Consider the following 144,179-nt stretch of genomic DNA (forward strand, 5'->3'; position numbering starts at 1 on the left):
TTCCTTTCCATCTCTAGCATGAACTCTGTCAACGAAGGCTGATCGGGAGGATCCTCATCCCTACCATCTCCGTGGTTCTGGCTACGAGCAATGGAACTTCGCTTAGCTGATGACATCCTGAGAAACGAATCAAGGACGGAATCAGCAACAACTAAGGACTGTAGAATGTAGGACAAGGAATTAGTATCACTCGAACTCCTAGGGAAAATCCGGCAGCATAACGGCAGTAAAATGCTCAGAATGAGACATCCTACTAAACATGGGGTGGTAACATACTCATCATCACCACTCAAGGTTTTGGGATAGTACCAAACAGACTACACCGGAAGTACTCGAAAACTGGGGTATGACTCTAATCAACCAGTCTTATGGAACTATGGAGTAGTAACACGTGATCCTGATAGACGGAGGAGAAGCCTAGTTCCTTAACCCCGTCGGAAAGATAGGATGACTCAGATCAGAAGGCCATGAGGTAAAGGAGTAAAAAGAGCCTTACGTTCCATCCCACAATCAATTCCCTTATATAACTAAAGAATTTCTAGACTCAACTTCGACCAGTATGGCTTGGTAATCCTACAGGCAGTCAGGCTCTGATACCAAAGCTGTCAGGACCCCGACTCGATGCCACATCGATCTAGCATGTAACACCTCATATCGCTTTGCGGCCTCACGCATGGTATCCCCACGGGTGTCGCCTTACCTTTGCCCGGGACCGTTTGCGCATTTTGGGCACACGTATATGATGGTGTCGCTAGCATCCATATGATAAAGAGCCCGGGCTGACATGGCTAGTCGTAAACCCAAAGTAGCACTAACTTACAGGGACAGGCATCCATGACCTAGCATCGAACGTGTCGGTCATCAGCGAGTGAATCCGGGCTGTAGCACTGGGCTAACAGGACTCCGGTGAACCGGGCTGTAGCGGGCTAGCAGGACTCCGGTATTCATCGCGTGACATTTCCCCGAAGGGACAGACACAGGATCGAAGAAGGACACATCCGGCCTGCCTAAGTGTTCTGGAGCAGTAGCAAGCTACCAGGGCTCAGTGGAAGCACTAGGAGACATTTCCCGGTAAGGGAGGCTACTAAGAATAAACAACTAGATAGTCAGATCCCACACATAGCAATACACATTACACGTACGCATAACATGCAAGTATGTGCTGTACAACATGGCATCACAGCATAACTCAACAACTCATATAGATAAAGGCTCAGAAGAGCCGTCATAGCATATATTGCAAACAGGGGTCACAAGACCCATCATACAGAGCATACAAGCAACAAGCGGAAGCATTACATGTCTGGGTACAGACATCTACAAAAGAAAAAGGCTGAAGAGCCTGACTATCTACAACATCCGATCAAGATCGTAGCTGAGGTACTAGCTACTAGTCGAAGTCCAAGAGAACCCTAGTAAGACCGAAGTCTCAGCTGCAAAAACATAAATAAAGCAACATGAGTACAAAGGTACTCAGCAAGACTTACATCAGATCCTATCGTACATGCATTTGTATCAAGAGGGTAATGTGGGGTTTAGTTGCAGCAAGCCAGCTTTGACTCTGTGGCTATCCTATTCTACGACTACCAGAAACTCTTGAGGTGAAACAACGTACACGAGTCCACTAATCACCACACAAAACACCACTATGGATTCATTCCCGTCTCCCTACGAGAAGGCCATCCATAGCACTCACACTTGTCTTGAGCATTTTAGGGTATCCACTTCAAGTTGTCTATGTACCATGTAAGCATCCAAGAAGTCCATAACCGCGGACCCGGCTATTCGAATAGATCATGTTAACCCTGCAGGGGTGTACTTCTTCACACACGCTCTCGCCACTTACCGCCATGTACACGTCATGTATCTCGGCAACCTTCAAGCGGAAGCCTGGCGAGGGTGTCGGCCACGACCTGACTAACCCCACAAGACTCTAGTCCAGGTTTATCGCCTATTCGGGTTCTATCCGCAAGGAGATCCGGCCGGGGTGTCGCTTACGGCCCCAAACGATGTGTACAGGGTTCCCGAGCCCACCATCCGGGTGCCACTCGGTACACCGGGCCACGTGTGCCTAGTCTGTCCCAAGCCCACCCTGCCGGGTGCCACTTGGTAGAAAAATAGCACTACCTACAAACACCAGAAACTAGTTGCGACTCCTGGACAGAGACCAAGTTGGCTAATAAGTCGAGAGGGGTCGAGTTACCGGAACCCAATGTGTGGTAGTATCGAGTCATTGGACAACATACACAGAACTCAGGGCTTAAGGACGGTTCCAGTGAGACAACCCACCATGTACTCCTACATGGCCTCTCACCGCTACCTTTACCAAATCGTGTTCACACACTTCACTCTCAGCATCAGAACATATCGTAACACTCCAATTCATTCCCAATGAATCAGACCTGACACAACTCTAAGCAATAGCAGGCATAGCATGGTAGGAACACAACAATGGCTTCAATCAACTCCTACACATGCTAGTGGGTTTCAACTATTTACTGTGGCAATGACAGGTCATGCAGAGGAATGGGTTCAACTACCGCAGCACAAAGTAGCATATGAATCGCTGTTGTCCTAATGCAATAACTGAGAGCAGGAGCGAGAGAGTAGGGTTTTATCGAAATGAACAAGGGGGTTTGCTTGCCTGGTAAAACAACAAGGAAGGCACTGCTTCACGGACAGGTACTCTGGAACGTCTCCGGAGCAGGACCTATCGAGAAGGAACGGTGCCGGCAATCAATACACAATCATATGCAACAATATGATGCATGAACATGGCATGTAGATGTGATGCTGTTGAGCTAATGCAACTAGTGTTCAATTGGTTTGAAGTCCATTTGAACCAAAGGTTCAAATGCATTTCTAAATTAGGTCTCTTATATATGCCATAATGTGTTTTCCCATATTCAGCATGTATAGGTTGGTTTTTCATGCATGAAACTAGTACAGATGGAAAGGTTGCATTTTTCTGATAATTTTTCATATATAATTTATTTCAATCTGAGCTACGGTTGAATTTCTATGAATTTTTGAAGTTTAAATCATTTTCTGGATTTTCTGAATTATTTTAATTCCAGAAAATATATAATTGCGTCAGCATGACGTCAGCACGACGTCAGCGGTCAACTGGGCTGGTCCGGGTCAAACCTGACGTGTGGGACCCACACGTCAGTGACAGGGGGGTTAACAGGGGTTAATTTAATTTAATTAAAAGGTTAGGGGGGTCGGGCCCACTGGTCAGTGTCAGGATTAATTAACAGAGTTAATTAAATTTAAACTAATCCTAAACTAGAATTAGTCAGGGCCGGGCCCACATGTCATTGACCCAGGGGAGGTCAAACCCCCTGGTCAACCGGGGCTAAAGCGCCGGCGTTTAGCCGCCGGCGACAGCAAACGCGGCGGAGGGGCTCGGGATCGCCGTTCCGGCGATCATTCGGGCGGCGGAGACCACCCACGCGAAGCCCGCGCTCACGCGCATCCAGTGGAGCACGCGGAAGGCTGCGGGGGCGGCGGAGCTCGCCGGAGCAGAGCTCACGGCGGCGGCCGGAGTTCGGCTGTGTTCGGGGGCGCGGCTGCAGCGTGCAAACGCGCGAACCAAAGCGCTAGCGGGGCACTACGAGGTGCGGCGAGAGTGCTAGGTGCACTGGCGTGGCCGACAGGTCACCGGAGCAACGCCGGCGACAAGCTCGAGCGGAGGCGAGCTTCGGCCATGGCGGAGCTAAGGCCTAGACGGCGCAAACGGACACGGGGAGGAGGGGGTTCGGTGCGGGGGCTCACCGCGGATCCAGCGAGCGCGAGGGCGAGGTCGGGGATGCCCGGAAGCTCCCGAATCGACGGCGAGTACCCACGGCGGCCGGAGGCGAGGATGGCGACGGTGATGGCTCCACGGGATGCTCCGTCTTGCTTGGCTCGATGAGGAGGTAGAGGGGGTCGCGGCGGAGCTCGGGGGCTCTACGGAGGGGCGAGGGGACGGCGGGGAGCGCGTCGGTGGCGAGCTGCGGCGGCGGCAGTGCTTCGGGTGAGAGGGAGAGAGAGCAGGGGGAGAAGAGGAGGGCGAGGGAGAGTGAGAGCGGTGCGGGGCAGCTGCGTGGCTTCGTCCGGGGCATCGAGGGCGAGAGAAGGAAGCAGGAGGTGGCCAGCAGGGGGGGAGGTGGCGCACGCGCGTGCCGGCGAGCGTCGGGCACACGCCCTCGTCCTTCTGTCCGAGGAGGGGGACGACAGAAGGCAGCGGGGGTGGGCTGGGCCGCCAGCTGGAGATGGGCCAGGTGAGTGGCCCAGGTAAGTCTCTCTCCCCTTTTCTGTTTTCTTTTCTAATTTTCTGACATTTGTTTGATTTAATAACTATATCAAATCATTTAATTTTATTATGCCAATTTTTGTAGGGGCTAATGGTATTATTCCAGAGCTCTTGTATAATTGGCATAATTTTTGGACCATATTTCATATATATAGAAATATATTTCCAATGCAAATATTTATCGAATTAACCCAAATGGCCAAAATAAATATCCATGAGCTCCTAAAAATATTGTTTTGATTTTTATCTCTGTCCAATATTTTTAGAGGGCATCATGAGCATTTTCTTGGACCCTTTTGGAGAAATTTTTATTTGGGTCATTTTCAAAAATGATTCTGAGGGTTTCCACCAATCCTCATTTCAAATTAAATGAAATTTAAATATGATGCACAAATAGCTAGCTAGTCTAAGTCATACCAGACTAGGGATGTGACACGCCGCCACCTTCACGGCCTCCCAAGACAACACTTCAGTGTTATCCTGGCCAATGGGTGGAGAGATCTGCGGAGGCGACTCGCTCTCCATCGCATTCATCCCTACTGAGTTCCCAGATGATGATGATTGTTTGGGGAGATCGCAGGACGGGCTATAAATGCACACTTCAGTATGGTAAAAATAATAAGGTATGAAATCGGATATGAATATGGTGTCTTCGGATACTTACGATTCAGCCGAGGGTTTCGACCTGGAGCGCCGCTTTGGGGTGTCATCGGGGTTTGCTTCAGAATTGTCCGAAAATGAGGGTTTTCCCTTCTTGGCCGCCTCCGCCTCCAAATCTGCGGGAGCCCCCCTTTTTTGTTCCCCCCTTGGGGGGAGAGTTACTCTCTTCCTCCTCTACATCTTCGTCATGGGAGGAGGAGGCTTCGGAGTCTTCGGCCATAGCATCCGAAGTACCCTTACGACGGAGACCACCTCTTGTCTCCTTGCCCTTCTTCTCCGCCGCGTGATACGGCACCAGAACCAGCATCTTGGCCGGCAAGGGAGTGCCATGGTCCTCGGGCCAGTGGAGCCGGACATTTGATCTGCTCCACCTTCTTCGTCCAGCCCTGTGGGAACCAGAAAGGTTCAGTATACCCCTTGCATTTGCAAATGAAAGTTATCATAAAAACTTATGGGAGTGGCCGGACGTGCGTTGTCATAACCGCGGTCTTCGGTTATCTTTGGCCACGACTTTTGGGTCTTGAATAGCAGTTTCCATATGTCTTCGTGCGTCGTGCCGAAGAACTGCTATAGGGTCCGGGGACCGGCCGGGTTAAACTCCCACATGTATTGAGTCCAGCGCTGACAAGGAAGAATCCGGCGAAAAAGCATCACCTGGATCACGCTGGGGAGGCTGGTTTTCTTGTTTATCACGCCCTTGATGCGGCTCTCCAGTGCCGTCACCTCGCCAGGCGATTCCCAATCTAGGCCCTTATTAAGCCAGGATGTAAGCCGCATCGGAGGCCTAGATTTGAACTTAGGTGCGGCGGCCCATGTGGCGTCGCGGGGTTCTGTGATATAGAACCACCCTTGCTGCCATCCTTTGACGCTCTCCACAAATGTTCCCTTTGGCTAGGCGACGTTAGGGAGTTTGCTTACCATGGCGCCACTGCACTCCGCGTGTTGGCCCTCGACCACCTTTGGCTTCACATTGAAGAGCTTGAGCCATAGGTCAAAGTGGGGAGGGATGCGGAGGAATGCCTTGCACATGATGATAAACACAGAGAGGTTGAGGAAAGAATTTGGGGCTAAATCATGAAAATCTAGCCCATAGTAGAACATGAGCCCGTGAACAAAAGGATGAAGAGGAAACCCTAGTCCACGAAGGAAATGGGGGATGAACACTACCCTTTCGTTAGGCTCCGGAGTGGGGATGATCTGCTTTTTGGCAGGAAGCCGATGGACTATGTCCGTGGCTAGGTACCCAGCTTCTCGGAGCTCTGTGATGTTCTCCTCTGTAATAGAAGAGGCCATCCACTTGCCCTATGCTCCAAATCTGGACATGGCTAAGAGTGCTTGGTGGTGAGGGAAAGGATCGAGACTTGGGCGCTGGAGCTCGAATGGCAGAAAAACAAAGGAGGAAGAAGGCGTGGGGTAAAAAGATGAACCCTTATCTTCTTATAAAGGCAGTGGATGTCAAGCACCCCCCTCACAAGCCTTAAATCTCACCTATTCCCAAGGGGACGTGTGAACGTCACAGTTTGATAACTCAAACCCTCATCATGAAAATCCCATGATAAGGGAACACGATCTCTGCTTTGACAAGACGTGTCAAGGGCCGTGCCTCGAAATATGAAATGAGGTTATGAAACGGTTCATAATTCTAACCCGGCCAGGACATAACACCTCGCCGGAAAAATTGCCTGTGGACGTGGCTTATTTCATTTCAAATATTTTTTGCCCTTATAGGTTAAAGCTGTAATTGTTTGATAAAGCAGGATACAGTTGTTCTGCATGGAGGACTACATTGAAGTATTCGGAGAAGGAACCTGCCTTGCAATGCCGAAGACAACCTACGTGCCAAACACATCGTCAATAAAGACTGGTTCAGGGGCTACTGAGGGAGTCCTGGACTAAGGGGTCCTTGGATGTCCTGGCTATGTGATGTGGGCCGGACTAATGGGCCATGAAGATACCAGATAGAAGAACCTTCCCTGTGTCCGGATGGGACTCTCCTTTGCGTCGATGGCAAGCTTGGCATTCAGATAATGTATTTTCCTTCTTTTGTAACTGACTCTTTGCAACCCTAGATCCCTCTGGTGTCTCTATAAACCGGAGGATTTAGTCCGTAGGAAGGACACACAATCATACAGGCTAGACATCTAGGGTTTAGCCATTACAATCTCGGGGTAGATCAACTCTTGTAACCCCCATATTCATCATAGTCAATCAAGTAGGAAGTAGGGTATTACCTCCATTAAGAGGGCCCGAACCTGGGTAAACATCGTGTCCCCTGCCTCCTTGTTACCATCGATCCTTAGATGCATAGTTCGGGACCCCTTACCCAAGATCTGCCGGTTTTGACACCGACACCCACTTTAATTGAAGTCCCAATACGCAAGATCGGCATCAGATGGATCATCGCTTGCCAGAATTGGGACCCTCCAGAACGAGAGGTGAATGCCAACGGTTGCCCGCGAAGGTACTTCGCTTGAATAATCTCCAACCAGAGGCCTCCCTCACAGGTCTGAATACGCTAGAGCCATTTGGAGAGGAGAGCAATATTCATCGGCTTGGATGAGATGACCCCAAGGCTCCCTTGGTCCTTGGGCTTACAAATCTCAGACCACTTCACCATGTGGTACTTCTGTTTATTATTCTCTCCAGCCCAGAAGAATCAGGAGAGAAGCTTGGTGACCTCATGATGAAGGGATTCATGCAGACTATAGAATCCCATGAGGTACATCAAGAGGCTAATAAGGGAGGAGTTCATTAGAATCACTCGAGCGGCCTTGGACAACCATATCCCCTGCCAAGGTCAATCCTAGGTTGGAGCTTGGCGATTATTGGATGGAAGTCTTTCTCCAGAAGGCCCGTGTCACTAATTGGCATGCCTAGGTAAGTGGTCAGGAAGGATTCCAATCGACAATTCAAGTGATTGGCGATTCTCTGGGCTTCTGCCTGGGAGTATCCAAGGACCATCACCTCACTCTTGGCGAAGTTAATCGTAAGGCCCGATATCTCCTGAAAGTAGAGGAGGAGTAATTTGAGGTTCTGAATATCTTTTTCTGACCCTTCCACCATCATAATGGTGTCATCGGCATACTGGAGGTGTGTCAGACCTCCGTTGGCCACAAGATGAGGGCAAATCCCCCTAATGTGACCGGCCTGTTTGGCCAAATCTAGGATCAAAGTTAGCGCATCAACCACAAGGTTGAAAAGAAATGGGGAGATTGGATCACCTTGCCGAACTCCCTGTCCAGTCAAGAAGTAAGGCCCAATATCCCCATTAACATTCATATACGTGGGACCACTCGTCACTAACTGCATCACCCGGGCTACCCAGTGGGAGTCGAACCCACACTTGAGCAATACTTCCTGAAGGAAGGACCAGTGGACTGTGTCATATGCTTTATGAAAGTCAATCTTGAAGAACACCGCAGGGCTTGCTCTTGACCTCATGGATGACCTCGTGGAGAATGAGGATCCATCTAGAATATACCTGCCTTTCCTGAAGGCCGACTAGTTTGGGTGGTGAATCCGGGGAGCAATCAGGGCCGCCCTAGTGGCGTACCCCTTGGCCAGAATCCAAAAGATAACATTAAGAACTGTGATAGGGTGGAACTGCTTGATATCAGCGGCTCCCGACACTTTGGGGATCAGGGAGATGATCCCGTAGTTAAGCCGGACACGTCTAATGTTCCCCTAGATAACTCACAGAACAGGTCAAGGATAATCTCCTTGACCATCGGCCAAAAAGCCTAAAAAAACGAACCAGAAGGCCATCAGGGCCCGACGCCAAGGCCGGATTCATGGTTTTGACAAAGGCCTCCACCTCCAAGGCACCAAAAGGGGCGAGAAGGGCTGCATTCTCCTCAGGGGAGATGCGCTGGTCGACCGGCCAGATGTGGTCAGCAAGGGCTATCCCACCCCTAAGTCGCCCTGCAAATAACGATTTATAGAAGTCGTCCACGAGCGAGCGAATAGCCCGAGGGTCCTGAAAGAGCTGACCTCCCTCCCATAGGAGGGGAATGGAGCAGCGTCTCCGACGGCCATTAGCGATGGCCTGAAAGTAGGCCGTGTTAGCATCACCAAATAGCACCCAATTGAAAGACCCCCGCTGGCGCCAGAACTCCTCCTCCTTGGAATAGACCTCCATGAGGGAGTCTTCTAGATTATACCTATGAGCCCACTCTTCAGCAGAGATCCTAGAAATATCTGCGAAGGTCAAGGGCTCGGATTTCCTCGAGGAGGGAGGCCTTTTGGACCCAAAGGTCCCTCCCATTGTTAGCACCCCATCCTTTCATGAACTGTCTAGATCGCTTGGACAGATGATGCCATTCATCTAGGATCGACATCTGTCTATGGGGCTCGGCTAACGCCGAGGCCCAATGAGCCTGGACGGCAGCCATAAAGCCCAATTGCCGAAGCCAGAATGATTCAAAACGAAACTGAGGGGGGGGGGTCGGGTCTCTCATCCCTAGATGACAACAGAAGAGGGACATGGTCTAATCCAATGCGAGTGATAGCCTGAAGGGATGCCAAAGGGAACCGAAGTTCCCAGTCGGGGGAAACAAACACCCGATCAGGCACACTAAAAGTCGGGGACACCTGTCTATTGGTCCAGGTAAATCGCGACCCCACCTTGTCCAACTCCAAAAGACCTAAGTCCTCAACCCAGTCGTTGAATCGACGAAACTTTGCAAGATCGAACCGCGCGTTGCTATTTTCCACGGCAGAATGGAGGAGATTGACGTCTCCCCCAACCACAACAGGGAGGGTCACGGAGGCAATCTTGGTGTGGAGCTCGGCGAAGAAAGCAGTCGAGCGGCTATGGTCGGCCGGGCCATACACCACGATGATCTCCCACTTGAAGTTCATATCACGCTCCCATACCTCCATGCTGACGAAGTGGGATCCACAATCCATGGATCCCACCTCAAAGGTGGCATCCTTCACACCTAAAAGGATGCCACCGGAGTGACCCGTCACTCCACTAGATGGCAACCAATGCCATGCGAACAAATGTCTGCCAAGATGCTCAAGTTCTACGAGGGAGAACTCAGTACACATCATTTCTTGGATCGCAACTACATTGATGGACTCATCGCGCATGTACTCAATGAGCTGCCTACGGCGGCCATTGAGGGAGTCCTTGATAAGGGGGTATCCGGACAGCCGGACTATATACTTTGGTCGGACTGTTGGACTATGAAGATACAAGACAGAAGACTTCGTCCCGTGTCCGGATGGGACTCTCCTTGGCATCGAAGGCAAGGCGATTCGGATGTAGATGTCCTCCTCTGTAAACCGACTCTATGTAACCCTAGCCCCCTCCGGTGTCTATATAAACCGGAGGGTTTAGTCCATAGACAACAACAATCATACCATAGGCTAGCTTCTAGGGTTTAGCCTCTCTGATCTCGTGGTAGATCAACTCTTGTAATACTCATATCATCAAGATCAATCAAGCAGGAAGTAGGGTATTGCCTCCATCGAGAGGGCCCGAACCTGGGTAAACATCGTGTTCCCAACCTCCTGTTACCATTAGTCTTAGACGCACAGTTCGGGACCCCCTACCCGAGATCCGCCAGTTTTGACACCGACATTGGTGCTTTCATTGAGAGTTCCATTGTGCCGTTGCGATAAGGCCTGATGGCTCGTCTCGATGTCAAAGACAACATCACCTCCGGGTAGCCCTGGCTTTAGGCCAAACTCTCCGGCTAGGCGGCTTCGATTATGACCGCTCGATCGGCTGTTGCGCCAACAATGACTTCTCAGGTCATTAAAAATAGCCTCCACATTGATTTGGAATTTGCTGAACAGATGGACCCAATGGAGCTCTTCTCCCTCAATGAGATCTTGGGTCGCATCGCCGCCCTGGGCGTCGCTACGGACTATGACCAGATCGGGCTTCAACCTGATCAAAGGGAGATTCACTCTCCGCCAGTCACCCACAAGATAGCGGTAGTGGAAGAGCATCATCCTAATTCTCTCTCCACTTTGAGGACGAACTATGTCCGGATTTCCAAGCTCTCCGAGCTGGACACCCGCTCGCGGGAGGACATGGTCCCGGTCCCGGACTCAGGATCGGGGGGCGGGCCGAAGAAATTGGGCAATTCCCCAGAACCCGATCCGTTAAGATCGGAAGCTCCTTTGCCCCTGGGTCCCAGATCAGGTCAGGATTCGGATTCAAATCCGCCCACCCACCCAGATTTATCCAATCTTTCCCATATCAGACAAGAGCCCTAAGAAACAGTACATCATTATTGGGCCAGATTCCTCCTTGTGATAAACAGGGTCAAGGACTGTCGCGAGGCAGACACAATCTCCCTCTTTTGCAAAAATTGCACGGACAAAGGGATTCTCAACGCTATAAGTCACCGTGAAATAGTACACTTCGCTGACTTAGCGGCCATAGTGCAAAAATACTGCGCGATGGAAAGCGCCTGGAAAACCCAAACAAGTTTTTGGGACAATCCGGCTCTAGCCAAATCCTTTGTCCGAACTAAAAGGGTAAACTCTCGTAAGTCACCCGATTCAAGTACCAAAAAAATAAAGCCCGCCGCAAGGCGCGGAAGCGTATCGGAAGAATGGCTAAGCGGGCCATGCAAGATTCACAGCACACCGGATACTATGCCAACGCATAGCCTTAGAGCATGTTGGATACTCTGATAGGTAGCAAAGAGCAACGAGGATCTCCTCATAAAACATTCAGCAAAGCAACATCCCGCCGGAGACAACAATACAATATTTACAGTCTTCGAGACTTTCGCCTCAAATAATAGGCGCAAGTGAGCTCAGTGCAGCCTCGCAGAAGTTTGCCACGTGGCAACAATGAACCCATGGAACGACACGGCTATAACCTATAATGCCAGTGACGAACCTCAATTCCGAACAGTCCGAGCACCAGCCGCTTTGGTCCTTAGCCCAATCGTGGACGGCTTCAGGCTCACTAAAGTGCTCATGGACGGCGGTAGCGGACTAAACCTCATCTATGAGGAAACGCTTAACAAGATGGAAATTGACAAGAGCCGCATTGAATGGAGCAGCACGACCTTCAGGGGAATCATCCCTAGTCGGGAGGCACAATGCACGAAAAAAATCATACTGGATGTGGTATTTGGCACGCCGGAGAATTACAGGTCCGAAGAAATTACATTCCAAGTGGCCCCGTTCAGCAGCGGATACCACGCCCTCTTGGGGCGGGATGCATTCACGAGCTTTCAAGCTATACCCCATTATGGGTACATGAAACTCAAAATGCCCGGGCCCAATGGAATCGTCACTCTAGCTAGCGATCCGGACATCGCACTCCGTGCCGAAATTAAAACCGCCGCCCTCGCCCTGGAGGCATTGTCAGAAGCCCTTGCGGCCGAAGAACTGACAACACTGCGAGCAACAGTAGACAGAGACAACGTGATACTCGACAAGTGACCTAAATCCACCTCCTTCAAACCAGCAGACGAGATAGTCAAATTCCAGGTCCACCCAATGGACCCTTCGAAGACAGCTTCCATCGGGACACAGCTGAACCCCACAATAGACGTCGCACTGCGAGACTTCCTGCATGAAAATTGGGACATTTTCGCCTGGCAGACATGTCGGGCATCCCACGCAGGCTGGCCGAACACAACCTCAACATACTAAAAGGATACAAGCCAGTCAAGCAGACTCTTAGACGCTTCTCAGAGCCTAAGCGGCAAGCCATGGGGGAAGAGCTAGCCAAGCTACTCGAGGCCGGATTCATCAGAGACATCAAACATCTGGATTGGCCAGCAAACTTGGTAATGGTACCAAAAAAGGACAAATCCTGGCGCTTGTGTGTCGATTTCAAAGACCTCAATAAAGCTTGCCCTAAGGATCCCTTCCCCCTCCCCAGCATTGATCAAATAATCTATGCCACCACAGGACATGACTCATTGTGTTTCCTCGACGCATACTCCGGATACCATCAAATAAAGAAGGCGGAGTCCGACTAGGCTGCAACAGCCTTCATCACTCCGTACGACCCCTTCTGTTTCAACACTATGCCCTTCGGGCTCAAAAACACCGGCGCAACCTATCAACGCATGATTCAGACATGCCTGGAAAAACAAATCGGCAAGACAGTAGAGGCCTACGTAGACGATGTGGTCGTCAAAACAAGACACGTCAAAACCTTAATAGACGACTTGAGGCTTACGTTCGATAATCTCCGAACATACGACATCAAGATCAACCCGGAGAAGTGTGTCTTCGGAGTACCCTCCAGAAAATTGCTTGGCTTCGTCATTTCCAATAGAGGAATTGAAGCCAATCCAGCAAAAATCCGAGCTCGGTCACAGTTGGCTATTCCAACAGACCTCAAGCAGATCCAGAAACTAACTGGATGTGTGGCTGCCTTAAGCTACTTTATCTCCCGCTTAGGAGAAAAGGCACTACCCCTGTATCGCCTTCTTAGACGCACCGAACACTTCGAGTGGACGGATGCGGCCACAACCGGACTGGAAGAAATAAAGGCACTCTTGGCCACCAACCCAATCCTGACCGCTCCAAACATGGGCGAACCCATGCTATTATACATAGCCGCAACAAACCAAGTTGTGAGCGCAGTGCTCATCGTCGAATGAGAGGCGGACGAACACAAGTTCCCGCTCCAAAAGCCAGTATATTACGTGTCCACGGTCCTCACTCCATGTAAATCTCGGTATCCGCACTATCAAAAGATAGCGTATGTGGTCTTCATGGCATCTCGGAAACTACAACACTACTTTCAAGAGTGTTCGATCACGGTGGCCTCCGAAGTACCACTCAATGACATAATAAATAACCGCGACGCAACAGGCCAAATTGCTAAATGGGCTATTGATCTCCTTCCGTTCGACATAACATACAAGCCACGACGGGCCATTAAGTCGCAAGTATTGGCTGACTTCGTCGCCGAATGGATAGAGGCCGAACTCCCTAAAGAGTACGACGCGTACTCAAATTAGATCATGCATTTCGACGGATCCAAAATGCTGGCCGGATTGGGAGCAGGTGTCGTCCTGACCTCCCCCACTGGGGATACGATGCAGTACGTCCTCCAAATATTATACACAGACTCCAACAATGCAGCCGAATATGAGGCTCTATTGCATGGTCTTCAGATGGCGGTCTCCATGGGCATTCAACGCCTCGAAGTGCGTGGGGACTCGAACCTCGCAATATCTCAGGTAAATGGAGACTTTGATGCCAAGGACCCGAAAATGGCGGCTTATTGCAATGCCGTCCTCAAAATGTCAGCTCGGTTCGAGGGGCTCGAATTCTACCATGTGGTCAGAGAAAATAACCAAGCGACCGATATCCTCGCCCGCATCTGCGCTAGACGCGACCCCGTCCCACCTAATATCTTCTTAGAAAGGTTGTTCAAGCCGTCCGTGGCATGGGAAGGGGAGTCCGACACTATTAGTCCGGCTCCAAACACAACCCCAGATTCTGAACCTTTAGACGTAATCAGAGGCTCTGCGACCGAAATAACATCTTTGGCCCACGAAATAATGGCTGTCATCGCGGCGGCAGCTCTTAGCCGAAATCCATTCGGGACTAGGCTGGCACCACACGGCAGCCCGAGCTCTCGTGAGCAAGGCCTTTCGGACAGGATTTTACTGGCCGACAGCCCGGGCGGACGCACAGGACCTTGTCCAACATTGCGTTGGTTGTCAACTATTTGCCAATCAGAGCCATATGCCCCCTACCGCTCTCCAAACGATCCCCATAACTTGGCCCTTCGCGGTCTGGGGGATGGATATGGTGGGACCCCTTAAGGGGGGAAGCCATAAGAAAAAATACTTATTGGTCATGGTGGACAAGTTCACCAAATGGATAGAAGCCAAACCAGTTAAAACGGCCAAATCCGGACCAGTGATAGACTTCATATCGGAGGTTGTACACCGCTACGGTGTCCCCCACAGTATCATCACTGACAATGGCTCCAATTTTACAGCCGAAGAGGTAAAAGCCTGGCGTGGCAAAATGGGCATTAAGCTGGACTACGCCTCTGTCTATCACCCCCAAACAAACGGTCAAGTTGAACATGCAAATGGTCTTATCATGAGCGGCATAAAACCTAGACTAGTGCGATCCTTGAAGGAATCAGACACGCATTGGGTCGAGGAACTCGACTCCATATGCTGGGGGCTGCGGACCACGCCGAATTACACCACCGGATACACACCATTTTTTATGGTGTACGGCGCAGAAGTAGTGCTGCCCTGCGACATAATTCATGACTCACCTCGCATGCGCATGTATGAAGAGAAGGAAGCCGAGTTAGACCGGCAGGACAACTTAGATGCTTTGGAGGAGAAGCGTGATGTCGCTAAAGCCCGTTCCGCATTCTACCAGCAACAGGCTCGAAGGTATCAAAGCAGAGAAGTACGGGCCAAAACTTACAACATTGGCGAACTCGTTCTACGCCTACCTGAGAAGAAGAAGGACAAACTCAAACCCAAGTGGGAGGGTCCCTTCATCATTGATAAAGTTCTCACCGGAAGAGCGTACCATCTGCGCAACGCATCAGATAACAGACTCGAGCCGAACCCATGGAACGCGGCCAGACTCCGGAGATTCTACGCCTAGCGCCGAACCCAGTGTTCGTCTCCTTCACTCCGCTTCTTCAATTATGTTCCCTTTCCTCCTTTCTCTCCCCATTTTTTTTCTTTCTTTTCCTTTTTTACAGCCTTAAAACTGTACGGATGCCCTGAGCATTCCGGCCGCACTATGCGTGCACACTATACCTGGGGGCTTCCTATTCGGAAGCTAAATATAACCACTTTTAATGGCTTCTTGCCAGCCACATATGCATTTTTCTTTCCATATGTGCCTTTTCTTCACCATTATATGCATCGATATGACTTAAGTTTTGGCCATGCTAGGTTGCCTGGCTCTTGTATTTATGCCCTACGTTCTCGTTAATTCGGCTAGTGCATAAGGGGAGCACCTCTGCGATTGTTACTGCCGGTTGAGCCAGATGTGTACCTCAGACTGGGTGAAGCCTAAAGCTAGTGTTCTTAAGGGAATATTCGGTCGGTGAATAAAAGATGTCCTCGTTCATAACAACGAAAAAACCCAGATGTTTTATTTCCTGCGCTTCTGTTGGCAGATCGGACATGCACATCGATGCATGCATACCTAGAGAAAGGAACCCCTAACGGAACTATTCTCTCTGGAAGATGTTTCTTACTATCCATGTAATATAACATAACTAGTTGGGTACTTGTCTGTTCAAGCACTTATGACCCCTACGCCTGGTTTCCACGCATTCCCCGGTTTTTCATAACTGTGCGGGTATTCGGACACACCCTGGACTGTCGGATCCGGGGGCTGAAGCAAAAAGGACCGCCATGTCAAATGATTTTCAATCCGGCTAGGGAGTACATGAGCCCGTTCAAATTACATAATCATATCGACTGGCCGTACTCTTCCTCTATACCATCCAACAGACTGTCTAACTTACAATCTTGCTGGGAATACTTTGTAGCTAACGCTACTTGATCATACACCAAACTAACGGGTATCTGTTGCCCATCTGGCCCAGCCGGTCCAACTTCGGCCATATGGTTAGGGTCAGCTTTGGCGTATCGCGTCTTCACCATGGCCCAAGCTTCTCTCGCACCTTGCCAGCAAGCTGACACCTTCCATAATCGGAAGTGCCGCCATGCTCCTTTGAGCATCTCTACAAGTTCGCTCATACCTCCTCGCAGTGAAGCGGACGGCCACAAAGCCTGGGCAATACCCTGCATCACCTGCCGAGCTCGCTCGTGCAATTGTGAAAGCTCTTGCAGCATATCCCCCGCGGAACCGGGCATCTCCTCTCTAGGGTGTCCCGTCAACATACCTGCAGACATAACTCTGTCAATACGCCTCCTTGCCGAACTATACCACAATTCGTTCAAGCACTTACTATAAATGTCGCGTCGAAGCCTTCGGTTCTCCTTCAAGGAGTCCGTGAGCTGAGCCCAAACATCTTTCAATTCGATGCTCAACTGGAGATTAGCATCTTACAGCCTATTCCTCTCCTGAATAGACTGCGTCAGCACACGTTCGCCCGCCTTCAGCTGACTTTGCAGATGCAGCTCATCATCCCCCACAGTCTTCGGATTTCCTCCGGGATTGTCTGCCGAACACTTCGTCAGATTTATAAACCATGCCGAACACGCAAACTGGTAGAAGGAAATTATTACCAGAAGAAATCTTTTTGGATCCCTCTTGTTCGGCTGCATTAGCCTTTATCTGGGCCTTACACTCCTCCAGCTCTTGAGACAACTGGGTATTCTTCTCTACAAGAACCTGTGCATTTAATGATCCTTAAATCAGTTGTGCCAACTGTTTCAAGTCTCAGGGGCTACCACTACACATACTTATTAAATTCTCTTACCTGTATATCCTTCACATACTGGTCTGTTGCTCTGGCAAGTCCATTTTGAGCAGCGCGGATATAGGCATGTCCGGAATTGAAGGCATTGAACGCCTCTTCGGAAAAAATACCCCCGCGGAGTACGGCCCGTCGGCGCCAGTGATTCATGGTGCTCTACACTTCTGAATTTGTGGCGGAAAGCATATCCGTATCCTCCGCATGAGGACAGTTTGGCACTGTCCCCATATCAGCCTCCGCCTGTGAATCCGGTCCAGGAATCCGGCTACTGGAGGCGTGGCTGGAAGGGTCCCCGGGCATAGTCCGGCGCTTCCTGACAGGACATAATTAAAGCCATCACGCCTCGACAAATAGACCAAATATACCACGGGGCAAGTTCAATGAATACCTCTGCGCCTGTGTGCCGCTCCTAACCACCTTCCTTTTAAGCCTACCTTGTCTAGGCACCTCTTGCCGAGAGGCCCCCGCGGGTTCCGCACGGCGTCCCGACCGCCGTTTCTATAAAAACACGGCGTGCGATCATAAGGTACAGCAAAGCAAAGGAATCCTTTCGGAAGCTTGACATTACTTACATGCGATACGAGAAACAGTCCAGGATAATCCGCGATGATGGCCACCAAAGAGCCGTCACTGCGCGCCTGATAGAAAGTCCCATCGATGAATTCCACGGATATGTCCGGATCTTCTTCAAATCCGGGGCTGAGAGCCCGTCCGGGATCCTCTGGCTGCGGAGGGGGGCTGTTGAACTCTTTCACGGCCCTCCTTAGTTCCTGTTTTGAAACAGGAAGGTAAATAATTGTGGCAAAGAAGGTAAGAACAGATAGAGTTGAGTAAATGACGACCACTTACCCAGCTTCGGGGGTTGTACATGGAAAATCCATCCTGTGGTTTGATGCGGAGGAACTCCTCTTCTTCTCCCTTGTACAATTCGGATAGTATCCTTGCCAGAGATGTGGCGGAGTCAGAACCTTTGCGACCACAGCGGGAGGCATCGTCTTCTCCATTGAAGTGCCACCTGGGTTTTCCTCTATATTGAAGTGGCTGCACTCCCCTTATTATGCATATTGACATAACTTCGATTATTGTCAATCCTGGTTTGGCCAGGGTTTGTATCCGGCTCATCAAATAGAAGACTTCCCTGTTTTCTTCCTCCTGGGGGCTCTGAGGGCGCCAGCTTTGGCATTTCTTCAGCGAAGTATTGGTAAACTCAGGAAGGCCCGTCCGGACTGGGTCCAGAAGGGGAACGTCATCAATGTAAAACCACTCCGAGGGCCAGTCTTCAGACGCCTTCTTGGGAGTACCGGACAGGTATTCGGTCTGGGCGATGCGCCATATTTCGGCTCCGCCCACTTGATATATAGACCCCCCCTGGTTGATGGGGACGAGGCAAAATAGCCTCTTCCATAGGTCGAAATGAGCTTCGCAGCCCAGGAACAGCTCGCAGAGGGCAACGTAGAACGCAATGTGCAGTATGGAGGCGGGGGTAAGACTATGCAACTGGAGACCGTAGAACTCCATGAGCCCGCGGAGGAATGGGTGGATTGGAAACCCGACACCTCTTAGCAAATACGGGACAAGGCATACCCGCTCCCCTCGAGATGGGTTAGGGAATCTATCCGCTTGCTCCCCGCCATTATAGGTGGCTAGTCCGGATCGGACGGGGACCATGTATGCGGGCGGAAGGAACCCTTTGGTCTACGGCTCTATTAGGCGGCTGTGAGGGATGGAACACTTTTCCCAATCACCTGGTTTCGAGCTGGGGGAGCGGCGAGTAGGGCTGTGGCGACTGGTCATGATGGGATGGCCTCCTTTGGGCGTGCTCTGCGAAATGCTTGCTTGGGGGAAGATGGTGTGATTTGGATCTGAGGATCCCTGTCTCCTCAAATAGACGGCTCACCTACGGGATTAGGGTGGCAAATGCAAAAATGCCCCGGCCCCTCGTCTTCGGTCGACACATGGAGATGGCCATTATTGAAGCACAGAAGCCGAGGAGTACAACCTTACTGGGAGGCCGGACACTATTCGCTACGACGGGTGCACCGAATTTGGAGAAGAACCCGCCTTGCAATGCAGAAGACAATCTGCACACCGGACTCATCGTCATTGAAGCCTGGTTCGGGGGCTCCTGAGGGAGTCCTGGATAAGGGGGTATCCGGACAGCCGGACTATATACTTTGGCCGGACTGTTGGACTATGAAGATACAAGACAAAAGACTTTGTCCCGTGTCTGGATGGGACTCTCCTTGGCGTGGAAGGCAAGCTTGGCGATTCGGATGTAGATGTCCTCCTATGTAAACCGATTATATGTAACCCTAGCCCACTCCGATGTCTATATAAACCGGAGGGTTTAGTCCGTGGACAACAATAATCATACCATAGGCTAGCTTCTAGGGTTTAGCCTCTCTGATCTCGTGGTAGATCAACTCTTGTAATGCTCATATCATCAAGATCAATCAAGCAGGAAGTAGGGTATTACCTCCATCAAGAGGGCCCGAACCTGGGTAAACATCGTGTCCCCAGCCTCCTGTTACCATTAGTCTTAGATGCACAGTTCGGGACCCCCTACCCGAGATCCGCCGGTTTTGACACCGACAGCCATCGTGACCAAAGCCCCACAGGTTCCAAAATAGAGCATGCATGATCACTCGCATATGGGGTCCTCCTTGGACCCAACAATAGAGGTGGCACTAAGGGCCCGACATAACTAGGCAATACGAGAATGCGTCTGACCATGGATCTTGCTCGGGTCGTCCGCAAGAAGGACCCGACCCCTAGACGGAGCGTGGGAGGGGTGGACTCCGCAGCTGCTGCCACCTCAGGAGCCCTAGTGGCCGTGAGATGGCCCTCCAGAATCTCCTTGGCCTGGAGGGACGCAAGCTGCTCTAAGACCAAACCCTTCTTGCCATAGAAAACTATAGCCGAATCGGCTTTGAACTTGGCCAGGTGGCCAAGAGGGACACCAGCAAGAGCAGAGAAAGAATTGATGTAGATATCATCAGAGTCAGGACAAGGGGCCTAGGAGTCGGGCGGACCTGTGTCGAGGTTGCGGATGGCGGCGCGTCGTGATGCCTTCTCCACCGCGGTCGGCGAGGCCCCCGTCAGCAGAGGAACCGCCTTGAGCCGGGCACTCTTCCAGGCCGACAAGACTGGGGTAGAGGCCGGGCAGTGGCGGCCCCGGGACTTGAGAGGCCTAGACGACGTGGGAGGGGAGGCGACTACAGGACCGGACTCCTGGGTAGCCGACGCCACGGGGTCCTCCCGGGCGAGCACCAGAGAAACGAGCCACAGGGAGGATGGGGACGCACCTCCATGCTACCCCGACTGACACCGCTCCCCTCCTCGTCAGATACGGATAGCAGCGCAGGGAGGAAGGGAGGAGGGAGCGTGGCAGCCTCGTCGAGCATGGCTGCAATAGCCTCGATGTCCTCGGACTCCTTCCCGGGGCAGGTGTCAAGAGCGCCGAGCCCCGAGTTGTGAGTAGATGAGGGGTGGGAGGAGCCAGCTGGGGGAGGATCATCCTCAGGATCTGTCGAGTCGTCGCTCGAGGCCTCAGAGCGAGGGGAGCTGCTGCGGGTGAGGGAGTCCTGGATTAGGGGGTCCTCGGACAGCTGGACTATATGCTTATGCCGGACTGTTGGACTATGAAGATACAAGATTGAAAACTTTGTCCCGTGTCCGGGAGGGACTCTCCTTTGCCTGGAAGGCAAGCTTGGCGATTCGGATATGTAGATTCCCTTCTCTGTAACCGACCTAATGTAACCCTAAACCCCTCCGGTGTCTATATAAACCGGAGGGTTTAGTCTGTAGGACAACAACAATCATAATCATATGCTAGCTTCTAGGGTTAGCCTCTATGATCTCGTGGTAGATCTACTCTTGTAATACTCATATCATCAAGATCAATCAAGCAGGAAGTAGGGTATTACCTCCATCGAGAGGGCCCGAACCTGGGTAAACATCGTGTCCCCTGCCTCCTATTACCATTAGCCTTAGACGCACAGTTCAGGACCCCCTACCCGAGATCCGCGGTTTTGACACCGACATTGGTGCTTTCATTGAGAGTTCCACTATGACATCGAAAAAAGGTTTGATGGCTCTCCTTGTTATCAAGGACAACATCACCTCCGGGGAGGCCCTGGCCTCATGCCAAACCCTCCTACTAGGCGGCTTCGTCATGACCGCCCGCTCGGCGCCGTGCTGATGATGACTTCTCGGGTCGTCGAAAACAACCTCCACGTCAACTTGGAACACGCCAAGCAGATGGATCCGATGGAGCTATCGTCCTTGAACGAGCTCCTAGATCGCATCGCTGCTTTGGGAGTCGCTACGGACTATGATCGGATTGGGCTTAAACGCGATCAAAGAGAGATTAACTCTCCACCGATCACCCATCATATAGCGGTGGTGGAGGAGCGATGCAACAACTCTTCCTCTATATTGAGGACGAACCATGTTCGGACTCCCGAGCTCACTGAGCCGGATACTCACTCACGGGAGGACGTGCCCCAAACTCTGAATCTAGAATCATACAGCAGGCCAGGAAAATTGGGCAACATCCCAGAACTCGAACTGCTAAGTTCAGAAGCTCCTTAGCCTCTGAGTCCCGGATCGGGTCAGGGTTCGGATTTAAATCCGCCCACCCACCCAGATACAAGCGATCTTTCCCACATCAGACAACAATCCCAAGAGACAGCACATCACTTTTGGGCCAGGTTCCTCCTTGTAATGAGCAAGGTTAAGGAATGTCGCAAGGAAGACACAATCTCATTCTTTTGCAAAAATTGCACGGACAAGGGAATCCTCAACGCCATAAGTCGCCGTGACATATCACACTTAGCTGACTTGGCGACCATAGTACAGAAGTACTGTGCGATGGAAAGCGCCTGGAAAACCCAAGCAACATTCTGGGATCCTCCGGCTCTCGCTAAACCCCTCGTCCGAAACAAAAGGGTGTACTCTCGAAAGACACCCGATCCAATCACAGAGAAACCAAAGCCCACTGCAGGGCGTGGAACCGTATTGGAGGGATGGCTCAATAGGCCATGCAAAATTCATACCACGCCGGATACCATACCAACACATAGCCTTAGAGCATGTTGGATACTTCGGCGGGTGGCCAAGAGCGGCGAGGATATCCTCATTAACAATACCGCAGAGCATCATCCCGCAGAAAACAACAATACAGTGATGACAGTCTTTGAGACTTTCGCCTTGAACAACAGGCGCAAGAGAGACTCCGCGGCCTTGCCGAAGTCTGCCACGTTGTAGTAATAAATCCCTGGAATGACACGGCTATAACCTTTAATGCCAGTGACAAGCCTCAATTCCGAACAGTCCGAGCACCAGCCGCTCTGGTCCTTAGCCCAATTGTGGACGGCTTCCGGCTTACTAAAGTGCTCATGGACAGCAGCAGCGTATTAAACCTGATCTATGAGGAAACTCTCAACAAAATAGAAATAGACAAGAGCTGCATTGAGCAAAGCAGCATGACCTTCCGAGGGATTATCCCTAGTTGGGAGGCACAATGTGCGGGAAAAATCACCCTTGATGTGATATTCGACACGCCGGAAAATTACAGGTCCGGAGAGATAACATTCCAAGTGGCCCCGTTCAATAGTGGATACCATGCCCTTTTAGGGCGGGATGCATTCGCGAGCTTCCAGGCCATACCCCATTACGGGTACATGAAGCTCAAGATGCCCGGACCCAATGGAATCATCACTCTAGCCAGTGATCCAGATATAGCACTCCGTGCCGAAAATAAAACTGCTGCCCTGGCCCTTGAGGCATTATCCGAAGCCCTCGTGGCCGAAGAATTAACTAGGCTACGCTCCACAGTGGACAGGGACGACGTGATACTCAACAAATGATCCAAATCCACCTCTTTCAAACCAGCGGACGAGATAGTCAAATTCCAAGTCCGCCCAACAGACTCTACAAAAACAGCATCCATTGGGGCAAAGCTGAACCCCACAATTAATGCCGCACTGTGGGTGTTTTTACGCGAGAATTGGGACATCTTTGCCTGGCACCCTTCAGACATGCTGGGGATCCAACGCAGGCTGGCCGAGCATAGTCTCAACATAATAAAAGGATACAAGTCGGTCAAACACACACTACGGCGCTTTTTAGAGCCTAAACAACAAGCTATGGGAGAGGAGCTAGTCAAGCTACTCGAAGCCGGATTCATCAGAGAAATAAAACATCCGGACTGGCTAGCAAACCTGGTGATGGTACCAAAGAAGGACAAATCCTGGCGCCTATGCATCGATTTCAAGGACCTCAATAAGGCTTGCCCCAAGGATCCCTTTCCCCTGCCTCACATTGATCAAATCATCAACGCTACCGCAGGACATGACTCATTGTGCTTCCTCAACGCATACTCCGGATACCATCAAATCAAGATGGCAGAATTTGATCAAGCCGCAACGGCATTCATCACGCCATATGGACCCTTCTGTTTCAACACCATGCCCTTCGGGCTCAAAAACGCCGGTGCTACCTACCAACGCATGATTCAGACATGCTTGGAAAAACAAATCGGTAAAACAGTTGAAGCATACGTGGACGACGTGGTCATCAAGACCAGACACGTCGAATCTTTAATAGACGATTTGAGGCTCATGTTCGACAACCTCCGAACATATGACATCATGCTCACTCTGGAAAAATGTGTTTTTGGCGTTCCCGCCAGAAAGCTCCTGGGCTTCATCGTTTCCAATAGAGGAATTGAAGCAAACCCGGCTAAAATCCGAGCTTTGTCACAGTTGGCTACCCCAACAGACCTCAAGCAAATCCAGAAATTAACTGGATGCGTGGCTGCCTTAAGACGCTTTATCTCCCGATTGGGAGAAAAGGCACTACCTCTCAATCGCCTTCTTCGATGCACCGAACACTTCGAGTGGACAGATGCAGCCACTTCCGGACTGGAAGAAATAAAGTCCCTTTTGGCCAGCAACCCAATCCTGGCCACGCCAAACATTGGCGAACCCATGCTGTTATATATAGCTGCAACACACCAAGTTGTAAGCGTAGTGCTCATCGTCGAACGAGAGGAGGACAGACATAAATTCCCGCTTCAAAAGCCAGTATACTACGTATCCACTGTCCTCACACCATGCAAATCAAGGTACCCACATTATCAAAAATAGCATACGCGGTCTTCATGGCATCCCGGAAACCACGACACTACTTTCAAGAGTGTTCAATCACAGTGGCCTCCGAAGTACCTCAATGACATAATAAATGACCGTGATGCAACGGGCCAGATTGCTAAGTGGGCCATCGAGCTCCCCCCATTCGGAATTACATATAAACCACGGCGGGCCATCAAATCACAAGTATTGGCCGACTTCATCGCCGAATTGACAGAAGCCGAGCTCCCTAAAGAGTACGGCGCATACTCCAACTAGATCATGCACTTCGACGGCTCTAAAATGCTGGCTAGTCTGGGAGCGGGTGTTGTCTTGACATCCCCCACTGGAGATACAATCCAATACATACTCCAAATACTATACACAGACTCCAACAACGCAGCCGAATATGAGGCCCTGTTGCATGGTCTTCGGATGGCGGTCTCCATGGGCATCTAGTGCCTAGAAGTGCGTGGGGATTCAAACCTCGCAATATCTCAAATAAATGGAAATTTCAATGTCAAGGATCCGAAAATGGCGGCTTATCGTAATGACGTCCTCCAAATGTCAGCTCGATTTGAGGGGCTTGAATTTCATCATGTGGTTCGAGAAAACAATCAAGCGGCGGTTATCCTTGCCCGCATCGGTGCTAAGCGCGACCCTGTCCGACCTAACATCTTCCTGGAAAGGCTGTTCAACCATCCGTGGTGTGGCAAGGGGAGACCGACAATAATAGTCCGGATCCGGCAACAACCCCAGATACCGAACACACTGACATAATCGGGGGCTCTGCCACCGAAATAACCCCTTCGGCGCATCTCATCATGGCGGTCATCGCCCCATGGACCAAACCCTTCTTAGCCTACCTAAATAGGCAAGAACTCCCTGAGGATCAAAATGAGGCACGCTGCATTGTGCGGCGCTCTAAAGCCTACAAGGTCCACGAGGGAGAGCTTTATAAGAAAAGCGCTACCGGAGTACTTCAAAGATGTATCTCCGAAGAGGAAGGGCGTTAGCTATTGGCTGAAATTCACGTTGGACTCGGCGGCCTCCACGCTGCAACTCAGGCCCTTGTAAGCAAGGCCTTCCGCACAGGTTTCTACTAGCTGACAGCCCGAGCAGATGCGCAGGACCTCGTCCAACAATGCGTCGGTTGCCAGCTCTTTGCCAACCAAAGCATATGCCTCCCACTGCTCTTCAAACAATCCCCATAACTTGGCCTTTTGCGGTCTGGGGGATTCATATGGTCGGACCCCTTAAAGGAGGAAGCCATAAGAAAAAATACCTGTTGGTCATGGTAGATAAATTCACCAAATGGACAGAGGCCAAATCAGTTAAAATGGCCGAATTCAGACCAGTGATCGACTTCATATCGGGGGTTGTTTACGGTGTCCCCCACAACATCATCACCGATAATGGCTCCAATTTCACAGCCGATGAGGTGAAAACTTGGTGCGGCAACATGGGCATTAAGCTCGATTACGCCTCCGTCTATCACCCTCAAACAAACGGTCAAGTCGAACGAGCAAACGATCTTATTATGAGCGGCATCAAACCCAGACTATTGCGGTCTCTGAAGGAATCAGACACGCACTGGGTAGAGGAGCTCGACTCCGTACTATGGGGGCTGCGGACCATGCCGAATCGCACAACCGGATATACACCCTTTTTCATTGTGTACGGCGTAGAGGCGGTATTGCCTTGCGATATTATTCATGACTCACCTCAAGTGCGCATGTATGAAGAAAGAGAAGCCGAGCTTGATCGGCAGGATAGTTTAGATGCCCTGGAGGAGGAGCGCGACGTTGCAAAAGCTCGTTCCGCATTTTATCAGCAACAGGCTCGCAAGTATCAAAGCAGATAAGTATGGGCCAAAACTTATAACATTGGCGCACTAGTTCTACGCCTACCGGAGAAGAAAAAGGATAATCTCAAGCCCAAGTGGGAGGGTCCCTTCATCATTGATAAAGTTCTCACCGGAGGAGCGTACCGCCTGCGTGATGCATCAAATAACTGACTCGAGCCGAACCCATGGAACGCAGCTAGACTCCAAAGATTCTACTCCTAGCACCAAACTCTTTGTTTGTCTCCTTCCATCCATCTTTTTGTTTTACTTTTTAGTTACATCCTCTTTCTTTCTTGTTACGACTCTAAAGCTTTAGTGTAGCTCGACTACACACTCGCGACGCGCTAATCTTCAAAATATGCGTTCGTTATACCTGGGGGCTTCTGATACAGAAGCTTAATTCAATTACCTTCCAGGCATCACACCCACTGCATATGTGTCCCTTTTCCATATGTACCTTTTCTTCACCATTATATGCATCGATATGACTTAAGTTTTGGCCAAGCTGGGTTGCCCGGCTCCTGTGTTTCTGCCCTACGTTCCCGTTAGTTTGGCTAGGGCATATGGGGAGCACCTCTGCGATTGTTACTGCCGGGTAAGCCAGATGTGTACCTCAGACTGGGTGAAGCCGAAAGCTAGCGTTCTTAAGAGAATATTCGGTCGATGAACTAAAGATGTTTCTTACCCATTACAATACAAACCCCTAGATGTTTACAATACTGCATCTCTATTCGCAGTTCAGACATGCACATTGATGCAGGCGTACCCAGGGAAAGGAACCCTTAATGGAACTATTCTCTCTGGAAGATGTTTCTTACTATCCATGTAATATAACATAGCTAGTTGGGTACTTGTCTGTTCAAGCAATTATGACCCCTACGCCTGGTTTCCACGCGTACCCCGGTTCACATAACTGAGCGGGTATTCGGAAACACTCCAGACTATCGGATTCAGAGGTTGAAGCAAAAAGGTCCGCCATGACAAATGATTTACAATCCGGCTAGGGGCAAATATGTCGATTGAAGTACATAGTCACTTAGACTCACCTACTTCTTCTTCTATGCCATCCAACAGGCTGTCTAGCCTACAATCCTGTTGGGAATACTTTGCGGCTAATTCTACCTGGTCATATACCAGACTAACGAGAATCTCTTTCCCATTTGACCCTACAGATCCAACTAGGGCCATGTGATTCGGGTCGACCTTGGTGTACCATGTTTTTAACATGGCCCAAGCTTCCCTTGCACCTTGTCGGCAGGCTCATATCTTCCACAAATGGAAGCGCCGTTGCACTCCTTTGAGCAGTTGTACAAGCTCCCCCATGCTTCCTGGCAGGGAGGCGGTTGGCCACAAGGCCCTGGCAATACCTTGCATCACTTGCCGAACTTGTTCGTGCAGTTACGGAAGCTCTGGCAGAAGATCGCCTGAAGATCCGAGCATCTCCTCTTCAGGACGACCAGTCAGTATACCTACAGACATAACTCTGATTAGCCTGTTTCTTCGCCGAACTATATACAGATTCATTTGAGCACATACTAAAAATGCCGCATTGAAGCCTCCCGTTCTCCTTCATGGAGTCCGCAAGCTGAGCCCGAATGTCTTTCAGTTCCACGCCCAGTTGGGTATTGGCATCTTGGAGATTGTTTCTCTCTCGCCTGACCTGTGTAAGTACACGCTTGCCAGCTTCTAGTTGTCGTTGAGCTTGTTGTTCATCCTCTTATAGGACCTCCAAATTCACTCCAGGATTGCCTGCGGAATATATTGTTAGATCCGTAAACATGCCGAACACCACCTGGTACACGTACTTACATTTTTTCTTGATAAATAGGAATATTACCAGACGAGGCCTTATTGGATTCCTCTATTTCGGCAGTGGCAGCCCTTAGCTGGGCTTGACACTTTTCCAGCTCTTGAGACAAAATGGTATTCTTTTCTGTAAGGACCTGTTCAAACAATGATCCTTAAATCAGTTGACCCAACTATTTCAAGTCTCAGGGGCTACTGATATACATAACCATCAGATTTTGCTTACCCGTATATCTTTCAAATACTGGTCTGTGTCTCTAGCAAGCCCATCTTGAGCAGCTCGAATGTACGCGTCTCCCAAATTAAAGGCATTGAATGCCTCTTCGGAGAAATTAGGGTCGCGGAGTGCGGCCCGCTGACGTCGATGATTCATAGCACTCTTCACTTCGGAATTTATAGCGGATATTCTATCCGCATCCTCTGTAGGAGGACCATCCGGTATTGTCCTCACATTAGCCTCCGCCCTTGAGGCCAGTTCTGGAGTCTGGCTAGTAGAGGCATGGTGGGAAGGATCTCTGGATACAGTCCAGTGTATACTCTTTCTGCTAGGACACCGTAGACATTGTTATATTTTAAAACATGACAATCATGGAGCATGTTTTAAAACATACCTCTTCGATGGTGGCTCGGTCCTGATCACTTTCCTTTTAAGCCTACCCAGCTTAGGCGCCCCTTGTTGGTGAGTCACCGTGGGTTCGGCATGGCGCGCCGGCGGCTTTCCCTTTATAACATAATATATGTGTGGTGGGTAAGGTGGAAAGGGGAAATCCTTTTCGAAAGGTAAGTCTCTTGTTTACTCACACGTGGCGCCGGGAGGAGGCCGGGGTAACCCGCAACGATGGCCACCAAGTTGCCATCACGGCTCGCCTGGTAAAACACCCTGCTGTCGAACTTCACAAATAGGTCCGGATCTTCTTCAAGTCCAGGGTCGAGGGCCCGGTTGGGGTCCTCTGGCTATGGAGATGGGCTGTGGACCTCCCTCATGGCTTTCCGCAGTTCCTGTTATGGACTAGCAAGGTAAATATTTATGATGAAATACTATGGAATGAATAGAGTTGAGTGGAAGATAGTAACTCAGCCAGCTGGGGGGGGGGGGGTTGTACATGGAAAATCCGTGCCGTGGCTTAATGCGGACGAACTCCTCTTCTTCCTCTTCGTATAGATCAGACATTATTTTCGCCAGAGTAGTGGCGGAGTCCGGGCCTTTCCGCCCACAGCAGGTGGCATCATCTTCTCCATTGAAGTGCCACATGGGACACCCCCGATACTGGAGTGGCTGCACCCCCCGCATTATGCATATATACATAACTTCGGTTATTGTCAATCCGTATTGGGCAAGCATTTTTATCCTGCCCATCAATTGAGGGACCTCTCTGCTATCTTCCTCCTAGGGGCTCCAAGGATGCCAGCTATGGCGTTTCTTCAATGGAGCATTTGTAAACTCCAGAAGGCCCATTCGGATAGGGTCAGGAAGGGAGACGTCATCTATATAAAACCATTCGGAAGGCTAGTCTTCGGATGACTTCTTTGGGGTGTCGGATAGATATCCGGTCCCGGCGATGTGCCATATTTCGGCTCCGCCCACTTGGAATATTGATCCCTCCTGATTGCAGGGGACGAGGCAGAACAACCTCTTCCATAGCTCGAAATGAGCTTCGCAACCCAGAAATAACTCACAAAGGGCGACATAGCCTGCGATGTGCAGGATGGAGGCGGGGGTAAAATTGTGCAGCTAGAGGCCGTAGTACTCCAGGAGCCCACGGAGGAATGGATGGATTGGAAATTCGATGGCCCTCAGCAAGTAAGGGACAAGGCACACTCGCTCCCCCCCGGATTGGTTGGGATAACTCTCCGCTTGCTCCCTGCTGTCATAGGTGGCTAATCCAGCTCGGACGGGGACAAGATATGTAGGTGGAAGAAACCCCTGGGTCTGCAACTCCACCAAACGACCGTGGGGTATGGTACATTTCTTCCAATCGCCTGGTTTGGCACTATGAGGGCAAGAGGAGGAGCTGCGGTGGCCGGCCATGATGGGATGGTTTTTTCGGGCGCGCTCTGATCGATCCTCGCTTGGGGAAAATGGTGTGATTTGGATCTGAGGATCTCCATCTCTTTAATAGATGATTTATTTACATGGTCAGGGTGGCAAGTGTAAAAATGCCCTGGCTTCTCGCATTCGCTCGACACATGGAGACTGACATTGTTAAGGTACAGAAGCCGATGAGTGCAACATTAAATGGGAAGCCGGACACTGCTCGTCGCAACAGGTACTCTGGAGAATTCGGAGAAGGAACCCGCCTTGCAATGCCGAAGCCAATCTGGCGCCGGACTCATTGTCATTGAAGCCTGGTTCGGGGGCTACTGAGGGAGTCTAGATTAGGGGGTCCTCGGACAGCCGGACTATATGCTTATGCCGGACTGTTGGACTATGAAGATACAAGATTGAAAACTTCGTCCCGTGTCTGGGAGGGACTCTCCTTTGCGTGGAAGGCAAGCTTGGTGTTTCGGATATGTAGATTCCCTTCTCTGTAATTGACCTAATGTAATCCTAACCCCCTCCGGTGTCTATATAAACCGGAGGGTTTAGTCCGTAGGACAACAACAATCATAATCATATGCTAGCTTCTAGGGTTAGCCTCTATGATCTCGTGGTAGATCTACTCTTGTAATACTCATATCATCAAGATCAATCAAGCAGGAAGTAGGGTATTACCTCCATCGAGAGGGCCCAAACTTGGGTAAACATCGTGTCCCCTGCCTCCTGTTACCATTAGCCTTAGATGCATAGTTCGGGAACCCCCTACCCGAGATCCGCCGGTTTTGACACCGACAACGGGGATGACAGGGGGAGCCCTGCGGGGCAGCGCCCTCACCGCCAGGGCCCAGCTCGGGGTCGGCACCAGCCCCCTCATCCTGGTTGAGGGGATCACTGGGAGTCCCACCCTCCACGGGGATGCGGAGGTTGTAGCCAGCGTCGTTGAAGAACATCCTGATCGTCTTCTTGAGCTTGGAAGGGTCTGGAGACTTGGTCTGCACCCGAACAGCCGGGCCCATGGAGAAAGAGGCACCATCGACTGCCAAAAACTTGCCCAGCAAGCGGGACAGGCCACGAATGACTCCCTCGACCCTAGCAGCCGGAGGGAGCCCACGGATCTGCACCCACACCATGGACATGGAGGCCACCACAAGTGGGTCCACGGTCGGGACCGAGATGTGGACGGAGAGCTGGTTGAGGGCGAGCGTGAGTCTGGCGCTGTGGGTGCCGTAGCGAAGACTGACTGGGTCGGGGAAGACTGCGGTAAACTCCCGGTCTGAGACTGGGGACACCTCCCAATCCCAGTCCGGGTTAAACAGGTGGCGAAGCTCCTCAGAGATGATGGCCGGAGTAGCCGTCGGGCCATCCAAGATCGAAATGAGGGGCGTCGTGGGCGGGGTTGCCCGGGCCTCGGGGAGGTCCATCTGGAACAAGCCCAAGTCATCGAAGGCGTAACCAAACAACCCAAGAGTCCCATCGGACTGGTGATCCAGACAAAGGGCCGCGGGATGATCCGTCTTCTTGCAGAGAGAGCACGTGGGAGGCATGGTGCAGTCACCCTGACAATGCCCGGCCACCCCACAACTGAAGCAAGTGGGCATGTCCGCGGCCGAAGGGGGCGCCGTAACCACAGGCGGGTTAGTGACTGACGAGGCCGGGCCACCCGGTGGGGGCTGAGCACCCCGCTTCTTCTTCTTCTTCTTCTTACCGAACGCCCCCCGACCGTTGCAGTTTTGTTGTTGTTGGGGCTGGTCGGGGGGAATTGGTCTTGGCGACGGGGAGGGTCGTAGCGCCGTGGGGGGGGGTGGGGAGCTGGCGCATGCTCGAAGTGAGGCGGAGATCGGGAGCGGTGGGGAGGGAAGCGACGGTCCCGATCCTGTCCGTGGCCATGCCACTCCTCGAGAGACTGGTCGCGGCCCCGAGAGGAGCGCTAGTCAGTGTCGTCGTCCGCGGCCAGCCCCTTGCTGTGGAGCAAGCTGTCACGGAGCTCGGCCTCCCGCCGGGAGCCCTCCGGCAAGGTGCAGTGAGACTCCACCGGCAGAGGCGCGTCCCGGCCTCCAGCACGACACTTGGGATGGCGGGCCCATCCCCGGCATCTCGGGTCATGGCAGGAGACAACACAGGGGGAGGGTAGGAGGTGCGAGGAGGAAGGGAGGGCAAGCTCGGGCGGCATAGGGGGGAGTCAGGCGGAAGAACGGAGCGGCAGCCCAGCGACTAACCCAAAAAAGGGCATCGGCCGGTTGCCCAACTGGGCTTGGGCTATGGCCCGACGGGGGATATCCTGGCAGAAGCGGGCCCAGCAGCAAGGAGCACGGACGGCCCAGCAGCCTCCCCCATCCCAGACGGCTCATCAGGCCCAGGACGGCCCAGCTCGTCCGAAGAGGAGGGGAAGGAACGACTTAGGGTTTCCCTGGCATTCACCGCCGCCGCTGCCACCAGGACGCTGATCGGCGCCGCCGCAGAAGGGTGAAAGGCGTGGAATTTAGGCTCCCGGGGAATGACCACGACCCTCGCCATGCTAGTCAACAGCGACAACGCTGAACGGAGGGGTGACTCCGACTATGGACGACACCAAGAGACCGCCATGTGGCTGACGTCCCACCTTCCGGCCACCCCCCAAGCATGGGCTCGGGCCCCTCCGCCGCGTCGGATAGCAGCACGGTGTGCGTCCGGCAATGCAGGGGAAGGTGGTGCACGGTGGGCGCAAGGCTGCACCGGCAGAGGAAGGGGGAGGAGGGGAGGCGGCAGCGTCGCGGCAACCAATCCGAGCACCGATGCGGCGAGCTCTGCCAGCAGGTTGCTATGTCTTGAGCTTGCGTTGGTTTTCCTTGAAGAGGAAAGGGTGATGTAGCAATAGTAGCGTAAGTATTTCCCTCAGTTTTGAGAACCAAGGTATCAATCCAGTAGGAGGCTCCTCAAAAGTCCCACGCACCTACACAAACAAACAAAGAACTCGCAACCAACGCAATAAAGGGGTTGTCAATCCCTTCAGGGCCACCTGCGAAAGTGAGATCTGATAGAGATAGTATGATAAGATAAATATATTTTTGGTATTTTATTATATAGACGCAAAAACTAAAGATGCAAATAAAAGTAGATTGGAAGCAAATATGATAAGAGATAGATCCGGGGGCCATAGGTTTCACTAGAGGCTTCTCTCGAGATAGCATAAGTATTACGGTGGGTGAACAAATTACTGTCGAGCAATTCATAGAAAAGTGAATAATTATGAGATTATCTAGGCATGATCATGTATATAGGCATCACATCCGTGACAAGTAGACCGACTCCTGCCTGCATCTACTACTATTACTCCACACATCGAGCGACTCCTGCCTGCATCTAGAGTATTAAGTTCACAAGAATAGAGTAATGCCTTAAGCAAGATGACATGATGTAGAGGGATAAACTCATGCAATATGATATAAACCCCATCTTTTTATCCTCGATGGCAACAATATAATACGTGCCTTGGAACCCTTTCTGTCACTGGGTAAGGACACCGCAAGATTGAACCCAAAGCTAAGCACTTCTCCCATGGCAAGAAAGATCAATCTAGTAGGCCAAACCAAACTGCTAATTCGAAGAGACTTGCAAAGATAACTCAATCATACATAAAATAATTCAGAGGAGATTCAAATATTTCTCATAGATAAACTTGATCATAAACCCCCAATTCATCAGATCTCGACAAACACACCGCAAAAAGAGATTACATTGAATAGATCTCCACAAGAGAGGGGGAGAACATTGTATTGAGATCCAAAAAGAGAGAAGAAGCCATCTAGCTAATAACTATGGACCCAAAGGTCTGTGGTAAACTACTCACAACTCATCGGAAGGGCTATGGTGTTGATGTAGAAGCCCTCCATGGTGGATTCCCCCTCCGGCAAAATGTCGGCGATGGCTCCAAGATGGGATCTCGCAGATACAGAAGGTTACGGCAGTGGAAATTGTGTTTCGGGTGCTCAAGTCCTCTGGATCACGTTCGTTCCAAAAATCACGCTTCCGAAGGTTTCATTCTGTTTGGACTCCGTTTGATATTCCTTTTCTTCAAAATACTGAAATAGGCAAAAAACAGCAATAGGGGCTGGGCCTCCGGTTAGTAGGTTAATCCCAAAAATGATATAAATGTGTAAAATAAAGCCCATAAACATCCAAAAGGGGTAATATAGTAGCATGGAACAATCAAAAATTATAGATATGTTGAAGACGTATCACAGGTCGCGAAACCGGCGGGGTTGCCAGGACAGACCCGACGCCGACGTAGCGGCCTCGGCCCGGTCCTCCTGGCTGCCCAATCCGCCCAGCAGGGCCGGCAAGGCGAGGCAAGGGCAGGGGCCAAAGAGCCTGCCCGCGGCGACGGGAGGAGGAGGCGGCGTGCAGGGAAGGGAGGGGCGGAGCGGGAGCAGGGAGCCGGCATGGGAGGATGGCGGAGGAGAGTCGGCAGGGAGGGAGCGCCCGGCGACGGGCTCGGGCGACATTGTGGGAGCCAGAGGAATCACCATTGCCTCTCTTGCCCTCCAGCGGACCCTCTCTTCGATGATTGGCCCAACTATGTAGAGATTCTTGTCATGATCTTTCAGGATACTTAAAGTCCCTTTGCAATCAAGCTCGACGGTCAGCTTTGGCTCATTCATCTCCACTGCTAGTTGCACAACATGTCGGCGCGCCAAAATCTCCGTAAGCTCGGGGTTACAAGCAGAGGGGGGAAATGGCATGCACCACCACAAAGCGCTCCATTGCGATCTCATAGAACCACGTCACGACCCCCCTTTCCCCCAGCCTTGGAAGGTGTACCATCGGCATTGGCCTTCATCCACCCCATTCTCTAGTGGGAGCAAACGCTCAATCAGGGTCTGGATGAAAACCTTGACGCGAGACTTTTGGACAGCCTGCCATTCCTCCAGGAAGATGGCGATGGAGTTCACAATAGCACGTGGCTCGGCAATACGCTTCTTGTCCTTCATCTCATTCCTGGCCAGCCACAGACCATAAAGGCCATGTACCATAGTAGCTCTTTCCTCTAGACTTGAGTCGCCCATGCATGTCAGCATCCAGCTTCGCAACACACCCTGAGAGCAAACAAAAGTCAATGGGGTCGCCACTGGAGCTTCCTTTTCCGAGTGCATGATCTTTCAAAAAAATGTTGAATGATGGGCAAGGCCAGAACATGTGCATGATCATTCTTCATGGCCACACGCAACACAATACAATTTTTCGATGGTGCAGCTCGGCATCGACTGCAAGACCATTCCTCATTAGGCTCCATGTATGGATCTTCCATTATTCGGTGCACTCGTATCACGTAATTCAAGTCGTCCCTTGTGCTTCAGAACTATGAAGAGGATTCCGATCGTTTGGTCCTAGCTTGCTTAATAGACATGCGTAAATGGCTTGTTGATCTGATCCCGCTGTAAATTGCCCACTCTTGGTGTTGTCCCAAGCAACATAGTCGTCCGTGTTCCAAGCCACCAATTGAAATGTGTAAGACATGGTGTGCATCATCGGGGAGAACATACGCTGCACTTTTACCCTGTCCCAAGACATCCCATGAATATTTGTTGGGTGGTAGGTGCAACATATGCCAACGGGTGGCTAATCATAGTAGGAGCCAGTAAGACATCGCCGGTGCCTGGAAACGGGATGAGGCGAAGAAATGCACGCCGGCGAATCTTACCTAGGTTTGGGGCTCTCCGAGGATATAACACCCCTAGTCCTGCTCTGCGGGGTCTCCGCGTGATCACTAAATCAATGAGTGGCTACAAGAGGCTCCTTGAGCTATTTTCTAGAGGAAGAAGAAGGGCAAGGCTAGCTCTATCCTTCTCCCTATGTGGTGTGTGTAGTTCTCATGGACCAAACCTTTGCATGAGTGTCCTGGAGGGTTTATATAGGCCTAACCCCAGGGGTACAATGGTAATCCAGCTGGATGTAGGTCCAGACCGTCAGTGTCTATGGTCGTCGGCTTCTTCGCCGGCCGCTGGGGCTCGCCGACTGCCGGCCTCTTGGCCGACAGGCTGGGCCCACCGCTCTGGGGCCTGTTCGGCTGCTGGTTATTATAGCCTCACTCCTGGTGACGATGGCTTTGTCGGGGTAAGCATGGCTACAGTGCCGCCTCCTGACGGGCGCTCACTGTAGCCTTACCCCATCTCATCTGCTTAATGGTGCACAAACATCTAGGGCGTGGGCAGGCCGACCGTTGGAAGCCGGCTCCCTGCCATGTCGACTGGTTAGGGCCGATTGCCTTCTCGTAACTCTCTAGCAGGAGGGGGCCGCTGCCTGCGGGCCGTACTGACAGCTTGACGTGGGTGTCGTCATGGTCAACGTGGCAACAATGCTGCACCGGACGTGGGATTGTTGCCCGATACGGCGCACTGTGGCCACGCTCGCTCTGGGATTCGGGGGTGTCAGGCTTCACTGTAGCCACGCCCCGTCATATCACTGTTATGTGAGTGCAAACTTTGAGGGTGTTGATCAGGCTGCCTGCTAGGAATCGGCAACTCTGGTGGCCGCCTGCTAGGAGTCGGCCTACTTTAGGAGGTCTTGTTGAGCCTGGCCGCCTTCCAGCAGCCGGCCATTGGGCCAGCCGGCTAGGAGAAGGTTGCCCTTCGTCTTGGATGTTTGAGGGCTCAGTCGACCTGATATTTTTGAAGGGCCAGGGGGAGCCACTTAGGCTACCCGTGGTCATTTACTCCGACAGTATTCCCTGAAGCTGGGTGGGCTTCACGGCTGAAGGGGGAGTGAGAAGCCCAAGCAGCTTCCTACTCTGAAGAGCCGACAGCTGGGAGTCGGCCACAACCAAACACGGCGTACGGAAGATTTTGAAGCCCGAAGGTGGGAACCAGATGGCACGCGTGCCGGGCGTCGGGCCGGCCGCTTGCTGCCCGCGTGCCACGCGGCACCCACCGGCTGGACTCGCCGGTCATCCCACGCGCACGACAGGACATTGCCACAGGCTGGGGCCCGCTACTACCACGCCTCGGCCCACGTGCGGATCCTCTGTGGCCAAGGCAGGCGGTTGGCATTCCAATTGCAGTTACTACACGCTGTTAAGGCGCAATAATCACGAGGTCGTGGGGGAGTGGGTGCAGTTAATCCCACAATCCCCACTCCCCGCCCCCTCGGCTTCGTCGCTTCGCGGCTATAAATAGGGGGAGGAGGGGAGAGGTAGATGCACGCACGCTCATCTCCTCCTCTGCCATCCTTTTTCTTCTCCTCCCTCCTGTCGCTGCTGCTGTCCGCTGCCGCACCGCGCCTCCCGCCATCCCGCTGCGCCGTGAATCGCCACCACAGGGTTGCACACACGTCGCCACCGCGCCTTACTCGTCAAGCTTCTCCTCTACATGGCGCGCGTCGGAGCTTGGGACGGCTCCAACGTTCATGAAGACCACATCGACTTCCTCCGCCGGACGTGGCAGCTGCCTGGCGAGGATTATGTGAAGGTTCTCCCCGCGCCGGAGTGGGAGATCTCGCCGGCATCGGAGGAGGGCGAGCGCGTCATCTTCAGGTCGCACTGCCTGCACGTCCTCGGCCTGCCAGCGAGCGTCTTCTTCCGCGCCTTCCTCGACTTCTACAGCCTTCACACTGAACACGGTGGTGCTGCTATCCGTCTTTGTTACTCTTTGCGAGGGCTATCTCGGCGTCCTCCCCACTCTCGAGCTTTGGGGCGAGTTCTTCTACTCGAATCTCGGCACCGTCGTCAAGAGGGTGGCGGCACAATGCGGCGCCTTCGTCGCGGTGCAGAGGCCGACTGCTGAGAATCCATTCCCCCCCATCACACTGATTCAGTCGGCGAAGATGTGGCAGCAGTTGTACTTCTACGTGAAGAGCATCCACCCGGAGGGCGACTGGATCAACCTGCCGACTTATGTAGCCGGCGCACCAACTAGAAAGCGACCCAACTAGTCATTACGGCCAGGTCGCTGTCGACCTCCGGCACCGCGACCGTTGCGCGGCTCAGGGTGATGGTGAGGTCGGAGGGCCTTACCGGGCCCGACTTGCTGACCGCCTTCCTGGCATGCCAGTGCTCCCCCTCCATGGCCGGCCTCACATGATATGCCAGATGAGTGGGCATCGAGACCCAAGCCGGCTGTGCACGAAGGAGATGCCTCACGCGGAGGTAGCTCACTTGGTGAACTACATCTCAAACTGCAAGCTCCCGGAGGAGGAGTGGCGGTTCGGCAAGGAGCCATACTCGCGTGCGAATCCGCCACCAATGGTAAGTCTTCTTTTCTTCTTTTTCTTCAGTTGTCGGGTTCTCCTTGGCCGTCTTGACCAATCGGCTATGAAACAGAGCGCCCTCCTCCAGCCAGCAGCCGACATTGCTGGGCCAGAGTGTCAGTTCCTCCCTGACCAGGAGGAGAGCGATATGGAAAACCCCGACTTGGGGGCGGCTGATACGTCTCCGTCGTATCTATAATTTTTGATTGTTCCATGCCAATATTCTTCAACTTTCATATACTTTTGGCAACTTTTTATATTATTTTTGGGACTAACATATTGATCCAGTGCCCAGTGCCAGTTCCTGTCTGTTGCATGTTTTATGTTTCGCAGAAAACCAATATCAAACGGAATCCAAACGGGATAAAAATGGACAGAGAATTATTTTGGAATATTTCGGATTTTCCGGAGGAAGAATCAACGCGAAACGGTGTCTGGGGTGGCCACGAGACTGGGGGGCGCGCCCTCCCCCTGGGCGCGCCCTGGACTCTCGTGGGCCACCCGTAAGGCGGATGATGCCCTTCTTTTGCCGCAAGAAAGCTAATTTTACAAGAAAAATCTGGGCGAAAGATTCACCCCAATCGGAGTTTCGGATCTCCAGATATAAAGGAAACGGTGAAGAGGCAGAATCAGAGAACGCAGAAATAGAGAGATAGATCCAATCTCGGAGGGGCTCTCGCCCCTCCCAAGCCATGGGAGCCAAGGACTAGAGGGGAAACCCTTCTCCCACTACTAGGAAAAGGCCTACTAATGGCGCACCGGTTTTGCCTACTAATGGCGCACTACCGGTGCGCCATTAGTAGCACGCCATTAGAATTTTTTACTAATGGCGCACCATTAGTATCTGGTATACTAATGGCGCACCTGGCAGTGCGTCATTAGTATGTAACTCCATGCGCCATTAGTATGCCTCCTGGGGGGCCATATGTAACCATGTGCTTTGTCACACTAATGGCACACTCTGCCTTGATGCGCCATTAGTATCATTTGGCATACTAATGGCGCACTCTGCCTTGATGCGCCATTAGTATGAATATTTGGTTTTTTTTTGCTTTTCTGATTTTTGCACAGGTTACAAAATATATTGTTGGACAGAATATAGACAGCAGCACACAGCAACATCAAATTCATCGAATACAATAGAAGATTAGTCTCCGAATACAATTCATCATATTAGTCTCCGAATTCAAAAGACCGAACAAAGATAAAACATTACAAGTCTCAAGACCGCGAGTATCGAGTTTGTCTTCAGATTACAAGTCGATATCGATCATCTAAACTACCATCACATAAAAGAGAGTTGTATTCATCACGATGAGCATCATCACGATCAAACTGGTCCTCATCCGGTTCCTCCAACGCTCCCTCCTCTCTCCCGCTAGATAGCGTATCTAGATTCGACCTCCGCCCTAGTGGTGTACCCTTTGTAACTGTTACCGCTGAAACGGTGGACCTGTCTCCGACACTCCTCCCAGTCGTCGTAGACTCCGGGAACCTTACCCTTGTACTTGAGTGAATTCCTCCTTGACGGTGCGGAGCGCATTCGCACGCCGGTCCTTCCTTTGCTTCTTCGATTGGATGCCATCTGTGTGTGCGCCGCCATCATCAGTGGTGGCATCCTTGGCGGCACCATCAGTGGTGTCATCCCCGACACCACTAGGGGTTGTGTAATCAGGATCGGTGTCTTCCGCGGCGTCCTCATAGCGGTGAGGTTGTTCCTCCATCTCCTGGGACAGCTCCCAGAATTGCTTGCTGCCCGAACCACTGGCCTCATTGTTGTGGGCCATGTTTCGCTCTAAATAGGAAAAAAATTTGATCAAAAAGTTGGTTATTGTCAAGGAACAAGATCATGGTCTCATCATTTAGGGTTTGTCGACACCGAGGCACCCTAAAAGCCTAAGCTTTCATCATTTAGGGTTTGTCGACGCCGAGGCATCCTAAAAGCCTAAGCGTACATCATTTAGATTCTCATCGACACCGAGGCATCCGGGGCAGCCAAGTTAAGTTTTCATCATTTAGGGTTTATCGATGCCGAGGCACCCTAGGTTGGGCCTAATCACTTGGCACTAATCACTTGGCTCTATTGCCACCTATGTTGGGTTTATCATCTAGGGTTTATCGATGCTAAGGAGAATTCTAAGTTGGGCCTAATCACTTGGCTCTATTGCCACCTATGGTTTAATGCAGCAAAAATGGCGGGGCAGTTGATCCTACTTAACTAAGTACTAAGATACCCCGGCCCATGCATTAGTCGCAAGTACCCCATATGTCCTATTTTCAGCAAAGTCATGCTTAAATTCACGGAAAATTTCAGCATGACCTTTGCTGAAAATAGGACATATGGAGTACCCGAATTTGCCGGAACGGAAGTTAATCAACATTCCAACAAACTCAAGGGCCTCTCGGGGTACCTGCAAATTCATCACGACATGAGGGTCGGAGACATGACCTTTGCAAAATGGTCGGAGACACGATGGTCTTTCTCAATGTGATCAATTGATGGACCAACACATAAAACATGTCCAATAAGTATGATTTATAGAGTCAATATCAGTATGAATATATATAAAGTTTTTCTTCATCAGCCAGGCCCATGCAAGTAACTGCATCCAGCAACTATTTCTGCTACTCTGTAACTAACTACACTCTGTATTTATAGATTCATTTCAGATGAGATCAGATTGAGCTCCAACTGTAGCTGCAGCTGAGGGTCCATGAGCCATCATGCCAGCCAGCTAGGAAATAAACTTTACTTTCCAAAGGAAATAAAAATACAATGCATACATACATACTTAAGCAGGTAGATAGATAGATAGATAGATAGATAGATGAGCATGTTCAGTTTACAAGAATGAATATAAACAAGCAAAGAATGCATGCAAGTTTAAAGTAAAACGTTTCAGTTAATGCAAGTACTCCTCTTGCTCTCTACTTTCTCTCTTCTCTTCTTCAGTTAATTAACTGAATTTTACTGATGTTGTTGTTAACTGAATTTTAATCAGCTGCTGAAGAACACCTTCAGTTTCGTCAGATATAGGTGTAGTTTTCAGTCTCTGTCAGTTTCGTCAGATATAGCATGGTTTGATCATTATAATACCACGTCTCCCCTCCTGGACGTTTCAGAAACAGGAGGTCCCACGTCTCCCCTCTAGAGTTTTCGAGGGCCCATGTCTCCCCTCCAAAGGGCAGGACGTTTGAGTTTTCGAGGCAACTCCCCACGTCTCCCCTCCACTGGCAACTCCCCACGACGCAGAGGGGGTTTTCTTCCCACGTCCAGATAAATCCCCTCCTATTCCATTGCCGCTCCATCTTCCTCCCTCTGTCTCCCTCCTCATTCCATTGCCGCTCCATCTTCCTCCCTCTGCCTCCCTCCTCATTCCATTGCCGCTCCATCTTCCTCCCTCTACCTCCCTTTGCCTCCAGCATCAAGCAACTCCCCTCTGCCTCCACCATCGCTGGCCAGGAGGGCAATGGCGGAGGAATCATGGAGCAACTCCCCTCCGTCTGCCAAGAGAATGGCGGAGGCATCGTGAAGCAACTCCCCTCCGTCGGCCAAGCATCACCGTGGTGAGGCGTCTGGCAAGGAGCCACTGGTGGTCCATGATGACATTCCGGTCCCCGGGCAGAAGCGGGACTACACCGTGCCGCTCAAGGTTGATGTCCACCTGAAGGAGCCGTTGGATGTCGTATGCACCAGCAATCCAGACGAAGCCGACAAGATGATCTGCAAGATGAGGAGGAGGCTCGGCGGCATGCTTCCTCGGAATATCGGCGTTGATGTCGAGTATACCAGGGAAGACAAACCTCAGCAAATTGCTGCAGTTCTGTAGTTATGCGTGGAGGATCTCGTCCTGGTATACCACATCACCGCGGCAACCAAATGGTAAAAACATCCAGTTCTGAAGTTTCTGTCTAATTAGTAGTTTCTGAAGTAGATGCAATAGTTATGAAGTTCTGAAGTAGATGCAATACTAGTTCTGAAGTTCTGAAGTTTCGTTTTAATTAGTAGTTTCTGAAGTTTCTGAAGTTTCTAAAGTAGATGCAATAGTTCTGAAGTTCTGAAGTAGATGCAATACTAGTTCTGAAGTTATGAAGTTTCTGTCTAATTAGTAGTTTTTTGGTGATCATACAGAATGTTGTCTAGAAGTTTTTGTGATCATTTAGTAGCTGTTATGAATGTTGTCTTGTAATGCAAAAGATTGCAAAAAAATACATCATTGAGATGTTATGCTTGCTGTTTTGATCATACAGAATGTTGTCTTGTAGTTGTTGTGATCATTTAGTAGTTGTTGTGATCATACTGTTTTAACTGAATTTTGGTCAGAACTGAAGATGCTATTTTAACTGAATTTTGCTTCAACTGAACCCATTTTAATTCTGTAGTTTCTGAAGTTTTTGAAGTAGATGAATTTGATGCACCAGATTAATTTGATGCAAGCCCAAGGAACTCTGCCCGCTCCTGCAGGAGAAGAAGTTGTACACCTTTGTTGGCTTCTCCATTGGAGGCGACAAGGAGAAGCTGATGTTGTCTGGTTTAGAGATCAACCCTGACAAGTACGTCGACTTGCAGAACAAATGGAGAGTTCCAAACAATGGAAAGAAGTGGCAGTCTTTGGATGAGTTTGCAGGCAGCCTCATCCACCCATCCTACAAGGAAATGAAGCAGAAGATCGACAGGAAATCGGACCGCCTACTATGGGGGGACAGCCCACTGCCAAACAAGCTCATCAAGTACGCCGCGAAAGATGCGTACGTCACCTACGAGGCATGGAAGAAAATCGAAATCACCAAAGAAGCTTTGGAGCTCTGGCAAGAGGCGGAGGATCATTGGGATGACCCCTACTACTGGGGATATTGAGTTGTTTGTGGTATTCGGATGACCCCTACTACTATGTCTCAGTTTGTAGTTATGTGGTTGAACAAGTTTGCTTTTGTTATGTTGAACACGTTTGCTTTTGTTATGTTGAACAAGTTTGCTTTTGTAATGATGAACAAGTTTGCTTTGGTTGTCAGTTGACATCACTCATCGCTGAGCATGGTTTAGTTTTACCTTTATCTATTTATTATTTAGCCAGAGCTATTCAGGCATGGAAGATATAATCATCCTTATGGTGAGGATCGCAATGTTTTTAGCTTCCAAGTTTCTAATGGCACATGATCTTTCCAACCACATACCTTAACTGCAAACATTTCCCCTGTAAATTGTAGTTACACATTCCAACCAATACCTGCAGGTTGTAATTTCATACTGAATGACCATCAATGACTAAGTGAAGCAAATAATTGCTATGCATTTCTTGGCACGCAAGAAGGAAGAGGGGAGAGGAGGCAGAGCTCACCGGGGAGGCGCAAGGAGGCCCTGCGATAGCTTAGTAGCAACAGAGGTGGCCGAACTTGAGGAAGACAGCGGCGACCCGAGGAAGAAGAGGTGGAGGGGGGTGGAGGTGTCGAGCGCCGTCGTGCCCTGGTTCCGCAGCTTGCCGGCCCGGTGTTGAAGCAGATTCTGCCCGCCGCCTTGCATGTCGCCTCGCACGGTGGAGCTCGAGGGCTGGGAAGGCGAGGGAGGGGGTGGGTGGGTGCGGTGAAGGCGAGGGAGGGGGTGGATTGGGAGCGGACAGCGATGGGGGCAGGGCAGGGGCTGACTGGCGGCGTGGGTCGGGGCAGCGCGCGGGTGGATCTGGTGGCGAGGGAGAGAGGGTCGAAGGGGATCTGGCGACAGGGAGAGAGGATAGCTAGGGGGAGGGTTCTAATGGCGCACCGACCAGTCGTGCGCCATAAGTATGACTATTCTAATGGCGCACCACCCCTGGGTGCGCCATTAGAATTTTGTTTTAATCTAGCCCACTAACCATATCTACAACCTAACCCTATTTACAACAGAATCCATCGACTAGCCCGACTGGTCAGCAAGCAGCACACACACCAGGAGGTCCTGGGTTTGATTCCCAGGCTCCCCAATATTTTTTTATGCATTTTAAATCCTGTTTTTTATATTTATTTGTGTTTAAATATGTCCAAACTTGTTTTAAATCATAACAGTAATATTTTTTATAAAAACAGTAATAATTTTTTAAAAAATATGTTCAAATTTCTTACTTGAAAATATCATCGGCGGCGGCGGTGGAGCGGGGGAGGGTGCGGGGATCGAGATCGAGATGGAGGGGGAATCGAGATCGAGATGGAGGGGGATCGAGATCAAGTGTCTTCATGAATTCAAAAAGTGCCCATGAAATTTAAAAATATTCATGATATCAAAAAGTGCCCATGAAATACAATCAAGAAATGAAGACTATGATTTAAATACAATCGATCTTAGCTAGCTATCTGTTCACAATCTTCTTGCCCTTCTTTTTCGCAAATGGAGTTCTTCTGTGGAACGGACGTCCTTTAGGTAGGGTGGTCCTGCTTCTTCTTGTGGTGTGTGCTGCTACTTCATCGTCGTCGTCATGTTCGATCTTCGGGTCGCCGTACTTGTCGAAGTCTTGCTCATTGGCTACTCCATCCATTCCGATGATCTTCCTTTTGCCTCTCCTCACGACAACACGACTGGGCTTTGGCGGGTCGGTAATGAAGAAGCATTGGTCCACTTGGGAAGCCAGTACCCATGGCTCATTTTTCGCGGTGACGTTTGCGCCCGTGGTCTTGGATTTGGCTTCGGGTATAAACACGACAGGGCTTTGGCATAGTGCACCATTAGTAGGTTTGCAAAAAACTAAAAAAAATATATATACTAATGGCGCACTGCTTGGTCGTGCGCCATTACTAGTTCTAACTAGTAATGGCGCACTTTGCCATCCCTGCGCCATTAGTTTGTATGGAAACATGGGAAAAAAATCAATAGTAGTGGCGCACCGTGAGCACGGTGCGCCATTAGTGTCTTCCACACTAATGGCGCACGAGCAACCGGTGCGCCATTAGTATATAGTAGTGGCGCACTACTTACCTGGTGCGCCATTAGAATCAGTCCTATCTATAGCCCTTTTCCTAGTAGTGTCCCATCTAGGGAGGAGGTTAAGGAAGAAGAATAAGAAGGGGGGCTCTCTCCCCTTTCTTCCGGTGGCGCCGGAGCGCTGCCGGGGGCCATCATCATCACCGCAATCTTCACCAACACCGCCGTCATCTTCACCAACATCTCCATCACCTTCCCCCATCTATATCCAGTGGTCCACTCTCCCACAACCCGCTGTACACTCTACTTGAACATGGTGCTTTATGCTTCATATTATTATCCAATGATGTGTTGCCATCCTATGATTTCTGAGTAGTTTTCATTGTCCTATCAATGATTGATGAATTGCTATGATTGGTTTGAGTTGCATGTTTTATTATTGGTGCTGTCCTATGGTGCCCTCTATGTCGCGCAAGCGTGAGGGATTCCCGTTGTAGGGTGTTGCAATGCGTTCATGATTCGCTTATAGTGGGTTGTGTGAGTGATTGAAACACAAACCCGAGTAAGTATGTTGTTGCGTATGGGATAAAGAGGACTTGATGCTTTAATGCTATGGTTGGGTTTTACCTTAATGAATCTTTAGTAGTTGCGGATGCTTGCTAGAGTTCCAATCATAAGTGCATATGATCCAAGAAGAGAAAGTATGTTAGCTTATGCCTCTCCCTCAAATAGAATTGCAATAGTGATTACCGGTCTAGTAATGTAGTCAATTGCTTAGGGACAATTCCACAACTCCTACCACCACTTTTCCACACTCGCTATATTTACTTTATTATTTCTTGATCTAAACAGCCCCTACATTTTATTTACGTGTTCTTTATTATCTTGCAAACCTATCCTATCACACCTACAAAGTACTTCTAGTTTCATACTTGTTTTAGGTAAAGCGAACGTCAAGTGTGCGTAGAGTTGTATCAGTGGCAGATAGGACTTGAGAGAATATTTGTTCTACCTTTAGCTCCTCGTTGGGTTTGACACTCTTACTTATTGAAAGAGGCTACAACAATCCCGTATACTTGCGAGTCATCAAGACCTTTTTCTGGCGCCGTTGCCGGGGAGTCATAGCATGGGGTGAATATTCTCGTGTGTGCTTGTTTGCTTTATCACTAAGTAATTTTTATTTGTTGTTCTTAGTTGTTCTCTATCTTTACTTATGGATATGGAATGCAAAATACCAAAACAATTAGATGTACTTGCTACTCAGGTAGATGGGGTAACTCCTAAAACCCCCGATTCTCATTATGTGAAAGATATTATGTACTACTTTGATAATCCTGAGAAAACCCCATTCAACTTTATAATGGCAGACACGGTGGATCAATGTGAATACTTTAGGGATTATCGCTCGACACAAAAGGGAAACTATTATGGGATCAATTTATTATGTTGCGTTGGTATGCTTGGAATCTTTGCTTGTGATATGATATTACTTGTTGCTCTAGGATGAAGGCTCCACACCTTCCCTTTTCATGCAAATTTAGTGATAATGAAACCTTAGCTTCTTATGCTAATGGTATAAATGATTACTATGATGTGGAACAAAAAGAAGAATTTGTTGCTTTTAAGGCTGCTTATGAAATTGAAGCTTTGTTTGAAAAGTATGAAGCTTTTGATGATGATGGTTATAGGCCTGAAAATATTGCTATACTTAGATATTGCTATGAAAATTATGAATACAATTATTATATTAATGCTTTTATGAAGAAAGTCTCTGCTGTCCAAGAAGATATTAATATTTTGCAGGAAGCTATGGAAGAAAGAATTGATGAAACGGTGAGCTCATTGGATGAAAAAGATGACGAGGAGAGCGAAGAATAAAAGGAGGAAGAGCGGATTAGCTACCCGTGCCCACCTTCTAACGAGAGTAACTCTTCAACTCATACATTGTTTAATTCCCCTTCGTGCTTACCGAAGGATGATTGCTATGATGATTGCTATGATCCCTTGAATTTGTTTGAAATATCCCTTTTTGATGATGCTTGCTATGCTTGTGGCCAAGATGCCAATATGAATTATGCTTATGGAGATGAACTTGCTATAGTTCCTTATGTTAAACATGAAATTGTTGCTATTTCACCCACGCATGATAGTCCTATTATCTTTTTGAATTCTCCCTACTACACTTTATCGGAGAAGTTTGTGCTTATTAAGCATTATATTGATGGGTTGCCTTTTACCATTGCACATGATGATTTTGATGAATGTAATATGCATGTGCTTTCTGCTCCTACTCGCAATTATTATGAAAGAGGAAGTACATCTCCGCCTCTTTATGTTTCCAACACGATAAAATTGCAAGAAAATGCTTATACTATGCATTGGCTTTTACTTTGTGTGCATGAATTGTTCTTTTATGACATGCCGATGCATAGGAAGAGAGTTAGACTTCGTTGTTGCATGATATATGTTACTTTGTGCTCACTACTAAATTACAAATTATTGTTAATTCAAATTGGCTTTGATATACCTTGGGATCCGGGTGGATTCGTTACTTGAGCACTAAATGCCTAGCTTAATGGCTTTAAAGAAAGCGCTGCCAAGGAGACAACCCGAATGTTTTAGAGAGTCATTTATTTCTGTTGAGTGCTTTTATATAGTTTAAAAACAAAAAAATTAAGAGGGGAACCTAAAAACTTTTCAAAAAGGAAAGTGAAAGTGAGAAAGACAAGCATTGTTGAAGTGGGAGCTAGCCTTGAACTTTGTTCATGCTCACGGAAACTTTGTGAATCTTGATTACAGAAACTTTTCATCAAAAATAATTATCCCCTTGTACAATTCCATTGTATTATAAAAATAATGTGCTAAGGTTTGCCTTTAGGATGTTTACAATGCTTGTTGGCTTGTACGGTGCAGGACAGAAACTTTGGCTATAGTGCGCGATTTTACATTTTTTTTCTGGAACGTTAAACGGTTCTGATCCCTTTTTCACTGTATTTCTGTATAACTTGTTTATTTTTCCTAATTTTGGTAGAATGTTTGGGGTACCAGAAGTATGGTGGATGTTCAGATTGCTACAAACTGTTCTGTTTTTGACAGATTCTGTTTTTGATGCATAGTTTGCTTGTTTTGATGAATCTATCAATTTATATCAGTGGATTAAGCCATGGAAAAGTTATGTTACTGTAGACACAATGCTAAAACAAAATATGAATTGGTTTGCAACAGTACTTAGAGTGGTGATTTGCTTTATTATACTAACGGATCTTACCGAGTTTTCTGTTGAAGTTTTGTATGGATGTAGTGTCTAATCAAGGATGTCTCGATATGAGGAAAAGGAAGAGAGGCAAGAGCTCAAGCTTGGGGATGCCCGAGGAACCCCAAGTAAATATTCAAGGAGACTCAAGCGTCTAAGCTTGGGGATGCCCCGGAAGGCATCCCCTCTTTCTTCGACAAATATCAGTATGTTTTCGAATTCATTTCGTTCATGCATTATGTGCAAGTCTTGGAGCGTCTTTTGCATTTAGTTTTCACTTTTCTTTTATGCACCATGCTGGTATGAGATAGTCTTTGGTTGATTTATAGAATGCTCATTGCACTTCACTTAAATCTTTTGAGTACGGCTTTATAGAATGCTTCATGTGCTTCACTTATTTCATTTGAAGTTTGGATTGCCTGTTTCTCTTCAGATAGAAAACCGCCTTTTGTAGAATGCTCTTTTGCTTCACTTATATTTGTTAGAGCGTGGGCATATCTTTTGTAGAAAGAATTAAACTCTCTTGCTTCACTTATATCAGTTTAGAGAGATGACAGGAATTGGTCATTCACATGGTTAGTCATAAAATCCTACATAAACTTGTAGATCGCTGAATATGATATGTTTGATTCCTTGCAATAGTTTTGCGATATAAAGATGGTGATATTAGAGTCATGCTAGTGGGTGGTTGTGGATTGAAGAGACACTTGTGTTGAGGTTTCCAAGTCCCGTAGCATGCACGTATGGTAACCGTTGTGTGACAAATTTGAAGCATGGGGTGTTTCTTTGATTATCTTCCTTATGAGTGGCAGTCGGGGACGAGCGATGGTCTTTTCCTACCAATATATCCCCCTAGGGGCATGCGTAGTAGTACTTTGCTTCGAGGGCTAATGAACTTTTGCAATAAGTATATGAGTTCTATATGACTAATGTGAGTCCATGGATTATACACACTTTTACCTTTCCATCATTGCTAGCCTCTTCGGTACCGTGCATTGCCCTTTCTCACCTCGAGAGTTGGTGCAAACTTCGCCGGTGCATCCAAACCCCGTGATATGATATGCTCTATCACACATAAGCCTTATTATATCTTCCTCAAAACAGCCACCATACCTACCTATTATGGCATTTCCATAGCCATTCCGAGATATATTGCCATGCAACTTCCATCATCATCATATACATGACTTGAGCATTTATTGTCATATCTCTTTGCATGATCGTAGGATAGCTAGCATGATGTTTTCATGGCTTGTCCGTTTTTTTGATGTCATTGCTACGCTAGATCATTGCACATCCCGGTACACCGCCGGAAGCATTCATATAGAGTCATATCTTTGTTCCAGTATCGAGTTGTAATATTGAGTTGTAAGTAAATAAAAGTGTGATGATCATCAATATAGAGCATTGCCCCATAAAGAAAGAAAAAAGAAAGAAAAAAAAAGGAAAGGCCAAAGAAGCCTAAATAAAAAAAGGGGGGCCAAAGAAGCCCACCCAAAAAGAAAAAAAAGAAAAAAAGAAAAAAGGGGCAATGTTACTATCCTTTTTCCACACTTGTGCTTCAAAGTAGCACCATGTTCTTCATATAGTGAGTCTCCTATGTTATCACTTTCATATACTAGTGGGAGTTTTCATTATAGAACTTGGCTTGTATATTCCAACGATGAGCTTCCTCAAATGCCCTAGGTCTTCATGAGCAAGCAAGTTGGATGCACACCCACTTAGTTTCTTTTGTTGAGCTTTCATACACTTATAGCTCTAGTGCATCTGTTGCATGGCAATCCCTACTCCTCACATTGACATCAATTGATGGGCATCTCCATGCCCGTTGATTAGCCGCGTCGATGTGAGACTTTCTCCCTTTTTGTCTTCTCCACATAACCCCCATCATTATATTCTATTCCACCTATAGTGCTATATCCATGGCTTGCGCTCATGTATTGCGTGAGGGTTGAAAAAGCTGAAGCGCGTTAAAAATTATGAACCAATTGCTCGGCTCGTCATCGGGGTTGTGCATGATGGGAGCATTTTTGTGTGACGAAGATGAATCATGGCCAAACTGTATGATTTTGTAGGGATAAGCTTGCTTTGGCCTGGTTGTTTTGAAAAGACATGATTGCTTTATTGGTATGCTCGAAGTATTATTGTTTTTATGTCAAATGATAGACTATTGCTTTGAATCACTCGTGTCTTAATATTCATGCCATGATTAGACATATGATCAAGATTATGCTAGGTAGCATTCCACATAAAAAATATCTTTTTTATCATTTACCTACTTGAGGACGAGCAGGAGTTAAGCTTGGGGATGCTGATACGTCTCCGTCGTATATATAATTTTTGATTGTTCCATGCCAATATTCTTAAACTTTCATATACTTTTGGCAACTTTTTATATTATTTTTGGGACTAACATATTGATCTAGTGCCCAGTGCCAGTTCCTGTCTGTTGCATGTTTTATGTTTCGCAGAAAACCAATATCAAACGAAATCCAAACGGGATAAAAACGTACGGAGAATTATTTTGGAATATTTGGGATTTTACGGAGGAAGAATCAACGCGAAACGGTGTCTGGGGTGGCCACGAGATAGGGGGCACGCCCTCCCCCCTGGGCGCGCCCTGGACTCTCATGGGCCACCCGTAAGGCGGTTAGTGCCCTTCTTTTGCCGCAAGAAAGCTAATTTTACTAGAAAAATCTGGGCGAAAGATTCACCCCAATCGGAGTTTCAGATCTCCAGATATAAAGGAAACGGTGAAGGGGCAGAAACAGAGAACGCAGAAACAGAGAGATAGATCCAATCTCGGAGGGGCTCTCGCCACTCCCAAGCCATGGGAGCCAAGGACCAGAGGGGAAACCCTTCTCCCATCTAGGGAGGAGGTCAAGGAAGAAGAAGAAGAAGGGGGCCTCTCTCCCCCTTGCTTCCGGTGGCGCCGGAGCGCTGCCGGGGGCCATCATCATCACCGCGATCTTCACCAACACCGCCGTCATCTTCACCAACATATCCATCACCTTCCCACATCTATATCCACCGTTCCACTCTCCCGCAACCCGCTGTACCCTCTACTTGAACATGGTGCTTTATGCTTCATATTATTATCCAATGATGTGTTGCCTTCCTATGATGTCTGAGTAGATTTTCATTGTCCTATCGGTGATTGATGAATTGCTATGATTGGTTTGAGTTGCATGTTTTATTATTGGTGCTGTCCTATGGTGCCCTCCGTGTCGCGCAAGCGTGAGGGATTCCCGATGTAGGGTGTTGCAATGCATTCATGATTCGCTTATAGTGGTTTGCGTGAGTGACTGAAACACAAACCCGGGTAAGTAGGTTGTTGCGTATGGGATAAAGAGGACTTGATGCTTTAATACTATGGTTGGGTTTTACCTTAATGAATCTTTAGTAGTTGTGGATGCTTGCTAGAGTTCCAATCATAAGTGCATATGATCCAAGAAGATAAAGTATGTTAGCTTATGCCTCTCCTTGAAATAGAATTGCAATAGTGATTACCGGTCTAGTAACGTAGTCAATTGCTTAGGGACAATTCCACAACTCCTACCACCACTTTTCCACACTCGCTATATTTACTTTATTGTTTCTTTATCTAAACAGCCCCTACTTTTTATTTACGTGTTCTTTATTATCTTGCAAACCTATCCTATCACACCTACAAAGTACTTCTAGTTTCATACTTGTTTTAGGTAAAGCGAATGTCAAGCATGCATAGAGTCGTATCAGTGGCAGATAGGACTTGAGAGAATATTTGTTCTACCTTTAGCTCCTCGTTGGGTTCGACACTCTTATACTTATCGAAATAGGCTACAACTATCCCGTATACTTGCGGGTCATCAGCGGCCGCCTTGGACGATGACGCCACGGGAGGAGGCGGTGATGCAGGCGGCCCGGGAGTCGGGGTCGGCCTCGAGGACTGGCCGGACGATGATGAGGAAGAGGTCGCACGTGCCTCCAGCCGGCGTCCGACCAGCAGGGCGCGAGCTCATCTGCCGCGCCGGCTGCCCGAGGCGACACGCAGAAGCGTCGGGCCGCGCTGTCTATGTACGGCAGCCGGCCGAAGAAGTCCAAGAGCTCGGCCGCGGCGACCAAGCGGGAGGAAGCAGCCGCGAAGGCAGCCCGCTTCCGCACGGTGGTGAAGGAGCCACATATGGTTTCTGCGTAAGTGCTGATTCCCACATGCATTCCTTCTTCTTTCTTGCAAGTGTTCTTCTAATTTTTCTTCGTCTTGCTCCAAATAGAGCTCCGCTCTCTCTTCAGCGGTTGGCCGCCGCCTCCGTCGTTGGGACGGTGGCAGGCTCCGCCAGCGCCCGCCGAGTGGATCCTCACGCTAAGCTCCAGGCGGCGACAGAGAGGAACGCGCGGGAGGTGCATGAGGAGCAGGAGGCGGAGCAGCAGAGGGTGGCTACCGCCAAGGCAGCGCAGGAGGCGGCAGACGAGGCCGCGAGGGCGCAGACCGACACTGCGGCCAAGGCCCAGGCGAATGATGCGGCCGCAGCATAGGCGTGGGAGGCTTTGCGCACCCAACCCCCACAACTCATCATTCCCCTCCGCGCCGTGGTGCCTGCACTTGAAGACCTAGCGGCGCCGTCAGAAGGAGCCGGTGATGATCAGCCGGTTATGGAGAGGGAGGGGGGTGACATTGTCGCCCCGGAGATGGAGGTGATTCCGCCAGCGCCGACTGCGGTGGGCCAAGGCGGTCACCCCAGTGCACCATCTGTGCCACCGGCTGGAGGCGAGTCGGCTGTGGGGGCAGACCTTATGGACCGGTCCCCCGCATGCCGGCGCACGGGGAAGGCGGCCTTGGCGCCGTCTCAGTAGGAGGCCAGGGGCTCTGGTTCGTCAACTCAGGAGCTGGAGGCGGCCAGCATTGGCTCGCCGGACTGTGCACCAGGGGCGGGACGAACGTGTTGAACGAGGCGGCGCAGGATGTCCGGACCCGGCTTCAATCTCAAGCCACCGCCTTGAAGAGTTACAATCAGGAGTTCCTGGCAACGCGGACAGCCATCAGAGTAGCTTCTTTGCCTTTTGCTTTTGCCTTTTGTATTCTTGCGTGGGGGCGCGTCAGCGCACCCACTGGGTGTAGTCCCCGAGTTCCGGGTTGGCTACTGAGCAAGTGGCCTGGAACTTCTAAGTATGTTCCGGTGCTGACTTGCTTCTTCTTGTTTGTCTGTCCTTTTGGCAGGACTACCATAACCTCCGTGCGACCGCCTTCAACTCCCAGGTCCGGGAGCTATCTCCATGGACCACCGACTTGTCCGACAACCGGAGTAAGTTCTCCGTCTTCTATATCTCATGGGGGCGCGTCAGCGCACCCACTGGGTGTAGTCCCCGATATTCGGGCCGACTGCTGAGCAGTCGGGCTGGATCTCTTTTGGTGACTTCTTCCTTATTGATTATTCTTTCTTTGTTGTCTTTGCAGAGGCCAATGCTACCCTACAGTAGCAACTAGTTAAGGCCCAGACCGCGCTGCGCGCCAAGGAGGCGGAGTGCAGCAGAGTGGCTCAGGAGCGCAACCGCCTGGCCAAGATGCTGGATGACCAGGAGGAGAGTCACAAGGCGGCTCTCCAGGTGGTGAAAGACAGCGAGGCCGCCCTCCAAGACGAGTATGAGACCCAGGTGGCGAACTGGGCCGAGTCGGAGGAGGCGCTGAGCGACGGCTATGGCCAAATCGAGGACATGATTGATGGTAAGCTGCCTTCCTCCTTTTCTCTTTGTTGGCTGCCTATTGCTTGGTCCGACTTCTGACTTTGTATTTTCTTTTTTCTTCTTTTTGCATAGTACTTCCCCGGCTACTCTGTTGCCACCAGCCAGGTCATCGAGGCCCACCGCAACGCGCGGAGGCAGGCTAGTGCTGAAGTCGCGCCCAATGCTCGCCGGACGCTTGAAGAGCAGCTCTTGGCCATCCAGGGCAGTCTCCAGCCGGCTCACCGGATGCTCCGCTGCCTTCAGTGCGTTGGAGCTCACGTGCTTTCCGCCCTATGGCCTAACACCATGATTCCCCATACTCCAAGTCGGACTGCCGACTAGCTGGAGGTGGCCGTCGGCCACCTTGAGGCGTGGAAGGCCTCCTCGGCCCGGGCAGGCGCCAGGCGGGCGTTGGAGTTTGTCAGGGCGTGGTACCCTGGGCTGGATCTTGCCCAGTTGGCCACGTTCCGGCAGGAAGCCCACGAGGAACTGGTGGCAGTGTGGCTGGCTATCATTCATCATGTTGCAGCGATTGCCGAGTACACCGACACCAGCGTCTTCATCCCCGACGTGAACAACGACGCTGAGTTGTCGGCGTACTGGTTTGGGATGAACCCGACGGACGACAAAGACTCGGCAGAGGAGATCGACTCCAGCGATGAGGGCGAGGAGGAGGAGGACGAGGACGGTGAAGATGTCATGCCAGACAGCGGAGCAGCCGGCCAGCCTCAGACTGACCGTGCCTCCAGCAACGAGGCACGTGCGAACACGCCACCTGCTGCCGGCGATGATCAAGCCGAGACTTGCCACCTGGCCACTCCTCCGGCCAGCGTCGCCATCTCCACTGACCTACCAAACTCGCCAGTTGCTCCCTTGGTCTGAGCGGCCAATTTTATCTTTGTCTTCCTGCTTGTCTGACTTTTGAACAATGTTCGTTAAATTTGCGCAGTTCCACCCACTGGGTTGTATCCAAACTAAGTTGAACTCCGTCCTTTGAAGGCCTTTTGTGTAAATATTATCTTGCATGTGCTATGCTGGTGTCGGCTTCCGACTTTGCTTGCTTTAAATATTTTTACGGTTGTTTCCTTTGCCGCCCTTCCTTGGTTGTTGCCTTCCTAGCCGGACAACTGCTCCACAGTCTGTGGCTAGGAAAGTACTTGGCCGTTTGGGAGGGCAAGTACTTTAGCTTTCTTAGATTGTGGCAAGGTGAGTGGGAAGCTGGCCAGCCGGCTGCTTAGTAGTCGGTTGGCAGGGTGGGGAGCCGGCTTGTGTTATGTAAACCCATTGGTCCTTAGCCATTTTTCGTGTGGGCATCCTTCCCTGCCTTTGACTCTTGCCAGTCGAACAGCCGCTTCTGCGAGCAGCGACTTTTGGCAAGAGAGGACTGAGATGTCGGCACACTACTTGTCTAACTGCAAGTAGTGCTTAGCATAATTCAAGGCGGCAAGTCCCCGGTCGACTGGGCGAACCCGGTGCAGGACGAGAGAATAATGTGATAACACATTCATAGGCATAAAACTTATCATATAGATAAAAGAGGGCAGTCCCCGAGTGCTCCTCGGGGGTCCTGATGTCTTGTACTTAATACAAAAGATAGCATGGTACATACTGCATTAACAATAAAATCTTCAAAGGAGATTGGCATTCCATGGGTGTTCCGACTCCTTGCCGGAATTATCTCTCTTGCATGCCTTGGGCTTGTGTGCATCGATCAGGTAGTAGGAGTCATTGCCCAAGGCTTTGCTGATGACGAAGGGGCCTTCCCAAGGGGCCAAGAGCTTGTGCTGACCGGTTGTTCGCTGGATCAGCTGGAGCACAAGGTCGCCATCCTGGAAGGATCTTGGCTTGACCTTACGACTGTGGTAGCGGCGTAGGCACTGCTGGTAGATGGCGGACTGGCTGAGGGCTAATAGTCGGCCATCTTCCAGCAGATCGACACCGTCTTCTCGTGCTTCCTTCGCCTCCGCTTCCATCTACAAGGTGACTCGAGGTGAGTCGAACTCGATGTCAGTTGGGATGACAGCCTCGGCACCATACACAAGGAAGAAGGGAGTGAAGCCGGTTGACTTGTTCGGAGTGGTACGCAGGCTCCAGAGGATGGCCGGCAGCTCCTCAAGCCAACAGTCGGCCGAACGCTCCAGTGGCTCAACCAGTCGGGGCTCGATGCCGGAGAGGATAAGGCTGTTTGCTCGCTCTACTTGGCCATTTGACTGCGGATGGGCAACGAACGCTAAGTCCAGTCGGATGCCCTGCATCGCGCAGAAATGAGTCAAGGCTCCTTTGGAAAAACTCGTGCCGTTGTTGGTGATGATGCTATGTGGTACGCCGTACCGGGTTGTGATATCTGCGATGAAGGTCACAACAGTCGGCCCATTCAGCTTCTTGATTGGCTTTGCTTCAATCCACTTGGTGAACTTGTCGACGGCGATAAGCAGATGAGTCATGCCGCTGCGTGCTATCTTGAATGGGCCCACCATATCCAGCCCCCAGACGGCAAAGGGACAAGTGAGAGGGATGGTCTTGAGGGCAGAAGCCGGCAGGTGTTTCTTGGAGCTGAAAACTTGGCACCCCTCATAGTGTTTGACCAACTCTTTGGCATCGTCCAAAGCAGTCGGCCAAAAGAAACCATGGCGGAATGCTTTGGGAACAAGTGATCTTGAGGCCGCGTGGTGACAGCACTCGCCTTGGTGGATATCTTTGAGGATTGCAATGCCCTTCTCTGGCTCGATGCATCGCTGGAAGACTCTAGTCACACTGTGCCTGACGAGCTCTCTGTTTACTATTGTGTAGGCTCCGGCTCGGCGCTGAACTTGTCGTGCTGAGATCTCATCAGTCGGCAGCTATCTGTTTACCAGGAAGTTGAGGATGGGCTGAGCCCATGATGGAGCTGCGACTTCTTCTATTGCCAACACAGTTACTGTGACTAGGGCGGTTGGGTTGGGAGGTGGTGGGTTGGAGTCAGCCACCGCCTACTGGGTCGTTGAAGTCCCCAGGCCGACTGCTGCAGTCCCCGGGCCGGGTTCTGAAGTCCCTGGGCTGGGTGTGACCGTAGCAGTCCCCGAGCCACCTGCCGAAGTCCCCGAGCTGCCTGCCGAAGTCCCCGAGCTGCCTGCCGCCATCCCCAAGTCGGAACCGGCTGCATGAAGGTCAGGCGGCACGAAGATGGAATCTGATTCTGGAGACGGCTTGACAGACGGCTTGAGGAGGCACTGAAGGGAAACACCGGTTGGTATAGCTTGCCGGGTGGAGCGGATTCATGCCAGGGCATCTGCTTGCTCGTTGTCGGCCCGTGGCACGTGGAGAAACTCGCACCCTTCAAAGTATCCGCTGAGTTGCTGAACAAGGAAGCGGTAGCTTGCCATGTTTGCGTCCTTAGCGTCCTAATCACCAGACGACTATTGGACCACCAAGTCTGAGTCGCCATAGCATAGGATCCAGCGGATGCCGAGTTCTTTGGCCAGCCGAAGCCCATGTATGAGCGCCTCATACTCGGCTACGTTGTTGGAGGCAGCAAAGTGGATTTGCAATGTGTATCTGAGCTTGTCGCCTTTGGGAGAGGTGAGGACGATGCCGGTTCCCAAACCAGTGCACATCTTGGATCCGTCAATGTGCATCCGCCAATGTGTGGAGGCGGGTGCTGGTGGCAAGTACTGGGTCTTGGCCCAGTCGACGAGGAAGTCGTCCAGTACTTGGGACTTGATGGCGGTGCGAGGCTGATAGAAGATGGTATAAGGAGCCAGTGCAATGGCCCACTTGGCCACCCGGCCACATGCATCCCGGGTGCCCATGATCTCGGCAAGCGGGGCAGTGCAAACAACCGTGATGGGGTGCTCTTGAAAGTAGGGCTTGAGCTTCTTGGCAGCAAAGTACACGCCATAGCACATCTTCTGGTAGTGGGGGTAATTCCGCTTCGAGGTTGATAGTACTTCACTCAGGTAATACACCAGCCTCTGGACTAGCTGAGCTCTGCCATCTTCTGGGCGCTGAACCACGATGACTGTGCTGACCACCCGGCTGGTTGCAGCAATGTAAAGGAGCATAAGCTCTTTCTCAGTCGGAGCCACCAGGACAGGCGGCGTGGTCAACATCTTCTTTAGATTGTGAAAGGCTTCGTCCGCCTGGTCGTTCCACTCGAAGTGAGTGGATTTCCTCATGAGTTGATATAGGGGAAGAGCCTTCTCCCCTAGCCGACTGATGAAGCGGTTAAGGGAGACCAGGCACCCGGTGAACTTTTGGACGTCTCGAAGCCGGGTGTGAATCTCCATCCTCTCTATGGCCTTGATCTTCACCAGGTTGCATTCAATGCCGTGTTCAGAGACCAGGAAGCCGATGAGTTGGCCGGCTGGTACCCCGAACACGCATTTCTCAGGGTTGAGCTTGATCTGAAATCGGCGCAAGTTGTCAAATGTTTCCTTGAGATCCTTCAGCAGGGTGCTGTGCTTCTCTGTCTTCACCATAATATCGTCTACGTAGACATGGGAATTTCTACCGAGTTGTTTGAGGAGGCATTTCTGCATGCAATGCTGAAAAGTGGCACCGACATTTCTCAAGCCGAATGTCATAGTCAGGTAGCAGAAAGCTCCAAATGATGTGATGAAGGCGGTTTTCAGGCTGTCGGCTGGATCCAACTTGATCTGATGGTAACCCGAGTAGGCATCCAAAAACTCAGTAGCTCGCATCCGGCTATGGAGTCTATCACTTGATCAATCCGAGGCAAAGCAAATGGATCTTTGGGGCAAGCTTTGTTGAGGCTGGTATAATCTATACACATGCTCCATTTCTTGTTCTTCTTCAGTACAAGGACCGGGTTGGCGAGCCACTTTGGAAAGAACACCTCCATAGTGAAGCCGGTTGCTAGAAGCCGGGCTATCTCCTCACCAACAATTCTTCTCTTCTCCTCCGATAGTCGGCGGAGGGGCTGTTTGACTGGTTTTGCTTCTGATCGGACATGTAGCTTGTGCTCGGCGAAATCCGTCCGAACACCCGGCATGTCCTTGGGGGACCATGCGAAGATATCCCGATTATCACAGAGGAAATTGACGAGCTCGCTTTCCTATTTGCTGTCCAAGTTCGATCCTACAATAGCGAACCTCTCCGGATGCTCCGGGTCCATAGGTATCTTCTTTGTTTCCTTGGGCGGCTGGAAGGAGCCCTGAGCTTTTGACTCCTTGGGGTCAGGCGACAGGTCCAGCTGCTTGCCGGCCATGGCCACAACCCGGTCAAGGATGTTTCTCTCAGCAGCAATCACGAGGGGCTCGGCTAGCCGACTGCTGGCTGCAGCGTAGGCAGATGATTTCTTGTAGTCTCCGACTATGGTGATGATGCCCTTGGAGGTTGGCATCTTCATCTTGAGGTAGGCATAGTGGGGCACAGCCATGAACTTGGCCAGGGTAGGTCGGCCAAGCAAGGCGTGGTAAGGGCTCTCTAGGTCCACTACCTCAAACCAAACCGCCTCATGATGGAAGTGATCTTTTCCTCTGAAGAGGACGTCTTTCTTGATCTTGCCGATTGGTGAGCATGAAAGGCCGGGTACAATGCCGTGGAAGACAGTCCGACTGGGTAGGAGCTGCTTCGTCTTGATGTTCAGCCTCTCCATGGTGTCACGGTACATGATGTTGATACTACTTCCGCCATCAATTAGAACTCGGGAGAAATGAGCAGCCTGTCTCTCGGTTGCAAAGGTGGCATCCAGCACCAAGGTGTAAGAGCCAGGAGAAGGCATCGCCTCTGGGTGATCAGCTCGGCTCCAGTTGATGGGCTTTTCGGACCAGTGCATGAAATCTGGGTCTTTGGAAGCGACTGTGTTGACTTCTTTGGTGCTGTCGGTGCCGGCTGCGCCTGTCTTCAGCTTGGCTTGTAAAGACGACATAGGTTGCATGCTCATCAGGGAACTCATACTGAATGGCTCCAACTGCTGGGCGGGCGGCCGACTATTAAGGAGCCGGAGGCGGTGGGCCATCAGGCAGAGGAGGTAGGAGTCCTTCGCCCTTGAAGATTCGGGCGAGCCAATGACACTTCTGGGTTGTGTGGTTGGACGGCTTCGCGCCACTGTGGAATTTGCAGGGAGCATCAAGGGTTTGCTCTAGGAGAAAGCAGGCTACCAAGCTAGCCTACTGTCTTTCTGATGTTTGGGTGCGGGCTGCCCTTCCGGCTGCTCATCTTCAACTGTTGCCACCTGCCGACTGGTGGAAGTCAGCATAGGGGCCTTGCGCTTGTTGTCGTTCTGGTGCGGGCGCCGATTGGCGTCGCCAACCGGTGTCTTGGGAGCCGGGGGAGCACCTTTCTAGAGGCATCCACCCGAAGCTCTGACTTCATCGAGGAGTCGGCAGTGGCGTACTTGTCTGCTATGATCAGCAGTTCATCGAGTGTGGCCGGCTTGTCACAGAGAAATCGGTGCTTGAGGAGGGTGCCTTCTCAGCACCCGACGGTGAAGTATTGTATAGCTTGCACCTCATGCACCCTTTCACAGGAGTTGCGGAGCTCGGCCCAGCGCGTCAGGTAGTCGCGGCTGGACTCGGTCGGGCCTTGGACGCACAAGGAAAGTTGGCGAGGCTTGGCGCCCGCTTGTAGGTGCTGGTGAAGTTGCGGTTGAAGACCTCCGTGAAATCCAGCCAGCTATTGATGCTGTAAGGCTTGAGGATGTTCAGCCAGGTGCGTGCCGTGCCTTGAAGCATGAGGGGGACGTACTTCACGGCAACGCGCCTATTGCCGTTCGCGATGCTGACTGCAGTGGAGTAGTCTATCAGCCAGTCTTCCGGCTTCACCAAGCCGTTGTATTTGGGCGTGTCTCTTGGGAGCGAGAACCCTTTGGGAAAGGTCTCGTCGCGAATGCGGGGGCCAAACACAAGGCGGGCCGACATCGTCTTCCTCTTCTAGTGCCAAGGATCGCGCCAGGCGGTCAATCCGGTGGCGGGCATCGTTCTTGCCGACTCCTTCGCGGCGGCCTAGCCGGTCGCTGAGTGTTGGGTGCCCAACAGGCGGCGGAGAAGGATATTGCCGGCTGCGGGGCGGGGGAGGAGGCAGGTTGTCGCCTCGCCGCTCCACAGCTTGGGGGCGGCCATCTTCGTCACGCTCAATGGTTAAGTGCGTCAGACTGCGACTAGCAGGCGGCTCCTTGTTATTTCGCTCACGGGCGCCGCCAACAGTCGGCGTCCGGGAAGTTGTGCCATGCTCTCGGCGGGGGGGGGGGGGATTCTCGGCGTGGGCGCCGGCTTCTTGCCGTTCTGCGGCTGCGTTGATGAGCTGCTGGACGCATCTCGTCATGCAGCATAGCTCGTCACCATCCAAGCCTTCCAGCTCGTCTGCTACCGCCTGAGCGGTGCACAGGTTCTTGAGTGGCGTGGAGTAGACTGGGCGGTCGGCCCCCAGCATGCTGGCGATGGCCGCGCCACGCTTCTTGATAGCGCCAAGCCAACTAGGCCCTACAACAGTCGGTGTGCAAAGGCGGCACGATCAACTTAGTGCTGATAAGCCTCGGTGAGGCGTCTCATGGTAGCTATCTTCTTGCCATTCTCGATGAGGGCGAGGCAGCGAGCCTCTAGTGTCTCGGCGTCAGCATTCGCCGGAATGGGCACGGACAAGTCGTGCAGCGCCGTCTGCAGAGCATCGTGGGAGTTCTCGCCGGAAGTGGCGCCATGGCTGATGAACATTACCTTAGTGACGGTGTTGTTGTCGCTGTCGGCGCGAGGAAGAGGGTCGTTGATCACTACCATGTTGGTGGGGAAGGCGTCGAGCGATACCGTGTCAGAGTCGACAAGCATCGGGTCAGTGGAGCCAATCGACTCCAAGTCATAGGCGAGCTCGTTGGTGATATTGACCTTGCCAAGGAGGTCGACAAGGCAGCTCTCGGAGCAGGTTGCACCCGCGTCTGGTGCGGGCTCTTCGGAGAGGTGGACCTCGCCTAGAAGATAGGCGAGGCAGCTCGCTGCACAGGCGGCATCGACGCCATGCAGCGCGTCAGGGCAAGCGCCCTCGGGCGTGCCAGGCTGGCTACGCGCGCTGGGGAGGAACAGGGTTCCCATCTAGAGTAGGTCTCCGAACGACGGTGCACTTGACCCCATGGTGGGCGCCAAATGTCAGGTGGTAGGTGCAACATATGCCAACGGGTGGCTAATCATAGTGGGAGCCAGTAAGACATCGTCGGTGCCTGGAAACAGGATGAGGCAAAGACATGCACGCCGGTGAATCTTACCCAGGTTTGGGGCTCTCCGGGGTCTCCGCATGATCACTAAATCAGTGAGTGGCTACAAGAGGTTCCTTGAGCTGTTTTCTAGAGGAAGAAGGGCAAGGCTAGCTCTATCCTTCTCCCTATGTGGTGTGTGTAGTTCTCATGGATCAACCCTTTGCATGGGTGTCTGGGGGTTTATATAGGCCTACACCCCAGGGGTACAATGGTAATCCGACTGGATGTGGGTCCAGACCGTCAGTGTCTATGGTCGCCGGCTTCTTCGCTGGCCATTGGGGCCTGCCGACTGGTGGGTCCTGCCGGCTTCCGGCCTCTTGGCCGACAGGCTGGGCCCACCGCTCGGGGGCCTGTTCGGCTGCTGGGTACTGTAGCCTCACTCTTGGTTATGATGGCTTTGTCGGGGTAAGCATGGCTACAGTACCGCCGCCTGGCGGGCGCTCACTGTAGTCTTACCCCATCTTATCTGCTTAATGGTGCACAAACATCTACGGCGTGGGCCGGCCGGCCGTTGGAAGACGGCTCCCTCCCATGTTGACTGGTTAGAGCCAGTTGCCTTCTGGTAACTCTCTGGCAGGAGGGGCCCGCCGCCTGCGGGCTGTACTGACAGCTTGACGTGGGCGTCGTCATGGTCAACGTGGCAATAGTGTTGTACCGGACGAGGGATGGTCGCCCGGTATGGCGCACTGTGGCCACGCTCGCTCCAGGATTCGGGGGTGTCAGGCTTCACTGTAGCCACGCCCCCTCATATCGCCGTTATGTGGGTGCAAACTTTGAGGGTGTTGATTAGGCCGCTTGCTAGGAATCGTCCACTCTGGTGGCCGCCTTCTAGGAGTCGGCCTACTTCAGGAGGTCTTGTTGAGCCTGGCCGCCTTCCAGCAGTCGGCCACTGGGCTAGACGGCTAGGAGAAGGCGGCCCTTCGTCTTGGATGTTTGAGGGCTCAGTCAGCCCGATGTTTTTGAAGTGCCAGGGGGAGCCAGTTAGGCTACCCGTGGTCATTTACTCCGACAATATTCTAGAGGTCACTCACGCAACTAATTCCCGACATGTGGTATTCGCCTAGTGGCTTGAGGATTCCACTGTGTGGTATCGAATTGTCGTGATGGACATTGATGCTATTTCCATGACCAATCCTTCATATTGCACCGTCTCGCAACAAGTCTTGTTTGTGCATGTTGCTTTTGGAAGTAAAGGAGACGCTATTAGGAAATATTGCATTCATTATGTTTCCCTCTCAAAAGTGTCCAACCTTCAGTACATGAGCACATAGAGAGGCTAGAAATTGCAGGATCGTCCATGCTTGCTTTGCCAGAAGGGCTTGGTTGAAAGCCTCAAATTCTCAAAAACCCATCCCACCTTCACACTTCCTATTACACATCTTTTCCAGTTCAATCCAATGCACCTTTTTTTCACCATGCATTGCACCATACCAGAAGTTTGACGAGATCGTATACAGGTTCCGACACGTTTTCTTTAAGAGTTGAAAACATCTCGTGGTGTATGCTGGGGTAGATTGGAGCACAGACTTGAAAATAACTTCTTTGGGAGACTTTGATAACCCTAGTCCATTTCGTCCAACAACTTTGCCGCTTGAACATTCACTCACATTTTTAATGTACCTTCTTTTGATCTACCCACCATAGTTGGCAAGTCAAGTTGACATTGGTTTAGAGCTTCATACACAATTCCAATTCCATTCTCAAGACTCACTTTTTCCTCTTTCATACCATCCTTGTCGAAAAATGGAGGACTTATGGAGATTGACCTTTTGTCTTGAAGCCGCTTCATAATCATTGAGAATATTTTTGATTGCCTCAAAATTACTTTGTGAAGCCTCCAAGAAAATGATATTATCATCTCATTAATGTTATTTGTACATTCGTCACACCTGAGTTTAAACCGGTTTATTTCATAAAAACCCAGATGTCCTTTCTAATATTGCTACTAATGACTAATGAATGCAAATGATTCCAATCCTATCTTTATTGTGTTTCCACATGATATAGGGTAAATATGGACGAAATCAAGCTTATATATAAAGTAGCACTATTCTGATCCTGGAATCAGAATAGTTATTCTGATCACAACCCGCTGTATAGGGAGCGATGAGGTGTTCCTGGATGTCGAAAAGCAGCCCACCCGAACTTCCAAAAGAAAAAAAACGGTGTTCCCCTCTGAGCCCACCTAATCCACTCCCGTTGCTCACCTTCCATCCGCATCCCTGATCCTTCCCAACGAACCTCCTGTCGCTGTCTCCCTGGTTCCGGCGGGCCTCCCGCCGCCGGCCCCTCGGCCCCGGCGTGCTTCTCGCCGCCACCTACCCCGGCCCTGAAGCACCTCCGGCCCCAGCCCCCCCCCCCCCCCCACCCCCACCCCCACCCCCCGCTCCGACGCATCTCCATCCGCCTCCGCCGACCACCGGAAATCTAGGGCGCCACTGGAAACACCAGGCGCATCCACTTCCTATCAGACCCCACCGGCGAAGCTATTCGGCAACCCCCCGTGTTCCTCCTCTCGCCACTTCCCTGGAGAGAACCCTCCCAAGCCTCCGCCATGGTGGAGCTCCCCTACCCCATCGCCTCTGATCCACGCATGCGCTTCTTCCTTGCTGGAGCTGATGCTGGCCGCCGCCTCACACCGTCGGGAACCCCCACCCCCGCCTGTCCTGGCCTGCCACATCGACCTTCACCCAAGGGCCACCTTGACCTTCCCGGAGGAAGGTGCATCCATGGATCAGCTGCTCCAACCCCTCCATCTCCGGCAAGGTGCGCCATCCCCCTTCTGTGTCCCATCCCTCCTTTTGTGCGTTGTGCCCCCTTTTAGTGAAGCTCCATGCCACCACATCATCACGCCACTCCGGCCACCAGCACGCACAGGGTGTTCTTCTCGCGACGGACGACTTGAACTTGCTGAGGTAGTTTCTCCGCATCGGCAGCTCCCCACCGGAGCGACAATGCCGGGGTGATTGAACTTCAGTGCACGAGACAGTAGAGCCGCCAACGAGGCTCGTCAAATCCTCCCCAGCAACCTCTACCCACACCTGCTGTTGCCACCAAATCTGTACCGCGCTGCCACCTGCGTCCGGCCTCCATGTCTCCACCGTCCATCGCATCACTCGAGAAAGGTTGCTCCCGGTCAGCCACAGAGCCGTGCTTGACCTCCAAACCGCCGTGCTAGTGGAACGATACAGACGCCATCGTAGAGCCTCTTGGATGGAGCTTGTGTAGTTCCCCATCCGCCTTCTCCAACTACCGCTTTGACGTCGCTGTGTCCAAGCCAGTCAGCGCTGCCACATTAGGCTGTTCAACTCTGCTGTATGGCTCGCTACTATGAGGCTAACTGGCTTTGTTTTTTATCTGCATTATGGGCACAAATGATGATCGGGCTCCATTAGGTTGAGAGTAGAGCAGTTAGCACTTGGCCAAAAATCGTACATTCTAACTGTATCTTTTGATTTGTTCTGTAGGAGATGCAACAACAACACAGAGGAAGTTCTAGGTTGATTGATTTTGTCATTCTGCAATTTGGAACTCTGCAGCGAAATCCCTATTGGCGGGGATGCTGACTAGGCCGATTCACTGCTGGGACGGAAAAGAACTCGTGATGGTCTTTAGACCTGCACATAGAGTTATAATTTGTTGCGAAAAGTTCACAAAAAGAATCTACTTCCTAGCATGATGTTTCAGTACACATTCTGTAGAGTTTTTCCCCAACTGTATTCTCTTAAACGTTTGTATTGCAAAACTGATGTGCATGTGAACATGAGAAAGAAAATCTGTACAGAGAAGTTCATGTAGTACTTCCAGGAAGCTTTGTCTATTACTAAGTGTGTGCACATATAATTTCTGTCTCCACATATATGTGTATGACAGTACGTCTTTTTGTGTGTGCGTTCTTCCAGATCTACTTTAGCATTGACTGAATGACCAAGGTTTCACTAGCATGGGAAACAACATACGTCCTTCTGCTATCACCCCCCATTATTCAGTTAGTTAAATTGTGTTGTCTTGTTCTAGTTCTACACTGCTTTTCTGAAGTTCAATAGTGTCAGTGTGGGTTAAAAAGTGGGGTTTTCATATGTTGGTTACAATTTCAGAGATGCTTCAGAAAAAATTGCAAAACAAAAAAGAGCACAAGTTGCTGCTACTAGTATTACCAGTGGACTACTTGTACTCACTATCATGGGCTGCTGCTTGTGTGCACTTTAGATTTGGATGCTCTATAGGTGTTCATTGTAATGCCTACGATAACATAACATTTTTCTCTGTTATTTTCCATTGTGAGTTAGAAAAGAGAGTTCAACACATGAAAAATATCAATTGACAAGTGAACCTTGTGAATCCAGGGTTTTACCAAAATGTTCCATTGTCAAACATCATGTAACTAAAGTGAACAGTAAAAAATATGAGAACATGCACAAATTGAACACTTGTTTAAAAAAATAGAAGTTCAAATTGAAATAGCGGAGAAGTTCTTTGTCAATTATAAAACAGGGATTTTCACCTTTAATAAAAATAAACGAAGAAGTTCAAATAAAAAAGCAGATCAGTTAAAAAATATACAAAAAAATAGTATTTTCCCCAATTGAAGAAAACAAACTAGAGGTTCAAATTTAAATAATGGAGAAGTTCAATATTTATTACAATATTAAGAAGGTCAACTTGAAAAAATCGAGAAGTTCAAAAAGTTTATAAAAACAGATTTTGTTTTGTTAAAAATAAGACCTAGAAGTTCAATTTTAAATAATTGAGTAGTTCAATGTTTATTAAATAACTAGGACTTTTCCTCTTACTAATGAATAACACCAATAAGTCCAAAATTTTAAAAAAAGGAAGTTCTTTAATGTTTATAAAAAGTAAGAATTTTCCCAATGCTAAAGATTAAAACCAAGTTCAATTTTGAAAAATGGAGTACTTTAATGTATATAAATAAACTCAGGTTTTCACGTTACTAGACAATAAAACCAAGAAGTTCAATTGGAAAAAGCGGAGCAGTTTGATATTTATTTGAAAAAAATGGATTTTTCTAGTTACTAAAGAATAAAACCAATAAGTTCAATTTCAAATAACAAAGAACCTCGAATTTTCACATTTCAAAAATACACAATGAAGTTCGAATAAAAAAGGTAGAGCGGTCCAATGTCTATAAAAAACTTAGATATTTTCGCGTAACCGACTAATGACTGCCAGAAGTTCATGTACTACATGGTGAGCATTTTGTATGAAAAAAATTGAAAAAGCAAAGGATAAAAAGTTTTTTGCTAGAAGTTCAAGTGCTCGGCCCGAGAAAGTTCAAAAATTCTTGTGAGAGAGGTTGAACAAAAATACGTGACAGAAGTTCAAGGTGAGAACAATGGGAAGTTTAACTACTACACGAAATGCGTTTCGGATAGGAATATAAGAATAGAAAACAAAAGGCTTATAAAGGTTTGCTGCAAGAAGTTCATGTGCTCCTCTCGGTCAAGGTCAAGATCTCTAGTGCGAGACGTCCGACCTACAAATACATGTAAAAAACAGGAGGGGAAACGGCATTGTTTTTTCCATTTTTAAAACTGCTCTCAAACGACAAAAAATTGTAATGTCTATCTACATGAAAAAGGTGCTCCTATTCACAAGCTTTTCGGTGGTATATTATATGCTATATTCCGATGAATGGCTTAAAAGTTTTATGTATATCGTTAAAAACACATTTTTACGCATTAAAAAATATTTTAAATAGTCGCGAGTATGAAAAACTGATCAACACGAAAAAGTTGGATGTTTTCAATAGCTTCCCATCGATATATCATTTGCTCAATTCCGGTAAGTGATTTGGGAATTACGGGCTAAAAACAACACATCAAAAAAAGAGTGAAATTCAAACAGACATGCCTGAGAAGTTCAACTAATTCATGCAGTGCATTTTCATTCGCGATGAATACAGAAATCATGATCTCCTGTTATAAAAATCTAGAAGTTCAAATTAGAATAAAAGTAGCAAGTAAAAAAGTTTTTTAAAATCCCGTTTCTTAAAAAACTAAAAGTTCAAATTTAAATAACGGAGTAGGAAAGTTGCGTGTTTTCAACAGCTTATTCATGTGCAGCAGAAGTTCAAGTCAAACTAATAGGGCGATTCAGCGCTTATTCTTGAAAAAGTGGAGAAAATTATACATGCTCTGCAGGTCAAAAGTTTGGCTTTAATTTATGTTGCGAAGGTCAAAATGTTGTGTTCGAGAAGGTCAAGTGTGTTATCTCAGCAAGTTCAAAATAAATTTAAACATGTAAGGTAAAACATGCAAGAAAACAAAAGGTAGAAGTTCAATTTCTAAAGATGACGCGGTTCAACGTGTAAACCAATGTTGAAAGAAAACAAAAGGAAAATGAGAAGTTCAATTTCTAAAAATGAAGCGGTTCCACATGCAACCCAATGTTGAAAGAAAACAAAAAAAAGGAGAAGTTCAATTTCCAAAGATGACGTGGTTCAACATGCTAAACAATGTTGAAAGAAAATAAAAAGAAAAGGAGAAGTTCAATTTCAAAAGATGACGCGGTTTGATGTGCAAACCAATGCAAAAACACACACAAAATGTTGTTTTGGTGTCTTAAAATATTTTTATTCATAAAAAATGATTAAGAAATAAATCCAAGAAGGCCATATTAAAAAGATGAAGAAATTCGATGATTATAGAAAACTCAGATTTTCATCGTTATTAAAAATATGTCAGAGTGAAAACAGCAAGAAGTTCAACGTGAAAATAGCAGGAAGTTCAATTACTACAGTGAATGAATTTTGGATGAAAAACTTTTAAAACCGTCGCGAGTATGAAAAAATGATCAACACGGGAAAGTTGCGTGTTTACAACAGCTTTCCATCGGTATATCACTTGCTCAATTCCTGTGAGTGGGTGGAGAGCTGTGAGCCAAAAAAACACGTGAAAAACAGAGTGAAGTTCAGGCAGAACTGCCACAGAAGTTCAAGTACTTCATGCAATGCATTTTCGACGAATCTGTTTCGCCATAAAGGCAGAACGAGTGACCTCTTCATTTCTGAAATTACTTGAAAATGGCTGGGATTCAGAGAAAACCATCAACATGAAAAAGTTTCGCATTTTTCGTAGCTTTTAAACAGTATATTATTTGCCCCGTTCCGATGAAGTTTGTAGAAATTATAGTGAAAATATGTTTTTAGCCATTTTCAAAATCAACGTAAAACTGTAATGAATTTGGAGAAACAATATATACCAAAAAGTTTCGCATTTATTCAGGCTTTCCAACGCCATATCATTTGCTATGTTCGGACGTACGATTAAAAAAATATATCGAAAATACAAACTTGATAGAACTTGTATTGTTTTCTAAATTACTCTTAAACCATTCAAAATTAGAAAAAACTTTAAACATGAGAAAAAAGAGCATTTTCATTAGCTTTCCAATGCGATATCATTTGTCTCAATTGGATTAGGCATTTAGAAATGGCAACGAAAATACGAACTTGGTTGTTCGGTTTGTGAAATTTTACGATTTTCCACATTACTCTTTAACCATAGGGAATTAGAAAAAACTTTCAGCATGTGGAAGGAGCAGTTTTACAGCAGCTTTCCAACGCTATATTATTTGCCTCATTCCGATAAACGGTTTAGAAATGCGATCGAAAGTACGATTCACGTTTTTTGTATGAAGAAAAAACGTTTTTCAAAACTGCTCTTAAACCACTTACATTTTGCCAAAATCTAAGTTGGATCATTATACTGGTGTCCATAGCTTTCCAACGGTATATCGCAAGCCCCATTTGGGCAATGTTGACGGAAGTTCAACCTAGCACTAGGGAAAGTTCAGGTCGAACAAATCAGACAGTAAAATTGCAAAAAATGCAATTTCATCATGACCCGAGAGCAAAATCCGCCAGCGAGCGAGATTTCTATTTAAAACCGGTATTTAGTTGGTAAAAAACATTTATAGATTACACTAACATCATATAGAACACTACTAACCAGAATAATCCGCGGAGGAAGCCACGATTGCAAAGATAGCCCGAAGGTCGGATTCGTACAAAGGGAAGTTCAGGCGCGTGTACAAACAAAAATACGTCACAGAAGTTCAACGTGAAAATAATATGAAGTTCAACTACTATGCTGAATGAATTTCATATGAAAAACTTTTAAAATTGTTGCGAGTATGAAAAATGATCAACACGGGAAAGTTGCGTGTTTAGAACAGCTTTCCATCGGTATATCACTTGCTCAATTCCGGTGAGTGGATGTAGAGCTAGAAGTAGTGGATAGAGATATACGAGAAAAAAAAGCACGTGAAAAACAGAGTGAAGTTCAAGGTTTCATACCGAGAAGTTCAGGTACTTCACGCGATGCATTTTTAGCGAATCTGTTTCGTGATAAAGGCAGTACGAATGATCTCGCCGTTTTTGAAATTACTTGAAAACGGCTAGGACTCAGAGCAAACTGTCAACATGAAAAAGTTTTGCATTTTTCGTAGATTTCAGAGGTATATTATTTGCCCAATTCCGATAAAGTTTGTAGAAAATATGGCAAAAATATGTTTTTTGCCATTTTCAAAACTGAATTAAAACGGTAAAGAATTGGGAGAACAATACATACCAAAAAGTTTCGCATTTGTTCAAGCTTTCCAACACCATATCATTTGCTGCATTCAGACGCACGGTTAAAAAATTAGCTCGAAAATACGAACTCGGTAGGACTTGGACCGTTTTCTAAATTACTCTTAAACCATCCAAAATTAGAAAAAAACTTTAAAGATGAAAAAGTAGCGTATTTTCATAAGCTTTCCAATGCCATATCATATGCCTCCATTGGATTAGCCGTTTAGAAATGACATAAAAAAAACGAACTCGGCTGTTCGGTTTGCGAAATTTTACGTTTTTTCAAATTACTCTTTAACCATAGAGAATTAGAGAAAACTTTCAACATGTGGAAGTAGCGGTTTTATAGCAGCTTTCCAACGCCATATTATATGCCTCATTCCGATAAACGGTTTAGAAATGCGATTAAAAATACGATTCACGTTTTTTGTTCAAAGAAAAAACAGTTTTCAAAACTGCTCTTAAACCGCTTATATTTTGCCAAAAATTTAAGTTGGGTCATGATATTGGTGTCCATAGCTTTCCAACGGTATATCGCAAGCCCCATTTGGGCAACGTTGGCGGAAGTTCAACCAAGTTCACAGGGAAGTTCAACGTACTACTAGCAGGGCAGATCAGGTTGTGATCAGAATATTATTCTGATCCCGTGATCAGAATAGTGTTTATATGGAAAGGAGTAAAGAGGAGATAAGGAGAACCAAAGTGGGATGCGCAAGAAGCCAACAGAGCGCAAGACAATGTCTCGTATGAGTTGTCAGTGGTGTCCCCTTGTCCAACCCTACAAATACCATGAAGGGGGCATGCCATAAACAACACAGAACATCGTCGCGACCTCCATCTCGTCATCCACAACAACCCTAGCCGGTGCCATTTTTCATCACCATGTCCATAGCCACCTCCATCATCATCACCGTAGCACTCATCTAAATTAGCCATATCTTGTAATCATGTATCGCATTTGGCAACTATTATAAGACATATTATAAATCAATCAATCTTCTTGATGTGTTATTCAATGGTTTCTTCTTGCGATCTGATCGCCATGTGTGAGTAGTTTGGTAAGGTCATGGGTTGAGGCACAACCCTTCAACCATATGTATTTGTCGGAGGGATCAATGTAAGTATTATGATGTCTTGTATGTGTGAAATAAAATTACTTCGTAGATGTATCTTGTCTCATTTGTGATCTTTGTCCCTATAGGTACCCAAGATCACAGAGACCGAGACACGGAAAGGCTAATGGCAGAGAGACCGTGAAATGCCATTTTGAACACCAATGACATAATGGTTTAGTATGGTGGCATGAATCCAATCTCTGGGGATACAAGAGGTGTAGTCATTAAATGCCCAATACTTTTTCTGATTTTATGTTAATTACCGAGGCAACCCCGTGCGCTGGATAGTGCCTTCAGTTGGACAACCGACTCTTGATGCATGACGCGTGTCGGTCAAGACATATTTTGGACACATCCCCCACTTCAAGACATTGCAAGCACATATTTGTGCTGACTTCTAGAGCACAAACAAGTATCATGGTGATCTCGTTCGCAAATATATGGTTGTAAAAAATAAGACCTCGTACACATGCCTACTTTTATTTACAAGTGTTCAACTGTGCAACTTGATTTGATCCGGTCCAATAACTGGAATTTAATTCCCTTGCAAAGCTGGTTAGGAACTTTTGTCTTAAAGGTGCACTTCCTCTCGTGGGTTCGATAACTCAGGGTCACCCCGGGGAAAAAAGATGAGAATCCTTTTTGATCCTTTACTGGATCACTAAAGGGACTCATCAAACTTTTTTCTAGTGCCATAGCTGGGGAGGAGTTGTGTGCTAAATTTTGTGATAGAGTTTTGTTAGAGTCTTTGTTTCAATTTTTGTTCATATTCTAGTTTAATTTTTTGTTGCAAATTTTGTCAGTAGAAAACCCAGAAAATAGTACGACTCGTAATCTTGGAAGCTTTGCTGCTCCTAGAAATAGTTTTTTTGTGAACCAATTGCACAACCTGATGTTGATACCGCTGAGTATGAGATTAAACCCAACTTAGTCTTTATAGTTCAACAGGACCAATTTGGAGGTTGTGCTTCTGAGGATGCCGACATACATTTGCATTTTTTGAATTGTGTAACACGACACACATAAGGGATCATGACCTTGATGCTTTAAAGTTGCATATATTTCCTTTCTCTCTAAGAGGAGAAGCTAAATAATGACTTCTTGCTTTGCCTAGAGGCACTATAACTTTATGGACTGGGTGTTCCATTAATTTTTTGTCTAAATTTTGCCCACCTGCAAAGATTATGCAATTGCGTTCATAGATAACAAGTTTTAAGCAAGAAGAAGTGAGCCACTAGTGCTTGCATGGGATCGCATGAAGGAGGCTATAAGGAATTGTCCTAGTCATGGAATGGAGGAATGGTTGATTATTCATATGTTTTATAATGCCTTAACTCCCATGTCAAATACTATGCTCGACACTGTTGTAGGAGGAATTATTATGGGAAGACCCCTCACTGAAGCCAAAAAGTTGGTAGAAGATATGTAAGGAAACCATCTTTCTACCTGAATTGTCTACTTTGTGTACGACACATCGAAGAAGACATCGACCACATGATTTTCCACTATACTTTTAGCACAAACCGCTAGGAGAAGATTGGCTTTCAATGGGGAAATAAGAACACGCGATGATTTTGGGTGGAACATGCCAAAACCACTTGGGGGAGACATATGTTAATGGAGAGCTTCTTGCAAGGAGCATGCTGTAGGGAAACGTAGTAGAAAAAAAATCGTCCTACGATCAAACCAGGAACACTATGAAGATGCATTAGAGGTTTAAATCGGATGGTTACCAACTTTGAGTTGCAACGGAAGAAGAGTTGGTGTAGATCTTTGATGAAGTTCCTCGAACCATTCACGAACGATCCCTCAAACCGAAGACCGAAAGCACGACCACTCTACAGATTACAAGTACCGACTTCATGATCCGACAGTGCTTCACCATCCAGAATCATTACCGGAGATTTTAGAGGTGGGAGAAGAGAACCTCACGAGGCTTCTCTATTATGGGGAACTAGATAAACTAGAACTAGACCAAGTATAGTACAAGACTAAAACTAGAGAGGGGGAGAAGGGGTGCTTGAGACAACGGGAGAAACTTGTGTCTCTTGGGGGCACCCATCCCCATGTATATATAGGTGTAGGGGAAGGCAACAAACGAATTGGGGAGGGGTCCTCCCCTTGCTGCGCCCCCAAGGGACTCTCCCAAACCAATTCCCCCCAGAGCTTGTCCAACAAGTTTGGGGGCACCTATCGGTGCTAAAACTGGTGGATCTCGGGTAAGGGGTCTCGAGATGTAGGTCTAGGAACAATGGTAATAGGGGACGAATGGAGACGATGTTTACCCAGGCATGGGCCCTCTCCAAGAGGTAAAACCCTACATCCTGTTTGATTGTATTGATGTGATGGAGCATAGAGTACAAGATGATCTACCTCGAGATCATATGATTGTGTTCTAAACCCTAAGGTTGGTAATCGTCCCCCCTAAAGGCTAAACCCCATGGCTTATATATGCGCCGGGGGTACCTAGCGTACACACATGGTCGGTTGTCAATGCGCCGGCTATAGAGAAATCCTTGAAGTGCACTCTAAGTATTCAGAGGTTTCCATCTTGGTTACACTGGGATTAAAAACTTCGGTAGTCCTTCCTTCTAGTAATCTGCAGGCCATAGGCCGACCCATAGACTGCGGGCCATATATGTAGGATAGTACCCCTTAGTCCAGGACACCGTTAGTGGTCCACGAACTGGTTTTTGAAGTCGAATACTGCAGTGGTACATTGTCGGTGGGAAACAACACCTATGGGATCACTAGAATCCCACTATAGTTGCGGGGCACGGGATCGTGAGAAGAGCGGGACTAGCAGACAACACAAGGGGGATTTACCCAGGTTCGGACCGCAAAGATGCGTAAAACCCTACGATCCTGCTTTGGTGGATGTATTTAGTGTTCTTGAGCTCTTGAACTAGCTTTGGGTGTTGCCAAGTTCCAAAGAGCCGAATCCCTCTCTAGTGCGCCATGGGCCTCCTTTTGTAGGTGTAAGGGGCTGCCACAGTGGCACACAGGAGGTGGAAAGTGCTACAGTGGCGAGAGCTTATCGCTGGTGTTTCAGGACAAAGCGCATTTAATGCGAGGCTTAGGTGTCCCTTCACTTTATCGGGGGTGGGGGCGAGGCCTGTCCCGTCCGTCGCCGCTCCTCCTCGCTTCGACACGCGCCCTGGCCAGCGGTGCATGCGGTGCCATGTAGGTAGGCAAACAGCTGAGGTGGCGCGGTGGTGGAGCCTCCACGAAGGTCTGCATGCCGCCACGTGGGTGCGTGCTGAGTTGGCCTGGAAGCTGCATACTGCCATGTAGGTGCCTGCCCAGCTGTTTGGGCTGGCAGCCGCATGTGAACGGCGGCGGCGCCTGGCAGTGGCCCTACTGTCGCCCGTGGCGAGGGTCTTGCCGGGTGGCCCAGCAAGGGTCTTGCCGGGTGGCTCGGCAAGGGTCCTGCCGTGGCGCGCTGGTGTCCCCGACAAGGGTCTTGCCGGGGGTCTTGTGGATTCCTTCGGTGAGGATGGTTGCCTTCCTATCCTCATTTGATATTGATAATTCTATGTCTTCACAAAGATCTGTATGCCACCATGGAGGTGCCTCCCGGGCCTTGGTCCAACATGGCTGTTGGAGACCGTGGCTCGAGGGTGGCCCGTTCCCCTAGCGTGGGTGAGCTCCCCCGGCAAGGGGCTTGCCAAGGCTGCCCCCGGCAAGGGTCTTGCCGGGGCAACCTGCTTCGCCCGTCAGCGCTTTGTGGCCTTGGTTCTTGATGTTGTCTTGTTCGTCTTGTGTCTTCGGCTTCTCCCTAGCTTCCCTTTCCTGCCCTGTTTATGCGTGGCTGCGGCGGGTGGCTCTGACTGCCTGTGCACAAGTAAAGGGGTCAAAAGCAGAGCCCCTACTTTTGTACACCGACAGGAGCCCCCGGGCCTGGGCCATACATAAGCGCAGCACGTTGTTGGGCCAGGCCCAGAACGGTTCACGGGTAGTCGGCGCGGATTTTTACCGCGGTAACTGCCCCGTCCGCTGCGCTTCCCCACGACCCATGTTGAACGCGCGACGTGGAGGCCGTGCATGCGCGCATGACATGGGTGGCGTGCGTGGGACGGTTCTTGCATGCATGCGTCGTATCGCAGTTAATGGGAAAGGAGGCGGCCCATGCCTTCCCTGTAAAAAGGAATAACCGCGGGCGCACTACTCACTTTACCCCCTCCTCGCGCCTCCTCCAATCTCAGAACCATTGCCCCCTTCCTCCTTTCTTCTCGAGCTCCTCTGCTTTCGTCCACTGCTGTCGTGCTCCCGCCATCCTCTGCTTTTTCGCTCCCCACAACTGCCATGGCACCCAAGTCCACCAAAGGAAAAGGGACAACCAAAGATGCCGGGACGGCGGAGCCGTCGGAGAGCGAGTTGGCGGCACGACAGGCGCAGTTCGCCCTCTTCCCCTCGACGGTCGACGTGCCCATGCTTCGGGAGATGTTCAAGGATCTATGGAGAGTGAAGACGGGGGGAGAGAAGATGGGGCATCCAGCCACGCATGTCGTCCCTGCCAGTGGCGGGGCCTCCCCAAAGCGATACCCCTTCTTCGTCGATTATTTCTCCTGCGGGCTCTATCCCCCCTTTTCTGATTTCTTCAAGGACATCATGCACACCTACGGCTTCCACCTTCTGGATTTCACCCCGAATGTCATGGCGTGCATGGCCCTCTTCGCACATCTCTGCGAGGGGTTCGACGGGGTGCACCTCAGCACGACGCTCTTTCGCCATTACTTCTCTCCTCGGATCCAAATGGGGGGGCGCCATTACCGGCAGCGTCGCTTGGATCCCGAGGGCCAAGGGAGCATACCCGGATGGCACCATGAAGGAGAGGTGGGAAGAGTGGCAGGACCAATGGTGTTGGATCAAAGAGGAGGACCCATCAGCGTTCTGCGAGGTATGTCGTGTGGCGCCGGTCCATGGAAAGGATTGGGGCGACATCGACGCCAATGATGAGAAACTCACAATCGCCACCACCAGCATTCTCCGGCTCACCCAGGCCAGGCTCACCCTCGATATGATCGGGGCGGACTTCATCCGCCGCCGAATTGCCCCTCTGCACGACAAGGGGAGGCCGACCTGGCTCTTTGTGAACGCCGCCGACATCATGAGGCTCCGCCCTGGCCTTGACAACAACCTGACGGTGCTGAGGCATGCCCACCTCTGCCAACAGATCTTCCAGCTTGAGGTTAATGACAAGGGCGAGGTCGAGCGGTCCGGGAAGGTTGCCAGGGCCGCCGCAAAGGCCGACAAGGTCATCAAGGAGCCCGTTTTCAGGCTGCCGGTGAGAGTGGTCCCGCTGAGCAACAACTCTCGCCGGTCCAAGATCATTGCCATGATGCCGCTTTTCAACGCGCATGGCCTTAACCCAAACTGGGTTGAGCCGGACGGGCTCAAGGTGCAAGAGTTCTTCGACACCCTGCATGAGGTGTACGTCACCGCCGAGCCGCGACTTATCTAGGACACCTCTCTGGCGGAGCTGGACTACATCGCCGCCAGGGTGGAGGAGGCGAGGCTTGCCGCGAAGGAGTCAAAGCTCGTCAAGGAGGCTGGCAGCGCCGGCAGCGTGGCTGACAAGGCCGCGGCGGAGGCGGACGAGGGGGATCTCGCCCGGTGGGCAACAGCCATTGGGGAGGCCAGCGGTGCCGGCACCGGGGCTCCCCTCGTTGAAGATGCAACCGACGGGTCATCGGAGGAGGAGGGCGAGGAGGAGGAGACCATGACTGTCGATCCCCTGGTCGCCGGAAAGGGGCGAGTCCCGCGGCATGCCACCTCCGGTGAGCCGGTCCGCCTCAACCGGGCTGCGTAGCTGCGGCAAGCCCAGGAGGCGCCTGTGCGCTAGACGAGGGTGGTGGCGATGAAGAAGACGGCGAAGGACGCGGCATTGAAGAAGAAGGCATCTGCTTCTTCATTGTCCAAGCGCGCCCGGACGCCATCGCCTTCCCCCTCGTCGGCAAGAACCAGCGCGGGGATTGCATTTAATTCGGGCCTCTCAGCCCGGAGAGGAAGAGGAAGACATTAGAGGAGGAGGAGGAGGAGGAAGAGTAAGCTCTGCTTTCTCCCTGCCCTTTTCTTTTCTTTTCCCAATGGTGCCGTCCATTCTGAATTATCCTTATTTTGTAGGGACACGGAGATGCTGGCCCAAAGGGTGAAGAGGGAAAAGATTTTGATGAGCGGCCAGCCCCCGGCAGGCACCTCCAGTACGCCACTGGTGGTGCTGAGCAACCCGGACAGCAGCCCCCAGCCCAGCCCCTAGCGTGAGCCCATCACCCATCCTTCGTGCGTAATGCACGCCGCTTTGGCACTGACCCTGCCGTGGCTGTAGGAGGGGAGCAACACTAAGGGGAGACGCAGAGGGCTTCTCCTATTGTGCCGCCCCCATCGACCATGCCACCCCGAGGGGCATCCCCGGCAAGGGCACCAAGCGTCGAGGCCATGCACACGGAGGAGGAGGAGGAGAACACGGGCGCTGGTGGCTTCACCTCGCCGCCAGATCTTGTTTGAGAAGGAACTTCTGCCTCTTGGCCCATCACGGGTAAGCCACTCACTCCCCACTTCTGCTTAAGTTGTTGTTTTTTCTTACTAGCTTTCGACCTTGGCTCTGCCCTGTCTCCTTCTTGGCATCCAAAACCCTCCTCGGTAGGTTCATAGGACGTCGACACCGTCATCAAGGACGTTGCCGCGGATGCCGCGGCAGAGGCGGAGAAGATCGCTGCCGAGGAGAGCACCCGGGGCGCCGCCGAGGACGCCGCCAAGGGACCCGCCGAAGAGACCGGCAAGGGGCCTGCCGGGAAGCCGGCAGGGCCACTGCCGAGGAGGCGGCGTTTGACGACCTTCCCTCCTCTTCCACTACCTCTAGCTCCGGCAGGTATCTGAGGGTAAGGGACGACCTCTTCGTCCACCTCCTTGGCGCGACGAGCACCAGGGCTCCCTTTGAGGGAGAGGTGTGCCACGAGGAGGTGCTTGCCACCGCCTGGCTCGAGGTCGTCGATGAGCCGGGCGTCGGTGGTGTCGGCTCCCAGGAGGAGCAGCTGCTCCAGGCCATGGGCGCCAGCTTCCGGAAGCTTCAGGCGCTCCAGCGCGCCCGTCTGGACAAGGCCAAGTCCAGGACATCGGTGGTGGAGAAGGCAGAGGCGGACTTTGCAGGGCGCGTCGCCAAGGTGCAAGACTGGTTCCGCAGGCCCAGGACGAGCTGGCGAACTGTGAGGTGGAGCTCACCCTGAAGCTGGCCGACGTCGAAAAGGCCCAGGAGACGGCGAAGAAATTGGCCGACGAAGCCGAAGCCGCCCGGACCCAGCACGAGGCCGCCTTGAAGACCCAGGAAGAGGACCTTGCCGCATGCGAGGAGAAGCTTGCCGCCACGCTCCGCGGCAAGGATGAAGAGGTGGGCAGGCTCGTTGTACAGTGGACCCAAGAGCCGGAGCAGAGGCATCAGGAAGCACTCAACGCCCAGGCTCATGTCTACGCCGGCAGGGTGAAAGAGCTGGAGGAGCATGCCCTGAAGCTGTCCGCGGAGAATGACACGCTCAACGGTGCCCTGACGGAGGCGCATGATGCGGTCGTCAGCAAGGCCGGAGAACTCTCCAAAGCCAACAAATCCATCAGGGACCTCAAACTGAAGCTAGGAGGCCTTGAGAAGATGCTATCAGAAGCCGAGACCCGGGAGGGGATCCTGACCAAGGAGCTGGAGAAAGAGAAGCAGCTATGGATGAATGAGACCGCCAACCTCGAGGACCAAGTGGCAGGCGACATACGTTGGCTCGAACAACTCGCCGCTGTTGTGGAATCGGCCGCCACGCAGCTGGGAAACATGGGGATGCTGAACATGAGGTACGCCCCGGAGACGAGCCTGAGCCCCAATGCCAGCCTGACCCTGTACTTCGAGAAGGTCCTCGGCGCTCTAGAGCGGCTTCACTCCGATTGGACGGCCTCCCTGGCCGAGTAGTCCCGGATACTTTGTCGGGGTGTCATTACCAGGGTGCTTGCCAAGATAGTGTACTGGCATCCTGACCTCGATTTCGAAGCTGTGCTGAAGAGCTTGCCAGAGGTGCTGACACTGCAGCGCTCAATGAGCGCATCAAGCCCATCCTCAAGCGCATTGACAAAATCAAGAGGTTGGATGGCCAGCGCCGAGACTAGGCACCTCGTTCCTTACTGCCGCTGCAAGTTCACGACCAAGACAATTGCTATCTTTAGTTAGAACCGTGACGGCAATTTATGTAATATAACTCTGCAGTACTCTTGACATTATGCATGTTATTTGCATGTTTGATTTTCCTTTGCATGTCCACCCTATGTTACTGGGTAGGTCTGCCGGCGCGTAAACCCAGGGCGGCGTCTTGAGGACGGATCCCCATTTAGCCTACCGGGTGTGCTTGCTGCCGAGCAAACCACCTTGCCGCCCCAAATGCGGCCGCTCGATCTGTCGAGTTTGACTCGAGTCAGGGTCGAGAGCGTTGCCGACGGCAGAAGGCTACCCTGCCGCTCTCGACGTGGCCACTTGGACTGTTGTGCGGACTCAAAACAGACCAAGGGCGTCGCCAATCGCGGGAGGGCCCCTCTACGTACAAGTTTTCCATGCATAGGCAGAATCTCCAAGGATGATAACCTTACATTAAGGGGAAGAGTTTAAGGGTTGGCATGACTTAGCTTTCTCGTCGCCGCCTTGGCGTCCCTTGCGCTTGCAGAAAACACCGCTCTCTTGGCCGCCTTCTCCGCAGGGGCTGTGGCGATGACGAACTGCTGGGCCAACCACTAGGCCAGATTCTCACAATTGCGAGCCCCTACCTGGCGCGCCAAAGATATCGGTGGGAAACAACACCTATGGGATCACTGGAATCCCTACTACGGTTGCGGGCGCGACATCGTGAGAAGAGCAGGACTACCAGACAGCACAAGGGGGATTTACCCAGGTTCGGGCTGCAAAGATGCGTAAAACCCTATAATCCTGCTTTGGTGGATGTATTTAGTGTTCTTGAGCTGTTGAACTAGCTCTGGGTGTTGCCAAGTTCCAAAGAGCCAAATCCCTCTCTAGTGCGCCATGGGCCTCCTTTTATAGGTGTAAGGGGCTGCCACAGTGGCACACAGGAGGTGGAAAGTGCTACAGTGGCGAGAGCTTATCGCTGGTGTTACAGGACAAAGCGCATTTAATGCGAGGCTTAGGTGTCCCTTCACTTTATTGGGGGCAGGGGCGAGGCCCATCCCGTCCGTCGCCGCTCCTCGTCGCTTCGACACGTGCCCTGGCCAGTGGTGCATGCGGTGCCATGTAGGTAGGCAAACAGCTGAGGTGGCGCAGTGGTGGAGCCTCCACGAAGGTCTGCATGCCGCCACGTGGGTGTATGCTGAGTTGGCCTGGAAGCTGCATACTGCCACGCAGGTGCCTACCCAGTTGTTTGGGCTGGCAGCCGCATGTGAACGGCGGCGGGGAGTTGGTTGGTGCAGCCTGGCAGTGGCCCTGCTGTCGCCCGTGGCGAGGGTCTTGCCGGGTGGCCCGACAAGGGTCCCGTCATGGCACGCTGGTATCCCCGGCAAGGGTCTTGCCGGGGGTCTTGTGGATTCCTTCGATGAGGATGGCTGCCTTCCTATCCTCATTTGAGCTTGACTATTCTATGTCTTCACAAAGATCTGCATGCCGCCATGGAGGTGCCTCCCGGGCCTTGGTCCAACATGGATGTTGGAGACCGTGGCTCGAGGGTGGCCCTTTCCCCTGGAGTGGGTGAGCTGCCCCGGCAAGGGGCTTGCCGAGGTTGCCGAGGCAAGGGTCTTGCTGGGGCAACCTGCCCCGTCAGTGCTTTGTGGCCTTGGTTCTTGATGTTGTCTTGTTCATCTTGTGTCTTCGGCTTCACCCTGGCTTACCTTTCCTGCCCTATTTATGCGTGGCCGCGGCGGGTGGCTCTGATTGCCCGTGCACAAGTAAAGGGGTCAAAAGCAGAGCCCCTACTTTTGTACACCGACATACGTCTCCAACGTATCTATAATTTATGAAGTATTCATGTTGTTATTTTATCATTCTTGGGTGTTTTACAATCACTTTATAGCAACTTCATATCATTTTTTGGGACTAACCTATTGAACCAGTGCCCAGTGCCAGTTGCTGTTTTTGGTTGTTTTTTACATCGCAGGAAATCAAGATCAACCGCCTAACTTTTTGGAGATTTTTTATGGACCAGAAGGAACCCAATGGGCCTGAGCTACACCTGGGGGGGTGCCCCGAGGGGGGCACAACCTACCAGCGCGTGCCAGGGTCCCTTGGTGCGCCCAGGTGGGTTGTGCCCACTAATACATCCATTTTGCACCATGCTTTTATATCAATGTTTATTACATTATGGGTTGTTATTACACGTTATGTCACAATACTTATGGCTATTCTCTCTTATTTTACAAGGTTTATCATGAATAGGGAGAATGCCGGCAACTGGGATTCTGGCTGGAAAAGAAGCAAATATTGGAGACCTATTCTACACAGCTCCAAGAGTCCTAAAACTCCACGAAAGTCATTTTTGGAATTAATGATAATTATTGAGAGGAAGAAGTACACACTACAAAAAATACACTTCCATGATGATACGTGTTTGTCACAGTAGGTCGCGTTTTTTGTCATGCATGTACATCCATGATGGTTTTATGACAGAATCAAGATAGTCATACATGTGCTGTCGTAGAAGTGTTCCATGACATTACCAAAATTATCATCACGGAAGTGTCCACTTCCATGATGATAAATCGCGCGTCACAGAAGTGCTTACTTCAAGGGTGACCGACACGTGGCATCCATCGTAACGGAACGCCGTTAAGCTATCGGGTCGGGTTTTGGATCCGATAACCCGTTAACAGCTCCGACCAATGGGGATTTTCCACGTGTAAAATCATCATTGGCTGGAGGAGACACGTGTCAGGTCCGCGTTGGCACAGGTGTCACTCATCCAATGGGCGAGACGCGCCTATGATATGTTAACACGTGGACCGGCCCATCAAGTTTAAATGGGCCAGCCCAACTAAAGGCCCACAAGATTTTGTGGACCATAATGGGCCGACCCAGCTAAAGGCCCACGAGATTTTGTGGACTATAATGGGCTGGCCCAGCTAAAGGCCCACAAGATTTTGCGGGCCATAATGGGCCGGCCTAGGTAAAGGCCCACAAGATTTTTGTGTGCCATAATGGGCCGGCCCAGGTAAAGGCCCACAAGATTCTTGCGGATCATAATGGGATGGACCATCTAAAGGCCCACGAGATTTCGCTGACATTAATGGGCCGGCCTAGCTGTAGGCCCACAAGATTTTGAGGACCCTAGTAGGCCGGCCCATTAACTGGCTGCCATGTTTTGGGCCAAATGCCGGCCCATATTTGATCCGGTCCATTAATGGCCTGCCATGTTCCGGGCCTAATAATGGCCCATATGAGATCCGGCCCATTAAAAGCCTACCACGTTCTGGGCCTAATTACGGCCGAGATCAGGTCCGGCCCTTTAAGAGGCTTCTGGCTCAATTATGGCCCATATCAGATTCGGCCCGTCAACTGGACACTATGCTTTTGGGCCCACTTGCTAAAGGCCCATTTAGTAATTCGCCTTGATATTAGTTTCGGCCTGTTAAGGGCCCGTTTAGCATTTCGGCCCTATATTAATTTCGGCATGTTAAAAGCCCGTCATATAGTTGGGCCTAACTACCGCCCGGTTTGCATCCGGCCTGCCTGCAACTGATATCTGATTGGGCCAAACAAGGACCGAGACAATTTTGGCCTGTTAAAAGCCGGTGATTTGATTCACACAATCATGGGCCAGGGTCCATTTCGGGCTGCTGCCGGCCCGTGAGCTGTTCGGCACGTTTCAGGCCCAACCTACATCGTGATTGCATGATGGCCCGATTATGTACTGTAATTTTACGGTTTGGCCGGTTTACTGCAAAAACAAGATATATATAGAATAAAATAACTGCAGCATCGTGAATAAGAAAAAACCTAGACTATACAATAAATAAATTATGGCATATTACATCCCCTGGGCATCAAAGTTCGCCACTATGATAATAAAGCACAAGCAGACAATAGATTACATACACTGGGCATCAAAGATTGCCACCAATGCAAATAAACACGCCGACAAAATAATATACAAAACCGACAGCACTTCAATAGAGTTCAAGAAAGGCTAGCCCTGCTAGGGAGCTGCAGCGCAAGCAGCTGAGCAAGATGATGCGACCGTGCTTGTTCAACACTTATATGTTCCTCACTCTGAAAGATAAACAAGCAGACATATGACATGTTTTTCACATAAACGTATCAGTGTTGACAATTCATCACATTTCTTACTGGCGAATAAAGTGACACAGTTTAAAATTGCATTAACACAATATGGTATTGTTCAGGTCAAGACATGGCAGGAAATGACATTGTGAAGGAGTTGGCAGCTTCACAACACCACTGGATTACAGATCAAGAACTCATAAGTATCAATGGTTAGTGTGTTGTCAATTTATCCCATTTTAGATTGGCAAATAAAGAGACGGTTTAAATAATAGTAGAATGATATGACATTGTTCATAATTAAGACATTGCAGAATATGACAATGTGCTGTAGTGGTAGGTTCACCACACCACTAGATTGCGGATGAAGAACAGAAGCATACATGCAGTGTAAAAGAAGATCACTTGCTTTGTATAGTTTAATTTACATGGTATGAAGAAGGAACTTGGTTGTACAACTGAAAACTTAAATTGAGAAGGACAAACTATTGTTTATGAACTACATAATAAACTTTAAGCATGCAATTTGATGCAAACACCAAAAATAAACAGCTATTGCAGTCATGCCTAACCAAATATATACAACAAAGTTTGAAGGCTTGAGAAGGACAAACTTACATTATTGGTGAAGACAGGCTCTATAAAGGCCTTGTCCATGCTGATGGGGGGGGGGAATTCAAGAAGTTTACCACAGAATCTTCTTCATAAGCATTGCCTTTATTCTACATTTTGTTAAGAGTAAATATAGATGTGATAATATACGAAAAAACAGAGAATATTTAAGATAAGATGAAGAGTGATGCTGCATAACCAAGTAGCTATAAATGTAAGTGCAGCGATACAAGCAAAAGGTACAGCCAAGAGTAATGCACAACTAAACTTCTTCAGTACCAACCTTATGGTAAGAGTAAATATAGATCTTATGTGTAGAAAATGGAGGGCAAAGGAAAATAAGCTGCAAAGTGATGGTACATGAACAACTACATGTCATTATAAGTACACTGATAAAGGACATCATGTACTTACAAGAACAATGCAGAGCTAAAAAAACATTGGCATTGGATATATTCTACACTAATGTAACCATTCATACATATCAGATAATTTGGAGCGAACAATTGATAAGCAAGCTATCATGCATACTGCTGTCACATAATGAACCAGGTATGTATGCAAGTACAGTGATACAGGACAACAGGTAGTAACAAGAGCAAAGCAGCGGGCAACATATTTGCGATATCCTGTCGTTCTTTTCAAACCGAAATTCTTCTTCGAGCATATTTCCTGCAAAAAAGATCCGTAAGGCACATGCGGAAAAGTAGAAGTTCAAATTGTCATGTGATTTCATATACAGTACCTCGTCCTGGGAACGAGACCAGTGTATAAAAAGGTTTTTCCATTCGATGTCTTCTAAATTTAGCACAGGAGACTTCACCGGAAATTCGTTTATAGACTTGCCATCAAAGTGTGATTTCCTCAGGAAACACCGATACTGCTGCAATGCTTCCTTGAAAAGCACAAGCAAGCTTTTCTCGTGATGACTATCCATATTGACCCTCGCCTAGTTACAACAATGTAATGGAAATCATTGATGTGTTCAATCAGCAGAAAACGGGAAAATAATAACCATGAATAATAGCACTTACACGTAAGTTGGACAGGAAGATGTGAAAATGGTGTTTGTCTTCACTATAATCTTCCCATGATGGGAATATATGCACGTACTCCCCAACAACATTGAAATCATTGTCTTTTAAACTGGAGTAAATGCAATGGGGTTCCAATCTGCAGGAATTGGCCGTCTCTGCAGTTGGGATATGTCTTCGGCTGGTGGACTTGCTGTACTTTTTGCTGGAGTGGGATTTTTCTGTGGTATGACTCGTGCTATGGCAAATGAAATCGGTATACCTTTTCCTAGAGTGCAGGTCAAGTGTCATGGGGCTAGTGGTGTGGCCAGTGAAGTATGGGTACAGTCTGCTGGAGTCGGTCCTACGTTTTGTGTCACTGCTTGTTGTCAGGACCCCGATCCTATGCCACATCGATCTAGCATGTAACACCTCATATCACTTTGCGGCCTCACGCACGGTATTCCCATGGGTGTCGCCTTACCAGGCCCGGGACCGTTTGCGCCTTTTGGCTCACGTATATGATAGTGTTGCTAGCATCCATATGACAAAGAACCCGGGCTGACATGGCTAGTCGTAAACCCAAAGTGGCACTAACTTACAGGGACATGCATACATGACCCAACAATGAACGTGTCGGTCATCAGCGAGTGAATTCGGGCTGTAGCAACTGGGCTAGCAAGGCTCCGGTAAAACGGGCTGTAGCAGGCTAACACACAAGCATGAATTAGTAGGCACAACAGGGCTCAAACAACTCCTACTCATGCTAGTGGGTTTCATCTATTGACTGTGGCAATGACAGGTCATGCAGAGGAAAGGGGTTCAATTACCGCAACAAGTAATAGATGAATCATTGTTGTCCTAATGCAGTAAAAGAGAGCAGGAGCGAGAGAGTGGGATTGTATCGAATGAACAAGGGGGTTTTGCTTGCCTGGCACTTCTGAAGATAGTATAGTCCTTCATCGGTGTCATCGAACTCATCGTCGGAACCACGTCTACTTAGAGGGGACAAGCACCGACAAACAAACAAGAAACACAATCAATGCAATGCACAATATGATGCATGATCATGACATGGCAGAATGAGTGTGTTTAGCTAGTGCAACTACAACCAGATGGGTTTGAGCCACTTTGAACCAAAAGTTCAATCCCAAACTCAACTTATGAATTTAAATAGTGCCTTATCATGTTTTACACTAAACAGCAAGTTTAACTTTCTTTAACATACATGACACTAGTACAGATGGATAGATTGGTTTTTCCTAATAATTTTTCATATATAACTTATTTCATTCCGAGCTACGGTTGATTTTCTATGATTTTTAGAAGTTTAGGACATTTTCTGGAATAAATAAATCATTTCTGATTTATTTAAAACTCCGGAAAACATTTTCTGCGTTAGCATGACGACAGCAAGACGTGAGCAAGTCAACAGCGCCAGCCAGGTCAAACCTGACGGCTAGGACCCACGGGTCAGTGTAACAGAGCTGGTTTGGGTGGATGACAGGTGGGACCAGGTCAATGCTGACTGGGCAGGTCAACCCTGACAGTCGGGGCCCACTTTACTTAATCTAATCCTAAACAGAAATAAATCTTATACTTAATTATTGTGGTGGGGTCCACTGTCAGTGTGTGTGGGTGGTTTAACTAATGGTGATTAGCGCTAAATACGCGGCCACTTGGGCACGCCGGAGTTTGGCCGACGGCGACCTCAAGCCGCGACGGAGGCGCACTGGAGTGGCTCGGGTTTTTCCCACGGTCGACTAAATCGACCATGGTTTGGTCCTATGCGTAGCTGGGTCTCGCGCGCATCTAGCAGGGCAAGCGGGAAGAGCTGGGGTGGCCAGAGGCGACGACAACCACGATGACGACGGCAGCCGGAGTTCGGGCGTCGAGCGTTTCGACGTTGCAGTGCACTAGGGGAGGCGCTGGTGTGTTCGGCGTGCTCCTGGTGAGGTGTGGAGCACGGTGCCATGCTCGAAAGGGAGCTGCGGTCGACCTGGCATCGTCCGCGTCATCACCGGCGGCGAGGAGCTCACGCCCCCCGGTGAAAAGGGCGGCTAGAGTGCGGAACGAGCGCGGGGAGGAGAGGGGAATGGTGGCGGAGCTCACAGCGATCTCAATGGAGGACTCAGCAGGCTCGGGGAGGGGTCGGAGCAAGCGGGGCCGCGAGGGGGATCTCCGGCGACCGACGGCATGGATGAGGTTGATGGCGTCGCTTCGGGCATCCCGCGAGCATGTGCTTCGTCTTGGGGCTCCGTGGCATCAAGGCGGAGCCTCTGGACAGCACGAAGAGGTGAGGGAGAGGCAATGGCCGCGGTGGTGTTCCTCGGCGGCGGTGGCAGCGCTCGGTGGTTGCGTGCGAGAGAGCCAGAGGAGGAGAGTAGCTCGGGGAGAGAGTGAGAGGGCATGGTGGGTGCGTGGCCGTCTCCATGGCGCTGGAAGGGCCTCGAGGGCGTGAGGCAGGAAGGGAGGAGGCCACAGCGTCACCAACGCTCGCCACCGAGCTGCTTCGGGGCGAGGGGAGGAAGACGATAGGAGGAGGTGGGCCGGGCCAGGTGGCTGGGCTGGCCGACTGGGCCGGCCATGTTGGCTGCTGTAAGTCAGGTGAGCTTTTCTTTCTCTCTCTTTCTTTTTTTTGTTTCAGTTTTCTATTTTGTTCTGTTTTGTTTTGATTTAGTAAAAATATTAAACCATTTGATAAAATGCTGAAATTAATTATGTGGCTAGAACTAAAATATACCAAACCACATAAAATGTTCCAGAAATATTGGACATATATTAATTATATAAGAAATATATATCCAATGCAAATAGTTATTGAATTAATTCAAAGGCCCAAAATAATGTTTCTGAGATACCAAAAATATTGGTTTGACTTTTACCTCTTGCCAATATTTTCAGAGACTATGGGGAACATTTTCTTGGACTTCTTTGAAGATATTTTAATGTTGATTATTTCTGAAATGATTTATGAGGGTTTCAACTAACCTCAATTCAAATTTCATAAACATAACTATGATGATGACATGATGAGATGCAAAGACAAACAAGGCCAATCTAGGGCTGTGACAACTCACCCCCACTAAACAAGAATCTCGTCCCGAGATTCAAGCGTAGGGTAAGATTAAAGGGGGACGCAAACTAAAACAATCTTCACGATCCAGGTTGCACTTTATAAGAACGTTGACTCGATCATCATCTTTGTCTCGACGTCTTGCTCGGAGAACTCCATTCAACATGACAACGAGAGGAAAATGAAAGTCTAGAAGGATCGATCTTCTCGAAGATCGAACAACTCAGGATCAACTCACGGAGTGAGACACTGAAACAACTCTCGAGCTGAGACACGAAGCATACGTCCAGAGGGATGGAGTGAAGCACATGATAAAGGTTCACTAGGTAGACAACAATTCCACATTTAAGAAGGTGGTGATCGGTTGTCAATGTAGCAAGGATTTGAGTTGCCATGATACAAAAACGAGACACCTTAGGGATGGTGACTCGTAGATATATCCCCGTTAAGTGGCAAAAAGAGTTACTTTGATTCAAAGAGCATTGAAACCCTCTATATCAGTCTAAGGCAAATCACAACAATCGTTTGGCGGAGTTCGAAGGAATGGCATACTCGGAGTAGTATGGATGATGTGGATTACCTTGTTGAAGACAACACAAGGGGTGATTTGCTTATCACCAGAAATGGATGGAACCCATGGTAGAATGGCACATTGGCAGTGCAAGCTGGGAACGAATGCAAATGCTGGGAATGATTCTGGTAACTGGGGAGAAACTCAACAGTAGAGACTGAGTCCACTGTTGAAAAGTTATAGCATAACCGGGGAAGCTGGGAGCAATCCCGGTTAGTAACTATGATAGCACCTAGTGCTTGTGCGTGCTTTCAAGAACTTGAGCATTTCCATAATCATCAAAGTTTTACCAACATCCGTGTCAAGGGTGCTGATAACACAACATACTACCATGATGAATTGCGATGGACGATGCAGATGCAAAGGAAGATAACACTTTCTCAGATTTCACCTTAGCGAGGCCAAGGGGACAAAATCTGGATGATCGACCGAGAGACATTTAGCACTTCGCTTCTAATGTTCTCCTTGATGTGCTAGCGTAACCCATTCATAGATATGGTTTGATATCTAGAACATCAAGTAAAAGATTGGACTTCAGGGACACGAAAATCCATAAGGGAAAACTAGGGAGTAAATCCTATGAAATCCTTATGGGGAGGTGGCCAACTTCCTCAATCAAGATACTACAATAATGGTTCTCTCGGCTGGGTGTGTTGGCCACGACATCCACTTTACTGGATTACAGAGAGACCAGTATTATAGTTCTCGGGAAACGTTCCAACCATCATATCTGCCCGAGATTCAGATCTGGTTGGTGTTAGTATATTCAAGACTCATCAAGTCTAGGAAGAAAAATGAGAGTTTGCAACACAATTCGATGAGATGACGTTGCGAGATTCTCGGGAGATGGACTGCGGTAGTAAGCTCCAAAACATGAGCTGGTTCTGCTACAACATGTGAACACGTTGTCCGAGACAAGCATGACCACATAGTAGTCTTATAATAAAACACTACTGAGTCCTGATTGGAAACCATCATTAAAATAACAAAGTCTTGTGCATGTTCGTCTGGGCCCTTCAGGATTAGCACTTGAACTTCCTATACTTGAACAAATCAATCAGTGGCTTGGTGTGCTAGGAAATACCGATGGGATGGAGGTAGCTAATCTCTCAAGCCTTGGTATACTTCGCACGTGCATGACTGACTTGGGTTGATTCCAGAAGAAGCAAAACTAAGTTTCTCAAATTCACGGCGGCAACTTGCATCAAATGCACATGAACTGGGGAAAATCACTTCTTACATCCGAACATATGCTTCATTAACGGGTCATGAAGATAATGCTTATAAAAGTTTCCAACACTAGCTTAATGTTCAACAAAAATCATGGAGAAGATAACAATGTTGCTGATGAGCTCAACAACAATTTATCCAAGTTTCCATATAAATGGAATTCCATAATTATGAGAACAAGTGATAGTATTGGTCAGACCAAAGGATATAATGGTGTATGCTCGAGGGATCAACCACGAGTAAGACAACATTAAGAACATCGTTGGTTCTGATTTGATTTGACGATAGCCCACTCTCGAATCAAAGTTTGACATGACAATAGACACATCAACTGATCACGAGGATCAACCAATGAATATCATCTTTCTTCAACACACACACACAAAGATATCCCTTTAAACGAACTAAGTCGGACAAGCTTTCATCTTCCAACTCTCCAAGTTGTTGTTTAGCTTGACCAACTAGCTAGGGGGTATCCCACATAGATTCTTGGAGAAGGGGTGGTTTACAAGAAACCAACTTGATAACGAACTCAACATAGCGGTCAGGTGACAACCTGGTAATACTTCTGAGAAGATATCCGGAAAATCACGAACCACCGATATGTTATTAAGCTTGAAAACAATCTTGCTTTTCAGGGCAAGACGATATGATCAAAAGAGCAAGGAATTGACACAATCCTAACTCATTGATCGAAGAGTGCACCGGAAATAAGGAGTAGGTAGCACAATCAACCTTAGGGTGGTGATTTCAATAATTAACACGCTAGGAATGAGGTTATCGTCCATTTAACTACCAAGCGAGTATAGATTTCACACATCATGATTCACTTGTCGGCACTCCGGTTGCAATAACACGGAACTGAGGAATGAGTAATGATGGCGAGAAGTATCACTGCGTCAAGAATTCATAAGAGCTGGTGCAAGTCTCATGAAAACCCTGACATAAAGGGGGCAATACTCTGGGGTAGAACAGAATCAAAAGCTGGGTTGCATTTGATCTGCGGAATACAACTGCTTTGACCCAATCCTAGAAATGGATGAGGTACTAGAGTTTGTTTCTCCTAGTCATTCTGAACTAGAATGGCTTGACGGACCACAAGAGTAATAGTCATCGATGAATGAACGCACGCATACTCTTGACTATCAATTGATAGACGAGGGTCAGAAGACAACTAAAGAGGGACAATCCCAAAAGAACATATGATTTTCTGAGTTGTGGATGCATAGACTAGCATGTCGAACGAATTCAACATATTTTCTTCCGGATAACCCATGCAGAAAGGTTGAACTGGCAGAGTCGCAATATAGAATGGAGAACCCATTGAGAGCACTCATGTTGTGATCTTTTGATCCATCAAACATCTATCGTAAGTGGTTCATATTATTTGGAAGAAGGAAATACCATGGACCTTGAGGACTAATGCAAAGGTTACTAATATCCTAACGGAACTAGCAAACACAACCAACATGAGGTAAGTGGGGTGAATCTCGGGTTCAAAACCCAGAAGTAGAATACCTACATACTAAGAGACATCACGGGATGCTTTTGAGAATGACTGCCAGAATCATCACACTGGAAATACAGAACATGGCCAGGTTACTAGATGATACTATAAGATACCTAGGGTCATAATAATAGCTCCAACATATATGTCGAGGCAATAGAATACCTCAACTCACCGATTAGTGTGGGCGCAAAGGAACATCAAGAATGGGAGGAAGGGATTTGCAAATGCATCAGATTATCTAGAAACCTGGGATGAGTTGGACAGCATAACGGCTGTAAATGTTCAAAAAGATTTGAGACATAGTACAAAAATGGTGGTATAACCACTCAGAAGCACAATATCAAGGTTTCGAGTTCAACAGTTAACATACAAAAGTAGTAGGAACTGGACTGAGGCTTAAATCCAACAATCTTATAAGTCTATAGTAACACGTGATCCTGATAGACAGAAGAGAAAGCCTAGTTCCTTAACCCCGTAGGAAAGATAAGATGACTCAGATCAGAAGGGCACAAGGTATAAGGAGTAAAAAGAGCCTTACGTTCCCAACCACAATCAATTCCCTTATATAACTAAAGAATTTCAAGACTCAACTTCGACTAGTTTGGCTTGGTAATCCTACAGGCAGTCAGGCTCTGATACCAAAGCTGTCAGGAACCGGATCCTATGCCACATTGATCTAGCATGTAACACCTCATATCACTTTGCGGCTGTTGGGGAACGTAGTAATTTCAAAAAATTTCCTACGTACACGCAAGATCATGGTGATGACATAGCAACGAGAGGGGAGAGTGTTGTCCACGTACCCTCGTAGACCGTAAGCGGAAGCGTTATGACAACGCGGTTGATGTAGTCGTACGTCTTCACGATCCAACCGATCCAAGCACCGAACGTACGACACCTCCGAGTTCAGCACACGTTCAGCTCGATGACGATCCCCGGGCTCCGATCCAGCAAAGCTTTGGGGATGAGTTCCGTCAGCACGACGGAGTGGTGACGATGATGATGTTCTACTGGTGCAGGGCTTCGCCTAAACTCCGCGACGATATGACCGAGGTGGAATATGGTGGAGGGGGGCACCGCACACGGCTAAGGAACGATCCGTAGATCAACTTGTGTGTTATGGGGTGCCCCCTGCCCCCGTATATAAAGGAGGGAGGGGGAGGTGTGGCCGGCCCCCTTGGGGTGCGCCTGGAGGAGTCCTACTCCCACCGAGAGTAGGACTCCCCCCTCTTGCCTTGGTGGAGAAGGAAAGGGGGGAGGGGAAAGAGGAAAGGGGGGCGCCGCCCCCCCTTCCTTGTCCTATTCGGACTAGGGGGGAGGGGGCGCGCGGCCTGCCCTGGCCGGCCCTCCTCTTCTCCCTCATGGCCCACTAAGGCCCATTAACCCCCGGGAGGGTTCCGGTAACCCCCCGGTGTTCCGGTAAAATCCCGATTTCACCCGGAACCTTTCCGATGTCCAAACATAGGCTTCCAATATATCAACCTTTATGTCTCGACCATTTCGAGACTCCTCGTCATGTCCGTGATCACATCCGGGACTCCGAACAAACTTCGGTACATCAAAACTTATAAACTCATAATAAAACTGTCATTGTAACATTAAGCGTGCGGACCCTACGGGTTCGAGAACTATGTAGACATGACCTAGAACCATTATCGGTCAATAACCAATAGCGGGACCTGGATGCCCATATTGGTTCCTACATATTCTACGAAGATCTTTATCGGTCAAACCGCATAACAACATACGTTGTTCCCTTTGTCATCGGTATGTTACTTGCCCGAGATTTGATCGTCGGTATCCAATACCTTGTTCAATCTCGTTACCGGCAAGTCTCTTTACTCGTTCTATAACACATCATCTTATAACTAACTCATTAGTTATAATGCTTGCAAGGCTTAGGTGATGAGTATTACCGAGAGGGCCCAGAGATACCTCTCCGACAATCGGAGTGACAAAACCTAATCTCGATTTATGCCAACCCAACATGTACCTTCGGAAACACCTGTAGAGCACCTTTATAATCACCCAGTTACGTTGTGACGTTTGGTAGCACACAAAGTGTTCTTCCAATAAACGGGAGTTGCACAATCTCATAGTTGCAGGAACTTTGTATAAGTCATGAAGAAAGCAATAGCAATATACTAAACGATCAAGTGCTAGGCTAACGGAATGGGTCATGTCAATCACATCATTCTCCTAATGATGTGATCCCATTAATCAAATCACAACACATGTCTATGGTTAGGAAACATAACCATCTTTGATTAATGAGCTAGTCAAGTAGAGGCATACTAGTGACTATATGTTTGTCTATGTATTCACACATGTATCATGTTTCCGGTTAATATGTATTCTAGCATGAATAATAAAAATTTATCATGAAATAAGGAAATAAATAATAACTTTATTATTGCCTCTAGGGCATATTTCCTTCAGTCTCCCACTTGCACTAGAGTCAATAATCTAGTTCACATCGCTATGTGATTTAACACCAATATTCACATCTGCATGTGATTAATACCCATAGTTCACATCATCATGTGATCGACACCCAAAGGGTTTACTAGAGTACTAAGGTATGATCATGTTTTGCTCGTGAGAGAAGCTTAGTCAACGGGTCTGTCATATTCAGAGCCGTATGTATTCCGCAAATATTCTATGTCCACAATGCTCTGCACGGAGCTACTCTAGCTAATTGCTCCCACTTTCAATATGTATCCAGGTTGAGACTTAGAGTCATCTGGATTGGTGTAAAAGCTTGCATCGTTGTAACTTTGACGACGGGCTCTTTTATCACCTCCATAATCGAGAAACATCTCCTTAGTCCTCACTAAGGATATTCTTGACCCATGTCCAGTGATCTACTTATTAGATCAAAATTGTATTCCTTTGCCAAACACAGAGCAAGGTATACAATAGGTCTGGTTCATAGCATAGCATACTTTATAGAACCTATGACTGAGGCATAGGGAATGACTTTTGATTCTCTTTCTATTTTCTGCAATGGTCGGGTCTTGAGTCTTACTCAACTTCACACGTTGTAACACAGGCAAGAACTCCTTCTTTGACTGTTCCATTTTGAACTATTTCAAAAATTTATCAAGGTATGTACTCATTCAAAAATCTTATCAAGCGTCTTGATCTATCTATATAGATCTTGATGCTCAATGTGTAAGCAGCTTCATCGAGGTCTTGCTTTGAAAAACTCTTATTCAAGTATCCTTTCATGCTATCCAGAATTTCCATATCATTTCCAATTAACAATATGTCATCCACATATAATATTAGAAATGCTACAGAGCTCCCACTCACTTTCTTGTAAATACAGGCTTCTTCAAAAGTCCGTATAAAACCATATGCTTTGATCAACTCATCAAAGCATATATTCCAACTCCGAGATGCTTGCACCAGTCCATAGATGGATCGCTGGAGCTTGCACAATTTGTTAGCACCTTTAGGATTGACAAAACCTTCTGGTTGCATCATATACAACTCTTCTTTAAGAAAACCATTAAGGAATGCAGTTTTGTTTATCCATTTGCCAAATTTCATAAACGCGGCAATTGCTAACATGATTCAGACATACTTAAGCATAGATACGAGTGAAAAACTCTCATCGTAGTCAACACCTTGAACTTGTCGAAAACCTTTTGCGACAATTCTAGCTTTGTAGATAGTAACACTATCAGCGTCCATCTTCCTCTTGAAGATCCATTTAATCTCAAAGTCTCGCCGATCATTGGGCAAGTCAATCAAAGTCCATACTTTGTTTTCATACATGGATCTTATCTCAGATCTCATGGCCTCAAGCCATTTTGCGGAATCTGGGCTCACCATCGCTTCTTCATAGTTTGTAGGTTCGTCATGGTCTAGTAACATAACTTCCAGAATAGGATTACCGTACCACTCTGGTGCGGATCTTACTCTGTAAGACCTACGAGATTCTGTAGTAACTTAATCTGAAGTTTCATGATCATCATCATTAACTTCCTCACTAATTGATGTAGTAGTCACAGGAACAGATTTTTGTGATGAACTACTTTCAAATGAGGGAGCAGGTACAATTACCTCATCAAGTTCTACTTTCCTCCCACTCACTTCTTTCAAGAGAAACTCCTTCTCTAGAAAGGATCCATTCTTAGCAATGAATGTTTTGCCTTTGGATTTGTGATAGAAGGAGTACCCAACAGTTTCCTTTGGGTATTCTATGAAGACGCACTTCTCCGATTTGGGTTCGAGCTTATCAGGTTGAAAACCTTTTTCATATAAGCATCGCAACTCCAAACTTTAAGAAACGACAACTTAGGTTTACTTCTAAACCATAGTTCATACGATGTCGTCTCAACGGATTTAGATGGTTCCCTTTTAACATGAATGCAGCTGTCTCTAATGCATAACCCCAAAACAATAATGGTAAATCAGTATGAGACATCATAGATCGCACCATATCCAATAAAGTGCGGTTACGACGTTCGGACACACCATAACGTTGTGGTGTTCTAGGTGGCGTGAGCTGTGAAACTATTCCACATTGTTTTAATTGAAGACCAAACTCGTAACTCAAATATTCGTCTCCGCGATCAGATTGCAGAAACTTTATTTTCTTGTTACGATGATTTTTCCACTTCACTCTGAAATCCTTTGAACCTTTCAACTATTTCAGACTTATGTTTGATCAAGTAGATATACCCATATCTGCTCAAATCATCTTGTGAAGGTCAGGAAATAACGATACTTGCCACGAGCATCAACACTCATTGGATCACATACATCGGTATGTATTATTCCCAACAAGTCAGTAGCTCGTTCCATTGTTCCGAAGAATGGATTTTTAGTCATCTTGCCCAAAAGGCACGGTTCGCAAGTATCAAATGATTCATAACCAAGTGATTCCGAAAATCCATCTTTATGGAGTTTCTTCATGCGCTTTACACCGATATGACCCAAACGGCAGTGCTACAAATAAGTTGCACTATCATTATTAACTTTGCATCTTTTGGCATCAATATTATGAATATGTGTATCACTACGATCGAGATCCAACAAACTATTTTCATTGGGTGTATGACCATTTGAAGGTTTTATTCATGTAAACAGAACAACAATTATTCTCTGACTTTAAATGAATAACCGTATTGCAATGAACATGATCAAATAATAATCATGCTCAATGCAAACGCCAAATAACATTTATTTAGGTTTAACACTAATCCCGAAAGTATAGTGAGTGTGCGATGATGATCATATCAATCTTGGAACCACTTCCAACACACATCGTCACTTCACCCTCAACTAGTTTCTGTAGTCTGTAACTCCTGTTTCGAGTTACTAATCTTAGCAACCGAACAAGTATCAAATACTCAGGGGTTACTATAAACACTAGTAAGGTACACATCAATAACATGCATATCAAATATACCCTTGTTCACTTTGCCATCCTTCTTATCCACCAAATATTCAAGGCATTTCCGCTTCTAGTGACCATTTCCTTTGCAGTATAATCACTCAGTTTCAGGCTTTGGTCCATCTTTGGGCTTCTTCGCGGGAGTGACAACTTGCTTGCCATTCTGCTTGAAGTTCCCTATCTTCCCCTTTGCCCTTTTCTTGAAACTAGTGGTCTTATCAATCATCAACACTTGATGCTCTTTCTTGGTTTCTACCTTCGTTGATTTCAACATCACGAAGAGCTTGGGAATCACTTTCGTCATCCCTTGCATATTATAGTTCATCACGAAGTTCTGCTAACTTGGTGATGGTGACTAGAGAACTCTGTCAATCACTATTTTATCTGGAAGATTAACTCCCACTTGATTCAAGCGATTGTAGTACCCAGACAATCTGAGCACATGCTCACTAGTTGAGCGATTCTCCTCCATCTTTTAGCTATAGAACTTGTTGGAGACTTCATATCTCTCAACTCGGGTATTTGCTTGAAATATTAACTTCAATTCCTGGAACATCTCATATGGTCCATGACGTTCAAAACGTCTTTGAAGTCCCGATTCTAAGCCGTTAAGCATGGTGCACTAAACTATCAAGTAGTCATCATATTGAGCTAGCCAAACGTTCATAACGTCTGCATCTGCTCCTGCAATAGGTTTGTCACCTAGCGGTGCATCAAGGACATAATTCTTCTGCGCAGCAATGAGGATAAACCTCAGATCACGGATCCAATCCGCATCATTGCTACTAACATTTTTCAACACAATTTTCTCTAGGAACATATCAAAATAAACATATGAGAGCAACAACGCAAGCTATTGATCTACAACATAATTTGCAAAATACTACCAGGACTAAGTTCATGATAAATTTAAGTTCAATTAATCATATTACTTAAGAACTCCCACTTAGACAGACATCTCTCTAGTCATCTAAGTGATCACGTGATCCAAATCAACTAAACCATAACCGATCATCACGTGAGATGGAGTAGTTTTCAATGGTGAACATCACTATGTTGATCATATCTACTATATGATTCACGCTCGACCTTTCGGTCTCCGTGTTCCGAGGCCATATCTGCATATGCTAGGCTCGTCAAGTTTAACTTGAGTATTCTGCGTGTGCAAAACTGGCTTGCACCCGTTGTAGATGGACGTAGAGCTTATCACATCCGATCATCACGTGGCGTCTGGGCACGACGAACTTTGGCAACGGTGCATACTCAGGGAGAACACTTCTTGATAATTTTAGTGAGAGATCATCTTAAAATGCTACCGTCAATCAAAGCAAGATAAGATCCATAAAGGATAAACATCACATGCAATCAATATAAGTGATATGATATGGCCATCATCATCTTGTGCTTGTGATCTCCATCTCCGAAGCACCGTCATGATCACTATCGTCACCGGTGCGACACCTTGATCTCCATTGTAGCATCGTTGTCGTCTCGCCAACTATTGCTTCTACGACTATCGCTACCGCTTAGTGATAAAGTAAAGCAATTACAGGGCGTTTGCATTTCATACAATAAAGCGACAACCATATGGCTCCTGCCAGTTGCCGATAACTTCAACAAAACATGATCATCTCATACAACAACTTATATCTCATCACGTCTTCACCATATCACATCACAACATGCCCTGCAAAAACAAGTTAGACGTCCTCTACTTTGTTGTTGCAAGTTTTACGTGGCTGCTACGGGCTGAGCAAGAACCGTTCTTACCTACGCATCAAAACCACAACGATAGTTCGTCAAGTTAGTGCTGTTTTAACCTTCGCAAGGACCGGGCGTAGCCACATTCGGTTCAACTAAAGTTGGAGAAACTGACACCCGCCAGCCACCTATGTGCAAAGCACGTCGGTAGAACCAGTCTCGCGTAAGCGTACGCGTAATGTCGGTCCGGGCCGCTTCATCCAACAATACCGCTGAACCAAAGTATGACATGCTGGTAAGCAGTATGACTTATATCACCCACAACTCACTTGTGTTCTACTCGTGCATATAACATCAACGCATAAAACCTAGGCTCGGATGCCACTGTTGGGGAACGTAGTAATTTCAAAAAATTTCCTACGTACACTCAAGATCATGGTGATGACATAGAAACGAGAGGGGAGAGTGTTGTCCACGTACCCTCGTAGACTCTAAGCGGAAGCATTATGACAACGCGGTTGATGTAGTCGTACGTCTTCACGATCCGACCGATCCAAGCACCGAACGTACGGCACCTCCGAGTTCAGCACACGTTCAGCTCGATGACGATCCCCGGGCTCCGATCCAGCAAAGCTTCGGGGATGAGTTCCGTCAGCACGACGGCGTGGTGACGAAGATGATGTTCTACCGGCGCAGGGCTTCGCCTAAACTCCGCGACGATATGACCGAGGTGTAATATGGTGGAGGGGGGCACCGCACACGGCTAAGGAACGATCCGTAGATCAACTTGTGTGTTATGGGGTGCCCCCCTGCCCCCGTATATAAAGAAGGGAGGGGGAGGTGCGGCCGGCCCCCTTGGGGTGCGCCTGGAGGAGTCCTACTCCCACCGGGAGTAGGACTCCCCCCTCTTGCCTTGGTGGAGAAGGAAAGGGGGGAGGGGAAAGAGGAAAGGGGGGCGCCGCCCCCCCTTCCTTGTCCTATTAGGACTAGGGGGGGAGGGGGCGTGCGGCCTACCCTGGCCGGCCCTCCTCTTCTCCCTCATGGCCCACTAAGGCCCATTAACCCCCGGGAGGGTTCCGGTAACCCCCCGGTAGTCCGGTAAAATCCCGATTTCACCCGGAACCTTTCCGATGTCCAAACATAGGCTTCCAATATATCAATCTTTATGTCTCGACCATTTCGAGACTCCTCGTCATGTCCGTGATCACATCCGGGACTCCGAACAAACTTCGGTACATCAAAACTTATAAACTCATAATAAAACTGTCATCGTAACGTTAAGCGTGCGGACCCTACGGGTTCGAGAACTATGTAGACATGACCTAGAACCATTATCGGTCAATAACCAATAGCGGGACCTGGATGCCCATATTGGTTCCTACATATTCTACGAAGATCTTTATCGGTCAAACCGCATAACAACATACGTTGTTCCCTTTGTCATCGGTATGTTACTTGCCCGAGATTTGATCGTCGGTATCCAATACCTAGTTCAATCTCGTTACCGGCAAGTCTCTTTACTCGTTTTGTAACACATCATCTTATAACTAACTCATTAGTTATAATGCTTGCAAGGCTTAGGTGATGAGTATTACCGAGAGGGCCCAGAGATACCTCTCCGACAATCGGAGTGACAAAACCTAATCTCGATTTATGCCAACCCAACATGTACCTTCGGAAACACCTGTAGAGCACCTTTATAATCACCCAGTTACGTTGTGACGTTTGGTAGCACACAAAGTGTTCTTCCGGTAAACGGAAGTTGCACAATCTCATAGTTGCAGGAACTTTGTATAAGTCATGAAGAAAGCAATAGCAATATACTAAACGATCAAGTGCTAGGCTAACGGAATGGGTCATGTCAATCACATCATTCTCCTAATGATGTGATCCCATTAATCAAATGACAACACATGTCTATGGTTAGGAAACATAACCATCTTTGATTAATGAGCTAGTCAAGTAGAGGCATACTAGGGACTATATGTTTGTCTATGTATTCACACATGTATCATGTTTCCGGTTAATACAATTCTAGCATGAATAATAAACATTTATCATGAAATAAGGAAATAAATAATAACTTTATTATTGCCTCTAGGGCATATTTCCTTCAGCGGCCTCATGCATGGTATTCCCATGGGTGTCGCCTTACTAGGCCCGGGACCGTTTGCGCCTTTTGGCTCACATATATGATAGTGTCGCTAGCATCCATATGACAAAGAACCTGGGATGACATGGCTAGTCGTAAACCCAAAGTGGCACTAACTTACAGGGACAGGCTTACATGACCCAACAACGAACGTGTCGGTCATCAGCGAGTGAATCCGGGCTGTAGTAACTGGGCTAGTAGGGCTCCGGTAAACCGGGCTGTAGCAGGCTAACAAACAAGCATGAATGAGTAGGCACAACAGGGCTCAAACAACTCCTATTCATGCTAGTGGGTTTCATCTATTTACTGTGGCAATGACAAGTCGTGCAGAGGAAAGGGGTTCAACTACCGCAACAAGTAATAGGTGAATCATTGTTGTCCTAATGCAGTAAAAGGGAGCAGGAGCGAGAAAGTGGGATTGTATCGGAATGAACAAGGGGGTTTTGCTTGCCTGACACTTCTGAAGATAGTATAGTTCTTCATTGATGTCATCGAACTCATCGTCGGAACCACGTCTACTAAGAGGGGACAAGCACCGACAAACAAAGAAGAAACACAATCAATGCAATGCACAATATGATGCATGATCATGACATGGCAGAATGAGTGTGTTTAGCTAATGCAACTACAACCAGATGGGTTTGAGCCACTTTGAACCAAAAGTTCAATCCCAAACACAACTTATGAATTTAAATAGTTCATTATCATGTTTTGCACTAAACAGCAAGTTTAAGTTTCTTTAACACACATGAAACTAGTACAAATGGATAGTTTGGTTTTTCCTAATAATTTTTCATATATAACTTATTTCATTCCGAGCTACGGTTGATTTTCTATGATTTTTAGAAGTTTAGGACATTTTCTGGAATAAATAAATCATTTCTGATTTATTTAAAACTCCAGAAAACATTTACTGTGTTAGCATGACGTGAGCAAGTCAACAGCGCCGGCCAGGTCAAACCTGACGGCTAGGACCCACGGGTCAGTGTAACAGGGCTGGTTTGGGTGGATGACAGGTGGGACCAGGTCAACGCTGACTGGGCAGGTCAACCCTGACAGTCGGGGCCCACTTTACTTAATCTAATACTAAACAGAAATAAATCTTATACTTAATTATTGTGGTGGGGTCCACTGTCAGTGTCTATGGGTTGTTTAACTGACGGTGATTAGCGCTAAATACGCGGCCGCGTCGGCACGCCGAAGTTTGGCTGGCGGCGACCTCAAGCCGCGGCGGAGGCGCACTGGAGTAGCTCGAGTTTTTCCCACGCTCGACTAAATCGATCGTGGTTTGGTCCTATGCATAGCTGGGGCTCGCGCGCATCCAGCAGGGCAAGCATGAAGAGCTGGGGTGGCCGGAGGCAACGACCACCACGACGACGGTGGCGGCCGGAGTTCGGGCGTCGAGTGTTTCGACGTTGCAGTGCACCAGGGGAGGCGCTGGTGTGTTTGGCGTGCTCCTGGTGAGGTGTGGAGCACGATGCCGTGCTCGAAAGGGAGCTGCGGTGGCCCTGACCTCGTCCGCGTCATCGCCGGCGGCGAGGAGCTCACGATCCCCGGTGAAAAGCGCGTCTAGAGTGTGGAACGAGCGCGGGGAGGAGGGGGGAATGGTGGCAGAGCTCACAACGATCTCAACGGAGGACTCAGCAGGCTCCGGGAGGGGTCGGAGCAAGCGGGGCGGCGAGGGGTATTTCCGGCGGCCGACGGCATGGATGAGGATGATGGTGTCGCTTTGGGTGTCCCACGAGCGCGTGGTTCGTCTTGGGGCTCCGTGGCATCGAGGCGGAGCCTCTGGACAGCACAGAGAGGCGAGGGAGAGGCGATGGCCACGGTGGTGTTTGTCGGCGGCGGTGACAGCGCTCGGTGGTTGCGTGCGAGAGAGCCAGAGGAGGAGAGTAGCTCGGGGAGAGAGTGAGAGGGCCTGGGGTGTGTGTGGCCGTCTCCGTGGTGCTGGAAGGGCCTCGAGGGCGTGAGGCAGGCAGGGAGCAGGCCACGGCGTTGCCAGCGCTTGCCACCGAGCTGCTTCGGGGCGAGGGGGGAAGACGACAGGAGGAGGTGGGCTGGGCCAGGTGGCTGGGCTCGCCGACTAGGCCGGCCAGGTGGGGTGCAGTAAGTCAGGTGATGTTTTCTTTCTTTCTCTCTCTTTCTTTTTTTTGTTTCAGTTTTCTATTTTGTTCTGTTTTGTTTTGATTTAGTAAAAATACTAAACCATTTGATAAAATGCTGAAATTAATGATGTGGCTAGAACTAAAATATACCAAACCACATAAAATGTTCCAGAATTATTAGAAATATATTAATTATATAAGAAATATATATCCAATGCAAATAGTTATTGAATTAATTCAAAGGCCCCAAATAATGTTTCTGAGATACCAAAAATATTGGTTTGACTTTTACCTCTTGCCAATATTTTCAGAGACTAAGGGGAACATTTTCTTGGACTTATTTGAAGATATTTTAATGTTGATTATTTCTAAAATGATTTATGAGGGTTTCAGTTAACCTCAATTCAAATTTCATAAACATAACTGTGATGATGACATGATAAGATGCAAAGACAAACAAGGCCAATCTAGGGCTGTGACAGTTGTGCATCCAATATAAGTGGGGTGATGTTTGATTTCTCTGGCACCACCATGTTTTTCAAGGACTTTGCTGGCGCTCCTTTAGGTTCGGCAATCACCCTCTTCCTTTTTGATGTCTGATGCACAAGAACAACATTTGAGTGAAAAAACATGGTATGATGACAAATGGAATATGTATTGATAATGGACGGGCATGGCATCTCGACATATATGATGAGTAAACTAAGCAGATGGCGGTGCAACAAAGTAGAAGAAATGCAAAGACAACATATGCAAGATACCCTCAATCAATAAAACCTTGCCAAATTAGAACATGCACCTTGATGGGTGAACAGGACAGGCCATCTGCCTTTGACTCCTCGAGGTTAGAATAGTCATTAGGATCATATTCTGAACAAGAATCAACAGGTGGGGAGCGTATTAGTTTCATTGCATCCAGAATGGCACTCAATGCCTTGGTGCCAATTTTGTAAGTCATTGCAGTGTTTAGCTTCAAGAGTGCACTGCTGCTAGTGCGACACAAAGCAGCTACACAGATCATAGTGTAGATATAACAGGGAAAACCGTAAGCATCAGAGTAAAATCAGCAAAGTGGAACTTGCTGGAATATATGTGCTAGTACTGCCGGTACGGCCAGAAAGGCTTCGGATACCAGTTCTCTTGAACTGAAGGTGCGGTACTATTAATATCAGTGTAACTCTCAAAGGCGACACAGCTCCTCGCATTTCCTTGATATTCTTATAGGATTCAAGTGGGCATGTCACTACAAATCCTATTCCTATGTTTACAAAATCCTACGAATCAAAGAGGCTCAAAGTGTCCATCACAACCGACCATATAGACCTCTACACTGCAAATGTCCCTGCTCATCTTCAGTACAAGGAACATAATGTACTACTATCATACTCCCTCCGTTCCAAAATATAAGTCTTGGTAGAGATTCCCACTATGGATCACATACAGATGTATCTCGATACATTTTAGAGTGTAGATTCACTCATTTTTCTCCATATGTAGTCCATAGTGGAATCTATACAAAGACTTGTATTTAGGAACGGAGAGAGTACACATTAAAGAAGAACAGAAGAGGAACATGGTAAAGAAGAGCAAGCAGATTTTGGATAATAAAATGTTGGTTGCGCAGTGCCCACACATGATGAACCAGAGCGCATTAAGAATGCAACTCCCAGCTGTCTCTCGACCATTTCAGGCGGTTGGATGAAGATCCTACGTCTCCTAACCCTTCTTCTTCCTCGTCTCCGATTCTTCCCATACGGAACACCGCACGGGCCGCCGGCCAGACCACCGGCCCCCACCGCCTGTGTTCCTCCGCCACCCCCAGCCCCCACCCCCACCCAACCCCCACCCGCATCAAGTTTTCTTTGTTCGGCGAGGCCCCACAACCACCCGAGCCCCTTCGTCCGCACCAGCGAACTTTGGCAAGCTCTGAAAAATCGACTGGCCCAATTTTGAAATTTAGTCTACTGTGATTTAACTAGTGTGGAATATAAAAGGGGAAAACCATAAGCATTGGGAGTATAGTGTTGAGGGTGCCATGGCGGATCTGAAGGTGCAAACCGGACAAAGGCAACTTCGCAACCAAGACACGAAATCAGAGTAAAGCAGTGGCGATCTATTTTCTTGCCGCGATAAATAAGTTGAGCAGAAACGAAAGAGTACCGCCTCTGGTGCGGCGCCGTATACGCATCTTTTGAGAATTTGACGGTGCTGCGGTAGCGATGGCTGTCGGCGGCGTGGAACCAGATCTAGGATGGTAGACTGTGGCGGCGGGGTGCGGTGGAAGAGACGGTCGTAGGAGCGGCGCCGACAAGGTGGACGATGGCGGGGATGAAGAGAGAGGACGGGATGCAAGGATCCCGGTCCGAAGCCGTGGATGAGAGAGGTCGATCTCTTGTAATGGATGGCGGCGTCGGGGTATCAGCTTTGGCATGGTGGAGGAGGACAGCGGTGGATGGGGTGGCGGACGGCGGCGGACGGAGGAGGGTGGGGTGGAGAGGGTGTTTTGGCGCCCACGGAGTACGAATGGGGAAAAGGGAGGTAGAGAGGAAGGGGGAACCATGTATTCATGGAGCGCTTGTCTCAAATGCAAGGAAATTTAGAAACTTAGCCCCGGTTTCAAATTTCTACTACATCATAGCAATATTAGTCGGTTGGGGATAGGACGGTAATCTCGCATACACCGAATATTTGCCGATGAGAGTTAGTTTTTGGCGCCCACCGTGTATGAATATGAATCGGGGAGGGAGTCGATTTTGGCAGGACACACTGTGTTTTGGCGCCCACTGTGTATGAATCCGTGTGAGAGGCGGTTACGTCACGTTTGGGTGTAATTACAAACCTACCCCTACTAAAACCTATAGAAATCCAGCAGATAGGCTTTCCGTGGCAGGGATAGGCAGTAGTAATTTCCATCTCGCAAATTTTGGTTTCGTGCGGTTACTGCGACTTCCCCGCTTCGTTCAAATTTTGCAGAGTGCACGTTTACCGTGCCAACTCAATTCGAATCCTGTTTGCATTCTATTTTTTCGGGCGGGATCCATTTTCAATTGGAATTACGTTCTATATACATCATTTTTTATATATACTTTCAAAAGCACAACAAAGAATTCTGCTCCTTTATATGTATAATATGATTTACAAATACAACGATCTCAAAATCTTAAGGTTCAATTTGAAATTTTTTAACCAAATTATGTTCTACTAAAATGTACGGATCAGTAATATCTACATATTAAATAACATAGATGTGCGTGAATTCATATGAGTATGCATGTTTGATAGATCAATTTTGGTTCGAGTATGGATTACATGTATCATCATCTCGCATTCAAATATTTGAATCCCTTTTTTGTTCACTCCTTTCACGCCCATCTCTCTCGCATGCATGCTCCTTTAGGTAGCTATCACTCTCTTTTCTCCAGCTCACCCGTACGCTCATTTCATGTTTCTCCTATCCTCGCAAACATGGTCTCTCGATGTCTCCCTTGATAAGTGTCACACTCTCCCTATCATTATACATTACACGGTTTTCATTATCTCTCACGTCTCTACTGTTCTCTGGTATCACTCGGTACCTAAGCTGTCTTTTACACCGCCACACACACAGTCTCCACTCGTCTTTCACTTTGTCTTTCTCTCTATGGGATTCTCTCACACACCCTATATGTCTCTACATATGACTCATACCACTAAAATTACTCTCTCTCTCTCCTGTAGACACAACATTTGTTGCGGTCTCCTTTTCGTCTCCATCCCAGACTAACATTATTCATTTGTTTACCGATCAGACAACCCCGACTACCGTCTCCTCTCTCTCTCTCACAGACACACACACACAACTCCTGCTTCCACTCCCCTTCCCGACTACCGTCTCTCTCTCTCTCACACACAGAACTCTCGCTTTCGCACCCCGACTCGTATTTCTCTCACAAACATTTATCGACTAGCTAGCCTCTAGATAGGTTTATACACCCGCACACTCGTGCTTCCACTATCACATACATGTCTCTCTCCCGCTCCTTGTATCTATGTAGATTTTTCTTCCCTTCTTGAGACACGCCCTCTCGACCGTGCACACACACACTATCACCTCATTTTAAGCTGATACCTATCGCACACACACTCCTTGTGTCTTTGTCACACATGCACTCCATCCTCCTCCACTCTCTCTCTCTCTCTCACACACACATGGGCTTTTTGCAACAACTAGCAAGATGCCCATGCATTGCACGGAACATCAAGATGCATTTGTATGAGTAGTTTATCTTGTGGGGGAAAAGGATGAACGAGGGAAGGCCTTAATTGCAAATTTGGAGAGGGGTGTGGGTATCTTTTTGCAAAATTGCCATAGTTTCCGTCCTATCCGTCAGATATAGATCAGACGGCCTATATTGCAGGATGGCAGGCACACGATCATCACCGACAATGCTTTTTATAAGAGTAGGGATAAAAAATAGAGTTGGTGATGATGGTGGGCCTGCCATCCTGCAATGTAGGCCATCCGATTTATATCTGACGGATAGGAAGGAAAATATGGCAATTACCCGCACTCTTCACCACATTTGCAGATAAGGCCTTCCCTCGTTCATTCTTTTCTCCCACAAGATCTTGATGTTCCGTGCAACACACGGGCATCTTGCTAGTAAGAGTAGAAATTAGACATATACCACTTCTCGAATCTTGAAACCAACAACATTCCTCCCTTATCTCATCAAAACCGCCAAAGGAATATATTTTGAGTGAAACATAACATATTTTTTAGTAATATACGTATTTCAAAACTAGACATTTTTCCTATCAAATCGGTGAATATGTATTAATCTACTTTGATCGTGTGGCAATGCATTGGCACATTGCTAGTAGTTATTATAATTTTTTGGACACCAAACAAACGGTGGAGTAGATATACGAAGAGAAGAGGCGCACGCACGCAATCGCCCTCTCGCTGTCTCGCACACATGTGTGTTACATAAAGGCGACATTAACAAATAAACCCTAAAACCCTAGGTGCATGATTGATGCATTCTCGGGGTACCGGGTACGTGGTGGAGCACCTTTGTAGGAATAGTCAGCTCGCGTGATAATTTGATCCGTAGGAGTTGATGGTCGGGACCACAGGTGAACGACTTGGAGCGCGGTGGCTCGCCAGTTGCCACAGATCGAGTAGCCACATTTAAAATATCATTTTTTAGCGGGGTTAAGAGTTCCGATTTTCAATGGTGCGTTATAAGTAGTAAGTAGTTTTTAGAATGATTGGTATGGAGCGAAAATGGAATTCATAGTACTACGTACCTCCTTGGCATATGGTTGTATGGGTTTATGTTGCAAGATGTTGAACCTGGTAGTTCTAGGGCAAATACTATGGTTTAGATTTACATGCTGGTTTTCAGTAATGAAAATCGGAAGGGGAAACCCTTCTTTGATTAAAAAAAACTACTACCTCCATTCTGGTTTACTAGTCCCCATCGTACTTTGGGTCAAAGTTTGTCCACAAATTTTACTTGTAAAATGTGAATGGAAAACGAGATTTTGTTATACCCAAACAAAAAAGGACTGGAGGGAGTGATTGCTCTAACACGGACGCAACCTCTCATAGCGCAGGCATTGAACCGGCACGTGTGCTGGCAACACATCCTTCCGCGAGCCGGCAGGCATTTTAGAACACAAAAAATGACTAAAATATAATTAATTTACGCATGGTCTTGACTTGTTGTGCTCACACTGGTAGCAGGAACTAGTAGAGGTTTTTCTTTATTTATAACTCTCCTCACATTTTTTTGGCTTTGAAGTGAATCATGGTTGTGGACATTATGTATGAATGTGCAGATATCTATGAACATGAGTTTGATGTGGAAGTTGAACTTGGAATTTCGGGCTTGCGCGTGAACTATACCATGTCCAATGCTTCGTCTGTTATTGTTTGGAAAGGAATTGCTGTTATTACATGACCCAAAAAACATTTTGTGCCACATCAGTAGATGCATGGACATCACAACAGGCATGCTGACTGGATAAACATTTGAACCTACCTATTATGAAGGAAATTTTGTATTGACAACAATTTCAGATAGTAGGAGAGGCCTAGCCTGCTCTGCCTCTACTAGCTTATTTCTGGCTTCTTCCATCTCTTCTTTGGCTTGGTCAAGAGAGCATCTGATTGCTCTTTTTGCTTCTTCAGGAACCCAGCTACATTATCAAGGGTTGTTGCACGCTCTCTTTCAGCCTTTACTAATGCCACGAGGACACGAACAGCTGGCGACTCCACCTGGCTTGTGTGTAATCCAGCATCATCTGGGAATTTGCACCTTGTGTCTAATCCAACATCATTAGTGAACTGGCACCTTGTGTGTAATCCAGCCCCATTTTGGAAACATGATCTCAAGGTTGACCATACTTCCCTCCTCGCAGGAACTGCATCCTGACATGAAGTTACTTCTTTTTTAGATCAATACTCAGAGCAACCTAGATCCATTTAGTAGAAGCCAGATAAACAGAACTCGGAGAAGTGAATTCAAAAGGAAAAAATATATAAAAACAGACTATAAGGTGAGAACACCCACTTCCTACATCAAGCTAAAAATGAAAGCATTAGGACGATTAAGACTGTTCCTATTACACATCAAAGAACACCACGCTTAAGAGAAACAGAAACTATAACATATACACATCTAAGAACACGAGGCTAAATGAAAGTAATTGAAAGGGTGTTACTTACCAAAGCTCGTTTTACAGGTTCGGTGCAGCTCCTCTTTAACTTCCCACGCTCCTTGAAGATGTCCCGAATATGCCGTGTTTGGTCTTCATTGCTCCTCTGCATGTTCGCACTTGTGGTTTTAAAATCTCAACATGGCAAGAAAAATATACTAGTAGTAATACTCGCGCATCTTGTGGGCAACATTAAAGCACTCATCTGCCATGTTAGAGCATCTCCAATAGAATCGCAACGCGCGACACTTTAAAAAAGTGTTTACAGTGCTGAGATCGAGAAGTAGAGACTAGAGAGTAGAGGATAATTCTCAGCATAGATAGATAAAAAAGATAATTCAACTACTCCTCGTCGTCCGACTCCTCCTCGGTGATGTCCTCCTCCGGCGTGTGACTGTAGGAGTGAAGATACTGATTGTCGTCAGATTCCCAGGGTGACGCTGCTCCTAGCTTCATGGTGAATTGAGCATTTGCTTTTCGCCTACGCTTATCCTCGCGATAGGCAGCTCGCTCCGCCCTCCTCTTATCCCTCTCCGCCCTCCTTTGCGCATAGAACTCACACTCGTTGATGATGTCCTGCGGGAAGTGTTGGCGCCACAGCGCCATGGCTTCCTTGTCCATCTCGGCGATGTCGAGACTGTGCTCCCGCCTCTGGTTGTCATGACGATCCTCATCGGTGCTAAGCCGCGGCAGAGGCGCGAGCTCCTGCACCCGCTCCCGCGTCGGCATGTTGGGGAAGTTCAATGTTCTATGAGGCCACCGGAGGCGCCACGCCGCCATGTCATACGCGCGGGCGGCCTCGTTGGCGGTGTTGAAATTGCCGAGGCCGAGGCGCATCCCGCGGAACAGGATCTCGGCGGAGAAGCCGTCGGAGGGGCGCGCGCGGACGCGCGGTATCCCCAAGTTTCTCGGCGACGCGGCGGCATGGTGGCGCGGCGGCGGTGAGGCGTGAAAGAGCGGGGAGAGAGAGGTGGCAAGGCATAGAGCGGGCAGAGAGTGGTGGCAAGGCACAGAGCGGTGGGAGGGCGTTGGATTTTATAAAGCGCGCCGGACGCCGCGCGCCAAAACTAGCGCACGCCCGACAGCTTTTTCCCTCGCGCGCGATCCTTTCCCGACGTCTCTGCTTTCTCTACTCTCTTCTCTACTGTTATATTTATTTTATATTTTATATTTTATATTTAATATTTATCTCTACTTCTCTACTGTCTACTTTTTTTCTCTATACTTTTTTTTCTTGCAATATAGGCCGTCAGATTTATCTAACAGATAGGAAGGAAACAAATGGGAATTTTGCAAAAAGATACCCATACCCCTTTCCAGATTTGCAAATAAGGCCTTCTCCCATTCATCCTTTTCTCCCACAAGATAAACTACTCATACAAATGCATTTTGATGCATGCAACACATGGGCATCTTGCTAGTTCTAAAAAACTTTCCATCATTCGCCACACTACTGGTAGCAGATGAAAAACCTACCCAAGCACAATGCGATACAGGAGCAACACACAATTACAAGCTGATATTCTGTTGGACAATGGAGGCTATAAACAATTACTTTTACGGGAACAATAGCACCCAGGAAATTTGAAGGGTAGGTATGAACAAAATTGGAACTGCACATGTACTGCTAAGTGATTCAATACACACATTACCAATCGAGGAGGAGAACGATGGTCGCGGCGGCCTCTGCGAGTCATGGTCGGCAACGGAGTCAGTTCATTGTCCATGACGGTGGTACTTTTGCGCTTGGCGTCGGCTTCCGGGAAGCAAACCCGAGACCATGGAAGACGATGCCAGGGAAGAGGCTCCGTGTACGATGACGATGGTGGACCGGCTCCAGTGCAGCGTACGATGTCGTCGATAAGGCAGATTGTCAGGACCGGATTTTTGGGATATCAATTTCCCAAAAATGGTCCTTGTGCTCACCAGCCCCAGGATTACTGCTAGCTGGTGAGACACCATCTTGATATAGAAACTCCAAGCATAATACATAATATGTAGTACAAGACCATTCTGGCCTATGAGTACAACAATTGATTTCTAGTGGCCGATGGCGAAAGCGGTTTGGGGTTCATTTGCGTCTATGGGACTCCACTTCCCAAAGGAACAGCTGACCTAGATAACTCCTATCTTCGCGAGGCTGCAATCAGCATTGCTTAGGTTCCGAGGCTGTCATCGCAACGCTCCTATCCAAGAAAGAAATCTGGCCAAGACAATAGCCATGGACAAGCCAGTGAGTAATTTGAATGTACTCGCAAACATTATGAACACGGGTATAATATAACAAACGATAATCATGCTCTGAAATATTCTATGACCACAACGTCAGTCATAAAATAAAATCCCTGATGCATGCAAGCAGGTTATTTATATACAACATGAATATGCAATAACAGAGTAGAAATAAAATGCATCGATCAGGTATCTAAAGCGACGCCTCGAAAGGATTGTAAATAACAAGCATGTCTCAGTCGGGCATCTGAGCGACACCACATAAAGGGCTTATAAATAATAGAAATAACAGGCATGCCATAGTCGGGCGTCTCAGCGACAGCACATAAAGGGCTTATAAAGTAAATAAATAACAAGCATGCCATAGTCGGGCGTCTCAGCGACAGCACATAAAGGGCTTATAAAGTAAATAAATAACAAGCATGCCACAGTCGGGCGTCTCAGCGACACCACATAAGGGGCTTATAAAGTAAATAAATAACAAGCATACCACAGTCGGGCATCTCAGCGACACCACATAAAGGGCTTATAAATAATTTAATCACAGTGAATATCCAGGAGGTAGAGCCGTCCCAGGGATACTCAATAATACAAATAATGTAAATGGTTAGTCCATAATAGTAATAATCACAATCATCATAAGTCACAAGTCATGATCCATGTTCTGGTTTAGCAGTTTCTCCTCCGAAGACCGACACTTGACCCATCCCAAACTGTAGTCCTTAACCATGGACACGGCTATTCTAATAGATTTAACCTCTGCAGAGGGTGTACTCTTTACCCACGAGTAACGGATTCCTTTAGTCCATCAGGACTAATTCCATTTACGGTCTTTTAATTGAAAACACACCTGACCCGCACACACCAACTTAACTTACCGGTGTCTGGAATCACCCACGACACCTGTCAAGCAAAACTCTAAGTGGGGAGGCTACAACCTCGATTAGCATGGGATCAAATTTATACCGCGCGCTACTAAGGGGTGCCCCCCTCTCGGTCCCAACCGGAAACACCCATGCCCCCGGACCAGGTGGCATGCCTACCGGATGCATCCGGTATCTTCCACCATGGCCTCTTTATACGGTGTGTGCTAGGAAGGGGTTGAAAACTTACTGAACCGTACCCTACCTGCGACAGAGACAAGTGGTAGTACGAAACAAGTATGGGGGTTACTAGAACAAGACTCGATCTACGGCCGACTCAGGAGGTTTAAGTATACCCTACATGATTAGCATAACAAATATATTTCATTCAACAGACAGAATCACCACTCATCATACCTCATCATGCCATGCTGGACACACTCGTCTTGATGAGGAACTAGAGACAAGCTCGTGTCTACCCAAGACAGAGACTTTCCCAGCTTCCTTCCGGTATGCATGAAAGGCATATGATGGTGATTACTATCACAACGTATCAAATTCCAATAGCACCGAATCATCAATATGCACTTATGAGTATGATCATATCACCGCATAAAATAGCAAAAACTCCGAGACAAGGGGGTGTTGTAACCGTATCAAGCAACTCACGACAATATTATGCCAGGGTTCAGAATTCTTGCCTTCTGGTTGTGGAGAGGCAGGGTGCATTCCAATTTTTTTGAAAGTTTTCTTCTCTCTCCAACAAATCCTATTTTTGAAAATATTCAAATTAATACATAGTTTCAAAGCAGTGCAAAAAAGTTGTTTAATTTTTTTTCAAATAAATATGAAAATAAACTAGAAAAAAATTGAGAAAGGTAGGAAAAAGAATCAACTCATTTGGAGTTATATTTAAAAAGTTATAGCCAGTCAAAGTTTAGTCAAATTTTTGTTCTTAAAATAAAACAGAAAAAGAAAAACATTTCGAAATAAAAACACGTCAAAGACGTACTCCGGGTTTACGCCTCCACTTACTCCAGCGTGGACGGGCGCCGGGTCACTGACAGTGGGTCCAGGGGGCCCACTGGTCAGGTTTGACCAGTCGCCTCTCCCTCCTTTCTCCTCTGCCCAGGGCGGTCCTCCATGTGGTCGAGAGGGTGGCGGGGACGGAGGGAGTCACCGGCGGCGAGCTTCGCGGCGGACGGTGGCTTCGGGAGAATTGGGGCTTCATGCTATGGTGGCTCCCTGTCGCAGCTGAGGGTTTGGGCGGCTCCGCAAGATCGAGGGGAAGAGGACGGTGGCTCTGGATGGGCTGGGGATGCCTCGCTTGCGACGAACTGGACCGGAGGGTGGCGGTGGCTGAACTGGCCAGAGACGGGGAAGGAATCTTCCCACCGTCGATTGCTGGCCGTGGGGACTTTAGAGGAACGGCTTGAGGTCGCCTGAGGGTCTCGACGGGTTTGGGTGTCTCCATTTATAGCGCAACTACGTCAGTTCCACGGCCGTGGATAAGGACACCGGTGAACCGCCGTTCTGTAGTTGCAGAGCGATGTGGTGGCAACGTGCACTAGTGGACGAGCTTGCGGATGAGCTCGAGCTGCTCCAGGGGCAGCTGGCGTGCGGCTGTGGCTTGGGCGGCGCCGTCCACGGTAGGAGCTATTGGAGCGGTGGTGGCGGCTTGCATCGGTGGCGCTGTAGGGTGCCAGGAGGGGGCCAGGGCGGCTCTGCGGCAAGGGAGGAGTCAGGGCGCGTTGGCTGCGAGTGGGAAGGGACCAAAACGAGCGCGGGGCGACGGCAGTGGGACGCGGCGACTTGGTGCGCGCGCATGCAAAACATGCGCCCAGAGCACCCATGCGAGGTGTTCGGCAAAATGCCAATGCGTGTTAGAGAGCTCGGGTGATGCTGGTAGTTAACAGGCCTGGGTTAGGGTTAGCTAGGAGCTTAGTGGACAAGCCTGTTGGGTCAAAAGATCAAGTTTACAATGCAAACTAAAGATCATGCCAAATCTGTTCATGCACTCAAGGTGTTTGACAGAATGCCACAGGCATCTAGGCATTTCTTGGGGTGTCCAAAAACTCCAGACCAGTGTCTCTTTAGGTGTAGGTGATGGTGGCAAGGTTAGTTGGTCAAGACTAGAAACTTGATAATGCAAGTTTTTGAGAAAACCAAATCTGGACAGAAACTGAAGGCTATCATTTGATGGACCAAAAATACCCCAATGGGTCCACTCTCCTGGACTTAAGGGTTTTGTAGGGTGGACTATAAGCAGGAAAAAGAATCATGGCCAACAGAGCAAAATAAAATGGGGTTGCAATAGAAAATGCCAAACTGGACCAGAGAGCAAAAGAGGATGGTTTGCTCAAATTTTTCAAAGAACATCAATGGGTTTTTGCACAAAGTTGGATTATATACTCCTACTGACCTCTCCTAATTTTGGTGGAAGTTTTGAAAGAATATTTAAATAGGTTGTAGTGCAAAAGAGCAACTGGTCCAGATTTGAAAACTTGGGGTAAAGCTCAAAATCTCCAAATGACTAAAGGATATTTTTTTCATAAAAGTGATCTAGGAACATCACTTGTCATCCCCACATTTTGGTGGGATTTTTAAATAAATTTATCAAAGGGTTGTAGTGCAAATGGGGCCTTAAAACTTATGAAAATTTATTTTCAAAGATATAGAGCTCAGGGGAAATAATTATATAAATAATTCCACTAATAAAAGAAATGCTTCAAGGGAGGGTATACAAGTCCAACAACATTTGAAAAGTTTTTACTTGTGGTGGAAACTCCACAATTTAGGGGAAAGAGTGTTTCTGAAACAAAAGAAAATCTAGAAAAATAAGAATTAAATTTACCAGGGCCAAATTTTAATCAATAAACCATGGTTAAATTTTTGGGGTGTTACAACACTACCCCCCTTAAGAAAAATCTCGTCCTCGAGATTTGCTAAGGGTTGTTTTGAAAGATGTTACTCCTATCATCAAAGTAATATCACAAAAATAACCATCCTATTCATGCAATTAAAATGTGGCTACAGTGAACGGGCAATAAGTGGTGTAAAACTACAGTGTGGCATACTGGCGTTGCGGGGAATTTTTTTTGGGAAAACTTTTACTATTGGTTACAGTAAATTTAGAATAAATTTCTAAATTACTGAAATACGTTCATCGTACCCGAGAGCACAGTGCTCTCTCTGGCTGACAGGTGGACCCGGGGTCCATTGTCGGTCTCTTCCTCTACCTCTGGTTCTCTCTTCTTCCTCTCTCTCACGCGCGCTTCCCCGCGCTTTCTCCACCGGCGACATCTAGCTCGTAGGGCATCTAGGCCGTACTGCGGTAGTGCGCGGTGTGCTAGCTGCCGGCGCAGTGTGCACTCACCTCGCGAGCCAGTGTGCTGTCGGCACTGCTCGCGGATTCACCTCCGAACACCGGCGATCGAGCGACGAGCGGCGCTGGTGGACTTCGCCCATCGTACACCGATCTCGAGCTATAAAATGACCGAGGTGCTCCTTTCTTCTTCCTCACACCTGGCCTCGCTTCTGCTTATCCTTCCTTCTCCTTCATTTCTGTTTGCAGGAGCTCGAGACGAGGCTCTAATGGCTGAGGTGATGCCAGACTGGTACGTGGTCCTGATGTGTGGAGGGTTGGCGGCATTGCTGGGGTTCTCCGTGCTCCTGTGCGTGATAATCCTCGATGATCATCGTGATGTTGCTGCTCGAGTGTTATCTCTCCGCAGTGGCGGCGATCACGAGGATTAGGTGCGGTGTCAGGAGCTAACTGCTGTCAGGGTGCCAGAGGTAACTTGTACCCGAGTAAATGCCCACTAATCTCTCCGTCAGAGGCTGTGTGTGCTAGGGAGGTGACCAGTTAGGTGCAAAATGTATACGGGCATTTGCAATTAGTGCATGTGGTTGAGTGGTTGTGGAGGTGCTTCTGCTGTCGTGGTGCTACGTGAATAAATGTCTATGTCGTGAAGAGATATACGCTGCAACAACTTAGGGAAAAATCTCACTTCAGGATTTACCGAGAGTGAAAATAGTAAAAAAAATTACCGCAGTAAAAACCACTCACATTGCTTGAAACCAAAGATTTAATTCATCGCACAAATTTAGGATACCACGCATAAGTTGCAACATATAAATAAATGCAGGGAAAAAACATATCAGTGACGTCTATAACAACAATGGTAAATGGACAGGGTCCTGAGAAAAAGTCTCTAGAATCGGGGCACACTCTTCTTCTATCGGGGGAAGCGGATTGACTAGTCAATGAATGTGCCTCTCCTGGTCGGGCCTCAGTGGTATGCCGATGGCGATCTAAGGATTCAAATCAGCGAGGCTCTAGAGATAACCCATCACTCGTTGGGTCAAATGCTCTTGAGCGATGACATACTAGGCAAGGTTGGCCAGTACTGGGTCTCTCTCGATTTGTCCACCGGGAAAAGATGCTACTTCTCCGGGTGCTGTGCGACCCGGAAAGTAATAATACCCTCGATTGCTGGCATAGGGTACCGCGAATCGAAGGCGAGCAAGTGCTTCATACGCAGCAGCTTCTATGGCCATATGCCGAGTTGGCATAGATTTCCCCACGAAGGAAACTTCTATTGGGTCTTCGTTTGGGTTTGCGGGAGGGATGTGCACCACTGCCCAATATTTCGAGGTCGAAGGGGTGATCCTCGATTTGAGCAACTCGTACTGGGGTGGGTGGATAGGACTCATGGTATTGCAGGTAAAGTCCCACAAAATTTTAACAAAGCTACCTGGAGTTGCCTCTAGAGTTCTCAGATAAATACTAGGGCTCGACATGGCAAAGAAATGGATGTGGGAGTTGTGCACCAGGTGAGGGATACTTGGCAAGGTCACGAGGTGGCCTGTTATATAGCATTGGGGCTGCGTTATTTACCGTGGTGAAGAGTAACTAGTTTGTCGGTTCTGCTCTATGGGGTCGGGGTCGACGCTACATATACACATATCTCACAAAAGCGACGCATTACTGGGGTGTCGTCGGGGTTGGTTTTGGTAGCTGTGTCCGGGATTAAAAAATGCAACCGCAATCTAACATATTTATGCAAGGCTACTATTCAAAACAGAGGCACACAAGCAGGATGCGTTTATTCAAGGCGATGCAAGATTACATAATTATAGGGCATGGGCATACTGAGACTCGGTACCACTCGAGTGACTTAGTCTACCTTGTTAATATCTAAGCGGGCCTGCCTTGTGGACGTCGAGGCTTCTCCACGGGTTTCACCGTCGGGGTTAGCTGGATGGGGTTGTGGGGCTGCAAGGTCGGGGTAGCAATGATGACCATCGCGGGGGTTGTTGGCCACAATCCTGTTGGAGCGTGTTCCCAAAAGGCGACGAAGCACTTCTAGGGACACCAAGATATTTTGGTTGATGACTGGGGCAGACCTCAAGGACTCGATCGGTTGTCCAAATAGCACGACTGGGTTGTCGGTGTTGAGTTCATCTTCTCCTCTTGCTGGGGCTCGGCGAACCAGTTCTCCACGAGCTACGATCAGATCAAGGGTGATTTGATCGAACAGTTCCTCTAGTGCACCTACATAGCGCACCAGATGCAACAATGCAGGATCCGTCTCGTGATCTCCGTTGAACCCCTGGGGTGGCCTACCATAACCATCATGGCTGGGGTAGTAGTAGAACAAGCGACAGTTAACTCTGGGTGACAAGTGCCGGAGTTGAACTATAGCCTCTCGAGAAGCTAGTTGGATGGCTTGTGGCTCAAAGAAAGTTGTCCTTCCGGTGAACCTGTAGGGGCATTCTGGCGTTAGACCCCTACCATAGACATCCACAGTGGCCCAGAATTGACGGCTTTCACCGCTTATGGGTCCTTGGTACACAACATATTCTGGGGGCTCTTCTAATGCAAAGGCACGGCGGGTGAGGTTTGCGAGCACGGTCACAAAACCTCCAAGGTTGGTTGCTGTGGTCTCATTGTGCACGATGGGGCCATGCATTTTAGCTTGGTTTGGGGAAGAGGCTGGGCTGTGCTGGGTTGAGGCTAGCATGTCCTTTTTATAGAAAAAGGGGATGGAGTCTTCCTTCACACGCTTGCGAATGAGACAATTTAGGTGTCGGCCACTGGCGCGTGATCGACAGGCTTGGCTGATAGGTTGGGCACCGACTGCCAAAAGGTGTCGGGTCACTGTGTGGCTATCTTGCACGGGAAGCTTGGCCGGGGCTAGGTTAAGGTCCGGTGGGTTGGTTAATCTAGGTTTTTCGACCTGGCTAATATAGGATTAGCCAATGGTCAGCCTGGCTCTAATACCAAGTTTGTCAGGACCAGATTTTCGGGACATCAATTTCCCAAAAATGGTCCTTGTGCTCACCAGCCCCAGGATTACTGTTAGCTGGCGAGACACCATCTTGATACAAAAACTCCAAGCAAAATACATAATATGTAGTACAAGACCATTCTGGCCTATGAGTACAACAATTGATTTCTAGTGGCTGATGGCGGAAGCGGTTTGGGGTTCATCTGCGTCTATGGGACTCCACTTCCCATAGGAACAGCTGACCTGGATAACTCCTATCTTCGCGAGGATGCTATCACCATTGCTTAGGTTCCAGGGCTGTCATCACAACGCTCCTCTCCAAGCAAGAAATATGGCCAAGACAATAGCCAGGGACAAGCCAGTGAGTACTTTGAATGTACTCGCAAACATTATGAACACGGGTATAATATAACAAACGATAATCATGCTCTGAAATATTCTATGACCACAATGTCAGTCATAAAATAAAATCCCTGGTGCATGCAAGCAGGTTATTTATATACAACATGAATATGCAATAATAGAGTAGATATAAAATGCATCGATCGGGTGTCTGAAGCGACGCCTCAAAAGGATAGTAAATAACAAGCATGTCTCAGTCGGGCGTCTGAGCGACACCATATAAAGGGCTTATAAATAATAGAAATAACAGGCATGCCACAGTCGGGCATCTCAGCGACACCACAAAAAGGGCTTATAAAGTAAATAAATAACAAGCATGGCATAGTCGGGCGTCTCAGCGACACCACATAAAGGGCTTATAAAGTAAATAAATAACAAGCATGCCACAGTCGGGCGTCTCAGCAACACCACATAAAGGGCTTATAAATAATTTAATAATAGTGAATATCCAGGAGGTAGAACCGTCCTAGGGATACTCAATAATACAAATAATGTAAATGGTTAGTCCATAATAGTAATAATCACAATCATCATAAGTCATGATCCATGTTTTGGTTTAGCAGTTTCTCCTCCAAATACCGACACTAAGACCGACACTTGACCCATCCCAGACTGTAGTCCTTAACCATGGACACGACTATTCGAATAGATTTAACCTCTACAAAGGGTGTACTCTTTACCCACGAGTAACGGATTCCTTTAGTCCATCGGGACTAATTCCATTTACAGTCTTTTAATTGAAAACACACCTGACCCGCACACACCAGCTTAACTTACCGGTGTCTGGAATCACCCATGACACCTGTCAAGCAAAACTCTAAGTGGGGAGGCTACAACCTCGATTAGTATGGGATCAAATTTATACCGCGCGCTACTAAGGGGTGCCCCCCTCTCGGTCCCAACCAGAAACACCCATGCCCCGGACTAGGTGGCATGCCTACCGGATGCACCCGTATCTTCCACCATGGCCTCTCTGTACGGTGTGTGCTAGGAAGGGGTTGAAAACTTACTGAACCGTACCATAGTTGCGACAAGGACAAGTGGTAGTACGAAACAAGTATGGGGGTTACTGGAACAAGACTCGATCTACGGCCGACTCAAGAGGTTTAAGTATTCCCTGCATGATTAGCATAACAAATATATTTCATTCAATAGACAGAATCACCACTCATCATACCTCATCATGCCATGCCGGACACACTCGTCTCGACGAGGAACTAGAGACAAGCTCGTGTCTACCCAAGACAAAGACTTTCCCGGCTTCCTTCTGGTATGCATGAAAGGCATATGATGGTGATTACTATCACAATGTATCAAACTCCAATAGCACGGAATCATCAATATGCACTTATGAGTGTGATCATATCACCGCATCAAATAACGAAAACTCCGAGACAAGGGGGTGTTGTAACCGTATCAAGCAACTCACGACCATATTATGCCAGGGTTCAGAATGCTTGCCTTCAGGTTGTGGAGAGGCAGGGTGCATTCCAAAACTTTTGAAAATTTTCTTCTCTCTCCAACCAATCCTATTTTTGAAAATATTCAAATTAATACATAGTTTCAAAGCAGTGCAAAACAGTTGTTTAATTTTTTTCAAATAAATATGAAAATAAACTAGACAAAATTTGAGAAAGGTAGGAAAAAGAATCAACTCATTTGGAGTTTTATTTAAAAAGTTATAGCCAGTCAAAGTTTAGTCAAATTTCTGTTTTTAAAATAAAACAGAAAAAGAAAAAAAATCGAAATAAAAACACATCGAAGACGTACTCCGGGTTTACGCCTCCACTTACGTCAGCGTGGACCGGTGCTGGGTCACTGACAATGGGTCCAGGGGGCCCACTAGTCCGGTTTGACCAGTCGCCTCTCCCTCCTTTCTCCTCTGCCCGAGCGGAGGCGGGACTCCGGCGATCGCCGTCGTCGAACGGCGGTTCCTCGTGGGATCCCGAGGACAGGGATGGATCTGCGGGTCCAGGGCGGTCTTCCCGGTGGCCGAGAGGGTGACGTGGACGGAGGGAGTCGCCGGCGGCAAGCTTCACGGTGGACGGCGGCTTCGGGAGAATTGGGGCTTCACGCTATGGTGGCTCCCCATCGCAGCTGAGGGTTTGGGCGGCTCCGCAAGATCGAGGGGAAGAGGACACTGGCTCTGGATGGGCTAGGGAGGCCTCGCTTACGACGAACTGGATCGAAGGGTGGCGGCGGCTGAACTGGCCGAAGACGGGGAAGGAAGCTTCCCTCCATCGATTGCTGGCCGTGGGGACTTTAGAGGAATGGCTTGAGGTCGCCTGAGGGTCTGGACGGGTTCGGAGGTCTCCATTTATAGCACAACTACGTCGGTTCCGCGACCATGGATAAGGACGTCGGCGAACCGCCATTCTGTAGTTGCAGAGCGATGTGGCGGCGACGTGTGCTAGTGGATGAGCTTGTGAATGAGCTCGAGCAGCTCCAGGGGCAGCTGGCGCATGGCTGTGGCTCGGGCGGCGCCGTCCACGGCAGGAGCTGTCAGAGCGGTGGCGGCGGCTTGCATCGGTTGCGCTGTCGGGCGCCAGGAGGGGGCCAAGGCGGCTCTGCGGCGAGGGAGGAGTCGGGGCGCATTGGCTGCAAGTGGGAAGGGACCAGAACGAGTGCGGGGCGACGGCAGTGGGACGCGGCAAATCAGTGTGCGCGCGTGCAAAATGTGTGCTCTGGGCGCGCCCAGAGCACGCACGCGAGGCGTTCGGCAAAATGCCAATGCGTGTTAGAGAGGTCGGGTGATGCTGGTAGTTAACAGGCCTGGGTTAGGGTTAGCTTGGAGCTTAGTGGACAAGCCTGTTGGGTCAAAAGATCAAGTTTACAATGCAAACTAAAGATCATGCCAAATCTGTTCATGCACTCAAGTGGACAAGCCAGAGGCATCTAGGCATTTCTTGGGGTGTCCAAAAACTCCAGACCAATGTCTCTTTAGGTGTAGGTGATGGTGGCAACGGTTAGTTGGTCAAGAATAGAAACTTGATAATGCAAGTTTTTGAGAAAACCAAATCTGGACAGAAACTGAAGGCTATCATTTCATGGACCAAAAATACCCCAATGGGTCCACTCTCCTGGACTTAAGGGTTTTGTAGGGTGGACTATAAGCAAGAAAAAGAACCATGGCCAACAGAGCAAAATAGAATGGGGTTGCAGTAGAAAATGCCAAACTGGACCAGAGAGCAAAAGAGGATGGTTTTCTCAAAATTTTCAAAGAACATCAATGGGTTTTTGCACAATGTTGGATTATATACTCCTACTGACCTCTCCTAATTTTGGTGGAAGTTTTGAAAGAATATTTAAATAGGTTGTAGTGCAAAAGAGCAACTGGTCCAGATTTGAAAACTTGGGGTAAAGCTCAAAATCTCCAAATGACTAAAGGATATTTTTGCATAAAAGTGATCTAGGAACATCACTTGTCATCCCCACATTTTGGTGGGATTTTTAAATAAATTTATCAAAGGGTTGTAGTGCAAATGGGACCTTAAAACTTATGAAAATTTATTTTCAAAGATATAGAGCTCAAGGGAAATAATTATATAAATAATTCCACTAATAAAAGAAATGCTTCAAGGGAGGGTATACAATTCCAACAACATTTGAAAAGTTTTTACTTGTGGTGGAAACTCCACAATTTAGGGGAAAGAGTGTTTCTGAAACAAAAGAAAAATCCAGAAAAATAAGAATTAAATTTACCAGGGCCAAATTTTAATCAATAAACCATGGTTAATTTTTTGGGGTGTTACACAGATGCGCTGTGGTGGACGAGTGCGCCGATGTAAAGGGGAGGAGCACGAAGCCTGCGGTGTCATGGGGAAGTCTATTTGTGGTGTGGATAGAAAATGGGGATTATTCAGGTGTACTACTCTGGGTGCCGGGGTGGGGTTGGCTGGGTAGGGTGAACCCGAAGTTACAAAAATAGCCCCCTACCAAGCATCATCCATAGGCCTGTTATGAAGGCTATCATGGTAACTTCCCACTGCTCGAATCAGGGTCGCGGGAGATTTTCCCGCTAACCTCAAAATGTTGTGACACTGGACTCCCCGTGTGGCGTGTTGAGTGATCCGGCTAAGCAACTAGCGAGTAGTAGTAAACTCTGCATATTAGGTTTGACTGAAGTCAAACATCCTAAAGTTTGACCAAGTTTATAGAAAAATATAAACATTTGCCATAACAAATATGTATGATGTGAAAGTACATTCAATAATGAATCTAATGGTATTTATTTGTTATTGTATATGTTAATATTTTTTGTTATAAGCTTTCTGAGAGTTTACAAAACTTGACTTTGACCAATGCTAATAAGCGGACTTAAATTAAAATGGAGGGAGTACACATTTGTTTTCTTAGTTTGTGGTGAACTAATTATTTGTTGAAATTGTGAAATAAATATATTAGGCTATTGACTTCGAATGTAATGGTCTATACAATTCAATAGTTACAATCATTGTCGAATCCCAAGATGTATACAAGGTCTATAGTACTTCACAACATGCTCAAACTCACATAATCCCAGTCAAATGAGAATCTAAATGCATTTCATATTTATTACTTTGTAGGATGCAACAAAAACAACCATAACTCTACATCAGCCATTATAGAAGCAACATTTTGACATATCCCAATGTGTGAATGAAACGTGCAGAGAGAGCTTTTGAAGATGGAGCAGATAGGGCGGGAAAGATTGTATGTATGTGGACTAGAGAGTAGGAGACAAACCTAACGAGACACACACACACACACACACAGAGAGAGAGAGAGAGAGAGAGAGAGAGAGAGAGAGAAAGAGAGAGGAAGAAGTTAGGTCTATGAGAAAGATGGAGACATGTAATATATGTGAGATGCGTGTGCATCCGGATTCTGTATACATGGAAGGAGAAGAGACAACATGTTTGATCAGAGAACTGGAAAAACATGGACGAGAGGGGAAGGATCTTGTGGGTTGAGGGATTGACAATTTTGTGCAGGGGAGAGAGGGATTAGTAATTCTGTGCGAGAGAGAGAGAGGGTGGGGGGAGGAGTCAGTCAGCCGTCGTCACATCACCCTGCTTCCAAATGGCCCCACATTCTCTAGCGCGGTGTGGTCGCCGTCTTCGATCTGCTCAATGCCTTCTTTGAAGATTGAGGTGTTGTGCATGTTGGGGTGCAAAGAAGCACAAGCAAGAGTGGTCGCCGTATAACCTTGGATGGGGATGAATTGTGTGCTCGGGGGAGGGTGTGTGTGTGTGTGTATTGTGTTGTGTGTGTCTGTGTGTATGTGTGTGTGTGTGTGTGTCAGATATTGAGAGAAAACAAACCTAAGGAGAGAAATGGGTATTCACGAAGAGATTGTGCGGTCCTTGAGGTGGGCAGGGGCCGGGTGAGGGTGTCAAAATGTGCGCGTTGATGCATGTGTTGCATGCGATCGTGCGAGGGACGGACGAATCGAGAGAGATGGTTGTTGTGTTACGGATGCTCCTCTCTCTCTCTCTCTGTCTCTCTCTCTCTCACCGCACACACACACACACAAACACACACAAGTAAACTAGAAGACCGTTCTCTCATGTATACACAACGTGTCGGCATCTTTCTATGTCTCACTCATGCATGATCATTTGCACATTCACACCTCTCTATGTCTGTATCACATGCACACCGAATCCACATTGCCCTTCCGCCACAACACACATATGGACACATACACACTTTCTCTCTCAGTCACACGCACAAAATCAGTATTAAAAAAACTAGGGCACACCTAAAACGTCCAAATCCAAATAAACACGAACTGGAGCTAAATTAAAATATATGGAAATATTGCAGCGTCAAGAACTTTCCCAGGAAAAAAAAGTTAAGTAATATTTGAGGATTGTTTTCACACACACAAAAAGGTTCGGTGGATGTCCTTCGAGCGCGACACGGTGATGCGCTGTTCGATCGACCGCGCGGCCGCGGTTCACGCGCTTGCACAGGATTCCTATCGTGGCTCTGGTACTAACTAATAAAAGCGCTGCCTAAGTCTAATGTTTACGTGTACTAGTACGGTTTTCTTTTAAGTTGGACCAACCTTATATGAAACTAAAGTAAGCTCCCACATGCGCACTCATCAATATGCCGCCGCCGCTGTTGTGCATGCCGGCGCTCGCCTGCTCCGGCCAACAATTTCTCGCCCATCACCGCCGTGTCGCCGCCATCCCGGTGCCATGAAGCCGAAGGCTCGCCCGCTCACATCATCTGCAGTCCCTCCTCGCGATGCCGCCGCGCTACCAAGCACGCGAGCAGCTGGTGGAGCCGCGTATATGCACGCAATGTACAAAGAGGAGGACAAGCGCGTGCTCCAGCACGCCGATGAGGAGGAACTAGCGTGTCATTGTCGTCTCCGCCCGCACGGAGGAGGCGCGCATGGTGGCTGTCGCGGCGGAAGCCGGTCGCGCGCGCATCGAGCCCGCAAACCGGGTGCGGACGCGGAATCTACCTTCGAGACCTTGAATGCCACGTGGATCCTGCAATCTGAAGGAGCAATTTGGGTCAGTCGACTCTTGTGAGCCATTTGATGCAACATGGATGGCTAGAAGGGCTTCTTCCACCTCTTCTACTATCTTCTTCCTTCGCTCCGTCGAACTTCTTTCACAAATTGACTGACCCAAATTATACTACTAGTACGAACGTATTAAGTACAGTAGGAACACGAAGATACGAGCAGTAGTACCAACTGCAAGAAGAATAGTAGTAACACATAGTACTAGTACTACTGTACGTACTAAAGAGTTCAAATAACGAGAAAGAACATAAACATAGTTCTGCTGGGGCCTCAGCACAACACAACCTTGAAAATAAACTAAGCAACTAGTCCTCTTGACACTGTAGTAGAACCAGCATGAGCGACGACACTGCCACCTACTCGGAGTCCGAGTCCATGTCGACTTCGTCCTCGTCCCTCTTCCTCTTCCTCTTCCTCTTCGCCGACGCTTCTTTGCTTGAACCGGACACTGGGCTCTGCTTCTTCATCCAACCCTTGTAGATATTTAAACAAAGGTAGGCATCCATTGCTGCGTACAGGATGTGATCTTCATCTAATGTCTTTGAGTCCCATGCATGATGAAACTCGTGATGAGGTTTCTTCAGTTTAGCGTACGAAGGATCAATCATGGCTGCTGCGAGGGTCAGCATTGAAGGTTGAGGGGAGGACACCAGGCTTGCCTTCTGGAGATCGAAGGGCTGGCCTACAACGAGACCTATCCGACGCAGGACATCCTTGTCATTCTTAAAGTCTACAGTAACAAATTCCACTCTTTTGTCCTTGAGGAAGTTCTTAAAATCCTGGCACTCAACGTCGGCATGGCATATGTGGCAGACCAAGCAAACGTTATGTACGCAAGCTGGATCATGACGGGCTTCTTCCTCTCTTCGTCCTTTAGATCCTTCTCTCGTCCCAGGACTATGCTGTACTCAACATCTAGCCCAGCAACCCACTCATCCGTTGAACTGTTGAACATGCGTAGGAAGCGAGCAAGCCATTCTTTCACCGTCGCGGATCCACGTGTGTAGATGACGATGAACTGATCATCGGTGATGGCTCTAACCTGGTACTTAGCGGCGACCATGGAGATTTGGGAGGCCATGGATTTTGGAGGAGGGTTAGGAGAAGTTGAACTGTTGTACCCCGCAAAAAAAACTGGGAGCGAACTAATGTGAAAGGACGGGACGACTGGGAGCGAACTGTTGTAAGGTAGAAGACAGGGATGAGTAGGGCGTGCGAACAGCGTGGGTTGCTAGCTTGCCCGGTGGATAAACGGCTGCAAGACCCCAAAGAGTTCTCGAGAACTATGCGGGACCCACTGATGTCATGTCTACTAGACCCATATCGTAAGCCTGACGGTATAGCTTCTGCCTATTCGCACGCCATGCCGGCGCATGGATGTAACTTCACTTAATTCCGTCAACCGTCGCGCCTCCCATGACCTTCGCTTCCCTCGCGTGGTTGCGCCCTTTGAGACTTCGACCGGCTATAAATGAGCATTTTTTTGCCTACTCTGCATGCATGATACTCCCTCTGGTCCTTTTTACTCCCGTCAACCGTTTGCAAAGTGTTTGACCAAATTTATACTAAAAATATCAATATCTACAATACTGATTATAATGAGTATAAGAACTACGTTTTATAATGAGTGTAAAAATATTGATTTGACATTGTGAATGTTGATACATTTTTCTATAAGTCTGGTGAAAGTAGAGGTACATTGACTTCAGACAAAACTTAAATGCACAATGCAGACTAGTTCCTCTGTCCAGGTGTGTGCCATGTCCTATCTTGTCATCACAACAAGGTTAGCTATTAGAGTACCACTACCTCCCTTCTAGTTTAAAGGGCTCGATTCAAAAATTTCACCTACTCTTAGCAAGATAGTAGAGGCGGTGGAATAGTTTTTGAAGTCTGCAAAAGTACTCAACTAATGTTGTCATTCTTCACAAAACAATGTGTTTACCGATGCATGCATGAACACTAGTTACTCTAACCCCCCTCTCTTCTTTAATTCTTTGCCACATCAGCATGTTTGCTATTCCTGTGTGCATGATACCAGCTAAGATACCACCATTATGGCCAGCCTTAATCATCGCATGCAATAATTTAGTGCACCTTGAAATATGAACATGTGTGGGGCGTGTATGTTTTTAATGACTTGAGACTATACCTAGCCCGGCATGCAAGATGACTTATTATGCACCGTTCCCCATACCTGCAGGAAGCCCGCTTGTCTCCAAATCTTTTCCTCTCCATGTGTGGAAACAATATGCCTGCCAAACTCTCCTTCTCCCTCGGGTGGTCCCACCACTCCACCCCATGTGAAAAAATCTGCATGCATGACTCTCCTCTCCCACGTTCGTCCAATCAGTTGTGACCAGCAATATTTCCACCCCTTCCCTCCCCCGTAATTTACTCCAAGAAATATGCCCACGTAGCTGTTACTTCACTGCAGGTGCATTGGGTCACTGACATATGGGCCCAACAGGGGTCTGGCCCACATGCTAGTGACACAACTGGACCTGCAGTTAAGTCAATGCAGCTCAGTCCATATCTTACATAGGTGTGCCATTGCTCGCTATAAATACTGCGCCTCCCACAACATCACTATCTCCTCCCCCTCATGTTCACGTTCATCGCTATCTCCTCCCCCTCCCTCTCACGTCGACCACCATGGCATCGCCCCTCCTAAGCCCTAGGAGCCCCTCGCTGCACCGTGCAGATGGTCATGCGTCGTTGTTCCGTTCCTCGCCGCCACTAGTCGAGGAGGACGTGTTGGTGTTCCGCTCCTCGCCGCTACGCGACGCGTCGCCATTCCGTTCCTTGCCGCCACTAGTCGGGGAGGACGCGTCGGTGTTCCGCTCCTCGCCGCCCCTAGTCGAGGAGGACGCGTCGGTGTTCCGCTCCTTGCCACGACGCGTCGAGGTGGACGCGTCAGTGTTCCCAATCTCGCCAGCACACGCGTCGGAGGACGCATCGGCTCCCTGCTACAAGGAGAACGCCGCGCCATCCACCGAGCCCCCCCAGCCTTGAGGAGCTTTAGAAAGAAATGGATGTCGCCTTGTGGGAGGCTTTGCCTCCAGCAGAGCGCGCCAAAATAGAGGCGAAGAAGAAGGCCGAGGAAGAGAAGAGCACCGCAGAACAAGCTGCTTGGGAGGCCTATGTCGCGTCCGAGAGAGTCAGGCAATTGGCTCTTTGGCAGAAGGCTCGTGCGAGGGCCGTGAGGGTGGCAGAAAACGCCCCTGCCGACGCCCTGAGTGCAGCCGGGCCCAAGCGCCTCATCTACGCTTGGCGGTACGTGGACCGGGTGCACGCTTCCAGCGAGGAGTACCTATTGGCGCCGGATCACCACACTGGTGAGATCGCGCTAGCCCGCCGGCAAGCCACCAATCAGTACCTCGCGAGTTGCGAGGCTGAGGAAGAGGCGTTGTGTCGGCGCGCTGGGAAACGACCGCACACCAGGGCACTCGTGGCGCACCGCAAGTGCTCCTGCGAGCGCCATGGCTTTTAGGACGAGTATAATTTTTGTTTCGTAAGGCGATCTCATTAGTTTTGGGAAGCAAATGATAAATCCCGAACGTTCAGGAATTTTTAGCATCCTTAACTAAGTATGTAAAAGGGAAAGTTTGGAAACCTTATGTATTCGTACGCATTTTTCAAGTACGTGCATATAGCACAAAGTTTACTATATACTATCGCACTACACGTCTCTCTCGATATATCCTTGCAGACTTGCTACTCCCGCCGTCCAGGTCAATAAGTCATCTTTGGTTGTGCACTGTGACCAAGAAGGAGGGAAGACTTATACACCTAGACGGAGGGAGTACTATATTACTTATGTACATGCAAATGCACGTTTTAACATTACGATGCGGTTTTTGTAAAAGTAGAAAAACAACACTAGTCAAGCTTGTGAAACGATTCAGTGCAAAAACAAATGCAAAAATGCTCGTTTGATTGTTTACTTTTAGCTTCCTTCTATGTGGTTGTTTCTCTATCGTACTTTGTACGGAGTATCTCACTGCTTGGAAAGGCATGCAAATTCCCAAACCTCTTCCTACACCCTGTATCGAATTTTTTGCCTAACAAGTTGTGCCGTGCAATTGGAATTCCAACTTGAGTACTACTACTAGTAGGAGTACCAGGGGCCAGTTCTTTTAGGCTTCTAGATTAGTAATCCCATAACTACTACCTCCGTCCTGGTTTATTGGTCCCCATTGTAATCTGTGTCAAATTTTGATCATAAATTTAACTAATGAAATGTTAGTGCATGTCACATGCACTACTCCCTCCGTCTAGGTGAGTAAGTCATCTTAGGTTGTGCACCGTGACCAAGGAGGAGGGAAAACGAGAAACATTAATGTTTATTTGCTAATTAATAGTATTTCATGCAATGAACTAACCACTGCATGTCGTGTTTGATATCTCAAGTCATTAAAAGCATGCACACTCTTTATTCTTATTGGTTGATATGTCAAGAAACAAGAAACAAGGTAGAAGTTAATGCACTGTGCCTAAGTGTTTTGGGATTATTTGGTTTTCGTAAGATGACTTACACACCTAGACGGAGGGAGTAACATTTTATCAGTTAAATTTTGGTCAAAATTTAGCACAAATTACAATGGTGAGGAATAAACCAGGACGGAGTAGTAGTTTAGAAGCCCAAATAAATGAGTGAGGCGTCTTATTGTTACTCTCCACTGTGACTAGTCTTATGGGAAAAGTTGGGGAAGCTGCCATGTGTGAGATGAACCGAAGAAAGTAAATGCAGAGAGATGAAATGCAAAAAAGACGGAGGGATGTGATGGTTGCTTGTCTATTTATTTTACCAGGCCACTTATTATTGGGAGTGGTTGGGTTTTGTGATATGACGGCTTTACTGCCGCACCACCACCTGGGTGAGAGGTGAGACTCCTGTGCAGATAAGGCCTTGCCTCGTTCATCCTTATCTCCCACAACCTCGTGCTCCTCCCTAAGTCTCTATCTCTACTACTCTTCTTTGTTTTTTATAACAAATCGAATAGTACCGTGTCGTCCGCTGCATGCCCGGCTGAACACACCTCCTTGCCTCCATCATCACCAACTGAGTCTTTTATAGGAGTAGGAGTAGAGAAAAAACCCAGTTGGTGATGATGGTGTGCCGTGGAATGCACAGGCATCTTGCTATTTTTTGCATATAATTCCAAACACCACGTAGACACGGTATTTGAGAATGGTTCGTAGTCGACCCACGCTCGGAGATTGAAGTTTCTAACTATTTTAGATTAGAATATACTACTCCTCCGGTGCTAGTAGTAGAGCAGAGTCCTACTCTACTACTCTACTCAAGCAAGTTAGGGCATAGTACTGTAGTAGGTACTGTAGGGAGTACCAGTACTGTGATCAGTCAAGCAAGTTGTCTGGCATCGATATGACCCTACGCTGCTGGTATGTGTCTCGTAAGTCAAGCGGCGTGCTGTAGTCATCATCACCTGTCCACTTCCCGCAGCACATATTCACTTATCCATCTTTGTCCGCACATAATCTCGTCCAATCTTCCATCCCCACTAAGGCGCCTCCCCCCTTGTCCGAAACCCAAGCACTAACAATGGCAGAACCGAGCAGCGTCCGCCGAAAGAGTGGCGGGAATTCGCTCCCCACAGAGGTAATCAAGCTCATTATTTCGCGTGTGGACAATCTCAGTACCATGCCGCTCACCGCGTGATCGTCGAGGCTGTACCGTTTACTCAAAGCCCTTAGGCCGGAGCTTTTTAACCCAGCTCCTTGCTTGGTGATGCTGCCTGATCTTTAGAAACGGCGTGTCACACAGCATAACGATCGTAGGGTGGCGAGCATCAACCCCCTTGACTACGATCTGATCCCCGTCAGCCTCAACTACATTAACGGTATGTACTAGGTCGGCATGAACACGTCTTGGATGGTGCTCGTCGACGGTCGTGGCAGCTGGATGCTCATGGAGGTCTACACCTAGCGATTGATCCCCCTTCCTTCGATTAACACTACACTGCTTTGGCACCACGGCCCAGAATACTCGGAATCTTATAGTAGCCAACATGATAGCAAGTTTGACTTGCTCAAGGTTGTAATCTGCCAAGTGCCCACAAGATCTGCGAATTGTAAAGACTTCAGGCTAATTGCGTTCTTCAACCGCGGTCTCGCCTATCTGACAGGTCACTGCGGTAAGTGGATAAATCTGCACGTCCATCGCAGGATCATACATCCTCCATGGTTCTCTGATGCCATTGAACACAAGGGCTTCATTTAGGCTGTCGACTCCTATGGTTGGACGTATTGCTGGCCTACTCCAGTCATCGCTACAAGTGGCTGTTACAGCAGTATGTTACTTTCCTATGATATCATGATGGCTTGCTTATATTACTGTCAACTTTCACTGAAAACATATTCATGCTCATAACATGTTGTTCTTAAGATTGACTAAATCAAGAGCCCTTTTTTATTTGACTCCAACTTGATATGATGTTGTAGGCCGCCTGGTGTCCCTACCCTTCCTAATCCCAGAACCTTTCAAAGAAAAGCGGCATGGCAGCTGCAGGTGGTTCCTGGCTCGATCAGATGACGACAAATGATTGATGATCGTTCGCACGTACCGGACGTGTTGTTTCGCGGGATACAGTCACAGTCACTGCAAGGTCTTTGAGCAGGATCCCAGCTTCTCTGGGCCTTCGGGAATTTTTGACTGGAGGCTGGTAAGTAGCCTTGGTACACGCTCTCTGTTTGTCGGACTGAATTATCTGATTAACCTGGAGATAACCGACGGCAAGGATCATGATGGCAGCGCGGTTTCGTTCATCGGGCAAAACTGTGTGTACACAGTGTACCATGCGTCTCTGCATGCACCATACCCTGTTATGTGCCGTCATGCTCTACAGCCCAAAGTAGGAGAGAGGGTCGCAAGTATCAGACTTCGACCTGCTGGCTGGAGTTTCCCCCGTCAGGCACCCATCTGGTTCAAGCCGTCAGCCAATCTCCACGACTTAATAAATAGTAACGTCTAACTGAGCTAGTTAGTTAGATGCGTACACTTGGTGTAGTAGGATCTTTATTTAGTTTGATGCATACACTTGTTCTTTTTTGGTGGCCCTTTTGTAATGATGGCTGATGTTTGGTTTGGAAGAGAGAGCTGCATCTTCACTCTTCTGGTCTGCTTACTGCTTCTGTTGCACCCCCAGCCCTGGTTGATGCTGCTGATGTTTTCAATGTACAATCAGTAGTATATTTCGTGTGTTGGTTGAATAAATGTGTTGTTAGAACGACAAACACAATGTTTTGGAAGTTGTTGCATGCTTCGATCCTTTAGTGCCCCATACCGTACATAGCGCATACTATTTTTCGTATGGAACACATTTTCCACTTGTTGATAACGTGCAGCCCACTGATAATGGGTTGTACACGTCACAGATTTCGAGTCTGACTTGTTTACGCAAGGCTTTGTCAGTGAACACACGATTCTATCAGCAATGACTGTTGGATGTCCATCCAACGGCCAACGTGCTTCTTCAATCTCTGATCTTCCTGCTCCAGCCGCCTAAACTAGCACCGACGAGACTGCCTGCTCCCTCCTCTTGTGGCCCACTGTGATGCCGCGCAGGCTTCCTCGGCCCACCCTACTACCTCCGCTGACCTGGCCGCACGCAATCAACTGCCTCCTTATTAGGCGAAAAAATGATTCCTCCTACTAAGTTGACGCGTACGCAGGGCTTCTCAACTTAGTCAACACACGATTCTAGCAGCAGTAACCGTTGGACTTGAATCGAAAGGTCCTGCTGCTTCTTCCATTGCTGCTCTTCTTGCACCAGCCGCCCAAACCAGTGCCGGGGAGACCGCCTGCTCCTGCCTCTAGTGGCCGGCTGTGCTGCCATTGATGCCTCATCGCCCCCTACTACTCCCACTGCTAGCCAGGCCCTGCGGTGACGGCAGCCTCACACCGCAGTCGAACTAGTGAACCCTCGTACTACTTTCCGCATGGGCATCCACTGTCGTGTCTTCCTCGGCTCCGCGTCGTCCCCTTCCTAGGCCTCGCCGTCGTCCATCGCCTTGGTGCTCTCGGCGCGGCGTGGTCAATGTGGTCAACGACATTAATTTTTACATGGAGAGGCTGACAGCTGGGTCCACGACCACAGCCTAGTTTTTTTGTAATTTGCCAAGTAAGTCGCTTTGTCAGGCCTATTGGGCTGCAAATCTTTCCAGACAAGGAGAGCTTTCATTCGGTTGGCCGAGAAAATAGCCCATCAGTAATGAGAAATGGGCTGTACATTTTTAAAACTCATCAAACCGGCAATTCGTTTCAAATATCTTTTTTTATTTCGAGATTTTAAATTACATTAATTTTTATGCGTGGAGAATTTGTTGGATTTTATATTGATAGACATTTATTTTTAAAATTAGTTTGAATGTGAGTCGAAATTTTGGGATTAAAAATAGTTCGGACCGCACCGAAATATGCAAAATTTCGTATAATTTTTTAACCGTGGCCACAATATGGGTTGTAATGCTAACAAAAAGAATATGGGCTAAAAAAATCTTAAGAATTAGCAAATGGGCTGTAAATTATTAGAAATAATGGCAGATGGGATGTATGATGTTTTCCATAGATTCGAGGCTTTCCTAAAAAAAAGGTTGACGCACAAGCAGTGACTGTTGGATGTCCATCCAACGGCCGTCGTGCTTCTTCAATCTCTGCTCTTCCTGCTCCAGCCACTCAAACAAGCGCCAGCGAGACTGCCCGCTCCCTCCTCCCCGCGACCGACTGTGTTGCCGCGTAGGCCTCACCACCCCACCATACTCCCATTGCTCACCTAGCCATCCCTCTACTCACCCACACCTGCTGGTATTCTCCGGCGATGGCAGACGAACCAGTAAACCCTCGTACAGTCATACTCCCCTCCGCGTGGGAAACAACTGCCGAGTCTTCCCTGCCTCCGTGTCATTCCCTTCCTAGGCCTCGCTGTCGTCCACCGCCCTGGTGCTCTCTACGCGGCCTAGTCAACATGGTCAACGACCAACATGCATCTAAAGTGGACTATACATGGAGTGGCCGACAGTTGGGTCCACGACCGCACGCAAGGAAATGCCTCCTTATTACGCGCAAAATAATGATTCCTCCACCTGACATCAGGGACCCACCAAAAGGGCCTCTATATTTCGTGAAAAAAACGTTACCATCGCTGACAGCTCGGACCCACCAGCTATATCTTTGCACGCAAGGAAGTGCCTCCTTATTACGCACAAAAAAAATGAATACTCCCCCTGTTAGCTGGGACCCAGTATAGTGGTAGGCTGACTTGTTGGCCTACTAAGTTGACGGGGACGGACGGCTTTGTCAACTTAGTCAATATGCACGATTCTAGCTCCTGTGACCGTATGATGTCCATACAATGGCCGTAGTGCTTCTTCAACCTCTGGTCTTCTTGCTCCAGCCGCCCAAACCAGTTCCGGTCGTGCCTCGTGCTCCTGCCTCCCGTGGGGGGCTGCGATGCGGTGGAGGCCTCACCGCCCCTACTACTCCCAGCGCTGACCAGGACATCCCTCTACTCACCCACACCCCCTATTATTTTGCAGCGATGGCAGCCTCACACTGCAGCGAACCAGTGAGCCCTCGTACTCCTCTACGCGTGGGCATCCACTGCCGCCTCTTCCCCGGCTCCGTGTCGTCCCCTTCCCAGGCCTCGCCGTCGTGCACCCCCTGGTGCTCTCGCTGCGGTGTGGTCAACATGGTCAAGGAACGGCTTCCATCGGACGTGGACTGTACGTGGAGAGGCTGACAGCTGGGTCCACGACCGCAACAAGGAAGTGCCTCCTTATTACACGCAAAATAATTATTCCTCCACCTCACAGCGGGGACCCACCGGACGGGCCACCGTATTTCACGAAAAAAATGTTTCCCCTGACTGCTAGGACCCAGCAGCTACATCTTCGCACACAAGGAAGTGTGTCCTGGCAAAAAAAACGATTCGCCCCCTAACTGCTAGGACCCACCAACTACATCTTCGCACGCAAGGAATTGCCTGACAGTCGGGACCCACCTGGTCGAAGCGTACGTAGCGTTGTCATTCTGGTCGCGAACGTGAAGGTACATATATACTGGTGGATATAGAGGTGCGCACGTGTCGATGTAGAGGCGCGCACGTAGCATGTACACGTACGTACAGCGGCCAGTGTGCAAGAAAGAAAATACGGCCACATATGTGTACATACGAGCAGGGTCTCGAACGCCTACTCGCGCATACGTACGGCCAGGGCTCGTGTACATTGCTGGGTCGGAACGGAGAAACATTGTCATCGTCGTGTTCATGGGGAGGCACGGAATGCATCGTGTTCATGGGGAGGCAACGGAATGCGTCGTGTTCATCGGGAGGCAACGAAACGCATGGGAGCCAACCGGCTGGGTCTGAACGGAATGCATCGTCGTGTTCATCGGGAGGGCTTGGATGGAACAGGCAATGGAAATGAGGCCTAGCGTACCGCAGAATGGAGAAACAGCCTTGTGTTCGACCGGCCATGTTCAAAATGGGATCATGTTCATCGGGAGGGGTCTGGCATACCCTAAAACGGAGGAAATGGACCTCCTACAGTCAAAACGGGGGTCATGTTGATCGGGAGGGGTGTGGCGTACCGCAAAACGGACGAAACGGACTTGTGTTGGAGCTCTACGGTCGAAACGGGGTCCTGTTCATCGGGAGGGGTGTGGCGTACCGCAAAACGGGACTCCACGGGATACTGTTCATCTCCACCGTCGACCTCCTCTAGCCTCCACGGGTTACCATCGACCTCCTCCAGCCTCCACGGGCTCCTGTTCATCCAGCCTCCACCGCGTGCTACTCCACTGGCTACTGTTCAACCACCCCTCCACGGGCACCCCTCCACCGTCTATTGTTCATCCAGCCCTCCACAGGGTCGTCCTGTTCATCCAGAGGCAACGCCACCGCTCACTGTTCATCCAACCCCCCCGCAATGCTCACTGTTCATCCAGAGAGGGAGCATCGATCGGCTTCAGTTAGCAGTAGTAGCGAAGGAATCGCTTGATCGAGTTCAGTTAACAGCCATCGATCGATCGCTCGGGTTCAGTAACGCATAGCCTGTAGTGCAATCGCTCGGGTTCAGTTAGTGCCCAACGCCCTCGCTCGGGTTCAGTTAGAGCCAACGCCTCGCACACACGTGCGTACGTGTACGAGAGAAAAGTGCATCGCTCGGCCCCCGACCACCCACTATAACGGGAACTTCCCGAAATTTTCCCCGCCCTCGCTTCTACCATGGTTTTTTCCGTTATGGACGACCCAAAGAATGTCATGCAGCTGCGTCTCCGACCCGCCCAGGACGAATAGCCCATTTTCTATCATGATTTTTTGTCATAGAAGTATCATATGTATGATGATACCGGGTTTTGTCACAATTATCGTCATAGAAGTGTCATATGTATGACATAATTTTTTTCGTTCGGCCCAAAATGTCACAGATGTGTCTTTTTTTTGTAGTGACACGAGGGGGGCCACACCCTTGCCATGAGGGTGGGGGCCGCCCCCACCCCTACTGGGCGCGTCCCCCTGCCTCGTGGGCCCCCTGGTGGCCCTCCGGTGCCCATCTTCTGCTATATGAAGTCTTCTACCCCGGAAAAAATCATAAGCAAGCTTACGGGACGAAACTCCGCCACCAGGAGGCGGAACCTTGGCGGAACCAATCTAGGGCTCTGACGGAGCTGTTCTGCCGGGGAAACGTCCCTCCGGGAGGAGGAAATCATCACCATCGTCATCACCAAGGATCCTCTCATCGGGAGGGGGTCAATATCCATCAACATCTTCACTAGCACCATCTCTTCTAAAACCCTAGTTCATCTCTTGTATCGAATCTTGTATCCAAAACCACAAATTGGTACCTGTGGGTTGCTAGTAGTGTTGATTACTCCTTGTAGTTGATGCTAATTGGTTTACTTGGTGGAATATCAGATGTTCAGATCCTTAATGCATATGAATACTCCTTTGATTATGAACATGAATATGCTTTGTGAGTAGTTACGTTTGTTCCTGAGGACATGGGTGAAGTCTTGCTATTAGTAGTCATGTGAATTTGGTATTCGTTCGATATTTTGATGAGATGTATGTTATCTCTCCTCTAGTGGTGTTATGTGAACGTCGACTACATGACACTTCACCATTATTTGGGCCTAGAGGAAGGCATTGGGAAGTAATAAGTAGATGATGGGTTGCTAGAGTGATAGAAGCTTAAACCCTAGTTTATGCGTTGCTTCGTAAGGGGCTGATTTGGATCCACTAGTTTCATGCTATGGTTAGGTTTACCTTAATACTTCTTTTGTAGTTGCGGATGCTTGCAATAGGGGTTAATCATAAGTGGGATGCCTGTCCAAGAAAGGGCAGTACCCAAGCACCGGTCCATCCACATATCAAATTATCAAAGTAACGAACGTGAATCATATGAGCGTGATGAAAACTAGCTTGACGATAATTCCCATGTGTCCTCGGGAGCGCTTTTCTCATTATAAGAAATTGTCTAGGCTTGTCCTTTGCTACAAAAAGGATTGGGCCACCTTGCTGCACCTTATTTACTTTCATTGCTTGTTACCCGTTACAAATTATCTTATCACAAAACTATGTGTTACCTACAATTTCAGTGATTGCAGAGATTACCTTACTGGAAACCGCTTGTCATTTCCTTCTGCTCCTCGTTGGGTTCGACACTCTTACTTATCGAAAGGACTACGATAGATCCCCTATACTTGTGGGTCATCAAGACTCTTTTCTGGCACAGTTGCCGGGGAGTGAAGCACCTTTGGTGAGTGGAACTTGGTAAGGAAACATTTATATAGTGTGCTGAAATTTTCTGTCACTTGTTACTATGGAAACTAATCCTTTGAGGGGCTTGTTTGGGGCATCTTCGTCCCGACTAGTAGAGCAAAGATTTGCTCCTCAACCTACTGAACCTACTGAAAATGTTTACTTTGAAATTCCTTCGGGTATGATAGAGAAACTGCTAGCTAATCCCTTTGCAGGAGATGGAACATGGCATCCCGATTTACACCTTATCCATGTGGATGAATTTTGTGGATTATTTAAGCTTGCAAGTATGCCCGATGATGTTATTAAGAGGAACGTCTTTCCATTATCTTTGAAGGGAGACACATTGACATGGTACAGGCTATGTGATGATACGGGAGACACATTGATGTTATTAAGAGGAACATCTCGCTTCATGAAGGAGAAAGTATCGCTCAAGCTTGGGGGAGGCTTAAGTAAATGTTATATTCATGCCCCAATCATGAGCTCTCAAGAGAAATGATTATTAAAAAATTTTATGCTCGGCTTTCTCTCAATGATCGCACCATGCTCGATACTTCCTGTGCTGGTTCTTATATGTTGAAGACTATTGAATTCAAGTGGGATTTATTGGAAAGAATTAAACACAACTCTGAAGATTGGGGTTCCGACGATGGTAAGGAGTCAGGTATGACACCTAAGTTTGATTGTGTTAAATCTTTTATGGATACCGATGCTTTTCGTGGATTTAGCGCTAAATATGGACTTGACTCTGAGATAGTAGCTTCTTTCTGTGAATCTTTTGCTACCCATGTTGACCTCCCTAAGGAGAAGTGGTTTAAATATAATCCTCCCATTCAAGTAAAAGTAGTTGCACCTGTTATAGTTGAAGAAAAGACTATCACTTATAATGATCCTATTGTTCCTACTACTTATGTTGAGAAACCAGCTTTTCCTGTTAGAATAAAGGATCATGCTAAAACTTCAACTGTTGTTCGTAAGAGTAATACTAGAACATATACACCTCCTGAGCAAATTAAATTTGAACCTAGTATTGCTACGGTTAAAGATATCTTGGATGATAATATAGATGGGCATGTTATTTACTTCTGTGAACAAGCTGCTAATATTGCTAAACCCGATGCTAAGATACATAAACCTATTGTAGGCATGCCTGTCATTTCTGTTAAAATAGGAGATCATTGTTATCATGGCTTATGTGATATGGGTGCTAGTTCAATTGCAATACCTCATTCCTTATATGAAGAAATTATGCATGATATCGCACCCGCTGAGTTAGAAGATATTGATGTCACTATTAAGCTTGCCAATAGAGATACTATTTCACCAGTTGGGATTGTTAGAGATGTTGAAGTCTTGTGTGGGGAAGTTAAATATCCTGCTGATTTTCTTGTTCTTGGTTCCCCACAAGATAGCTTTTGTCCCATTATATTTGGTAGACCCTTCTTTAATACCGTTAATGCTAAGATCGATTGCGAAAAGAATGTTGTTACAATTGGCTTGGGGGATATGAAAAATGAGTTTAATTTTGCTAAATTTTGTAGACAACCCCATGATAAGGAATTGCCTAGTAAGGATGAAATTATTCGTCTTGCTTCTATTGTCGTGCCTCCTACTGATTCGTTAGAACAATATTTGCTAAATCATGAAAATGATATGTTTATGCATGAAAGAAGGGAAATAGATGAAGTATTTTGAAACACAACTTACTTGTTGAAATCCTAGGGGATCCTCCTCCACCCAGGGGAGATCATGTGTTTGAGCTTAAATCTTTACCTGATAATCTTAAATATACTTATCTTGATGAAAAGAAGATATATCATGTTATTATTAGTGCTAACCTTTCACAGCAAGAAGAGGAAAGATTATCGAAAACTCTGAAGAAGCACCGTGCTGCTATTGGATATACTCTGGATGATCTTAAGGGCATTAGTCCCACTCTATGCCAACACAAAATTAAATTGGTCGAAGGCTCCAAACCAGTTAGAGATCATCAACGATGGTTAAATCCCAAGATGAAAGCAGCGGTAAGAAAGGAGATACTAAAGCTCCTTGAGGCATGTATAATTTATCCCTTTGCTGATAGTGATTGGGTAAGTCATGTTCATTGCGTCCCTAAGAAGGGAGGTATTACTGTTGTTCCTAATGATAAAGATGAATTGATTCCGCAAAGAATTTTTACAGGTTATAGGATGGTAATTGATTTCCGTAAATTAAATAAAGCTACTAGGAAAGATCATTACCATTTACCTTTTATTGATCAAATGCTAGAAAGACTATCCAAACATACACTTTTCTGCTTTCTAGATGGTTATTCTGGTTTCTCTCAAATACCTGTGTCAACGGATGATAAATCAAAAACTACTTTTACTTGCCCTTTCGGTATTTTTGCTTATAGACGTATGCCTTTTGGTTTATGTAATGCACCTGCTACCTTTCAAAGATGTATGATGGCTATATTCTCTGACTTTTGTGAAAAGATTTGTGAGGTATTCATGGATGACTTCTTCGTTTATGGATCCTCTTTTGATGATTGCTTGAGCAACCTTGATCGAGTTTTGCAGAGATGCGAAGACACTAGGATCGTTTTGAATTGGGAAAAGTGTCACTTTATGGTTAATGAAGGCATTGTCTTGGGGCATAAAATTTCTGAAAGAGGTATTGAAGTTGATAAAGCTAAAGCTGATGCTATTGAAAACATGCCATGTCCCAAGGACATTAAAGGTATAAGAATTTTCCTTGGTCATGCTGGTTTTTATAGGAGGTTCATTAAAGACTTCTCTAAAATCTCTAGGCCTCTGACTAATTTATTGCAAAAAGATATTCCTTTTGTCTTTGATGATGATTGTGTAGAAGCATTTGAAATACTTAAGAAAGCTTTGATCACTGCACCTATTGTTCAGCCACCTGATTGGAATTTACCCTTTGAAATTATGTGTGATGCTAGCGATTATGCTGTAGGTGCTATTCTAGGGCAAAGAGTTGATAAGAAATTAAATGTTATCCAGTATGCTAGTAAAACTCTTGATACTGCCCAGAGAAATTATGCTACTACTGAAAAAGACTTCTTAGCAATTGTATTTGCATGTGATAAGTTCAGATCTTATATTGTTGATTCTAAAGTAACTATTCACACTGATCATGCTGCTATTAAATATCTTATGGAAAAAGAAAGATGCTAAACCTAGACTTATTAGATGGGTCCTCTTGCTCCAAGAATTTGATTTGCATATTATTGATAGAAAGGGAGCTGAGAACCCCGTTGCAGACAACTTGTCTAGGTTAGAAAATGTTCTTGATGACCCACTACCTATTGATGATAGCTTTCCTGATGAACAATTAGCGGTCATTAATGCTTCTCGTAATGCTCCATGGTATGCTGATTATGCTAATTACATTGTTGCTAAATTTATACCACCTATTTTCACATACCAGCAAAAGAAAAAGTTCTTTTATGATTTAAGACATTACTTTTGGGATGACCCACACCTTTATAAAGAAGGAGTAGATGGTGTTATTAGACGTTGTGTACCTGAGCATGAACAGGAACAGATCCTATGCAAGTGTCACTCCGAACCATATGGAGGACACCACGCTAGAGATAGAACTGCACACAAGGTATTTCAATCCGGTTTTTATTGGCCTACTCTCTTCAAAGATGCCCGTAAGTTTGTCTTGTCTTGTGATGAATGTCAAAGAATTGGTAATATTAGTAGACATCAAGAAATGCCTATGAATTATTCTCTTATTATTGAACCATTTGATGTTTGGGGCTTTGATTATATGGGACCTTTTCCTGCCTCTAATGGATATACACATATTTTAGTTGCTGTTGATTACGTTACTAAGTGGGTAGAAGTTATTCTGACTAGTAGTGCTGATCATAACACCTCTATTAAGATGCTTAAAGAAGTTATTTTTCTAAGGTTTGGAGTCCCTAGATATCTCATGACTGATGGTGGCTCACATTTTATTCATGGTGCTTTCCGTAAAATGCTTGCTAAGTATGATGTTAATCATAGAATTGCATGTCCTTATCACCCGCAGTCTATTGGTCAAGTAGAGTTGAGTAATAGAGAACTCAAATTAATTTTGCAAAAGACTGTTAATAGATCTAGAAAGAATTGGTCCAAGAAACTAGATGATGCATTATGGGCCTATAGAACTGCATATAAAAATCCTATGGGTATGTCTCCGTATAAGATGGTTTATGGAAAAGCGTGTCACTTACCTCTTGAACTTGAACATAAGGCATATTGGGCCAGTAAAGAGCTCAACTATGATTTCAAACTTGCCGGTGAGAAGAGGTTATTTGACATTAGCTCACTTGATGAATGGAGAACCCAAGACTATGAGAATGCCAAGCTGTTTAAAGAAAAAGTTAAAAGATGGCATGACAAAAGGATACAAAAGTGTGAGTTTAACGTAGGTGATTATGTGTTGCTATTTAACTCCCGTTTAAGATTTTTTGCAGGAAAACTTCTCTCTAAATGGGAAGGGCCTTACGTTATCGAGGAGGTCTATCATTCCGGTGCCATAAAAATCAACATCTTCGAAGGCACAAATCCGAAGGTGGTGAACGGTCAAAGAATCAAACATTATATCTCAGGTAATCCTACAAATGTTGAAACTAATATTATTGAA

The sequence above is a fragment of the Triticum aestivum genome, chromosome 7B (genome assembly GCF_018294505.1).
Source record: "Triticum aestivum cultivar Chinese Spring chromosome 7B, IWGSC CS RefSeq v2.1, whole genome shotgun sequence".
Lineage (NCBI taxonomy): Eukaryota > Viridiplantae > Streptophyta > Magnoliopsida > Poales > Poaceae > Triticum > Triticum aestivum.